Here is a 136,527-nt window from a genome sequence, read left to right on the forward strand (position 1 = left end):
AGGTTCACAGTTCTGCACTATGTGTCCAATGTATGAAACAGCTCTTTCAAACACTTTGCCATGCTTTCTACTTCTTTTTGGTGGAAGAATAATCATGAGGCCTGCTATTCCACCACTGCCAGAAGCTGAAGTCAAGGTGGACATTGCTTTAAGATACTGTGTTATTGGTACCAAAATTGACAATTAGCTCAATGGAGCAGAGTAGAAGAGAAGAAATAGATCCACACCTATATAGTCCTCTGATTTTTAACTAAAATGCTACTGTGAATCAGTGAATGTGAAAGTGGGTCTTTTGAATTAACAATATAAAAAAAAAATAACCTTGATCCCCACCTCATGCTGTACCTAAAAATTAATTGGAGATGAAGCATAGACCTATGTGTGAAAGACAAAATGGTAAAGCTTCTAAAAGAAATCAGAGGGGATATCTTCATTACCTTCAGGTTGGCAAAGATTTCTTAAACAGGACTTAATTTAAGGCCTGTAGTTAAAAATGAACTATAAAAGGAATATTGGTAATCTTGATTTTGTTCAAATTACAAATTTTTCTTCAACAAAATGACAGAATTAGGGATTGTAAAGGCAAATCAGAAACTTACAGAGAAATTTTGCAGCATATATTTAGAAAAATAATTGATAACAGGAATATATCAGGAACTCTTCCATCAATAATATTTTAAAAAATACAACTGAAGTCTTAAAAAAGTAAAAATATTAATGAATTGTTTACAAAAGAGGATATCCAAATGGCTAGTAAACATTTGTAAAATTGTTCAACATTATTATATTTCAGATAAATGTAAATTAAGACTACAATGGGATACCATCTCATACTCATTTGATTTTGGATGGCTAAAATTTAAAAAACTGATTAAAATGTACAGTGCTCAACAAAATATCACAAGGAAACAGGAGTTTGTAGCCTGTTCAAAGGAAGAAAAATAAACCAATAGAAATTATCCCTGAAAAAGATCTCATGGAAAATATATTAGACAAAGATTTTAAAACAACTGTCTCAAAGATGCTCAAAGAACAAAAAGAAAGTGTGGAGAAAATCAAGAAAGCAGTGTAAACAAAATGGAAATATCATTAAACAGAAAATCTAAAACAAGCAAATAAAAAAAATTTCTGGAGATGCAAAGTACAAGAACCAAAATGAAAAATTCACTAGAAGAAATCAAAGGCAAATATGAGCAGGCAGAAGAAAATATCAGTGAACTTGAAGGCTGACAAAGTGAAAAAGAAAAGATTGTAGAAAAGTGAACAGAGTCTAAGGGACATGTGGGGCACCATCATGTGAATCAACATATGCATCACAAGAGTCCTAGAAAAAATGGACAGAGCCAAAGAAGCAGAGAGAATATTTGAGAAAATACTGGCTGAAAACTACTCAGATGTGATGAAAGACATGAATATAAAGATCTAAGAAACTCAACAATCTCCATGGCAGATGAACTCAAAAAAGACTCATGCTGAGAGACACTGTAATAAAACTTTCAAAAGACAAAGACAGAGAGATAGAGAGTCCTGAAATCAGCGAGAGATAAGTGGCTTGTCACATCTAAGGGATCATCAATAAGATGATCAGCAACTTTCTTATCAAAAAACCTTGGACACCAGAAGAGAGGGGCAAATAAATTTAAAGTGCTAAAAGGAAAAAACCCATCAACAAAGAATCCTATATTGACAAAACTGTCCTTCAAAAGTGAGGAATAAATTAAAATAAGACTTTCAGAAAAACAAGAACTGAAGGAGTTTGTTACACTATAATCTGCTCAAGGGCATCCTGCAAAGTGAAACAAGAGGACACTAGATACTAACTTGAGGCTGTATGGAGAAATAAAGAGGTCAGTAAAGGTAAATAAATGGTCGATTTTAAGAGAAGTATTATTGTAACAATCACTTCTAACTGTATTTTGTTTGCCTTCTCAATAATTTAAGAGGCTAACACATTTTTTTAAAAGTTATGAGTGCAAAAGCTGGTATTACTGTAACTTTGGTTTGTTACTCCAAATTTTCTTTTCTACATTATTTAGAATACTAATATTTAAAAGAACTATTAGTTTATGTTTTTAAGCATGCGTTGTATAAAGAACAATAATTTTCTGACATCAAGAGCTGAAAGAGGTTTGGACAGTGCTGTAAAGAAGCAAAATTTTGTATGTTATTGGAGTTAAGCTGATGTAAATACAAATTATAGTGTTATAATTTTAGGGTGTTAAATGTAATTCCCATGGAAACCACAAAGAAAATAGCTCTAGAATATACATAAAAGGAAATAAAAAACAAATCTAAATGTTTCACTAAAAAAAAATCAACTAAACACAAAAGAAGACAGTAATGCAGTAAACGAGGGACAAAATAAGCTAGAAGGCATATGGAAAACAAATAGCACAATGATGGAAGTGAGTTGCAGTAATTAAATATAAACAGATTAACCTCTCCAGTCAAAAGATGGAGTTTAGTAGAACGGATAAAATATATGATGCAACTATATGCTGTCTATGAGAGATTCACTTGACATCCAAAGATACAAACAGGTTGAAAGTGAAAATATGGAAAAATACATCTCATGCATTAGTAACCAAATGAGCACAGGAATGGCTGTGCTAATATCAGACAAAATAGACTTTAAATAAAAATTTTACAAGAGATTGAAAAAGGACATTATATATTAGTAAATGGTTTAGTACAGCAAGATGATAGAACCATTATAAATTTTGCCACCAAATTACCATCAAAATATATGAAGACGAAGCTGAAAGAATTGAAGGGAGGAAGAGACAGTTCCACAGTAATAGCTGAAGACTTCAATACTCCACTCTCAGCAGTGAATGGAGCAACTAGATAGAAGTAAAGAAACAGAAGACTTAAACACCACAATAAACCAAAATAATCTAATAGACATGTACAGAACATGCTCTATCAACAACAATAGCATACATACTCTTCTCAAGTACTCATTGGCCATTTTTCAGGATAGACTGTATGTTAGGCCACAAATTAAGCTTCAATAGATTTTATTTTAAAGATTTTTTTGGATGTAGACCATTTTTCAAGTGTTTATTGAATTTATTACAATATTATGTTTTAGTTTTTTGGCCACGAGGCATGTGGGATCCTAGCTCCCCTAGCAGGGATTAAACCCACACTCCCTGCTCTGGAAGGTCCCATTTCCATTGGATTGCCAAGGAAATCCCAAATTTCAACAGATTTTAAAAAATATCAAAAAAGTATCTCTCTGATCACAGCAGATGAGGTTAGAAATCAGTAACAAAAATAAAACTGGAAAATTCACAAAATTGTGGAGATTAAACAATTCTCTTCTTAAACAACAAATATCAAAGAAGAAATCACAAGGAAAATCAGAAAATTCTTAGAGGGAAGTGGTCAAGATGGTAGAATAGGAAGACCCTGAACTCACCTCCTCCCACGGACACACCAAAATTACAACTCCTTACAGAACAACTATCTATGAGAATGACGTAAGGATTAGCAGAAAAAAAGTCCCACAGCTAAAGACATAAAAAAGGAACTGCTGCAAGACAGACAGGAGGTGGAGATGTGGGATAGTCAGGACTCACGCATCTGGGTTGAAAATCCACAAATACAAACTAGGGCTCAGGTGTTTCTGAAACTAATCCTCTTCCCTTTGTATCCATTGGCATCTACTGATTTACACAAGGTCTTGATGAACCCCTGAAAATCAGTCATGAACTCTTTATGTATATATGTAACCACAACCCAAACAGAAGTCTGGTGATAGGAAGGAGACCAGAAGGTACTGAGGGAGAGCTCCTGAAGCACAGAAAAAGGAGTTGAGTACAGTAGTAGATCCTAAGTAATGAAGAGAGTTCTGGTTCCAGGTACAAGACAGTGGCTGATACTGGAGGTAATTCTAGTCTCACCACTTTGGTGGTGGGTGTGCCTCCTGGGAGACATGGGTAATAGAATTAAATTAGAAGAATCAAATCATTGATCTCTATAAAAATGTGGGGCTCAGTCAACCTTGCTATAGCTCCCCTCCTCTCTTCCACTGATAATTCATTAAGAGAGTTTTCTTTCTGACTTTCAAGGAGTGAAGGCATGGATTTTTTGGCCTTGAGTACCATACAGGGTCCAAGTTTCATGGCCTTCGGGCTACAGCTGAATTCCAGCTCTACCAGCATGTAGCATGGCTGAGTTCCTGCTTCATTGGTTCTCAGAGCTGGTGGTGGTGATAACATCGATAGGAATGGAGTTTCAGCAGGAGTGTGACTCTCATGGAATCATCAGGGCCTGAGGTTATGGAGTCCCTGCCTGAATATCCATGGCAGTGAGGAGAAGAATGACATAACCAACAGCTCAAGCAATTTCACTGCAGGACCTCTCCAACTGAGCATAACATGCAAAAGCAATCTCTCCATTTCACAAGAGATAACTTTAACCTCAAAGATCAAGCCAAAGCAGCAGCATTTCAATTCCATTAACAATGACACATAGTAATGAACGAGTTGCCAGTGCCAGTGTGGAGTAGAGCTGCCACAAATGGTTGGGTCCTCAGTAAGCAGGTTTCTGGCTTGGCTAGCCATGACCTAAAGCTCCCACTTTTTGCTTGCTTTCAAAAGGTCTGGGGTGTTTTGGGTTTTTTTTTTTCCTCGTTTTTTTTTTTTTTTTCTCTTTTGGTTTACAGAATTTTGTTGCTTTCTGTCAAACCTCAACATGAATCAGCCATAGATATACATATATCTGCTCTCTTTTGAACCTCTCTCCCATCTCCCACCCCATCCCACCCCTCTAGGTTGATACAGAGCCCCTGTTTGAGTTTCCTGAGTCATATAGCAAATTACTGCTGGCTATCTGTTTTACACATGGTAATGTAAGTTTCCATGTTACTCTTTCCATACATCTCACCCTTTCCTCCCCTCTCCCCATGTCGATAAGTCTATTTTCTATGTCTGTTTCTCCATTGCGGCCTTGTAAATAAATTCTTCAGTACCATTCTTCCAGATTCCATATATATGTGTTAGAATATGATATTTATCTTTATTTTTTTGATTCACTTCACTCTGTATAATAGGTTCTAGGTTCATCCACCTCATCAGAACTGACTCAAATGTGTTCCTTTTTATGGCTGAGTAATATTCCATTGTGTATATGTACCACAACTTCTTTATCCATTCATCTGTTAATGGACATCTAGGTTGCTTCCATATTCTAGCTATTGTAAATAGTGCTGCAATGAATAATGGGATACATGTGTCTTTTTCAATTTTGGTTTCCTCAGGGCATATACCTAAGAGTGGGATTTCTGGGTCATATGGTGGTTTTATTCCTAGTTTTTTTTTTTTGTTTGTTTGTTTCTTTTTTTTTTTACTGTGAGAAAATATACATAAGATGAAATTTAATGTTTTAAAATATACAGTTCAGTAGTATTACAGACATTCATATTGTTGTACCATCACCACCATTCATGTCCAGAATTTCACCTTCTCAAACTGAAACTTGCAACCCATTAGATAATAACTTTCCATTCCCTCCTTCCCCATCCTTGGCAATAACCATTCTACCTTCTGTCTCTGTGAATCTGACTACTCTTGGTATCTCATACACATGGAATCCTGCAGAATTTGTCCTTTGCCCCTGGATTATTTCACGTAGCTTAGTGTCTTCAAGGTTCACTTATGTTGTAGCAAGTTTCAGAATTTTTTTAAAAAGCTAAATAATGTTCCATTGTACATATAGACCTAGAGCTTTGTAGTTTTCCCTCACAGAGATCTTGTACATATTTTGTTAGATTTATACCTAAATATTTTGTTTCCTTTCTTCTTCTTTCTTGGTGCTAATGTAAATGGTACTGGGTTTTTAATGTTATTATTATTTTTTCTTCTTTTTGTTTCTTGGTTTTTAACTCTGATTACTGATCTATAAGAAAGCTATTAGCCAGCCATTGCACCCTTAATTTGATGCTGCATTTCCCCTCCCTAACCATCCTTGGCTCAAGGCAGCACCAAAGGTGTCCAGCTCCCATAACCAAGAGCATCACTTCCCCACCAAGAAGCCCCAGGCTCCCACACACCTGCAGGGGAGCAGATGGGCACTCTCAGTCTGAAGCATTCTCTCTTGTGCCAGGTCCATGCTGGAATGTGCAGAAACAGGCTAACACCCACCCAGTAATGAGACAGGGAAGTTTAGGGGTCCTCACCTAACATGCTCAGATACTCAGTTGTGTCTGGTTCCTTACGACCCCATGGACTGTAGCCCACCAGACTCCTCCGTCCATGGGATTTTCCAGGCAAGGATACTGGAGTGGGTTGCCATTTCCTTCTCCATTATTCCTAGTTTTTAAAGGAATCTCCATACCATCTTCCATAGTGGCTGTTTCAGTTTACATTCTCACCAACAGTGCAAGAGTGTTCCCTTTTCTCCACACCCTTTCCAGCATTTATTGTTTGTAGACTTTTTGATGATGGCCATTCTGACCAGTGTGAGATGATATCTCATTGTAGTTTTGATTTGTATTTCTCTAATAGTGAGCGATGTTGAGCATATTTTCATGTGTTATTTAGCCATCTGTATGTCTTCTTTGGAGAAATGTCTGTTTAGGTCTTTTCCCCACTTTTTGTTTGGGTTGTTTGTTTTTTCTGGCACTGAGTTGTATGAGCTGCTTGTATATTTTGGGGAATTAATCTTTAGTCAGTTGTTTCATTTGCTATTATTTTCTCCCATTCTGAGGGTTGTCTTTTCCCCTTGATTATAGTTTCCTTTGCTGTGCAAAAGCTTTTAAGTTTAATCAGGTCCCATTTGTTTACTTTTCTTTTTATTTCTGTTACTCTAGGAGGTCATAGAGGATCTTGCTTTGATTTATGTCATTGAGTGTTCTGCCTATGTTTTCTTCTAAGAATTTTTTAGTTTCTGGTCTTACATTTAGGTCTATAATCCATTTTGAGTTTATCTTTGTGTATGGTGTTAGGAAGTGTTCTAATTTCATTCTTTTACATGCAGCCATCCAGTTTTCCCAGCACCATTTATTGAAGAAGTTGTCTTTGCCCCAATGCATATTCTTGCTTCCTTTGTCAAAAATAAGGGACCCATAGGTGCATGGGTTTATTTCTGGGCTTTCTATCTTGTTCCATTGGTCTATATTTCTGTTTTTGTGCTAGTACCATACTGTCTTGATGCCTGTAGCTTTGTAGTATAATCTGAAGTCAGGTAGGTTGATTCCTCCAGCTCCATTCTTCTTTCTCAAGACTGCTTTGGCTCTTCAGGGTCTTTTGTGTGTCCATATGAATTGCGAAATTTTTTCTTCTAGTTCTGTTGAAAATCCCATTGGTAATTTGATAGGGATCATATTGAATCTGTAGATTGCATTTGGTAGTATAGTCATTTTCACAATATTGATTCTTCCTACCCACCAGGGTATATTTATCCATGGAATATTTCTCCATCTATTTATGTCATCTTTGATTTCTTTCATTAGTGTCTTATAATTTTCTGTGTTCTTTTGTCTTCTTGCTGCTGCTACTGCTAAGTCGCTTCAGTCCTGTCCAACTCTGTGCGACCCCATAGACGGCAGCCCAACAGGCTCCCCTGTCTCTGGGATTCTCCAGGCAAGAACACTGGAGTGGGTTGCCATTTCCTTCTCCAATGCATGAAAGTGAAAAGTGAAAGTGAAGTTGCTCAGTCATCTCCGACTCTTAGCGACCCCATGGACTGCAGCCTACCAGGCTTCTCCATCCATAGGATTTTCCAGGCAAGAGTACTGGAGTAGGTTGCCATTGCCTTCTCTGTTTGTCTCCTTAGGTACGTTTATTCCTAGACATTTAATTCTTTTTGTTGCAGTGGTGAATGGGATTGATTCCTTAATTTCTCTTTCTGATTTTTCATAAAGTTAGTATATAGAAATGCAAATAATTTCTGTGTATTGATTTTGCATCCTGCAACTTTGCTAAATTAACTGATTAGCTCTAGTAATTTTCTGATACTACCTTTAGGGTTTTCTATGTACAGTATCATGTCATCTGCAAACAGTGAGAGCTTTACATCTTCTTTTCTGATCTGAATTCCTTTTATTTCTTTTTCTTCTCTGATTGCTATAGCTGGGACTTCCAGAACTATGTTGAATAATAGTGGTGAAAGTGGACACCCTTGTCTTGTTCCTGATCTTAGGAGGAATGCTTTCAGTTTTTCACCATTGAGAATAATGTTTGATATAGGCTTATCATATATGGCTTTTACTATGTTGAGATAGGTTTCTTCTATGCCCGTTTTTTGAAGAGTTTAAATCGTAAATGGGTGCTGAATTTTGTCAAAGGCTTTTTCTACATCTCTTGAGATTATTATATGGTTTTATCTTTCAATTTGTTAGTATGGTGTATCACATTGATTGATTTGCATATATTGAAGAATCCTTGCATTCCTGGAATAAACCCAACTTGATCACAGTGTATGAGCTTTTTGATGTGTTGCTGAATTCTGTTTGCTAAAATTTTGTTGAGGATTTTTGCATCTGTGTTCATCAGTGATATTGGCCTGTAGTTTTCTTTGTCTGATTTTGGTATCAGGGTGATGGTGGCCTCATAGAATGAATTTGGAAATGTTCCTTCCTCTGTAATTTTTTGAAAGAGTTTTAGAACGATATGCATTAGCTCTTCTCTAAATGTTTGATAGAATTCTACTGTGAAGCCATCTGGTCCTGGGCTTTTGTTTTTTGGGAAATTTTTGATCACAGCTTCAATTTCAGCATTTGTAATTGAGTTGTTCATAGTTTCTATTTCTTCCTGGTTCAGTCTTGGAACATTGAGCTTTTCTAAGAATGTGTCTATTTCTTCCAGGTTATCCATTTTATTGTCAGATAGTAGTTCATAATAGTCTCTTACAATCCTTTGTTATTTCTGCATTGTCTGTTGTAACCTCCATTTTTCATTTCTAATTTTGTTGATTTGATTCTTCTCTCTTTTTTTCTTGGTGAGTTTGGCTAAAGGCTTGCCAATTTTGTTTATCTTCTAAAAGAACCAGCTTTTAGCTTTATTAATCTTTACTATTGTTTCTTTCATTTCTTTTTCATTTATTTCTGCTCGGATCTTTATGATTTATTTCCTTCTACTAATTTTGGGGATTTTTTGTTCTTCTTTATCCAGTTGTTTAAGGTGTAAAGTTAGGCTGTCTATTCAATGTTTTTCTTATTTCTTGCAGTAGGATTGTATTGCTATAAACTTCTCTCTTAGAACTGCTTTTGCTGCATCCCTCAGGTTTTGAGTTATTGTGTTTTCATTGTCATTTGTTTCTAGAAATTTTTTTATTTTCCTTTTGATTTCTTCAGTAACCTGTTGGTTATTTAGTCATGTATTGTTTAATCTCCATGTGTTTGTGTTTCTCAGTTTTTTTTCTTGTAATTGATATCTAGTCTCATAGTGTTATGGTCAAAGTAGATGCTTGATATGATTTCAATTTTTAAAAATTTACTGAGGTTTGATTTGTGACCCAAGATGTGGTCTATCCTGGAGAATGTTCCATGTGCAATTGAGAAGAAGGTGTATTCTTCTGCATTTGGATGGAATGTCCTGAAGATATCAATGAGATCCAGCTCATCTAATGTATCATTTAAGACTTGTGTTTTCCGCCAGTCAGGATGGCTGCTATCCAAAAGTCTACAAGCAATAAATGCTGGAGAGGGTGTGGAGAAAAGGGAACCCTCTTACAATGTTGGTGGGAATGCAAACTAGTACAGCCACTATGGAAAACAGTGTGGAGATTTCTTAAAAAACTGGAAATAGAACTGCCATATGACCCAGCAATCCCACTTCTGGGCATACACACTGAGGAAACCAGATCTGAAAGAGACACGTGCACCCCAATGTTCATCGCAGCACTGTTTATAATAGCCAGGACATGGAAGCAACCTAGATGCCCATCAGCAGATGAATGGATAAGGAAGCTGTGGTACATATACACCATGGAATATTACTCAGCCATTAAAAAGAATTCATTTGAATCAGTTCTAATGAGATGGATGAAACTAGAGCCCATTATACAGAGTGAAGTAAGCCAGAAAGATAAAGAACATTACAGCATACTAACACATATATATGGAATTTAGAAAGATGGTAACGACAACCCTATATACAAAACAGAAAAAGAGACACAGAAGTACAGAACAGACTTTTGAACTCTGTGGGAGAAGGTGAGGGTGGGATGTTTTGAAAGAACAGCATGTATATTATCTATGGTGAAACAGATCACCAGCCCAGGTGGGATGCATGAGACAAGTGCTTGGGCCTGGTGCACTGGGAAGACCCAGCGGAATCGGGTGGAGAGGGAGGTGGGAGGGGGGATCGGGATGGGGAATACGTGTAAATCTATGGCTGATTCATATCAATGTATGACAAAACCCACTGGAAAAAAAAAAAAGACTTGTGGTTCCTTATTAATTTTCTGTTTGGATGATCTGTCCATTGGTGTGAGTGGGGCGTTAAAGTCTCCTACTATTATTGTGTTACTGTCAATTTCTCCTTTTATGTCTGTTAGTGTTTGTCTTATGTATTGAGGTGCTTCTATGTTGGGTGCATAAATACTTACAATTGTTATGTCTTCCTCTTGGATTGATTCCTTGATCATTATATAGTGTTCTTCCTTATCTCTTATAATATTCTTTATTTTAAGGTCTATTTCGTCTGATATGAGAATTGCTACTCCAGCTTTCTTTTGCTTCCCATTTGCATGGAATATATTTTTCCATCCTCTCACTTTCAGGCTATACATTTCTTGAGGTCTGAAGTGGGTTTCCTGTAGACAGCATATGTAAGGGTCTTGTTTTTGTATCCATTCAGCCAGTCTGTGTCTTTTGGTTGGAGCACTTAATCCATTTACATTGAAAGTAATTATTTATATATATGCTCCTATTGCCATTTTCTTACTTGTTTGGGGTTGATTTTGTAGATCTTTTTTCTTCTCTTGTGTTTTTTGACTATATAAGTCCCCTTATCATTTGTTGTAAAGCTGGTTTGGTGGTACTAAATTCTCCTAAGTTTTGCTTGTCTGGAAAGCTTTTTATTTCTCCATCAATTTTGAATGCGATCCTTGCTGGGTACAGTAATCTTAGTTGTAGGTTTTTCCCTTTCAGTACTTTAAATATACCTGCCATTCCCTTCTGGCCTGCAGAGTTTCTGCTGAAAGATCAGCTGTTAAGCATATGGGGTTTTCCTTGTATGTTACCTGTTGCTTCTCCATTGCTGCTTTTAATATTCTCTTTGTGTTTAGTCTTTGTTAGTTTGATTAGTGTGTCTCTTGGCATGTTTCTCCTTGGGTTTATCCTGTTTGGGACTCTTTGTGTCTCTCGGACTTGATTGACTATTTCCTTTTCCATGTTGGGGAAATTTTCAACTATAATCTCTTCAAAAATTTTCTCATACTCTTTCTTTTTCTCTTCTTCTCCTGGGACCCCTATAATCCGAATGTTGGTGCATTTGATATTGTCCCAGAAGTCTCTGAGAATATCCTCAGTTCTTTTCATTCTTTTTATTTTATTCTGCTCTTCAGAAGTTATTTTCACTATTTTATCTTCCAGCTCACTGATTCGTTCTTCTGCTTCAGATATTCTGCTATTGATTCCTTCTAGAGCATTTTTATTTTTTTTTTTCTTTTAATTTTTTTATTAGTTGGAGGCTAATTACTTCACAACATTTCAGTGGGTCTTGTCATACATTGATATGAATCAGCCATAGATTTACACTTATTCCCCATCCCGATCCCCCCTCCCATCTCCCTCTCCACCCGATTCCTCTGGGTAGAGCATTTTTAATTTTGGTAATTGTGCTGTTTGTCTCTGCAGGCTTATTCTTTAATTCTTCTAGGTCTTTGTTAATTGATTCTAGCATTTTCTTCATTTTGTTTTCAAGGCTTTTGATCGTCTTTACGATCATTATTCTGAATTCTTTTTCAGTAGTTTGCTTATTTCCTCTTCATTTATTTGGACTTCTGTGTTTCTAGTTTGTTCCTTCATTTGTGTGGTATTTCTCTGCTTTTTCATTATTTCTTTTTTAACTTAATGTGTTTGAGGTCTCTTTTCCCAGGCTTCAAGGTTGACTTCTTTCTTCCTTTTGGTTTCTGCCCTCCTAAGTTTGGTCCAGTGGTTTGTGTAAACTTATAGGGTGAGGTTTGTGCTGAGTTTTTGTTTGTTCATTTTTCCTCAGATGGGCAAGGCTGAGTGAGGTGGTAATCCTATCTGCTGATGATTGGGTTTGTATTTTTGTTTGTTGTTTAGATGAGGCATCCTGCACAGGGTGCTACTGGTGGTTGGGTGATGCCAGGCCTTGCATTCAAGTAGTTTCCTTTGTGTGAGTTCTCACTATTTGATATTCCCTAGGGTTAGTTCTCTGGTGATCTATGGTCTTGGAGTTAGTGTTCCCACTTCAAAGGCTCAGGGCTTGATCTCTGGTCAGGAACGAAGATTCCACAAGTTGTTTGTTATGGCATTAAGTGAGATTAAAACAAATATCGAAAAATGAGAAACCAAAGATGAACCCCAGACAAATGGCAGTTACAAAATCAGGCAAATAATAATTAAAATAATGGAATATACACATATACATATACACCCATGAGCAAAGTCAAACAGTCCAATAAAAAAAAGTACAGCAGATTAAGCCAGTGAACAAAGGAAATAAAAAATTATATTTAACAATTAAGAACAACACTAACTAAAGCACAAACTGGAAAACAAAACTAAAGGAAGGTGCCAAGTGGGGAATAAACCAATGAAAATAAAACTAACAAATATGTTGAGGGGAAAGGAAAGAAAGAAAAGAAAGAAATAGATATTCCAAGTTAAACAGAGGTAGATGAAGAAGATTCATATACACTAAAGATTAACTGCAAGGGGAAAAGAACAGTAGGGAAGGCAAACAAAGTAACAAATATAGAAAAAATATAATAGGTTTAAAAAATTAAAATTATAAAAAAGAGAAAAGTAAAAAAAATGGAAGAAGAAAGAAAAAAGAAAAAAAAAAAAAAGGAAAACTCCACAGAACTGCAAAAGCCCAATGTAGAGGCAGAGGTTTATAACAACAGTAAAAAGTGTGACTGAATATATTCATATACATATACATCTATAAGCAAAATCAAAACAGTCCAACAAAAATAAAGTACAGTAGATTGACCCAGTGAATAAAGGAAACAAAAATTATATCTACCAGAACAAAACTAACTAAAGCACAAACTGGAAAACAAAACTAAAGCAAGGTGCCAAGTGGGGAATAAAGCAACGAAAATAAAACTAACAAATATGTTGAGAGGAAAGGAAAGAAAAAAAAGAAAGAATTAGATATTCCAAGTTAAATAGAGGTAGATAAAGACGATTTATATACATTAAAGATTAACTGCAAGGGGAAAAGAACAGTAGGAAAAGCAAACAAGGAAATAAATGTTGAAAAAATAATAATAGGTTTAAAAGATTAAAAATTTAAAAAAGAGAAAAGAAAAAAAAAGAAAACTGCACAGAACTGCAAAAACTCAATGCAGAGGCAGAGGTTTATAACAACAAGAAAAAATGTGACCAAGAAAAAAAAAGCTCAAAAGCTTAATTGGATTTCATAGTGCCAATAAAGTTGACAACTACAACATGGCGGGGCGGGGGGAGGGGGGGGGGGAAGAAAAAATCCAAAAGAATCTACAGAACAAGTCAAAACCTGAGAATAATAAATGTGTTTCTTGAGTCACTGCTGTCAGAGTCCTTGCCCTCGCTGGGAGTCACAGTCCACCTCACCTCCCCAGGATGCCCTCCAACACTGTTCTGATCTCTGGACCTGCAGTGGGGGCAGCTCAGATTCTAATCTGGTCCTGCTGCTGTGTGTTCTTGCCTCCAATGTCCACAGCTATCAAGACTAGTGCATTTTCTTTTGTGGGAGCTCTCAATGACCTTTTGTATATTCCATAGACACAGAGTCTGCCTAGTTGATCCTGTGGTTTTAATCAGCAGCTTGTACAGCTGGTGGGAAGGTTTTGGGTCTTATTCCTAAGCCACACTGCCCCTGGGTTTCAATTGTGGTTTTACTGTCACCTCTGCATCTGGGTCATCTGCTGGGGTTTGCCCCTGAGGCTGCCCTGGAGGACTTGGGTCTGCCCCTGTGAGGGCCAGGAGTGGAGGTGGTGCAGCTGCTTGGATCGCATGGGTTCTGGCAGCACCAGGTCCTCAGGGGAGTTGGTGACTAAGGCAGCAGGAAATAGAGTGCTCTAGAAGGGTATGGTAACCAGTCTTGTCCAATACACTCCAGTATTCTTGTCTGGAGAGCCCCCTCCCTGACAGAGAAGGCTGGCAGGCCACAGTCTACAGGGTTGCAGAGTCGGACACTACCGAAGTGACCCTGCAGGCATAGTTGCAAGACTTTCTTTGCCTGTGGCAGCTCTGCCCCAGTGAGAGTTGAGCATGAAGGTGGCACGGCTGCTTGGCTTGTGGGGACCCTGGTGGTGCCAAGTGTGTAGGGACACAGGCTGCCTTTGCCACAGGAGCTATGGCCCTATCAGAGTCTTTTCTCCAGCCTCTTGTAGCTGGCAATCAGAAGGCCTCTTTGGCCAGTCTTTCTCCGTAGCTCCACCCTTTCAGGCACTTAGAAGGCTCCCTTGCCTGGGGTCCTTCTCAGTTGTCCAGCCCATCAGATACTTAGAGGGGCACCCCTGGGGGGGTCCTACTCTTTAGTTCGTCACATCAGTCACTTGAAGGAGCACCCCTGGCTGGGGTCCTGCTCGATAGTTCAGCACGTCAGGCATTTGATGGGCCAGCCTCTCTATTGTTCCGGTGCCGATGCTGGCATGTGAGGAGAGAGAGGCTATGGTGATGGCTCCACCCTCTATGTGTGACTCAGCAGTACTGCCTTGCTTCCATGGCTGCCTGGTTTTTCTCCACAGGCATTTCCCACCACAATCTCCTCCCTCACATCCCCTCCATCTGTCTCTCCACAGTCAACAGCCCTTGCCCTGATCCACAATCCATTAGGGATTTCTCCACAATCCCTAAACTCCAGCTCCCAGCCTCTGCGCCTTCCAGGGGAACTGCATCCCTGTCTGGGGTATGTATGACTGCAGCAAGGACTGTCTGATTCTGATTCTGATTCTATTTAGGCTGCCACAAGTCAGCTGTTTCACTCTCAGCCTTAAAATGTTTCTCCTCTGACCCAGACAATTTCCCCTGTGTGGGGTTCGGACCGCTGCTTCAGTTCCCCTACCGGCAGAGGGCAGGCCCAGTCCTACTAACATTCCTGCTTCCCCGCTAGTTCCTCTGTCCTACCGAGTTTTGCGTGGTTCATATATTCTTTTCCTCTGGTTGGGTACTCCTGTCCGCTCTCAGCTGGTGTTCTTCATGCACTTCTGTGTCTGAAGGTGTGTTCCTGATGTGTCTGTGGAGAGAGACATGTACTCCACGTCCACCTACTCCTCTGCCATCTTGTTCTCATGCTTTTTAATTTTTTTAATTTTAAATTAAAGTAAAATTTTGGCTGCACTGGTTCTTCATTGTGAGTATTGGCTTAGTAGACCCCCAGCATGTGGGATCATAGTTCCCTGACCAGAGATGGAACCCACGTCACCTCCAATGTTGGTCTTAGCATTGGACCACCAAGAAGTCCCAAGGTCTGGGTTTTAAGCTACCAAGATTTAGTAGTGAATGTCAATGGGAGACATTTGTATTACTCTCCTGGCAAAGTCTGAGATTTCTGATTATCTTTGTGAGATCTTATATAAATGTGTGTGTGTTTGTGTGTGTATAAAATCTAGTCTATATCCACACTGTTGTTAAAGTGCTGTTTCTTAAAGCAGATCTGATCATGTTAGTCTCACCTGAATCAAAACCTCACTGACTCCACATTGCTTAGGCGTCCGACACCTCAGCTGGGCTCCTCAGACCCTTTGTAATCTGACTTGCTTTATCATTAATCTCATCTCCTACCACCATGCCCACAGTCTAATCATCTTGAAATAGTACTGGGATTCCCATTTTTATTGAGGATGTTTATTTCAGTTTTTCTACAACTGTTTGGAAAGTATTCTATTTCTGTTCTTTTTTTTTTTTTTGCCTACTCTCGAAAATTTAACATATATACTTATCAAAGTCTGAAGTTAATAGATCTCTTTATCCTCCTCTCCCCAAATAGGAGGCTCTTAGAAACTCTAATTCTGTTCTTTTCTTTCTTCTCCAGAGATATATACTATTGTTGACATATGTTTTAATTCTATCTTTGAAAACCCCACCAACCTGTTTTATTACTGTTTTATACAGTCAAGTCTTTTTCATATGTATCTGCATATTGACTATTTCCTTTGTTCTTCATTACGCCTTGCATCCTAACCTTCCATCTGAGATCACTTTTATAGGAAAAGATATTTTGTCTAAAGAACTTCCTTTTTATTTTTTATTGGAGTATAATTGCTATACAATGTTGTGTTCGTTTCTGCTGTAAAACAAAGTGAATGAGCTGTATGTATACATATAGTCCCTCCATTTTGAGCCTCCCTCCCACGCCACCCTCCCCATCCCACACCTCAGGGTCATCACAGAGCATCCAGCATCCAGCATCACTGAGCTCCCCGTGCTATAGAACAGCTTTCCAGTAGCTATCTGTTTTGCATATGATAGCGTATATATGTCAATGCTCCTCTCTCAGTTCGTCCCCCGCCCCCGTATGTGCATATATCTGTACTCTGTCTGCATCTCTAGTCCTACTATAATTTTCTTTAGTGAAGTCTGTTAATGGCAATCTTTCGATCTTTTTCTTCTCTGAAATATCTTTATTTCACCATGATCCTTGAAAAGTCTTTTTTAACTGGGCATAGATTTCTAAATTGACCATTTTGTTTTCTCAGTACATTGAACATACTGATCCATTGTCCTCTGGGTGTCTGTTGTTGCTTTGTGAGGTCAGTTAGCTTATTTATTGCTTCTTTGAAGACAACCTGTCTTTTCTTTGGCTGCTTTTAAATCTTCTTTTTATCTCTGGTTTTACAGTTTTAATATGATGTTGTAGGTGTGGATTTATTTCTATTTGTTTACTTGAAATTTGTTGGGAATTTGTATCTTGATGTATTTATCAGTTCTGAAAAATCATCAGTTATTATCTCACCATTAATTGCCTCTGCCCTGTTCTCTCCCTCTTTTGGGGGGCTTCTGATTAGAAGTGTGTTAGGTCATCTCATGTTCCCTTCACATCCCTTAACCCTTCTTTCTCAGAGCTTTATTTCTCTATGATGCTTCCTGCATGTATTTTTTCAGCCCTATCTTTCTGTTTCACTAGTTCTGTTAGCACCTGCAATCTACTTGGCCATTAAACCCATTTATTGAGTTTCTAATTATAGCTATTACAGTTTTCATTCCTAGAAATTATATGTAGTTCCTTTCTTATCTGCTTGGTCATTCTTTAAAATTCCTTGCTCTTTGCTCATATTTCAAAATCACCTTTTATTTTTCAATGAATCTGAGACACACAGAATTGGATAAATCATAACCCTTGGTTGATAGTCACTGGTATCATCGGACATAGACCTCTTATTTGAATATGTATGTATGTATAAAAGTGAAAGTGTTAGTCTTTCAGTTGTGTCCAGCTTTTTGCAAACCCATGAACTGTAGTCTGCCAGGCTCCTCTGTCCATGGAATTCTTCAGGGAAGAATACTGAAGTGGGGGGCCACTCCCTTCTCCACAGGATCTTCCTGACCCAGGGATTGAACCTGGGTCTCCCACATTGCAGGCAGATTCATTCCTGTCTGAGCCACAGGGAAGCCCAATGTAGTGAACACCTACAATCCCACCATCCAACAACTAGAAGAGCTACCTATCTGCTCCTCTTCATCTTATAACCATGCTTCCCCCTTCCTAAACTTGTGATGATTATTCCCTTTCTTTTTTGTTCTTACAGTTCTATAATCTATCTATGTGACCTAAATATATTGTTCAGTTTTAGTTATTTTTGAACTCTATGAAAAAAAAGTATATTTCAGTGTATATAATCTCTTGGGACTTAGAGAAAATTTGACATTATATTAACTAAGATTTACCCATATTTTGGCATGTTCTTTATAATTCCATTGTGTGACTATTCCATGATTATTTTATCCATTTTTCTGTTACTGTGCATTTTGACTAGGCATTAATAGCTACTAACTAATTCATAGCCTTGCTATGAATATTCTTATATCTATCTCTGTATAAACATGAGCAAGTTTCCACTGCGTATGTAAATAGAGGTGGAATGCTGAGTTGTACTGGAAATAGGATTAGTAATAAGCCAGTGCACACCAGTAGAACTATTGGCTAGCATCCAGTCTGGTTGGCCAGGCATCTGTTTTAATTGGGCAGTACCCATGTGGTGTTGGTTGTTAATACTTCAGTATTATCCTTGAGGGTCTATGAAATAAACTTTGTAGCCAAATTATTTTAAAATGGTTGTTCAAATTTATACCTCCACAAGAAATACAGGAGATCTTGTTGATCTACATTCTCTCCAACATTTCAAATTGTCAGATATCTTAATTTTTACCAATCAAATAGGTGTAAGTTAGTATCTCAATGTGGTCTTGATTTTCTGTTTACTAATAAGTTTGAGCATCTCTCTGAGTGTATACTGGCCATAGGCCTTTCCTTTGAGAATTCCCTACTCATATATCTTGCTCATGTACCTTACTCTTGTACCATGTATTTTTCTATTTGATTATCTTTTTCTCATTCATTTGAAGAAATTCATATAAAGAAATTACAAAATCCTTGATGCCAATTATGTTTAATTGAAGTATAGTTGATTTACAATGTTATGTTAATTTCTACTATACAACAAAGTACTCAGCTATACACATACATACATACACACACACACATACATACATATATATATTCTTTCTAATATTCTTTTCATTATGGTTTATCCCAGGACATTGAATATTGTTCCTTTTGTTACATAGTAGGACCTTGTTGTCCACCCATTCTATACATAACACTTTGCTTCTGCTAACCCCAAACTCCCAGTTCATCCCTTCCCACCCTCCCTCTTGGCAACCACAAGTCTGTTCTCTATGTCTACGAGTCTGCTTTTGCTTGGTAGACAGGTTCATTGTGTTATATTTTAGATTCCACATATAAGTGATATCATATGGTATTTTCTTTTTTGACTTACTTCACCCAGTATAATAATCTCCAGTTGCAACCATTTTTTTCTGAAGAGAGCATGATTTCATTCTTATTTATGGCTGAGCAGTACTTAATGGTATATTATATATCTATTGTATATGTATACATTATATATCCATTAGGTTGTTTTCATGTCTTGTCTATGGGAATAGCACTGCTGTGAGCATAGGGGTGCATGTATCCTTTTGAATTATAATTTTGTCAAAATATATGCCCAGGAATGAGATTGTTAGACCATATGGTAATTCTATTTTCAGTTTTCTGAGGACTCCATATTGTCTTCCATAGTGAATGCACCAACTTACATTTCCACCAACAGTGTAGGAGGGTTCCCTTTTCTCCAAACCCTCTCCAGTGTTTGTTACTTGTAGACTTTTTAATGATGGTCATTCTGACTGGTGTGAGGTGGTACCTCATTGCAGTTTCGATTTGCATTTCTCTGATAGCTGCCTCTGTGCTTTGCTGGAGCAGCCATGAAGAGAGACCCTACGTCCAAGGTAAGAGAAGCCCAAGTAAGATGGTAGGGACTGAGAGAGGGGATCAGAGAGCAGACAGACTGAAACTACAATCACAGACAACTAGCCAATCTGATCACAGAACCACAGTCGTGTCTAACTCAATGAAACCAAGCCATGCCATGTGAGGCCACCCAAGACAGCTGGGTCATGGTGGAGAGGCCTGACAGAATGTGGTCCACTGGAGAAGGGAATGGCAAACTACTTTAGTATTCTTGCCTTGAGAACCCCATGAACAGTATGAAAAGGCAAAAAGATATGACACTGAAAGATGAAATCCCCAGGTCAGTAGGTGCCCAATATGCAGTGGAGATCAGTAGAGAAATAACTTCAGAAAGAATGAAGGGATGGAGCCAAAGCAAAAACAACACCCCGTTGTGAATGGGACTGGTGATGGAAGCAGGGTTCGGTGCTATAAAGAGCAATATTGCATAGGAACCTGGAATGTTAGGTCCACGAATCAAGGCAAATTGGAAGTGGTCAAACAGGAGATGACAAGAGTAAACATCGACATTCTAGGAATCAGTGAACTAAGATGGACTGGAATGGGTGAATTTAACTCAGATAACCATTATATCTACTACTGTGGGCAGGAATCCCTTAGAAGAAATGGAGTAGCCATCATAGTCAACAAAAGAGTCCGAAATGCAGTACTTGGGTGCAATCTCAAAAACGATAGAATGATCTCTGTTCATTTCCAAGGCAAACCATTCAATATCATGGTAATCCAAGTCTATGCCCCAACCAGTAATGCTGAAGAAGCTGAACAGTTCTATGAAGACCTACAAGACCTTCTAGAACTAACACCCAAAAAAGATGTCCTTTTCATTATAGGGGACTGGAATGCAAAAGTAGGAAGTCAAGAAACACCTGAAGTAACAGGCAAATTTGGCCTTGGAGTACAGAATGAAGCAGGGCAAAGGCTAATAGAATTTTGCCAAGAGAACACACTGGTTAAAGCAAACACCCTCTTCCAACAACACAAGAGAAGACTCTACACATGGACATCACCAGATGGTCAACACCGAAATCAGATTGATTATATTCTTTGCAGCCAAAGATGGAGAAGCTCTATACAGTCAGCAAAAACAAGACCAGGAGCTGACTGTGGCTCAGATCATGAACTCCTTATTGCCAAATTCAGACTGAAATTGAACAAAGTGGAGAAAACCACTAGGCCATTCAAGTATGACCTAAATCAAATCCCTTATGACTATACAGTGGAAGTGAGAAATAGATTTAAGGGGCTAGATCTGAGAGACAGAGTGCCTCATGAACTATGGATGGAGATTCATGACATTGTACAGGAGACAGGAATCAAGATCATCCCCAAGAAAAAGAAATGCAAAAAAGCAAAATGGCTGTCTGAGGGGGACTTACAAATAGCTGTGAAAAGAAGGGAAGTGAAAAGCAAAGGAGAAAAGGAAAGATATACCCATTTGAATGCAGAGTTCCAAAGAATAGCAAGGAGAGATAAGAAAGCCTTCCTCAGTGATCAGTGCAAAGAAATAGAGGAAAACAATAGAATGTGAAAGACTAGCGATCTCTTCAAGAAACTTAGATATACCAAGGGAACATTTCATGCAAAGATGGGCTCAATAAAGGACAGAAATGGTAGGGACCTAACAGAAGCAGAAGATATTAAGAAGAATTGGCAAGAATACACAGAAGAACTGTACAAAAAAGATTTTCATAACCCAGATAATCACGATGGTGTGATCACTCACCTAGAGCCAGACATCCTGGAATGTGAAGTCAAGTGGGCCTTAGGAAGCATCACTAGGAACAAAGCTAGTGGAGGTGATGGAACACCACTTGAGCTATTTCAATCCTGAAAGATGACACTGTGAAAGTGCTGCACTCAATATGCCAGCAAATTTGGAAAACTCAGCAGTAGCCACAGGACTGGAAAAGGTCAGTTTTCATTCCAATCCCAAAGAAAGGCAACGCCAAAGAATGCTCAAACTACTGCACAATTGCACTCATCTCACACACTAGTAAAGTAATGCTTAAAATTCTCCAAGCCAGGCTTCAGCAATATGTGAACCGTGAACTTCCAGATGTTCAAGCTGGTTTTAGAAAAGGCTGAGGAGCCAGAGATCAAATTGCCAACATCCGCTGGATCACCGAAAAAGCAAGAGAGTTCCAGAAAAACATCTATTTCTGCTTTATTGACTATGCCAAAGCCTTTGACTGTGTGGATCACAATAAACTGTGGAAAATTCTGAAAGAGATGGGAATATCAGACCATCTGAGCTGCCTCTTGAGAAACCTGTATGCAGGTCAGGAAGCAAGTTAGAATTGGACATGGAACAACAGACTGGTTCCAAATAGGAAAAGGAGTACATCAAGGCTGTATATTGTCACCCTGCTTATTTAACTTATATGCAGAGTACATCATGAGAAATGCTGGGCTGGAGGAAGCACAAGCTGGAATCAAGATTGCCGGGAGAAATATCAATAACCTCGGATATGCAGATGACACCACCCTTATGGCAGAAAGTGAAGAAGAACTAAAGAGCCTCTTGATGAAAGTGAAAGAGGAGAGTGAAAAAGTTGGCTTAAAGCTCAGCATTCAGAAAACTAAGATCATGGCATCCGGTCCCATCACTTCATGGCAAATAGATGGGGAAACAGTGGAAACAGTGTCAGACTTTATTTTTTTGGGCTCCAAAATCACTGCAGATGGTGATTGCAGCCATGAAATTAAAAGACGCTTGCTCCTTGGAAGGAAAGTTATGACCAACCTAGACAGCATATTAAAAAGCAGAGACATTACTTTGCCAACAAAGGTCCATCTAGTCAGGGCTATGGTGTTTCCAGTGGTCATGTATGGATGTGAGAGTTGGACTATAAAGAAAGCTGAGCGCCAAAGAATGGATTCTTTTGAACTGTGGTGTTGGAGAAGACTCTTGAGAGTCCCTTGGACTGCAAGGAGATCCAACCAGTCCATCCTAAAGGAGATCAGTCCTGGGTGTTCATTGGAAGGACTGATGCTGAAGCTGAAACTCCAATACTTTGGCCACCTCATGCGAAGAGCTGACTCATTGGAAAAGACCCTGATGCTGGGAAAGATTGAGGGCAGGAGGAGAAGGGGATAACAGAGGATGAGAAGGTGGATGGCATCACCGACTTGATGGACATGGATTTGGGTGGACTCTGGGAGTTGGTGCTGCACAGGGAAGCCTGGCGTGCTGTGGTTCACGGGGTCGCAAAGAGTCGGACATGACTGAGCGACTGAACTGAACTGAACTGAATAGTGTTATTGAGACTTGATGCCAATTCTTAGTCAGTTATGTATGTTAGAAATGTCTCATTTGTAGCTTGTCTTTTCATTTTCTTTAAGATAATTTATGAATAGAAGATTTTTAATATAGTCAAGTGCATCAGTCTTATCTTACAGTGTTTTTTGTTTGTCTTATTTAAGAAAATTTTCCTAATCCAAGTGTGTGTGTGCTCAGTTGTGTCCAACTCTTTGTGACCCCAGAGACTACAGTCTGCCAGGCTCCTTTGTCCATGGGTTTATCCCAGCAAGAACACTGGGGTGGGTTGCTATTTCCTCCTCCAGGGGATCTCCCTGACCCAGGGATGAAACCCGCATCTTTTGCATCTCCTTCATTGGCGGATTCTTTATTACCAAGCCACCTGGGTCTAATCCAAGTTCAGAATAATATTTTCTTATACATCTACTTCTGCTTCATGGACTCTGATAAAGCCGTTGACTGTGTGGATCACAACAAACTGTGGAAAATTCTTAAAGAGATGGGAGTACCAGACCACTCTACCTGTCTCCTAAAAAACCATATGTGGGTCAAAAAGCAACAGTTAGAACCAAACATGGAACAACTGACTGATTCCAACTTGGGACAGGAATATACCAAGGCTGTATATTGTCAATCTGTTTATTTAAATTATATGCAGAGTACATCATGCTAAATGCCAGGCTGGATGAATCACAAGCTGGAATCAAGATTGCCAGGAGAAATATCAATAGCCTCAGATATGCAGATGATACCACTCTCATGGCAGAAAGTGAAGAGGAACTAAAGAGCCTCTTGTTCAGGGTGAAAGGGGTGTGAAAACTGGCTTGAAATGCAACATTAAAAAAACTAAGGCGCGGGGCTGGGAACTGGACTCAGCGAGTGGCCGAACCTGGTCAGGACCGCGGGCCGCGCGACGCACCCGTCGGCGTCTCGGCCTCGGTGGAAGCTGCGGCCGCCGGCATGCCGTTTCTGCATGGCTTCCGGAGGATTATCTTCGAGTACCAGCCGCTCGTGGATGCTATCCTGGGCTCCTTGGGCATCCAGGACCCCGAGCGGCAGGAGCCCCTGGACAGGCCCAGTTATGCCGCCAGCGAGGAGAGCCTCATCCTTGTTCTTACCGAGTTGCTTGAGAGAAAAGCCCAGTCTCCATTTTACCAGGAAGGTGTGAGCAACGCCGTGCTGAAGATGGCCGAGCTGGGGCTGGCACGTGCGGCCGCCATCCTCCTGCGGAATGGAGCCAACCTCAATTTTGAAGACCCGGTCACCTACTACACGGCGCTGCACATCGCCGTCCTACGGAACCAGCCGGACATGGTGGAGCTGCTGGTGCGCCACGGGGCCGACGTCAACCGCAGGGACCGGATCCACGAGAGCAGCCCCCTGGACCTGGCCAGCGAGGAGCCAGAGGGCCTGCCCTGCCTGCAACGCCTCCTGGACCTCGGAGCAGATGTCAGTGCGGCCGACAAGCATGGTAAGACAGCCCTGCTTCACGCTCTGGCCAGCAGTGATGGGGTGCAGGTCCACAACACCGAGAACATCCGGCTCCTGCTGGAAGGAGGGGCGGACGTCAAGACCACTACCAAAGACGGAGACACGGTGTTCACCTGCATCATCTTCCTGCTGGGCGAGACAGTGGGAGGCGACAAAGAGGAGGCCCAGCTAATCAACCGCTTCTGCTTCCAAGTCACGCAGCTGCTGCTGGCCCACAGTGCCGACCCCAGCGAGTGCCCGGCCCAGGAGTCCCTCATGCACATCTGCCTCAAAAGTTTCAAGCTGCACTTCCCCCTGCTGCGCTTCCTGCTGGAGTCGGGAGCCGCCTACAACTGCTCCCTGCATGGCGCGTCCTGCTGGTCCGGCTTCCACATCATCTTCGAGAGGCTCTGCTCCCACCCGGGCCGTGCGGAGGACGAGAGCCACGCGGACCTGCTGCGCAAGGCGGAGACCGTGCTGGATCTCATGGTGACCAACTCCCAGGGCGGACAAGATCCAGGCCCTGCACGTCTCCCTGAGGCAGCTGGAGAGCTACCCCCCGCCCCTCAAGCACGTATGCCGCGTGTGCATCCGCCTCTACCTTCAGCCGTGGCCGGTGGACGCCAAGGTCAAGGCCCTACCTCTGCCCGACAGGTTCAAGTGGTACCTCCTCAGCGAGCACAGCGGCGCCGTCGAGGACGACATCTGACCGTCCGGGCTGGGGGGCGGGGTCTGGGCAGCCCCCTCGGCATGTGGGTGATTCAAGTACTTGGGCGGCCCGAGGGGACAGCCTTCGGTCCGCCTGTCAGAGGCGCAGGGTGGAGCCCGGTGGCGGCAAGCACTCCAGCGGAGGAAGGCCTCTCTCTGTGGGAGACTGCCCCCGCTTCCCCTGGCAGTGACTCCGAGCCTCGGCCCACAGTGGAAGCGGGGATAGGGTTTAGGACAAGCACGGACCCTCCTGATGGGAGGGAGTGCCGGGCACTCCGAGAAGCAAGGGGCCTCCACGCCCGGGCCCGCTGCAGGAAGCCGGCCCGGCCTGCGTGGAGACGCCAGAAGGGGCCTGTGGGGTGCAGCCCGGCCAAGACCATTGACTCTTCACCCAAGATTCTGTCAAAAAAAAATAAGCGCTTCGGGGCAGGCAAGGAGAGCTGAGCTAACTCCGGCCAGCTTCTATGGCTCTGGGGCCAAGCCACCCACCACCCTGCCCAGCAAGGGACAGGGCCCTGCCCGGGTGGCAGCTGTTCGTCCCAAGCCTGGGGTTTGGGGACCACGCCTTCTAACAAGCAATCATGCATGACTGTGCGCTGTCTTTCTGAAATGTCTCACATCGTGAGGGTTCATCTGATGGGAAATGCTACCAAGGGTGAAAGCCAACCTCTGCCCTGTGTTGAGCCCTCAGCAGGCCGCCTGTGGGTCACACAAGGTGGTCATTGTGAATTGTGTAACTGCCTTGGAGATAAGCCGAGGTGCCTAAAGGATATATTTATAAGATTAAAATGATTTCTCTTGGTCTTAAAAAAAAAATAAAAATAAAAAAACTAAGACCATGGCATTTGGTCCCATCACTTCATGGCAAGTAGAAGGGGAAAAAGTGGAAAAATTGGCAGATTTTATTTTTAGGGGCTCTAAAATCACCGAAGGGGCTTCCCTCATAGCTCAGCTGGTAAAGAATCCACCTGGAATGTGGGAGACCTGGGTTCAATCCCTGAGTTGGGAAGATCCCCTGGAGAAGGGAAAGGCTACTGACTCCAGTATTCTGGCCTGGAGAATTCCATGGACTGTATAGTCCATGGGGTTGCAAAGAGTCAGACATGACTGAGCTTCTTTCACTTTCACTTTCAAAATCACTGAAGACGGTGACTGCAGCCATGAAATTAAGACACTTGTTCCTTGGAAGGAAAGCCATGACAAACCTAGACAGTGTATTAAAAAACAGAGAGATCATTTTGCCAACAAAGATCCATATAGTCAAAGCTACAATTTTTCCAGTAGTCATGTGCAGATGTGAGTTGGATCATAAAGAAGTTTGAGCATTGAAGAATTGATGATTTCAAATTGTGATGTTGGAGAAGATTCTTGAGAGTCCCGTGGACTGCAAGGAGATCAAACCAGTTAATCCTAAAGAAAATCAACCCTGAATATTCATTGGAAGGCGTGATGCTGAAGCTGAAGCTTTGGTCACCTGACGCAAAGAGCCTACTCATTGGTAAAGACCTCGATGCTGGGAAAGATTGAAGGCAAAAGGAGAAGGGACCAGCAGAAGGGAGATGGTTAGGTAGCATCACTGACTCAACGGCCATGAATCTGAGCAAACTCCAGGAGATAGTGAAGGACAGAGGCGCCTGGTGTGCTGCATGCAGTCCATGGGGTTGCAGAGTTGGAAATGACTTAAGTGACTGAACAACAACATACTTCTGTGATGGTTAATTTTATGTGTCAACATGACTGGGTCATAGGATACCCAGATATTTGGTTAAATATTATTTCTGGGTAAGTCTGTGGAGGCGTGTCTGGATGGGATTAACATTTGTGAAAAGCAGATTTCCCTCCTCAATCTAACTTACTGAAGCCTGAATAGAATAAAAAGGCTGAGTAAGAAAGAATTCTTTCTCTGCCTCACTGTCTTTGAGTTGACATTGATCTTTTCTTGTTTTTGCATTAGAACTCAGACTGGAACTTGTACCAAATGCCCTTCTTGTTCTCAGGCCTTTGGACTTGGACTAGAACTATATCAGTGATTCTCTTGGGTCTCCAGCTTGCCGACTATAGGTCTGGGGACTTCTCAGCCTTCATAATTGCATGATACAATTCCTTATAATAAATCTTTATATATATCTTTAATAAATATATGTTATATAATTAAACATTTATTGGTTATAGAATTATATATCTGACATGTATTTATATAAATATACAAATAAAAAATTAAAAGGACTCTGGCTCCTTGGAGAAATTGTTATTTTTTCAGATCTGGGCAAAAATGTTGTACAAAATGAGTTGAAATATTTTCTTACATTAAAAAGTAAAGAAATCACCAAGATTTCTGGGGTTGCAAATTTCCCAGCCATTAGCTTGAAGAAACTCCACTTGGTCAAAGATGGGAAAAAGAAAGCAAAAGTAGAATAACTAATTCAGTGTATTAAAATATGTCAAGTATGTTTAAATCCATGAGGTTGCAATGATACTTTAAAAATCCTCATTGGTCCCCTTCAGAATACTAATGAACCAAATCATTACTTTTATTCAATTATCTTAATTTTGATTGAATTTAAATAACCCATAGAGTGCATCTTAAATGTATAGATCTGGATATGTTCAATCTGAAGTATTATCTTATATGTATAGATTGGTGAAAATTTACATGTATATACATCTACTTAACTATCTATCTATCAGAAGAATAGTGCTTCTCAAATCTCAGTGTGCATTTGCATCAACTAGTGAATATGTTAAAATGCAAATTCTGATTCAGTAAGATCTTGGATCCTGTATCTTTAATAATCTCCCAAGTGACGCTGATACAGTTGGTTTGTGGACCACATTTTGAGAAGCAAGGTTGTAACGTTTTCAATGTTGTAGCATGTAGCAGTAGTTTGTTCTCTTTATTGCTGAGTGATTTTCCATTGTATTAATATTCTAACATTTCTTTGCTTATCTTACTATCAATGGACATTTTGTTGTTTTCAGTTTGGGGTCATGATGAATTAAGTTGCTGTGAACATTCTTGTACATGTCTCGGGATGAACGTATGCACTCATTTTGGAGGGATATATACCTAGGAGTAGAATTGTTGGGTCGTAGGGTAGGTGTGCTTAGCTTTAAGAGACATGGTCAAAGAATTTTCTAAACATGATTGTATCATTACACCCTTACCAGTAATATATCAGAGTTCTAGTTGCTCCACGTTTCACTGGCACTTGGTATTGTTCTTTTAAAAATATAGTCATTCTGTTGGGTGTGTGTGGTATCCAACTGAGGTTTTTTGGCCAATGAGAGATCTTCTTTTGAGTAGTTACTCACGATTTTTTTCTCATTAAAATTTTTGGCTTGTTATTTTGTTTCATATTGATTTGGATGGATTTTTCCTATATTCTGGATATGAGTTCTTTATTGGATGCATATATTGCAAGTATTTATTCCTCAGTCTGTGGTTTGCCTTTTCATTCTTTTAATGGTGTCTGTTAGTGAACATCTGCTTAATTTAAACAAGATTCAAATTTGTTAATATTTTTCTTCAATTAACAACTGTGGAGATATACATATAACATAAAATTCACCCTCACAACCATTTTTAAATGTACAATTTAGTGGTATTAAGTACATTCATGTTGCTGTACAACCATCACTACCATCTATATCCAGAACTCTTCTCCTTTTGCAAAACTGACTCTATACCTATTAAAACAATTACTCCCCAGTCCCTTTCCGGTCACTGGCAATCACTATTCTGTTTTCTGTCTCTACGATTTTGATTACTCTAAGTACCTCATACAAGTGGAATCATGTAGTATTTATCTTTTTATAACTAGCTTATTTCACTGAGCATAATGTCCTTCTTTGTCTCTTGTAATGCATTTTGATTTAAATTTTATTTTGTCCAACATTAGTATGGCCACTCCTATTCTTGCATTATTATCTTCTTTTGTGTTTAGGTGTTTTTCTCTTTGCAGTGAAATATTTAAATTCCTTTCTTATTTCCTTTGTGTGTACTCTAGAGCTATTTTCATTGTGGTTACTATGGGGATTTCATTTAAAATCCTAAAATTATAGCACAATAATTTGAACTTACTAACTTAACTTTAATAACATACAAAAAGCTCTATCCCCATCTCTTTCAGTTGTTCATGTCACAAAATTTTGTCTTTATGTAGAATGTGTCCCATAATATAAACTGATAATTCTTTTAAATGCATTAGTATCTTAAATTATGTTGAAAATAAGATTTGAAGTTACAAGTCAAATTCATATTAATATTAGCTTTTATACTAATTTTTCTTTAAATGTTTAGTCTCTTGCATCATGTAGAAAAAAACCCAAATATACAATTATGAATCACTGTTACAATAATACTAGCTTTAATAATTGTCCATGAATTTACCTTTAGTGAGATCTTATTTCTCCATACAGTTTTGAGTTACTGTCTAGTGTCCTTCCATTTCCACCTGCAGGACTCTTGAGCGTTTCTTACAGACCAGGTCTAATAGTAACAAATGTCCTCAGCTTTGTTTATCTGTAAATGTCTTAATTTCTCCCTCATTTTGAAAAACAACTTTGCCAAACTTTGTTCTTTTAACACTTTGAATATATTGGCCACTTTCTTCTGGCCTCTAAAGTTTCTGATGGGAAATCTGCTTACTATTTTAATCATGATCCCTTGTTTGTGACAAACTGCTTTTCTTCAATATGTTTTCAAAGTTCTTTTTGTCTTTACCTTTTTAAAATGTGGTTATAATTAGTGTCCTTGTGGGTCTCTTTGGGTTCAACCTACTTGGAATTCACTGAGCTTCGTGTGAATATATATGTCTTTCATCAAATTTGGGAAATTTAAAATATTCTCTCTGCTCCTTTCTCTTTCTTGTCTCTTTCTAGAACTCCTACAATATGTACATTGTTCTCCTTGCCCCACAAGCCCCTCAAGGTGCCCCACAGGTCCCTTAAGCTCTGTATAGTTTTCTTCAACCTCTTTTTCCCTGTTCCTCAACCTCAAGAATTTCTGTTGCCCTATCTTCAAGTTCACTGGTATTTTCTTCTGCCTGCTCACATTTGCCTTTGGAACTCTCTAGTAAATTTGTATTTCAGTTATTGTATTTTTCATCTCCAGAATACTTTTTCGTTTTGTTTTTATTGACAGTTGTTTTAAAGTCTTTGGCTAATAAATCCACCATTGGGTCTTTTTTGGGAACAATTTCAGTTGGCTTATTATTTTCCTTTGAATGCGCTGTACCTCTCCATTTCTCTGTGTGCTTTTTGACTTTATTTGTTGAAATCTAGACATTTTAATCTAATAATGTGGCAACTCTGGAAATCAGGTTTTGCCTTCATCCCCAGGGTTTGCTATTGTTTTTTAAAAAATAAATTCTTGTAGGCTGTTTCTATACCAAGGATCAACATGTGGTGTAAAGTTAACATCTTAGGTGTTTTCTGAGCCTGTATCTTTCCTGGGCAGGCATGGTGACACTCTAATTTCTCTTGAATATGTAGTTGCTTTAAAATATCTTAGTCTTTAATGTCTGTGTTCCAAAAATGGAAAAGAAGAAAATGAAAGGGAAAAAGAGGCTCCAGTTCCATAAATCCACTGGAAATCACTTTAGCCAGAGGGGTTGGGTCTTGCAATAATAGGATGAAATCCAGCAACAATGGACACTTCCTCTTTGTCTACACTTCTGTTATTAGAAATGGCTTTGAGTGATCAGAGCATAGATCTCTGATATTTGGAAAACAGGGCCCTTTCTGCACACTGGTTTCTGCAAGCTGGCCCAGGAACACATGCACAGCTGCCTGTTACATGACTGGAGATGGGGAATGTGCCACTACTACTATACTAAAAGCTGAAGTTGACCAAAATAAACAGCAATTTACTGTACAAGTCTTCCTCTGGAAGTTTCAAGTCCTCAATAGACGCCAGAGCTCCAAAACAGTTACATCAGACAGATTCTGACAATGCAGGTATCGAGATGGGAAGACAGGTTCTCGGGGCTTCCTACTCCTCAATATTTCCAGAATCCTCTCATCAATATTTTCTTATACAGGTAGCACATTTTGTATACTGCTTAAGAAATGTTTTTCCTCTTCAAGGTCATAAAGATATTCTCCTTTATTTTCTTCTAGAAGTTTAAATATTTTACCATTCACATTTAGGTATACCATCCATTTTGAACTTCTTTTTTGTGGTCAAAGATTTTTTTCTGTACTTTTTCAGGTCAAGGTTCATTTTTATCCAACTCAGTGCTTAAAAACTGAAAACTGAAGGGAAGAATAGTCAAGCTTTTCCCACTTTTCCTCTACAATCTGTAAAATAAGATAATGAAATAATTGAGGAAAGAAGTTCTCTTGATAGAAATTTTTCTTTATAAAAGTGCTCCAGCTAATAATTGAAGAAGGAATTATAAAATTGGTATACCACCATTTTTTTAGTCTCATTAGAAAAAATAAAAAGGAGACATTATCAAAAGAGAGATTATGATATGATACACTTATTGATAGAAATATATAACACTACTTATGAAGAATTATTGCCCCCAAATTGAACCTACATCTGATCAAACTTCTAGATCTAATTATCAATGTATAAAAAATGTGAAGGATAAAGAAATACGATAACTCTGCAGGTAAAAAATAATCCAAAGTGTAAGAAGTTCTCAAGATTAACAATCCTGTTTTTTTTTTAACAACAAATAAACTTGTTACAAAAAATGGAAGAAGGGAATCTATAGATTAAAAAATATTTAAGTGACATCAATCAATTACAATTGACCCTTGAACAATGTGGGGGATTAGGGGAGCTGACCCTCTGAGCAGTCAAATATCATTTATAACTTTACAGTGAGTCCTCCATATTCACTATTTCACATTTGTGGGTTCCATCAACCATGGATCATTTAGTACTGTAGTACACATTCATTGAAAAAAATCTGTGTATAAGTGGACACATATAGTTCAAACCCATGTTGTTCAAAGGTCCACTGTACAATGTATGAGAAGCCAGAAAGATTTGATTGGCTATTTCCCTAGATATTTGATGATATTAAGGGACTGACAAATTTTTTAGATGTGATCATTTTATACATACTAAAATATGTATTAATAAAATATTATGTTTATGACTTGCTTCAAAATAATACAGAGAGGGAGACTAGAAGATATAGATTAAACAAAATTGGCCAGGAATTTATAATAATAATTGAATATAGGTAATAGATAAATGGGGGTGGGGGATTATATTAATCTCTCTACTATATATTTGTGTGTATGTTTGAAATTTTTCATAATAAAAAGTTTAAAAAAATATGTCTTAGTTGTTCTTGGTTCTTTAGTTTTCCATAATGATTTTAGAATCAGCTTATCAAATTACATTTTTTTAAAATTGAAATAGCATTGAATCGGAAGAACTGACATCATTAAAAAATTATAATTTTTTATCCATGAATGTGAAATCTCTCTCCATTGATTAGGTCTTTTTTTAAAATGACTTTGAGTAAATATTTATGCTATTATGTATCTTTTATTAGATTTAATATTAAATATCTAACATCTCTATAGCTATTGTAAGTGATATACTTTTACAAATTACATGTTTTATTATTGTGTTAATGTAAAAACATGCAAGTGATTTTTGTAAATTGGTCTTCTATCCAGACACCTGGATAAATATAATTAGATCTAATATAATAATTTGTCTTTAGATTATTTTCTAGGCAGACAATTATATCATCTGAAAATAATGATAGTTTTATTTTTCCTCTTTAATCCTATCATGTACACACCTAACAAAGTAGCCTTAAACTACATAAAGAAAATTTGATAAGGCTGCAATAAAATATAGACAAACCCACTGTGAGAAGAAGGGATTTCAGCACATTTTTAAAAGTTGTGGACAAGTCAAGCAGATAAAGTTTCAATAAACATATTGAAGATACAAACAATAAAACTGAATGAACAGAAGCTGGACTGAACATAAATCTCCTTTCTACAATTAGCACAAAATCTCCTCCAAAACAGCTTTAGTTATCCACTGCTGTACAAACTCAGTAGTGTAAAATGAAAACAAACATTCTAAAAGTCTCTAAGTGTCTGTGGGTCAGGAATTTATGATCAGCTTGGCTGGGTAGTTTTAGCTCAATATTTCTCAGGAGAGTCACAGAAATGTTTTAAGTGGCTCCAGTCTTCTGATGACTGGACTGGAGCTGGAGGATCTGCTTTTAAACAGACTCACCCACATAACTAGTAAATTGGTGCTGGTGGTTGGAAGGAAGCTTTGGTTCCTTCCCATGCAGTTCTTTTCACAGTGCTGAGTGCCTTCATGACATGGCAGCTAGCTTCCCTCAGTGTGAGCAACTTCAGACTGAAAGATGGACACTGCAAAATGTTTTACGATGTAGCTTCAGAAGTCACAGACTGTTATTTCTGCAGTGTCCTTCTGGTTGTACATAACAGCCCTATTTCACTGTGGGAGGGGACTACCCAAAAGAATAAATACCTTAAGAGGAGAATAACTGGGGGTCACCTTGGAGACTGACTACCACACATATAACCTTTACAACCATTGATTATATACTAGTCACAGAGCAATTGCAAAGAATAAGTATCATGTAGGCAGGATTCTTTGATTACAATACAATGAGGTGAGAAGATAATAACAAAAATGAACACAAAATAATGCTATTTGGAAATGATTAACACACTTCCGAATAACTCACAGATCAAACAAAAAATCATAATGAAAATTTTACAATATTCAGAATTGAATGATAATGAAAACGTGAAACGTAGTGAAAATAGTTTTTCAAGGATAATTTTTTGGGGGGAGTTCAGTGCCTCAAGGCTTGTGGGATGTTAGTTCCTCCATCGGGGATGGAACCAGGCCCTCACTTAGCAGTGAAAATGCCAAGTTATAACCTCTGGACTGGTAGGGAATCCCCAAGAATAATTTACAGCCTTTCTATTTATATTTAAAAAGAGGAAAAAGTGTGACTTACCTGGTGGTCCAGTGGCTAAGACCCAATGCTTCCAAAGCAGGGGACCTGGGTTTGATTCCTGGTCAGGGAAGTAGATCCTGTGTGCCCGCAGTTAAAGATCCTAAATGCCACAAGGAAGAACCCACACTTGGCAATGAAGATCTTGCACGAAGCAACTTAAATCTGGCACAGCCACACACACACACACACACACACACACACAAAGAACTGTGGAACATTTAAGAAAAAATACAAGAATAAAAGGAAAAGCCAAAAATTAAGAAACACATTTCCAAACTAAGCAGTGACTTAAAGAAGGAGTAGACTTGAAGAAAATAGAGGGCAGTAGCCTCTTGAGAAACCTGTATGCAGGTCAGGAAGCAAGAGTTAGAACTGGGCATGGAACAACAGACTGGTTCCAAATAGGAAAAAGAGTACGTCAAGGCTATATATTGTCACCCTGCTTATTTAACTTATATGCAGAGTACATCATGAGAAATGCTGGGCTGGAGAAAGCACAAGCTGGAATCAAGATTGCCAGGAGAAATATCAATAACCTCAGATATGCAGATGACACCATCCTTATGGCAAAAAGTGAAGAAGAACTAAAGAGCCTCTTGATGAAAATGAAAGAGGAGAGTGAAAAAGTTGGCTTAAAGTTCAACATTCAGAAAACTAAGATCATGGCATCTGGTCCCATCACTTCATGGCAGATAGATGGGGAAACAGTGGAAACAGTGGCTGACTTTATTTTTCAGGGTTTCAAAATCACTGCAGATGGTGATTGCAGCCATGAAATTAAAACACGCTTACTCTTTGGAAGGAAAGTTATGACCAACCTAGACAGCATATGAAAAAGCAGAGACATTACTTTGCCAAAAAAGGTCCATCTAGTCAAGGCTGTGGTTTTTCCAGTAGTCATGTATGGATGTGAGAGTGGGATTATAAAGAAAGCTGAGCGCCGAAGAATTGATGCTTTTGAACTGTGGTGTTGGAGAAGACTCTTGAGAGTCCCTTGGACTGCAAGGAGATCCAACCAGTCCATCCTAAAGGAGATCAGTCCTGGGTGTTCATTGGAAGGACTGATGTTGAAGCTGAAACTCCAATACTTTGGCCACCTGATGTGAAGAGCTGACTCACTGGAAAAGACCGTGATGCCGGGAGGGATTCCGGGCAGGAGGAGAAGGGGACGACAGAGGATGAAATGCTTGGATGGCATCACCAACTCGATGGACATGGGTGTGGGTGGACTCTGGGAGTTGGCGATGCACAGGGAGGCCTGGTGTGCTGCGGTTCATGGGGTTGCAAAGAGTCGGACATGATTGAGCGACTGAACTGAACTGAAACAATACAAATAAGAGCAGAAATCAAGAAACTAGAAGATACAATAGAGAAGATTGACAAAGCAAACAAAAAATTATCCTTTACAATAATTAAAATATGGACAAGTCTCTGGCAATGAGAATCAAGAAAAAGAGAGATGGCACCAATACATATTATAAAGGAGGCACAATTACAGAGGAAGCAGATTCAAAAGATAACATACATACAATGGAATATTACTTGGCCATATAAAGGAATGAATTTGAGTCAGTTGTAGTGAGGTGGATGTAACCTAGAGCCTATTATACAGGGTGAAGTAAGTCAGAAAGACAATAATAAATATCATATATCAACATATATGAAATCTAGAAAAATGGTACTGATAAACCTATCTTCTGCAGGGAAGGAATAGAGACGCAGACATAGAGAATGGATTTGTGGACACAGTGTGAGAAGGAGAGGGCAGGGCAAATTGAGAAAGTAGGATTGACGTATAAGCATTACTCTGTGTAAGACAGCCAGCTAGTGGGAAGCTACCGTGTAAGACAGAGAGCCCAGCCTGGCAGTCTGTGATGACCTAGAGGGGTAGGGTGGGGTAGGGGAGTGGGAGGGAGACTCAAGAGGGAGGGGATGTATATATATATGGATGGATATATATACAGTTATGACTGATTCACATTGTTGAATGGCAGAAACCAACACAACATTGTACAGCAATTATCCTCCAATTTAAAAAAAATGAGAATTTCATCATTAACTTTATGACAGTATGTTTGAAAACTTAGACAAAATAGACATTTGTAGCAAGATATAAATTCTTAGAATTGATTCAGAAGAAATAGAAAACTTGACATAGTCCTTTAAATAGTCCTGTTAGGGAATTCCATGGTGCACCAGTGGTTAGGACTCAGTACTTTCACTGCCAGGGAACTAAGATCAAACAAGTCACACAGTGCAGCCAAAACATAAATGAATAGTCTTGTTAAAGAAACAGCAGTAATAGTAAAACTAAACAAAACAAGGCCAAACAAAAAACTTTCCATTAAAACAAAAACGCACCAGTTCCAGATGGTTTTACAGATGTGTCTCACCAAATTTAACAGCTATCAAATCATCCTATTCTTATACAAACTTCTTCAGAGACAAAAACACACTCTAAGAAGCTAGAATAACTTAGAAACCAAATCCTAGATAACAAAGAACAGGAAAACATCAGGGTTATTTAATTTATTAATACAGGATGCAAAAATCCAAAACAAAACACTACCAGATCAAATTCAATAGTACATGTAAAAGAAATGCTAAACTCCTCAAGTAAATTTGGTTTATCTCAGGAAAGTAAAATTAATATTAGTAAAATTTAATATTAATATAATAAATGTCTAAATGGAATTGATCACAATAGATTAAAGGAGAAAAACCATACGATCACATCAAAAGATGCAGAAAAAAACCTTTGAAAAATTCAAAATACATTTGATAAAACTTGTAGTAAATTAGCAATAAAGTGGAATTTCCTTTACCTGATCAAGAGAGGTATTCAAAAATCCCACAATAAGTCTCATCCTAAAGAAAAAGTGTTGGAGCATTAAAATTCTGAACAAAACAAACATACCCACCATCATCACTTCTACCTAACATTGTTCTGTGGCCAGCACAATAAGACAAGAAAAACAAACTAAAGGCAATAGGATTATTTTCTCTAAATATATCAAACACATTTTATCATCTGTGTCTCATAATTCTAGTAACTGGGTCCCTTGTAGATGTGTTTCTGCTATTTGTTGCTGTTCATTTTCTTTGGAACTGTATTGCTGGAAATTATTTGAATCCTGAGATGAAAGTGAGGTCCTCTAACAAAGATTTATGTTTCCTTCTGCTAGACACCTGGGGTACTACCTATCTGGGAACATTTCATTTATTTATTTATTTTTGTTGCCCATAGTGTTTTAGTTATTTATTAAAAAAATTTTTTTTTACAATGTTGTGTTGGTTTCTGCTGTACAACAACGTGAATCAGCTGTATTTATTCATATATCCCTCTCAAGCACCCTTCCCCTCCCCTCTGTCCCACCCTCTTAGGTCATCACAGAGTGCCAGGTGGAGCTCCCTGTGTTACATAGCAACTTTTCACCAGCTATCCATTTCACACATGATAGAACATATATGTTGATGCTACTTTCTCCATTCGTCCCACTCTCTCCCTCCCCCACTGTGTCCATTAGTCTATTCTCTACATTTGCATCTCCATTCCTTCCTTGCAAATAGGTTCTTCAATACCCCCCTTTTTTTCTAGATTCCATATATATGTGCATTAATGTATGATATTTATTTTTCTCTTTCTGACTTACTTCACTCCATATAACAGGCTCTAAGTTCATCCACCTCACTAGAACTGATTCAAATTCGTTCTTTTTTATGGCTGAGTTATATTCCATTGTATATTTGTACCACACCTTCTTTATCCATTCATCTGTCAATAGATACCTAGGTTGCTTCCATGTCCTGGCTATTGTGAATAATGATGCAATGAACATTGGGGTATGTGTGTCTTTTAGGATAGTGGTTTTTCTCAGTGGCTCAAATTAATATGCATAATTATTGCTCAACAGTCCTCAGACCGACTGAGTGATTCTTCTCATTCAGGTGGTCTCACTTAAGTGTCTACAGTCAGCCACAGTAAGGTATGTGTCTCTGTTGCTCTTGGCTGGATTCTCTCACATGTTTGGGGGTTAGCTGGCTACAGCCTGGTCTGTGATGGCCTTGTCTTGGATAGCAAGTCTCGCTTGCATCTTGTCTGTTATCCAACAGCTTGTTCTCACAAAGGAGGCAGAAGACCAAGACAAAGAGTAGAAGCAGGCAAGCCTTTTACAGTTTGGGCTCAGAATAGACACACCATGACTTTTTCCATATTCTGTTGGTTAAAGCAAGTCACAACTCCATCCAGATTTAAGGAGTGGGAAAACAGAGCCCTTTCTTGATGCAGGGAGTTGCAAAGTCATATGGCAAAATCATGGATTCATGGAGGGGTGAATTAGCACCACTTTTGCAACCAAGGTATTATAGTCCCCAAGGCTAAAGTTGGCTTCAGTGCTCTGCTTACTCCTCTGGTTCTGTCTTCACTTAGATTTTGGCAGGAGGGATTCTTTTTTTTTTTTTAACCAGCTCACTGATGCAGTTAAGAAGATTTAAAAATATATTTCATCTATCATTAAAAAAAATCATTTATCATGTTTTCAGTGGGAGGATAAACCAGGCACCTAGTCTGCCATACTGCTTGACTGACATTTTGATGAGTTTCTCTGTCTCTGCACCTGTGTGGCTCTCTAATTCTCTCTTCTGGTCTTGGAGACTCGATTCAAATGCTTCCGTTATGCTTCTTGACTTCTTTGACTGCCCTTCTTCACCCAGACAGAGCTCTAGATTCTAAAAGTATTTAGTGCTCGTCTCTATTAAGGCATGGCATTCTTAACACAGCAGTCATAATTTGTGGAGTGCAAGGTCCCTTGTTAAAAAAATTATTGAGAATTTCAAAACTGTGACAGCAGAGCATAAACCTTGTAAGCGTGGGGCTCTGTGTGACTGCCCCACTCACACTCCCATGCAGCTGGCCCTGAGAGTCATGACTGATTTCCCTCTCTATCTCCCTCATACGATACTGGATGGCTGTGAGAGAATGCTATCTAAAGACTGTCTGACTAATCTTTATGCCCCAGCAGGCTAGCAAGGTGCCAGGTACAATCAGTAAATATTCGTGGAAGGAACAGATGAAAACTACACCATTTCTTAATTCTAAAATATGTCAACTCTTTCATACAACTGTAAAAAAGTAGAGAACCACATAAAATGTCCCTATCCATCGTAAGATGCTTTTCCAATTTCAGAATAGTTAACAGAATGTACATTTTAGAACTGAGAAGGACTTCCCTGGTGGTCCAGTGATTAAGAATCCGCCTGACAATGCAGGAGACATGGGTTCGATCCCTGTTCTGGAAAGATTCCATATGCTGTGGGACAGCTAAGACCATGTGCCACAACTATTGGGCCTGCATGCCCTAGAGCCTGTGCTCCAAAATAAGAAAAGCCACTGCATTGAGACACCTGTGCGCCATGCTCACTGCAACCAGAGAAAGCCTGCAGGCAGCAGTGAAGACCCAGCACAGTCAAAAATAAATAAATAAAATAATAATAATTAAAAAAACGGAGAAAACGTGGCGGTGCCTTTTAACATCCTGCGTGACGGCTGTTCTTATACTTCATGGCAAGTGAGATGCTTCTTGCAGTTCTAAAGAGGGTTCCTAGGATCTGCTTTCTATCTGATCTTCCCTGTTATCTGGTCTTGGCTGATCCCTGGGCTGGGAATTCTCTGCAACCTTAGCCCAGGGTGAAACTTCTTGATTGAATAGGTCTTGTAGGCAGCAGGACAGGTGACCAGTCCGCCTATCTCCCACCAGAATTTATGTCATGTGGCCTCTTCAAACATCTTCTTGGGAAATGGGGAAAGGGCGTGACTCCCAGTTTTAATTCACTTGGGCCTGTGACTTCTACTTCCTCTATCTTCAGCTTCCCCCTTTATATAAGGAGAGCCAGTGGCCCCAAAAAGGTACAGAGAGAAGGCTGTCGGGTGGATACTGAATCAGAACTATTCCAAGGTCTGTCTATTCCTAGAGAGGAGGATGTTCAGTCTCCCTAAGCCTCCCAAACCCACACCTCATCGCCCCAAAGCTTTCCAGACCAGAAAAGGTGGACGAGGGAAGAGGGAAAGACGGCTTTAAGGATGCACGCTACTCTCCACCCCAACTTTCAGCGCCTGAGGCCGAGCTCCCTTCACACCCACCTCAGGAAATCAGAACCCAGAGCCAGCCCCTCCCCAAGCGGTTTCCCCCGTGCGGCCCCCTCCCCCCCATTACAGCATCGTTCTGGGCGCCAAGACGGATTCCAGCCAGGGACTGCTGCAGTCCTTTTCTCCTCCGCCTCTCCTGGCTCCCGCAGCCCGAGTCCCGGCTCTGCAGCCTCCGGCTGTGCTCCGGACCGTCCCTTTTCCCTCCCCCAGCCCGCCCCCGCCTTGGCACGACCCCTGGCTCCGGGCCTAGAGGTGGGCGGACACAGTGGGCACAGGTGGGGCCCTGGCAAAGTCCGCAGGTCGAGCGGGGTTTTCCGTCCACACAGTGGGGCTGCCTGGGCTGTGGGTGACAGACTCCATCCACTCCGTGGCTCTGAGCCGCGGCACGGCGCCCCAGCCGGGGACGCAGGGCCGAAGAGGGGCCCTTAGACCTGCGGCCAGCAGCTGCAGTCGGGTAGCTCATCGCGAAACCCGAAAAGCGTCTCCTAAAGGGATGCGCCCAGGGGGCTGTGTGACATTCAGGGTGTGACTGTGCCTCGGTGGGGCGCAGACCCTTCTGGGAGGCTGTGTGACTCTCTCCCCAAGCGCCCGTCTCTGGGCTCCGGACCCTGTGCCTGGGCGGCCGTGCGTGACCGTGACACTGTGTGTGCCCGCTCCTGGGTCCCCAGCGGACGCGGACCCGGTGGTCCCCGGGGAGGGGGAGCTTATTCGCACCCCCGCCTGGGCCTCGCAGAGCCGTCGCTCAGCCTCCCCGAGGCGGGCGCTCCTCGGAGACCCGGGCGGCCGTCCGCTGGCTGCGACCTCGGCCCTCCTGGGTCCCGTGCGGGGGCGGGGAGCTCGGCCCCCTCCCTCTCGCCGGCTCCGGGCTCGGCAGCCCTGCGCGGGGGCGGGGGCGGGGGCGGGGGCGGAGCGCGCGGGCGGGATCCCCCCGCCTCCCCTTCCTGGTCCCCGGGAAATCCAGCCTCCGTGGCTTGGCCGCCTCCCGCTCCCGCGCCCGCTGCCGCTCGGCGCTCGCTCGGGGCTCCGCAGCCGGCGCGGCCCCTTCGCCGGGGGCTCCGCAGTGCCGGGCCCCTTCCCTGCCCGCCCGCCCGCCGCCGCAGCGCCCACGGCCCGGGCCGCCGGCACCATGTAACCCGGCCGGAGCCCGAGCCGGGCCAGGTAAGCCGCGGGGAGGGGTGGGGACCGGGCCGCGCGCGCCGCGCCCTCTGCAGCGCCCCCCAGCCTCGGCCTGGCTGCGGCCCCGGCGCCGCCCACGCCCCGGGCTCCGGCGGCCTCGGTTCCCGGTCCGGGGATGGGGGAAGGCTGGGCCTCCTCCGCCGCCCCCGCCCGGGCCTGGCTGCCCGCGGGCCTGACCGGAGGGACGGGTGGGAGACCACGCGGACCGGGGACCGGCTCTCGGGGTCGAGCCGCGGGGCCACCAGCCCCGGCCCGGCTGAGGCTTGGGTCTGAGCGGGAGCAGCCAGCAGGGTGGTGGGGGGAAGTGGAGGTTTCAGGGAGATCCGGAGAGAAGTTTTCCTCTGCAGGTGTGTGAGTGTGAGTGCATGTCACTGTGTGTCTGTGATGAACGTGTGTGTCACCGTGTGGGTCTGTGGGTGGCTGTGCGTGCCAGTGAGTGTATGGAGCGAGAGTGTGCGTGTGTCATTGTGGGTGAGTGTGTGCGTGTCCGTGGGTGTATGCAGTGTGAGTGTGGAGGGTGTTCCCGTGTATGTATCTGTGAACATGTGTGTGAATGAGTGTGTGTGTGTTGTCACCGTGTGTGCCTGGGGCGGGGGGGGGGGGGGTGTCCTCTGAGTGTATATGTGAGCGGATGTGTGTGTGCTAGTGTGACTGTTTCCGAGAGTGGGTTCAGGTATCTGTGGCCTGCGTGAATGTGTGTGTGTGTGGTTGGGGGGGTGCGTGCTATGTGGGAATGTATCTGAGCTGGGTTCATTCGGAATCACGCACACCTAGGCTTTGTCCCCTCCTCCCCCAGGGGATGCCTGGTGGGGTGCTGGGGATGGGACAGAGAGATGGGACTTTGTGAGGTCAGATCAAAGCCCTTCCCCAGGGGCTGCTCACCCCACTCAGGCAAGAGCTGCATGGCACTTTCCACCTTGGTTCCCACCTTCACCTACCCAGGCGGTACCCTCTGTGATGCTACTGGTTGTGTCCTGGCTGGACACTGCGGCTCCTGGGGGTTGTGGGGCGGGGGGTGCAGCTGGAGTGTGTGCCTGTGTGTGCGTCTCCTTCTTGAGGTCTGGAACCTGTGTCATCCCAGTGATGTTTCACCAAGGGCCCTTTAGCGCCAGGGGCTCAGGAGGCCAGGTGGAGGCTTCTGTCCTGTTCTTAGTCATCAGAGCAGGTGGCTGTCTCTAGACTTCCAAGTCCTCGATTTCTAAGTTCTGGGTCATTGGTTCAGCCCACTGACTCCAGGTGGGTCTGTGCAAAAGCTCTTTGAAGTAATAATAATTTAAGAGACAATGTCCTTGTATCAGTTCAGGGCTTTTGAAAAATGCTCCCCTCTCAACTCTTTCTCTTCTTCCTAACAGCCCCAGGAAACAGGCAGGGCAGGTTAAGTCATATGAAATTACCAATATTCAACTGTCTTTGCTTTTTACCTACAAACCCAGCAATTGCATGTGGTTCAACCTAATATAATGCCCACTTACAGATGAGGATGTTGAGGCTTGAGAGTTGAATTGCATTCCCCACAATCACACACTGCTAGTTAGTGGTTCAGAAAGACTTCAGCCTGGGTCTTTTGCTGACCGGAAGAGCTGGGCTGGGCCGAGGTTAGAGAGTGGTGCTCCCTGCTGTGCTTGCTCTGACCCCGGTGGCACTGCCCTCCACCTCCGCCCAGCATTCCCTGAGTGCTGGGGCCACTTCTGCACCCAGCTGCCAAGGCCTAGATGGGAGAGAGGGGGAGAAGAGAGGAGGGAGGGGTGGGAGAGGCTTCGTGAGTTGGCAGTGAATCAGGGTCTAAAAAGGGAGCTGGGAGGGCTAGGGTGGCAGGTGTTTCTAAAAGGAACACGAACATAGGATGAACAGCCTCAGATACAACCCCCGCATCCCCCACCCCCCACTGCCCCACTGATCTGGCAGGCAGTGCCCACTGCATTTTATGCCAGGGGGCTCATGTCCAAGGAGGGAGCTTGTATGTAGTTACAGAATGACGGCCAGGGGAGGAAACTTAGAATTGACTTGGTCCAATCTCTTAATTACAAAGTGAGGAGATTGAAGCCCAGAGAAGGAAGAGGACTTGCCCAAGGTCATACAACAAACTTGTGGGTTCCTAGCTATCTTAGCTCAGGAACTTTTCAACCTTCCATGTTGCTTTCCATTCCTGGAAACCCCCACTCCCACCTTTTGCTCCTTAGAGCAGAAGGGATTTGGGGAAAAGAAGCAAAGACTCAATAACCCTAAGGCTATAGACCCTTCGACCTGGGACCCCTTTCCAAAGAGGAGTTAACAGATGTTCCTGGGAACGGGGATTCCTAGCCATACCCACCACTGAGGTAGGCCATGGCATCTCTTTAATTCTCGCCAGTGAGGGACTGAAACTGCTGCAGGCCAGACTCCCAGACTTTCTTCTGTGGCAGCAGCTGGCTGCTACCTGGCAGCTCACATCATCTCTCTCCAGTTGATGTTGGAACCTGGGCTGGCTGAGCTCCATTTTGCTTCATACCATCCAGTTTCTGATGCATTTTGTTGACCTGACAATTCCTTATTTTATAAGTTTATAGGTTCCAGTTAGGTAGAGAAGCTTCTGGGGCTTGTATGATTTTGGAGGGGTTTGTGGTTACTCTTAAACTCTTTCTGATTAAACTTTCCCAGAGTCTCGGGTAAATGATAAAGATAAGTTCCCATTTTACAGATGGGAAAATCAAAATTCATAGAAGAGCCTCCTACGTGTTCGGTTTTTCTAGTAATCTACTAAGATCAGTAGAAGAGATTCTTTTGGGTGAGGGGACAGAGGAGCAAATGACAACAAAAGCCTTTGTCTAGAGGGGCTTCTACAGACCCCTTCCAGTATCTTACCAGCCCCATGGTCAGGAAACCTTTCCAGAGTCTGATGTCATTCCCACTTGGTAGATTCAAAGCTTTGTCTCTCAGTGGGGGTTGGAAGAACAGCTGCATACCCTCCACTCTACAAGCGCTATGTTTTGATTCCCTCTTCCCCCCCAACCCCCCAGTCTGAAGGCTGCTGGCTCAGCGGGCCTCCTGCTGTCTGGGGAGTCTGGGTTTGAGCTGGGGTGAGGTGGTGGCAACATCGTTATGGTAACGAGCTGCCAGCTCATCGTTGCTAATAACTTGTCAAGTCCCTGGGCTCAAATGCAGCATGCCTTCCAACCATCCCCATGTCACAGAAAGAAAAAGTGAGGCTTTGAGGGAGGGGCCTGTGAATAAGGGAGTCTGGGGAGGTGGGTGGCCTTGTCCTTGGGACTGTAGCTGGGGAGCTGTGGGGAAGTTGCTTGGGGACTGGTTTACAGATATGATTATATAAGTTTGCGTATGATTGCATGGGCTGTTACATGTGCATATACTGAGAACATACTTGTAGAAACCTGTACATGCTGGCTGACATGTTCATGTGCTTTTACACAGCAGCCTACATGCAAACATGCCTCCAAGCATCAGAACATGCTTGCGCATGAATACTGCCTCTATCATCTGAACATAAGGCACCCAAGAAATCTGGGTTTGTGGGGGTGTCCAGGTATGTGGGTGGGGATCTGATCTTTTTCTGATGCTGTTTCAAAGTGTCTTGTTAACAAAGGGACAGAATGGTCCCAGAGTTCCTTCTTCCTTCCAGTCAAGAGCTCAGAATGGAAATGACCTGGGGATGGTGTGAGCACCCAGCTCTCCAAGGCTCCTGCCTCTATCCCCTTTGAGCTCAGGTATCCCCTGCCCCCCTCACTGTCTGTCCTTTCTCATCCTTTCCTCTTCCTGTGTGTAAATATTAAAGAGCTGAGCCTGCAGGGCTCATGTAGACATGGGGAGAGAATGAAATTAGAAAGGATTCCCTCGCCCCTATCCGGACATCCCCACCCTGCAGTCCCTCGCTCTTGCCTCCTCCTCTCTTCTTCCCTCCCCTCACTCAGTGCTTCCACATGTCTTTCCTCCCCCCAGTCCAGATGGGAGCTGGCTCCTTCAGAAAGGGGTCTCAGAACAGGGTGTGGGGAGCTACCTGTCTCTGCCTCCCCCCACCACATCTGCCTGCAGGGCTGGGAGCCCCCACGTGAGTATTTCTTTTATTTTTTGGGGTGGTGGTTGAGAAGGAAAGTGGTTTTAGAACCAGCTGTGAGTGGCGTTGAGAGGCTCAGGGCTGAAAAGAGGTGGGTGGGGTCCTCTCTCTAGGCTCACTCAGGGAAGTCTCGTGTCTGGGTTTCTTTTCTTTCTTTGGACATAGAGAGAAAGGAGGAGTACCAGGTGCCTCCGGTGGATGGGAGCGAGTGTGGGAGGGGCAGGGGAGAGGGGCTTCTGTACTCAAGAGGGTGTAGAGTGGGGTAAGCCTTTCGCTTCTGGCATCCTGCCTTTCTGGCAATGGGGCCCGCAGAGTGGCTGGGAGCTGTCCCAGGTGCTGAATTTGACTCGGTAGGATTTGCTGCTTTGGAACTGTCCTGAGTATTGATTGGGGCTGCATTGGGGGACCGGTGATGGGCAGAGCTGAGGGCTCACTAGAAAAATTCTTCCAAATGACCCACTTTCCAAGGACAGAGTCCTTGGGTGGACAGATAGATTTTGGGGTCCTTCCCCTGGCCTTAGGCCTCACCGTTCTTAATAGTATGTGGGAAAGGGACCCCTGTTTTCCTGTTTCAGTTCCTCCTCCCCTTTCTAAAACCACCATATGGTTAGTGTGGGGGTATGGGTAGGTGATGATGTTTCTGCTGTGAGCTCTCTTCTCCTGGATAGTTTTTAGCGCAATAAGCTTAGGGGTACTGGCACCAGCCTTTCTGCTACTGGGTCCCAGAAGTTCAGACTCGAGGCAGATCTGAACTAAGAGAGTTCAGGTTTTGCCGGTTTAGGCCTGGGTCAGGTAGAGCTCAGGAGTACTGGATAATTTGACCATGTAACATCCCCCTGCCCATCATACTTTTGAATTAAGGAAAGAGGCAGTGAAATACTCTGCAAGCCTGTCTCCTGTTTTGCCCAGCCCAGCCACAGCTCAGAGCAGCATTTGAGAGAGACTTTTGTTGGGGAGGAAGGTTTCCAAGCAGAGGATTCAAGGAGTGGGTGGGGTTGTTCAGTGCCATGGAGCAGAGAAGGAGGAGGCTACTAGCGATGGGGCAGTGGGCAACGAGGAAAATCTGGGGGAGAAAAAAGCTACTCAAATTGGGGGATTGGGGTTCTGGATTTCAATCCTCAGCTCCTTTGTAAATCTTTTCCCCACTAACCTAGGGTCAGGATCATCTCAGTTTTCTGGGTTCTTAGGCTCCATCTTTGTAAATCTGAAGGGAATAGAGCAAGGATTTATTTCTCCGGGTCCCTTCTCTTGTCATCCCAGGGGGATGAAAGCCAAATGTCAGGACATGCAGATGAGACTGTGGGGGAACAACAGGCAGGAGTGGATGATGGCAGCTTCACCTTCCATCCCCAGGAGAACAATCAAATATTCAAATGACATCCTTCTTGAGGGGAGAGGAAGGAGAAAGTGTCCGGATGCTGGGCAAAAAATGGGTGTGGCAGGGAGTTCAAGGAAAGGGGGAGGTAGTTAGGGACCCCAAACGGAACCAGGTCTGACCTTTCCAGATGTGACTTCTGGTTAATAAGGAGCCCCTCACCCATCATGTTTTTCATGTAACTCGTCAGGATGATTCTTCTCTGGTTGCTTGGGAGGAGCTGAGTTTTCCTGTGCTGTGGGTGCTGGGAGGTGGTGGGTGTGGGTGTGGGTGCCTGTTTGGGGAGGGGAGGTGTTTGTGCTCTACTCAGCTCTCTTGGTTACATAACAGCTTTGATAAGACTTTACTTTGGAGCTGCTGCTACTGCCTGAAGCAGTCACCCCTCCACCCCCACATGGAATGTTGGATGTCCACCCCCTTCTCTGGGGCCCCTTGGAGAGTCTTGCTACATTCACGATCTAGTGTTTCAGCAGCTGCTTTCCTGCTGGGAGGGGTCTTCCGTTTGCTTTCCTGCTCCCTAGCCAGCTCCTGCTCTCTAAATAGTTGCTTCTTTTAGTCTTGTGAGCCCAGGTTACCCCCACTCTTTACATTTTTAAGCCTCCAGGGGTGGGAGGGTTTCACTAGACGTCATGCAGCTGTCCTCTAGGGAAGAAGAGAGGCATCCCGAGAAGTTTTAGTGCCCAGAGACAATGTTTGTACTGTTCTTTTCTCTGCCCCAATAGCTGTTTTGGAATCTGGGAGCTGTGCAACATACCCAGGGGGACTGGGAGGAAGAACCCTGGCCTTAATACTTTCCCTTCATTTCCCCTTTTAGAATTAAAAAGTTTTAGATATATGGGAGGTGGGGGCTGCCTTTTGGGTGGAAAAAGGTGCTTCTCCTCTGAGGTGCACCTGCTTCATGTTCCCTGCCTCCCAGGTTGTCTGTGGAAATACTGATTATTCCAGGCATGAGACAAGGGGATAACAAAGCCCTTTTTTGGAATGACTTTTTTTTTTTTTTTCTGTGAGTGGGTAGAAATGGAGTATGTCCAGGAGTGGGGCTTATCTTATTGATAATAGGAACAACTTTCCAGAAAGAACTGGGAGACTGGCAAGAGGAGAGAGCAAATGCAAGCTTGTAGTGTCACTTGGAGAGAAGATGGACTTCCAGTTTTGTGCATAGGATGGAAAAGCCAGAGGAGAGGCTGGGTGTCTCTGCTCTTCCAGTGCCTGTGCATGTGTATTTCTGTCTGTGAGTGTGTGTGTGACTGTGTATATGTCCATACATAAGTGTGAGAGTGCTGCATGAATGTGTACAAACACATTTGTGAGTTTGTATAGACACATGTATATAGATATGTAGGGCTCTATGTATGCATTTAGGTATACATGTGACTATACAGGCAATTACCTAATTAAACCTGTGGGGGGGGTGGGGTGCTCACTCAACCATATGTATATGTGAATGTAAGTATGCATGTGAGGCAGCACATGAATTAACAGCATATGAATATATGTATATAAGTTGTCATCCACGTGAATGGATGTGACAGAAAGGATGAAAGAGAGATTCTGACCAAACAGTGGGGCTGTTCAAAAGTTTTTTTCACACAGGCTTGAACTTGATCCACTCTGATGCCTGTAGCACTTCTCCAAAAACCAGGCTCCTTGAGGTCTCTCAAATTATCTTTTATGGGGCCTCAACTCTTCCCCACCACCATCCATATGAAGGGAGTTTGCAGAGGAGAGGCCTGTGCAGGCCTTGGGGACAGCTGAGTAAGGGAGCTGAGCTGAAAGCTGATCAAATGCTATGGTGCCCAGGAGTGTATATGGGGAAGGAGTTTGAGAGCTTGAATGTTAACATTACTACTGAGGTTTCAAGAATCAAACCAGACAACCTGGGCTCAGTGGATGAAAGGGGCAGGGATTTTAGGGAGGTCCAAGTGTGTACATCAGCCTGTGCTCACATATACATGTATTTGTGTATATGTGTATGTGTACATTACTTGTCTTTGCCTTTTTGTCTTTGCATATTTCAACATAAATGTACTTTCTAATGTGTACACATGAAAAAATCTACAGGAACATACCTACCAAAAGAGAGGTTTGTCGACGTAAACATACATGCTAACACGCATATGTATATAGACAGAGTATGCAAAATATGTATGCATTTACTAAATGTGTAGGCATTTGCTAATATTGGGCTTCCCAGGTGGTGCTAGTAGTAAGGAATTCAGGTGGCATAAGAGACGCAGGTTCGATCCCTGGGTCAGGAAGATCCCCTGGATGAGGGCATGACAGCCCACTTCAGTATTCTTGCCTGGAGAATCCCATGGACAGAGGAGCCTGGCGGGCTGCAGTTCATTGGGTTGCAAACAGTGAGACATGATTGAGGCAAATTAACAGGCATGCGTGTCCTAATATTGGCCTGATGGCAACCCGTGACCTCACTCACCCAGGTTAACAACAGCTTACGAAGAGTCCCTCTTCCATCACGTGTGCCTCCCCTGATTCATCCATTCACTCAGCCAACGTTTACCTCATGCCTGTGTTGTGCCGTGTACTGTGCTGGACACTGGGGATGGTCCTCAACCTCGGGTAACTTACAATCTAGACCTGGATCCAGGAGAGTGTTCAGGAAAGCAGGAGGACAGATGTATTCATGGGGACTAGTGGGGGTCTGTGGAGGGCTTGGTCAATTCCAGAGTGGGAAAGGGAGGGCCTTAGTAAAGGATCCACAGAAGAGGAGGCCATTGAGCCAAGGCTTAAACAGGTATTCACCAGGTGGGCAACTTTAGGAAAAGGTGTTTCAGTGACAGGAAAGGTCCCAACTGGTCTCCTTACCTCCTCCCTTGCCAGCCTCTCCTCCAGAGAGCTTCCCCACGAAAGCAGCCAGCCTAAGATAGTGTTAGTCACTCAGTCATGTTGGATTCTTTACGACCCCATAGACTGTGCCTGCCAGGCTCCATGGAATTCTCCAGGCAAGAATACTAGAGTGGATAGCTATTCCCGTCTCCAGGGGATCTTCCTGACCCAGGGATTGAACCTGGGTCTCCTGCATTGCAGGCAGATACTTCACCATCTGAGCCAGAATTATGCCTTTCCCATGGCTTTCCATCTCACTCAGAGTGAAATCCTGAGTGCTTAGTGGGCCCTGAGTGACAGAAGTGCTGTGTGTAAAGTAGCCTCCGGTGACTTCCCTGATTTCAAGTTCCTTCCCTGCAAGTGCTTCCTTTCAGTTCCACAAAGATGCTGAGCTGAGCACAGCCTCATCTCCGGGCCGCTGCTTTCCCTTCAGCCTGAAGTGCTCTCCCCCCAGGTACCCGCGTGACTTACTCCTTCACTTGATTCAAGTCTTAGCTCAAAAGTCACTTTTTTGGAGAGGCCTCCCCCACAGTCTATCTTAAATAGCCCCCTTGTTATGCTGTCCTCTCACCTCAAAAAAAAAATTTTCAGCACTTACCACCTCCATTATTTCATAAATTTGTTCCGCATCTCCTTTTCCACTAGGATATAAACTTCATGAGAATGGAGCATGAGGAGATCTGGTTTTGCTCTGGCACCCACTGTGTTCCGAGGCGTGCCTGGCTCAGAGGCATTCACTACACACAGATCTTAGGTAGATCACAGTGGCAGGCAGTGAGGAGAGTGGATCGGGCTGGGCCAAGCTACAAGGTGGAGAGGCCAGTTAGGAACCCGCTGGAAGAGCTTTGGTGGAAATTTAGGATGAGGGTGGCCTGATGGAGAACATCAGGAGTGGAGGTGGAGAAAGGGAGATAGTGTACAAACACACGCATGCACACACACATAGGCCCACGTGTGCGCACGTATTATAGTTTAGCCAGTTACATCTACTGTCTGAGTCAAAGAAAGCTAAGGAAGAAAGTAAAAATGTCTTTATATGTTAATATGGTATGGATGCCATGAGCACCAAGTGACAAGCTGGACACCCTCCAGCTAACCCTGGATGCTCCCCACACATCCGCCTTCCTCTGTCAAGCAGGCTCAAAGGACTGCCAGGCAGGTTCCATTTGGTCAGTGATGCAGGGCTTCTGCCTCAGCACACAAGGTTCCACAAGGGTCCTGGGTCCTGAGCAGTGGAAGGGGTCTTCAGAAGTCAGAGTCACAGAGACTTAGGGACACGTGGGGGAGGCACGTGGACCCTGAGAGGGGTGCTCAGAGGCAGCGACCGCAGGCCCGGCCCAGACCTCCTGAAGCAAGACGTGAGAGGCAGGACAGCATCCCCAGAGGGCATCCACTGGGTAGCCCCATCTTTTTCTGCCCCTCCTCCTCTCTCTGCTCCTTTTTCCTAGTAGGGTGGCTGACGTGACCCCAAGTATGGACTTCGGAGTGAGCGATTTCCCCCCTGCCCCAGGGTGTGTGAGTTCAGGGATGTGAGGACACCCAAGGAATGGAGACCCAATTTCCAGAGGACAGACTAGGGGTTTGGTGGTAGGGGAGGAATCTCTCTGAGCGTCTCAGCTTGGTCTGATTTCCTCCCTAAAGAGAGGGCAGGAAGACTTGAGCTTGCGTTGCAGAATGAGGCACTGAGGTTAGCCCTCGGGCAGGACCTTTCAGCGTCTAGGGTGAAGCGACGGAAACTTAGTACCCGGGGAAGCTTGGAGGCCGGCGGGTGAGCAACGGGGGAAGAGGTGGGAGCCGTGGGTCAGCCCCCTCCGGCGCCGCCCCCTGACCCCTAGGGGCCGGGGGTGGGCGGGGATGAAGGCCTCAAGTCCTCTTTGAGAGCTCCTCCCCGAGACCCCCAAGCCTGCATCTGGGTTGCTTCCTTTCCAAGAGCTAGAGACTCGGGGTTCTGGGGTGTGTGAGGGGCCTTCTGCCAATCTCTGCTCGCCTCTGGACCAGGGGCGGGGGCGCTGCCGCCGCTCCCCTCCCACCTGGTCTCTGAGCATGGGGGTTGGGCCCAGACAGCCGCCAGAGCCGCCCACCTGCGCGCGGTGTCATGGCAACGACTCTGCCCACGTGGACGTTGAGGAAAGGGAGGAGAGGAGAGGCGAGGAAGCACCACACCGACGGGAGGATGGGAGGGGGCTCCTCCAGGTCCTGCGTGTCTGAGCCCCCCCACCCCTCCAGTCGGGCCCAGGGCCCCCAGGGCAGGGCGAGACTTGTGCTCCCGGCCTGGCCTCAGAGGGTGCATGCCCTTGGGCTTCCTGAGTGATGACGACCTTGTCCTCCTGTACCGGGGGCCCCAGTGGGGTCCTGGGGGAGGGGGGGGGGCTTTGGCAGGTGCAGACCTCTCCTTCTCGCCCCACCCCACAAGGCATGGTTCCTGGGGCTGAGGGGATGAGAGCCCGACCTACTTCTCCATTTTCTCCCTATTTTTCAAAAGGAAAATGACCCACTTTTCAGCCAATCAGACTGGGGCCTGTTCCCAGGCTCGTTCCCTGAGCCCCCCTGCCCAGGCCTCTGCTCCTTCCTCAGCCTGTTAGTCACGTGCTGGCCCCTCTTCCTGAGGGAAGCAGGCCGCACCTGTGCGGAGGGCCCTTCCCCGCCCTCTGCGCCAGGCTGGGGAAGGGCCTCTTCCAGGGGTGGCCGGGGCCTGACTGATTCTGCATCAGCGCCCCTTTGGGCAGTCGATCGCCATGGATGACCGTGGTCCTGTGCACTTTGAATGTTCTGTGCCCCCCCCGCCCCCCCCCGCCCCCCCCCCCCCCCCCCCCGCTGCCCCATCCCCTTACTCTCCTAAGACCCACACCCTGGAGAGACAGGAAGGGCTCTGGGGCTGGTGGGAGGAGGACGGTACCCCTTGGTCTCATCCTGTGTGAGTGGGTGCTGGTGGGCCATCTTCCCAAGCTGCTCCGTTTTCACATGGAGAGGGAGAACCGTGGCTGCTTGTCTGCCTTCCAAAGAACCCTCCTAGAGGGTTCTGTCTAGGCCTCTCTTCCCAAGCCCCTCCTCCTCTCTAGGATATTGGTCTGGGCCTGAGAGCCCCCTCCCTCCCTCAGCTATATTGGCTTGGGCTGGCTTGGGGGGTGATTAGGGATTTAATTATTTAGTTTCTCCAGCTCAGTAGATTAATTCCATCCATCACAGGCAGGCTGAGCCATCTCCCCATCTTAGGGCTGCCTGGCCAACCCCAGAGGGAGGCAGCATCATTGCTCACCTGGGCCCAGTATTAGATCTGGGAACAATGGATAAAGTTCTTGTTGGGGGAGGATTTGATGTATGATGTTGAGCAGATGTGGGTGCTTAAGCGATGTGAGATGAACATGGGTATCTGTTGTATGGGGATAAACATGTGAACATGTATGTGAGGTTTTGTGTCTGTGTAGCTTCTGTGTGCACAAGCATCCATGTCCTTTGGATGAAAATGCACATGTGTGAACCCTTGTGGGAACAAGTCTGTATGTATGTGTGCATGTTATGTGATGGTGACTAGTTATTTGAGGACAAATGCCACGTGAGTTGTGTTGAATGAGTCTGCATGGCTCATAAGCTGCCTCTGGAGAACATGTGTGTTAAATTGTGAATAGACATTCTTGGGACCATGGATGCCCATGTGCAAGGGAGGGATGGCGAGGGTGGAGGTTTCCTGAGGCTAAGTGATGAGTCAGGGCACACTGGGAGTCCACTTGGTGATCTCATCAGGCCAGTTTGGTCAGAGAGATGCTCCTTCAGATGTGCCAGGGCTTGATCTCCTAGTGGTTGAGAGTGTCAGGCCAGGACCAGATCCATATTCAAATCCTCTACCACCTGTGTGACTTTGGGCGAGTTTTAAATTTCTCAGCCTCCATCTCCTCATCTGTAAAATGGGGATAATAATGGCACCTACTGCAAAGGATGGTTTTGAGGACTATACAAAAAAGTACACTTAGCACTTGACACAGTGCCTGCTCAGTTGTAGGCATTCAGTGAGCTGAGCCTTAGGCTTTAGAGTTGAAAGGTACCAGAGGTTGTGTGATCTGAAATGTGTTCTATGCTTGAATGCATCCCATACTATCCTCCAAGGTGGTTCTCCAATCTCAGCTTATATGTCTCCCTGGACAGGATACTCCCAGCTCTTCAGGAAACCCACATCACACTGGACCAGCCCTGCCTACTGCAGAGTTCTGGTCCAGCTGCAGGGAGTCATTTCCCTCATGCCTTCTCCCATTTCTCACCCTATTTCTATGCCCCAGCAGATGGATACTACTTCTCGATGGCTCAATTACTAACCTGAACTTATTGAGCATCTAGTCTATGCCAGGTTTTGTTTATACAGAGATAAAGCAGATGGATCCTGCTTTCCAAGGAGCTCACACCCTGCAAACACATTTTTATCCTACTGTGTTGAAGTATGGGACCTTAGAGAAGGTAGCGACTACTATGGCCCAGGGTTGATGAGGTGGGCAAGCTTAGGTGAGGTTTCTTGGAAGAGAGGATGCCTGAACTGCATCAGAGGCAAAGGTCGGGGGACAGGCTTTCCATATGGAAGAATCCTACAGTCTGTGCTGACTCCTCTCCCCATTCTGTATCCTGTTGTGGTCCTGGCTCCTGCTAAGCCCAGAAAGCTAGAGAAGAGAGCAGGGGTTAAGGTACTCTGGATGCTGGGGGAGGACCAGGCAGAGCTGAGGTTTGAGAGGTGCTGCCACATGAACCTGGCTGTTAACCCACCAACCAGCCCTCAGGGGACCCAGCTCTGTGCCTGACTCCTCTGTGGGAGAGGCCTGGAGAAGACAGCAGACAGCCCCTGCCCCAACTCCCAGAGAGCTTACAGGACAGGTGCTAACCCAGGAGGCAGGCTTCACGAGGGAATAAGACCTGTGGACCAGGGAGGAGGACCGGCCACAGGCCTGACCTGGCTGAGAAACTGCTGCCCAGTGGACCCTTGCCGTAGACTGGGGATTCTGCCTGTTGTTTTCTGATAGCAGGCTCAAGGCTGGCAGCATTCTGGAGCCCAGGGCAGCAACAGCCCAAGTCCCACCAAACACATACAAACAAAAGCAGGCACTAAGGTGCTGAAGTCAGAAGTAGCCAACATGTGGGAACATATGTGATCGTTGCCTTGGACAGATCAGCTTGGGTACTCATTGCTGCAACTTAGGAGGTAGGTTTTGTTATCCCTGCTTTACAGATGACAGAATTGAGACTCATGGTCATGCAGGTAGGCTGAGAGAAAATGGTTGGAAGCAGGTGATTGTCTTTGCAATATCCAGCAAAACGTCACTGGACTTTCCCTCCCAGATCCTTGGAGCTGGAAGAGAGACCACTAGCCCTGACTGCAGGGATTTGTGGGGTCTACAGATCAAGGGCCTCTAGTTCCCTCAGATGCCATCATCTTTGATCACTGGGGCTGCTCTGCTGTCTTCAGCATCTCCAGGGGTGGAAGGTCTTCAAAAAGAACCCAGGCAAACAGAAGGTCCTGGGTGAAACATGAAACAAATGAGTTTTCAGTTTTGGACCTCTGATCCAGATCTGAGTCAGGTGTGGCTCCAGCCTCTGCCGGAGGCCGAGAAATCCTCTCAAAGGCCCTGCTTCCAGATCTCACTGGTTCTCGCAGTTTCTCCCTGGTTGTCAGGAGCTAACCTTCAGCGCTGCGCTATTTTACCTGCATGACCTTAATACTCATGACATCGTGGTGAGAAGGGACCTATGCTTGCTCCCATTTGAAAAATGAAGACACTGAACTAGAGAGAGAGGTCCAAAGACTTCCTTAAGGCTTCACATCTAGTAACTGGTGGACCCGGGAGGCCCAGGACCCACAGCCTCTCTTGCTAGCTATCCCTGACCAGGGTCCTATAGGAGTCTAATCCTGGAGGTCTGTCTCTCAGTGGTGGACTGGGATGTCTTTCCCAAAACAGGCAGGTAGGAGTGGGAGCATGGGCAGGCAGACCCTCCTGGGGACTGATCATTTGACAAAAAAGGGAAGAATGGGCCCAAAGCAGTTGACCATGGCTGCGGCTAGGGGGTGAGGCGTGAGACTGATCAGCTTGAACTGTATCATTTATTGCCTTTGACAGCCCTGAAAGAGCCTGAACTTTGCTTCTGGCACCTCTTGGCCACATGGCCTCAGCTGGGAGAGGAGCTGGAGCCCAGATTGTCTGGAGGAAGAGAGCTCTTTGGGGCTGGGATATTCCCCTCCTTTTGGTCTCTCCTCCTGCTCTGCAGTGTCGGGAGGGTAACTTCCTCTGCCTCGTTCCTCTTCCGCCTCACTGCCTTCCTTGAAGGCAGAGGCACATCTGGAGAGCCCCAGAAGTGGCTGAAAAAGGACTATCCTTACCTGCCAGTTGAGAGGGGCTAGATAAACGTGATGGACAGGGCTGGATTTGGTGATGGGATTTCTAATACCACATCCTCCAGGGGCTCTCCAGAGCCCTTAGGGAGAAAGGAGTGGAGGTCCTGTCTGTGGGCTGTTGGGCACAGGAGTGGAGTGGAAAGTGAAGACATGCATCCATACACTTGATACTTTCTAAGCACCTGTTCATGCTAGGCACGCAGCACATGACAGACATAGTTCCTGCCCCCCTGGGGCTTGTATTCTGCTATGGGGAGACATACTATAAACATGGACTAGATAAAGAAAATAATTTCAAAGAGCGATAGCCCTATGAAGGCAATGAAAACAGGTGATGTAGAGCGTTCCTGGGGGAAGGAGCTCAACTTCAGCTAGCGAGTGGTCAGGGAAGGCTTCTCTGAGCTGAGACCTGAAAGATCAGACAGAGGAAGCCATGGGAATATCTGGGGCACAGTGTTCCAACAGAGAGAACATCAAGTATAAAGCCCCCTGAGGTGGGATTTTCAAAGAGATTATAGGTAGTATGGGTTATTCACAGGCTGAGCACCGTCCTGTGGGTCAGGAGATGGATTTAGCCTTTGGATCTGCCTCTGTCACAAGTGTTTCGGAGCAGTAAGCCCATTTTCTGTAAAATTCCTACCCTAAACCCCCAGGAGGAATTCATTAAATAAAGTAATAAAAGTGAATGAAAAAGATCCCAACCCTCCCTCCTATTCTGCTCACCCTTCCTTCTTTCCACTTTTTGGGGCAGTGAGGGGAAGAGAATGTTTTTCTTGGGTCCGAAGGGTGGAGGTTGGGCAGAAGGCATGCTGAGTCTCCAGCGACAAATCTGGGCAGCGAGGTTAAGAGAGGCCGGGGTGAGGAAACCAGCCCAGCTGCAGAGATCCTGCCCAAGAGAGCTGAACAACGCCAGTGCTGAAATGGTCAAGGGGGCTCAGACAGCCCTGGATGCAGGAGAAGGTGGGGGCCGGAGGAGGAAGGCCCATCATTGAGCTTGGGATACAGGTCAGAGGCTCTGTGTCAGGGCTCCCCAGTAGCTGGACCCTTCACCGTGGACAAGACAGCCTCAGCCTCCAAGCTGCTGTCAGGATAGGGGTAGAGGAGGACTGGAAAGGGAAACTGAGGCAGAATCCTGGCCACTCTGGTTAGACTGACCCAGGGAAGGGGACTAGGAAGGTAAAGCCTGAAGCTCTGAGGTCCTCTACCCACAGCCATGGAGGAGCCCAGGCCTAGAGCAGCCAGATGAGTTCCAGACCTAAGTTGCTATAAGTTCTGCTGTATTGGAACTGGTATGGGGATGACCTCAGAGGTTCAGTGTGAGGGGTCTAGAGAAGGCTGATCTCCAGCCAGAGAGCAACTGTACCCCTTTGCTGCCATCTGGACCATCATGTCCAGTGTGTACCTCTTCCAGACAGCTTCTTGGGGGAAGGCATGAAGCAGTTAATACTTGCTTTTTGAAATCTTCATCTTTGCCCAAATCATCACTTTGTGTTAACCTCTGAGACACTGGCCTTTGTCAAAGGCTCCTTGATCCTTGAGTGTGCAGGTGTGGATGATTTTGTGTAAAAACTGCCTTTTTCTTTTTTAAAAATATGTATTTATTTATTTGACTGCGCGAGGTCTTACTTGCGGCATGCGGAGTTTGCAGCATGCGAACTCTTAATTGTGGCATGTGGGATCTAGTTCCCTGACCAGGGATCGAACCTGGGCCACCTGCATTGGAAGTGAGGAATCTTAGTCACTGAACCACCAGGGAAGTCTCAGAACTGTTTTTTCTTTTTCTTTTCCTGTAGAATACCTTTGGTCTTACACAGTTGTCCCAGAGAAGTAAAGTGACCTACTCAAGGTCACACTGTAAACCCCTGGAGGAAGTCATAAAAATGAAAATACAAATACCTATCGCTCCTTTATTGAGGATTCACCATGTGCCGGGCACAATATTATATGCTTTACCTAGTCGACCCTCACAGCCTTCGTAGCTTTCTGAGAACTCTAATCGTACAGAAGAGAAAATAGGCTGAGAGAGGCGAACCACCTGCCCAAGTACATACAGTGAGCGAGTGAATGGAAAGGGATTTGAACCCTGAGAGTCTGACGGCAGAGGCTATACCAGGAACTACTTTGATGCCGGGAATCCGGGAGTCACCTAGGTCTCAAGAAAGGAAAATCAGCTGGCTTGACCAAGCAGGGCCCTGGGGGAGAGGAAAAGAAAGCACCCTGACTCTTGTCCTCTGCAGCCCTTTTCCTTCCTCCATTTTCCATTCTTTTTCTGGAAGGTAATTGCTTGGGGCAGTGACAACCTCCTGGCGAATTACACAGCTGGTTTCCCAGTGAAATTTGTAACAACAACCCTGCCAGCCTGGCAGCCCCAGCAAGTTCCGGTTTAAGAAGCTAATTGCTGGATTGTGTAGTTGGTGCTAAATTGGGTAATTTCTTGGTGACGGCATGTGTGGTCCTTCTTCCAATCCCAGAAAGATGTGAGCTGCATCAGAGAATGTGTCACATGTGGCACCCTTCTAACCTCCTTCACCCCCCTACTTCCCAGCCAGCCACAGGCGATTGCAAAAGTGGCTGCTTCCCTAGGCCCAGAGGTTCACCCCCCAGGCAGCTCGCTGTGTCCTGGGGAAGTAGTTAGATGCCTCGGTGCCACAGAACGGGGGAAAGTAAGACTAGCACCCAGAGTTGTCCGAGGGCTTCAGGGAGCCTCCTTTATTCTCTACTCTTCTGACCTTGGATTTGGAACAAATTCAGTACTCACCACACAGGGGAAAGGGCTAAACCACACTCTGGTTACCTCTGGAGTGTGTGGTATGTGTGAGGTTCTTAGTTTTGTGTTTCCTTTTTAAAAAAAACAAATCCATTACTGCGTTCCTTCAGAATGGTGTTTAATCAGTTTGGCTCCCCTGGGCAGCAGCATGGGAAGGAGAAAAGCTAAGGCGCTGGAGTGAAGCTACGCTGGGTTTCACTTCTGGGTTTGCCACCAACTGTGCAGCCTTGGGACTGTCCGCTAGGCCCTCCCAGCCTCAGTTTCTTCTCCTGTGAATTGAGGGGTGGGGTAGTATCTGTCCCTTGGCATTTCTGTTGTCGTTCAGTTGCTCAGTCATGTCCAACTCTTTGTGACCCCATGGACTGCAGCACGCCAGGCTCCCCTGTCCTCCTCCATCTCCTGGAGTTTGTTCAGATTCACGCCCATTGAATTGGTGATGCCATCTAACCCATCTCATCTTCTGCCGCCCCCTTCTCCTTTTGCCTGCAATCTTTGCCAGCATCAGGGGCTTTTCCAAGGAGGCAGTTAAAATGTCATACGTGAATGGGTCTTGTTCTTTGTAGGTCTGCACCCACTTTTCCAACACGTGCCATCTGCCAAGCATTGTTCTAGGAATGGGGGGGATAATGCATTGAATAAGATGGATGGAATTCCTGCCCTTTCATGGAGCTTACCTTCTAATGGGAGAGACAGACAATTTCTGAATCACACAAATTGAAAATGGTAATGATAGAAGAGGTACACAGTGCCTTGAGAGCAAACAGCAGGGAGATCTGACCTAGTCAGGGAGGCCAGAGAAAGCTTCCCTGAGGAAGCAACAACTGGGCTGAGATCTGAAGGGTGTGTAGGAGTTAGCAAGGCAGAGGTGGGTGGGAAAAGCTTTCCAGATGGGAGAGAAATAGGCCCCATGATGGGAGGGATTGTGGGACTGCAAAAGACCAGCCTGGCTGGAGCAGAGGAAGCAAGGGGGGAGCGTGTTGTGAGAGGATTTTGGAAGCCCAGGAAGGGCCAGAGCCTTCAGGCCTTGTTGGATGGGTTAAGGCATTTTATCCTAAGAACATCAATAAGCCAGTGAAGAGTTTTAAGCGGAGAAGTGACATGATCAGATTTGTGTTTCCAAATGACCATTTGGAGGGGAACTGGGTAAGAATGGAGGCAGGGAGACCATTTAGGAGGCTTATGCAGACATCCAGGCAGGAGATGATGTTCTGAGGTAGTTGGATTAGTTAGCAGCGCTTTCTGCTGCAAATACAGAAAATCTGGCCAACAGTGGTTTAAGTAAAAAGGACTTGATTCCTTCCTGCATTTAGGCCTGGAGGAAGGCAACTGCTTCTGTTGGTTCCCTGGCTCGATGACTCCAGGGCTGGCATTTCTGTGATTCTCTATGCCTTGCTCTCATGGTGGCAAGACAGCTGCCCTGGCTCCAGGCATTGTGATTGTATTCAAGCTGAAAAGAAAGGGAGGATGGTACTGGCAAGTCCTGCCCCTTTTATTATAAAGGCAAGATCTTCCCCAGAGACTCTCATCAGATTTTTTTATGTATATGTTATTATCTAAATGTGAATCATGTGACTTCTAGGTACAAGAGAGTCTGGGCAAAGGAGGTTGAGAATGAGTTTTGGCTAGTCGGCTGACAGTGATTTGGTAGATTCGGAAATAAGTAGGCAGATCTATTTTTAGGAAACAAAATCCATAGGACATGGTGATGGATTGAATTATTAGTCCCCTCCTCACTTGTTTTTCCTTCCTATTGATTATGTTTAGTAATGGGGAGGAATGTGATTATAATCGTGAGATATAGGATGAAGTTTATATAATTAAATCTATATCAATTAAATCTTCTCTTTAAGAAATCCAGAAATTGGATAGCTTCCTTTTCTCCCAGTAATTTGAATTCGATTGTATTGTGTAGTATTTGGACATTGGGGATTTTGGAAATCCAGAATGAGGGCTTCACATGGGGGACTATATTGTGTAATCTTTTAGAGTTTATAGTGTGGTTTCATGTACGTTGTATCACTTGATACTAAAATCCTTGGAGACAGGTGAGCAGGTATCATTAGGCTTCGAGAGGGTGGGTCACCAGGTCTCAGGGTGGTCTGAGGGTTTGTGGTGTCAGGGTTTGTGCTTTTTTCCACTAGCAAGTACTACCCTGTAGGACATGGGAAAGGGAGTTGGGAGTGCTTTGTCTGGAGAGGAATAAATACAGGGGCCCATCTCTTCTGAGACTAGAGCTGGGAGAACATGGTGCATGCGTGTGTACTAAGTCGCTTCAGTTGTGTTCGACTCTTTGCAACCCTGTGGACTAGAGCCTGCCAGGCTGCTCTGTCCATGGGATCCTCAAGGCAAAAACACTGGAGTGGGTTGCCATGCCCTTCTCTGGGTGAGGGGGAGAACATGGATTGATGCTAAAGAGACTGAGTTTGATAAGATCTTGATGAAGGCTCAGTGACTGGCAGCAGCACCTGTGTAGTGGTGGGGGACGTGGGAAAACCTGGGAGTGTCCAAACCATTGGTGCGGACATTCCCAGGCTTGCTGTGGCCACAGACAAAGCAAATGGGTGGTCTGGATTTCTGCCAAACTGGCCTTTCATGCTGTGAGTCTCAGACATGGGTCCTGCTTGGGGTAGGAAGAGGAGGACTGTGCCATGGATAAAAGACCAAGCTATCAAAGCTTCTTTCCAAGGCGGAGAGATGCTTCTAGGTGCTTTTCCGATAACTATTTGAGGCCATTTTGGTCTGAAGTCCCCTCCGCTTCTCCAGAGAGAGGTAAAGGTGGAAAAGAATTGTCATCTGGAGATAGGCAGTTGATATCTGTAAGGTCACCCCAGTTCCCCTCCAGGCAGGATAACCAACAGCCTCTCCAGCTCAGGCCATAGGGTGGACCAGAGGCTGGACAGGTCCTACCCTCCCCTCTATGGAAGATTCCCAGGAGACTTCACAATCTTCCTCATTGTCTCACATCCCTCAGGGTCAGGAAGTTCTTCTTGTTGTCTGACTGTGTCTCTTCCACTACTATTAATCATGCCCGCAAAGCTAGCTCTTCTTCCTGACATCCCTGTGTCTAATAATGGCATCATTAGTCTTCCAGTCACGGCTGCTGCAAACTTCAGAGTCGTCTTCCTTTCTGACTCTCTCTCTCTCCCATGTCTTCCCAGTGTTTTCCAAACCCCCAATGTCTGCTGGAACTCTCTCATCCCACCCCTTAAAATTCCTTATTTGCCCACCTCTTCTGCCTTTGTGCATGCTCTTGCCTTCACTGGGAATTCCATCTCCCTTACACACAGCCATCTTGTTCTCCATCTCAGACACACTCTTCTCTGGGAAGTCTTCCTCAGTTTCCCTCTATTGGATCTCTTCTTGCTCTCATCTTAACTGGCCTAACATTTTGGAACCTCTTTACAGCACAGTCATTTATTCATCTATTTAGTGAACATTTGTTAAGTACCATCTCTGGGCAAAGGCCCGAGCTGAGTGCTGGAGATCCAGTGATAAATAGAATTTGGTTCCTACTCTGCAGAAGACCAGATTCTACTTGGGGAGACAGAATCTGAAACAGACAATTTCAGTGCAATGTGATAGTTGCTTTCATGGGGGAACCCAGGGTATTCTAAAAATGCGATAGAGAGGCATAACCCAGAAAAGTCTTCAAGGGAAGGTGGAGCTTAATCTGAATAAGTGTTAGCCAGGGGAATGTGTTGGGGGGTGGTGGTGGATGAAAGTAGATTCTAGGAGGAGGGAGCAGCTTATGCAAAAATACAGGGACCTAAAATAACCCTCTCATGTGAAAGGTTGGTCCTCCTGTTAGACTCTAAGCCTCTTAATGACAGGGACCACATTTAAATCACCTCTGTTCATGTCTCACTCTGAGTCTTGGTATGGTAGCTGCTCAACAAATATTTGTGGAATGGAATCATATTTGAGGGCAATGAAAATGCAGTGGCTCAGCACCACGGACAGATCACACAGACACCTGCAGTTGGAGGTAGTCCAACCTGTAAGCTTATTTGCATGCATTTGCATAATGAAGCCAACTTCATTTCCCTGGGGGTCCAGAGGCTCTGCATCATGGGGGATCCAATCAGTCCTGGCCTGGGGGGTTGGGCAGGGAAACTGTCAAGGCCAGCGACCCGTCCTCTAAGGACTCTGGGAGAATCTGTATTCCTCTTTGCTTACCACCCTTTTCTTTCCGGTTAGGAGCCAGTGGTCCTGCGCCTTCTGAAGTTAGGATTCTGCCTGGCGGTGGAGATCCTGACACCAAGGATGGGACACCCCAGATGGTGAGTGGTAGGAGAGTCTGGGGGATAGGGTTCTCAAATCAAAATAAGCTGGGTTTGCATCTTGATGCAAAGTGACTCACCCACTTACCGGCTTTGTGACCTTACCATTTTGGGCTATTTTCTCATGAGTAGATGTGGATAACATCTGCACATAGGATTTCAGGGGGATTAGAGAATACTGGGTGTGCACAGTAACCGGTACACGGCAAGTGCTCAGAGATGAACTGTGAGCGGGATCTGGAAGAAGCTCGAGCCGTGGTGGGCATGGGGAGGCCGTGGTGAGGAGGAAGGGAGGGAAAACCTTGGAGGTGCTGCTGTCTGGAGTCTTTGAGGCTGTCATCTCCTCACAGTCAGCAGATGGCCCAGGAGCCTGGTCTGGGATGAAGGAGGGCGCCGTCTGCCAGCTCCTTGGTCCCCGTCCCTCCTGCTGGCCCTCCCTCCTGCTGTAGCTCCTGTCCTGGCAGCTCTGGAGCCCTGACTGGAGGCAGTTCTTGCTGAGAGCTGACCTCTCTGTCCTGCAGCCTTGGCCAGCCTGGGGTGGGGGCCAGGGGCACTGGTTCCAACGCTTTCCCTCCATCACCTCCCTGCCCTGCCAGCCCACTGTTCCTGGGAGGAGGAACTCCTGGGTTCTAACCCCAGTTTAGGATTCAGATGCTGCTTGAATAGCCAGCGTGCCTCTTTTATGTTTCTCCCCCCTTCATGACCTCTCCTCCCCTGGAATGGGGGTGGTGGTAAAAGGCACAGGGAGAAATTTCATCAGGGAATATTCGGAACCCAGAAGAGGAGGGAGGAGTCATCTCAGGTTATCCCTTCCAGTCTCAGCCCTGGAGGGGAGGGAGAATGAGCCTCCAGCCAGATGGAAGGAACTGGGTGTGGAAGGAAGGGGAGGGGTTATTCTACAGTCTCGTAATGGATGTGTAGATTTGGGTCCAACGTTCTCTTTGGTTATTGTTTCTGGGAGCTGTGACCCAGAGCCCTGGCTCTTCATAGCAGGGGAATTGGGTAGGGATGGGACACAGGTGTGGCTCTGGCTCAATTTGCCTCACACCAGCTTGTTAGAAGCTAGTTCACATAATGGCTTGTATGTTTGACTATTGTTTTTATGTCTGTATTGGTATCTTTTTACTCTTGGTTACCTAAGATTCTTTAAAAAACCCGTTTGGTTGAGGACATTTCCTCTTGTGAATAAGTATTTATCATCTTTGCAGCATTTGATGAATGGTGATATTATTTTGTGCCCTTGTGAGTCTTTGTCTAGTATGACTTTTAAGCCTGTTTGTGGACAGTACAATTAACCACAACAGACTGATATGCATTACCTAAGCGGTGCTAAGAATACCTGATAAAAGTTTCAGGTCAAGTGGCCAGTTGTTCGATCCTAATCCCATTGCTCCCTATTTTCCCAGGAGGTTCCTGGGGCCTGGCCCCCAGCGCTATGAAGAGCCCTTGCTGAGGCCATGAGGGGTTACCATGGCGACCGAGGCAGCCATCCCCGCCCAGCCCGCTTTGCCGACCAGCAGCATATGGACGTGGGCCCTGCTGCCAGGGCCCCGTACCTGGTGGGCTCCGGGGAGGCCTTCTCCACCGAGCCCCGCTTCTGTGCCCCAAGAGCTGGCCTGGGACACCTTTCTCCTGAAGGGCCCCTGAGCCTGAGCGAGGGGCCATCCATAGGCCCCGAGGGAGGGCCAGGAGGGGCCGGGGCTGGGGGGGGTAGCAGCACCTTCCCCAGGATGTACCCCGGCCAGGGCCCCTTCGACACCTGTGAAGACTGTGTGGGCCACCCGCAGGGCAAGGGTGCCCCCCGCCTGCCTCCCACACTGCTGGACCAGTTTGAAAAGCAGTTGCCAGTTCAACAGGATGGCTTCCACACGCTGCCATACCAGCGGGGTCCGGCAGGGGCCGGGCCCGGGCCAGGGCCGGGGTCTGGCACCGCCCCGGAGGCCCGCAGCGAGAGCCCCAGCCGCATCCGGCATCTGGTTCACTCTGTGCAGAAGCTGTTTGCCAAGTCCCACTCTCTGGAGGCTCCAGGGAAGCGGGACTACAATGGGCCCAAGGCCGAGGGAAGAGGTGGCTCCGGGGGGGACAGCTACCCAGGCCCGAGCGCTGGTGGCCCCCACACCTCCCACCACCATCACCACCACCATCACCACCACCACCAGGCCCGGCATGGCAAGAGGAGTAAGAGCAAGGACCGCAAGGGGGATGGCCGGCACCAGGCCAAGGCCGCGGGCTGGTGGAGCTCCGACGACAACTTGGACAGTGACAGCGGCTTCCTGGCCGGCGGGCGGCCCCCTGGGGAGCCCGGGGGCCCCTTCTGCCTGGAGGCTCCGGATGGGTCCTACCGGGACTTGAGCTTCAAGGGGCGCTCGGGAGGGTCGGAAGGCCGCTGTCTTGCCTGCACTGGCATGTCCATGTCACTGGATGGACAATCGGTCAAGCGAAGTGCCTGGCATACCATGATGGTCAGCCAGGGCCGGGATGGATACCCGGGGGCCGGGCCCGGCAAGGGGCTCCTGGGGCCAGAGGCTAAGGCCAAAGCCAGGACTTATCACTATCTGCAGGTGAGGCTTTGGTGGGGTGGGGGACAGGCTCCTCAGCCCTCACCAGTGTTGTTACCCTGGGGGCTGTGGAAAGGGTTGGATGGGAGCCAGCTCTTCCCATGATGACGGGTCTGGAGGCAGCGGGTTCTTCCCCGCCTCACTGTACTGTAACACCTTGAGCGCCTTTGGGGACCTCAGTTTCCCCATTTGTGCAGTGAGGGCACCCTTCTATTTTGATGTCGTACGTCAGTGCCAGGAAGACTTTTCTCTTACCTGCTGTTTAGGACAAGCTGTGCTGGCCTCTGTCTTGTGAGGCTGGAGGCAGAATGAGGTTGAGGGTGAGCAGTGAACAGACAGAGTGCTGCTGCCTGCCTTGGCTTCCCCAAGATTAGAGGTCAGCAGTTGGAAAGCAGTTGTCTTGCCCCCGGGCCTTCTCCAGACCTCTTTTCTGCCCAAATCTGGGTGGTCCAGATAGTATTCGGATATGAAGGTCAGTTATTTCCAGAACGTGCCTCTGCTGGTGTTGTCATTCTGGGGAACCTGCAGGTGGGACACCCACGAGGCTGTGGAGGAGCCAGGGAATCTGTCCTGTGGGTTTTCTTGGGCTGGGGTGCACACTGAAGTCTGAGCCCCAGACCCCGCGGTGGGCTAGGGCTTCCTGGGAGTGGATGGTGCAGGTGATAACTGGCGCACTGTCCCTGCCCTCTTTTACCACCTCTGTGGTGTCTGCAGGTGAGGCTAGGAGCTCTGACCCCTTCTTCTTATGGAGCCTTGGTCTATCCCTCACTGTCCCCTCTCCATCATCCTATAGAGATGGGGTTAGGGGCTCTTCCTGCCATCCACCTTCCTCTTCTCTGTCTCACGCTCCTCTCCCACATCCCCTGACGTGTCTTCTTGAGCCCTCCTATAGTTGGAGGAGAAAGAGTCTAGACAAGTTCTAGAAGTCCAGTAGACTTAGAGTTATCCCCCAAACTCACATTTCACATGGTTAATCCACATCCATTCATTTAGTGAGTGTTCCCTGAGTGCTGTGAATGCAAAGAGGCAGACACAGATGCTGCCTGGAGGAGCTCACAGTGGATTAGACAAGACAGCTTCCCTGGTGCCTCAGATGGTAAAGAATCTTCCTGCAATGCAGGAGACCTGGGTTCAATCCCTGGGTCAGGAAGATCCCTTGGAGGAGGGCATGGCAACCCACTCCAGTATTCTTGCCTGGAGAATCCCCATGAACAGAGGAGCCTAGCAGACTACATACAGTCCATGGGGTGGCAAGGAGTCGGGTACGACTGAACGACTAAGCGCATAGCACACACAGAATAGAGTGCAGTGAGGCGGCGAGAGGAGAGAGTCTTGGGAACCTCGGGAGCCCAGAGGAGACACCTCACCCGCTTGGGTGGTGGTGGCCAGGGGCTGCTCAGAGCAGCTTCTGGGCAGAATGTCCCCGAACAGAGTTGCAGTGGACAAGTTGGAGTTAGTCGCCTGCAGTGTTTCCAGGCCTGAGTGTTCCGGGAAGAGGCTGCAGCATGTTCAGAGGCATGGAGAACTGAGCTTGCACATGTCCTTTGGGTATCACTGGCCTTTTTGGTAAGTTGTTCACATGTTAGGGCTCTCCTGGGTGGGGAACTCACAACAGCTCAAGGGCCATAGAGTGGAAGCAGAAAGGGGTGAGACACAGAAGGGGAGGTTGGAGACTTGTAGGATTCAGGATTGGTCTTGCACTGCCCTCTCCCTGGGTAGGAAGGTTCTCTAAATTGGGAATTGAAGGGTCCAGAAGGAAGGGCTCAGGAGAGAACACCAACCCTTCTTCTCCCATCCCTGGAGCCTTGCCTCCACCTCGCTGCTCCCTGCTGCTTCTCCAGGGCTGCCCTGACCTCCCTTGGGGCCCCCTTTTTAACATGCGCCTCACAGTGTCCTGCGGAGGAGCCAGCAGCTCTGCAGTGGCTATGGAGTGGGAACCCTGCAGTGTGGCAGAGCGTGCCCTGGCTGGCCTGTCACCTCCCTCTGCCTGCCTGTGGCTCCTCTCTGTAGAGTATGGAGAAGGGGAGGCTCTATCGGGCTGGGGTTCCAGGGCATCTGAGGACTGGAAAGTCTGAGCCTGTTTGGCAGAGAACAATGGGCTATAGAAACTCTCCAGACAACCTGTACTCCCCTGGCACAAAAGCAGGGCAAGCTGGCCGCATCAGCCCAGGTGTCTTGGTTGGATCCCCAGCCCTTTTGTTGAGACTCTATTCTCCCACTGGATTCAGGTCTCCCACAGCCTTCTTTCAGAACCCCCCTTCTCACTCAGAGCCCTTGTTCCTTTATGGAGCCTTGTCTCCTCCCTGTGTTCCCATTTGATTGAGCCCAGCCCCCCACTCAGCCCTGTCCTCCCACCAAGGGCTCTTCATGCGCCCTCACCCATCCCTGAGTCCCTGTTCTCACACTGATCTCTGGCCTTTCATCTAGCCTCACCCTAGAGTCTCTGTTCTTCTCCTGAGCCCTATGCTGTCCCCGAACCCTGACCCTGACCCTCATTTAGCCTGTTCTTTTCAACAGGCACAGGCCAACCATTATGGACTCCCTCACCCACCTGCAGACTCATCAAGATCCCCAGCCCTCATCATCCTCTTCCTTGGCTCAGAGATGAAGCCAGGACTGCGCATCACAGGGTGACCCCTCCACAGGGCTTGAGCCCATCTCCCTGGGATCCCTTTCATCCATGAACTATCCCCTGCTTCCTCCCCACATTTAAAGACTATCTTTCTCTTTACTGACTCTTTCCCACATCCTGCAAACATGCCCAGATGGCTCTCGTCCTAAAAAAAAAGAAAACTTTCCTTAACCCCATACCCCCTTCCGTCTCCTTCCTGTCTCCCCTTCATTTCCAAGTTCTTAGCGCATAGACTCCATCATTTCCTTTCATTCTCCGCTTTACTAGAATCTGACTTCCACACTCCTGGCCTCTAAAATGTCCTGGCAGTGGTCACCAATGGTCTGTTGAGAGCCCTCCTTGAAAGGCATCTTTCAATGCTTACCGTTGTGATAGTTAACATTGAACCCTTACTCTCTGTTGGTACATTTACTGTTTCCGCCAATGCTGTGATGCAGGCGTAATTAGCATTACCAGTTCACAGATGAGGAAACTGTGGCAGAGTTTAACACAACTTTGCTCACGTTTACACAGCTAGCAAGTGACGGGGCCAGAATTTGAATATGGTTCTAACTCCCCAGCCCAAACCGCTAACCTTAGCATGCACTGTGGCATCTGACATTATCAACTCCTTCTATTCTGGAAATGTCTCCTGTTTCCGTGACAGGGCGTTCTCCTGACTTCCCTCCCACCCATCTGCCCACTCCTTCACAGGTGACTTCATAGGCTCCTCTCCCTTTCTTCGCAGTCCCCCTTTTAAATGTCAGTGGATCCCTGCCCACCTCTCTTTCTTCTCTCCTCTGGGCTGTTTCATTCACTCCTATGGATTCAGCTGCCACCCAAGACTCCCCCATGTCTGCCTCCAGCTCAGATCTCTCCACTGAACTCCAGAACCACACACTCAACCACCTGCTCCACAGTTCTTTGCCAGCTCAAGATGCTCAGCCCTGAACCTATCACCTTTCCCCCACATCTGTTTCTCTGGGATTCTGTGGCTCAGTGAGAAACACCAGCATCCCCCAGGTCCTCAGCCGGCAGCCTCCCGGTCCTCCACGACTCCTCCCCGCCCCCTCACCCCCCACATCTAATCAGGCTCACTGATGCTCCTAAACACCTCTCATTTCCATCTTCTCTTCCCCCTCATTGTCATTGTCTTAATTTAGGCCTCATCATCTCTTGCCTGGATAACAGCATCAGCCTCTTAATTGGTCTTCCTCTCACCACTTGAGCCCCTGCCCTGCTCCTGGCTCTCCACAATCCAACCTCTCTTTGGACTGTTGAAGTGCTCTTTCTGAAACACACACTGATGCCACTTCTTCTGTGGCTCTTCACAGAAGGGAGGGGGACGCCAGAGGATTTGGGATGTAAGCACATTAAGAGGATGAAGGAGAAGGAGGGGTGAAAGGTGACTGAAGTCGGGGATGCCTTACTGCTAGGGGTGAGATTGACATAGGTCACTTTGGCCTCTGAGCTTCAACCTCTTGCGCCTATCATGGGAGCCCCTAAACTCTCTAGATGGCCCTCAGTTAAGTAGCAGAAGGCCCATGGAGGATGAAGAGGCATGTCCTGATCGGCCTCAACATACTCCTGAGTGTGGTTTGCTTGAGCCAGGTCTGTGCATCTCCCACAGGCAGTGGAGAAAGAGGGTCCCGGCCTCCAGAGTTAGTAGGTACCTGAGGCCCCTTGTCCCTGCAGGTGCCGCAAGATGACTGGGGGGGCTACCCCACTGGGGGCAAGGACGGGGAGATCCCCTGCCGCAGGATGCGGAGCGGCAGCTACATCAAAGCCATGGGGGATGAGGAGAGCGGAGACTCGGACGGCAGCCCCAAGACATCTCCCAAAGCGGTCGCCCGGCGCTTCACCACTCGCCGCTCCTCCAGTGTGGACCAGGCCCGGATCAAGTAAGGACAGGGGAGAGCTGGGGGATGGGGAGGGGGCAGGAGGCTGATCCTGGGTGCCTGCAGGAGATGTGCATCGCCTGGGTACCGGTCAGGTTCCCGGCTTAGGGTTCAACTGGGCAGTCTTGCTCTGCCCCGTATAAAGAGGGGGTGCCTGTGAAAGCCTCTATCTCAATCCCTCTTTAGCTCAGTCTTTTTACTCAGGAGTCTCCTCCTGGAGATTCTGGGGGTCTCTGAGGAATAGAACCCACTCAGGGACCCCAGTACTCTCATTCCCCTCCCCTACCTCCTAGCAAACCCCCATTCTGAATCTGGAATTTTGACCTTTCCCAGCTGCTGTGTCCCACCCCGGATCCACCCGCGGAGCTCCATTCCTGGCTACAGCCGTTCCCTCACCACCGGACAGGTAGGAAGCAGCCCAGCATACCAGGGGGAAGGGGTCGGGAGGAGGGTTCGCTCCCATGCTCAGCCTAGGCCTTAAAAATCAGGAATCTGCCCCTGAAGAGAGCACAGGTCTAGTTCTGGGGAGCTGGGAAGCCTGCCTTGGGATTCTCCGAGCTGAATCAGACTGAGGATCTCAGAGAGTCACATCCTTAAAAACCAAGCATCCTCCAAGTGATGAACTTGGAAGGGCAATGTCAATTCTTTGAGCTTCCCTAGCCCTGTCCTGGTCCCTCCCCACCGCCCCCCACCCCGTGTTTGGCAGGACTGAGTTCACAGACTGGAGAGGGGCAGAGCTTCAGTCTCAGAGATGATCAGGGCTTGAGCTGTCTCCCCTCCACTCCGCCCTGGGACCACTGGCAAGATAATTTCCTCTCAGCGCCTCGGTTTCCTCATTGTTGAAATGACAATTGTAGTGATGCTTGTCTCAGAGAGGGTTGGGGAATTCAGTGACAAATACATGCAAACACAAGGAAGCTGGCCCCAAACTGCTATTTTATAAGTGTGAGTTCTATACTTAAGTATAGACTTTCCCCTTAACTAAAGAAGGCAGTGCAGTTTAGTAATTAAATGCTTTAGGTGGGTTTGAATTCCAGCTCCACTCCTTAGCAGCTGAGTGACCTGGGGCAAGTTACTTGACTTTTTTGAGCCCCACTCTCCCTATTTAAAAATAGGCATCATAATAGTGTTCTTGGCACAGAGCCAGCACTCGATAAAGGTTAGCTATTTTTACTGTTTGCTGGGGAAAAAAAGCAATGCAAAAAGCAATGCAAAAGTCTATCCTCCTTGGCTCTCATTGTTTGTTGCTGCTGCTCTCTCAGCATTTCTTTGTTACATTTCCTGAATCAGGGAATCTTGACTGGCACAGTCATCTTTTCACATAAGACCAGCCTATGTTGCTAAACTTACTTGTTAATGCTCCGTATTTGTTTCACTTGAGCCATCAGCAACGTCTAACACAGCTGATGATTCTCTCCTTCCTGACACACGTTTCTCAGTTGGCCTTGAGGATGCCACATCTTTTAGATTCTTCTAGATTCTCTCTCTGGCTGTCTGTTCTCAGTCTGTGTCACTGGGGCCCACGAACTCGTCCAGGATCTAAACACTGGAGCTTTCCAGGGCTTAGTTCCTGGACTTCTTCAGTTCAGTTCTGTTCAGTTGCTCAGTCGTGTCCGACTCTTTGCGTCCCCATGAATCGTAGCACGCCAGGCCTCCCTGTCCATCACCAGCTCCCGGAGTTTACTCAAACTCATGCCCATCGAGTCGGTGATGCCATCCAGCCATCTCATTCTCTGTCGTCCCCTTCTCCTCCTGCCCCCAATCCCTCCCAGCACCAGGGTCTTTTCCAATGAGTCAACTCTTCGCATGAGGTGGCCAAGTATTGGAGTTTCAGCTTCAACATCAGTCCTTCCAGTGAACACCCAGGACTGATCTCCTTTAGGATGGACTGGTTGGATCTCCTTGCAGTCCAAGGGACTCTCAAGAGTCTTCTCCAACACCACAGTTCAAAAGCATCAATTCTTCAGCACTCAGCTTTCTTCACAGTCCAACTCGCACATCCATACATGACTACTGGAAAAACCATAGCCTTGACTAGACAGACCTTTGTTGGTAAAGTAATGTCTCTGCTTTTTAATATGCTATTTAGGTTGATCATAACTTTCGTTCCAAGGAATAAGCGTCTTTTAATTTCATGGCTGCAGTCACCATCTGCAGTGATTTTGGAGTCCCCCCAAAAATAAAGTCTGCCACTGTTTCCACTGTTTCCCCATCTATTTTCCATGAAGTGATGGGACCAGATGCCATGATCTTAGTTTTCTGAATGTTGAGCTTTAAGCCAACTTTTTCACTCTCCTCTTTCACTTTCATCAAGAGGCTTTTTAGTTCCTCTTCACTTTCTGCCATAAGGGTGGTGTCATCTGCATATCTGAGGTTATTGATATTTCTCCCACCAATCTTGATTCCAGCTTGTGCTTCTTGCAGCCCAGAGTTTCTCATGATGTACTCTGCATATAAGTTAAATAAGCTGGGTGGCAATATACAGCCTTGACGTACTCCTTTTCTTATTTGGAACCAGTCTGTTGTTCCATGTCCGGTTCTAACTGTTGCTTCCTGACCTGCATACAGGTTTCTCAAGAGGTGGGTCAGGTGGTCTGGTATTCCCATCTCCTTCAAAATTTTCCACAGTTTATTGTGATCCACACAGTCAAAGGCTTTGGCATAGTCAATAAAGCAGAAATAGAGGTTTTTCTGGAACTTTCTTGCTTTTTTGATGATCCAGCGGATATTGGCAATTTGATCTCTGGTTCCTCTGCTTTTCTAAAACCAGCTTGAACATCTGGAAGTTCACAGACTTCTCCTTACACTCACTCATTGGGCGAACTCATCTAGGCTCGTGGCTTTGAATCTTATTGAGAGCCTGATGACTTCCAAATGTTTATCATCAGCCCACATTCTCCCATAAATACCGGGCATGAATATCTAACTGTGTATTGAAATCTTGCTTGGATACTGAGTAGACATCTCAAAGTTAAAATGTCCAAAACCAAACTGCTGGTACCCTTTTTCTTTCTCTCCAAGTTACCTGCTCCATCCACTGTCTTCTCCATTTACTCTTGATCACCTCTACCTTTCTCACAGGTACTTGTTGGAGTATTTTAGCTTGTACTTTAGTACGTTAGCATGTACAGTATTTTAGTTCCCTCTCACTATACCTTCTTACATTTCATTCCTTCCTTTTATTTTGTTTTTGTCTGTGCCATGTGGCTTGTGGGATCTTAGTTCCCTGATCAGGGATTGAACCTGGGCTCCAAGCAGTGAGAGTACCACATCCTAACCACTGGACCATCAGGGAATTCCCTCACTCCTTCCTTTTAAAGTAAATTCTTTACTCATTTTTTTCAGTGCATGTCAGTGGCAAATTCTGCCTTTAACCAAAAATATAGTTTACCGTCACTGTTGAACATAATTTAGCTTATTATAGAATCCTAGGTCAACATTTATTTTCTCTGTGTGTTTTGAAGATATTCCTCTGTCATCTGTTCTGTTGTTGCTGTTGAGAAGTCTGCTATTAACCCAATTGTCTTTGTTGGTGATTTTCACTTCTCTCTGATTGCTTTCAAGATCTTGCCTTTGATTTTGGTGTCCTGCAGTTTCACAATGATGTGTATGTGTGTGTGCACGCTCATACACACACACACACGTGTTTCCAGAGTCTGAGAATTCATGTCTTTCATCAAATCTGGAACTTTCTCTCATGTTCCTGTTTGCTGGTACATCCTTTTACTTTCAATCCACTTGCTTTTTGATCCAGTCTGACAATCTCTGCCTTTTGAATGAGCGTTTTGTCTATTCACGTTTAATGTGATTATTGATTTGGTTGGATTGTCTCATGTCATTTTTGTTCCTCTCTTCTTCCTTTATGCCTTCTTTTACATTAAATATTTTGTGTGTTGTTTTATTTGTTTTTGTTAATTCCTTTTACTACATTATTTAGTGCATCAGTGATTGCGCTAAGAATTACATGTGTAACTTATTGAAACCTAGTTTATTCTAGTAAAATATAGAAGCATTGCTCTAATATATTTCCTTTTCCTCTCCCTTCTTTGTGCTATTATTGTCATATATATTTCCTATATATATATGTTATAAGCCTAAAACTTATTATAAACTGATAATAGTAATGGAATAATTACTTTGCACAATTTTATGTCTTTTTTAACCTTTTAAAAATCTTATGTCTTTTAAAGAATTTGAGGAAAAAAGTGTGAAACATATTTATATTTGCTCACATGTTTACTGTTTCTGTGCTCATCATTTCTTCCTGTGGATTTGAGTTACCATTGGGTGTCACTTCCTTTTAACCTGAAGAACTTCCATTAGTATTTCTTATAAGATTGCTCTGCTGGCAATACTTTCTTCAGTCTGTATTTATTTGGAAACGTCTTTATTTTTCCTTCATTTTTTGAAGGGTATTTTTGCTGAATATAGAATTCCTGGTTGATAGTTTTTTTCTTTTAGCACTTTGACTATACACTGAGTGCTATACACTCTGAACACAACTGATTTTGGTGTTCATGGTTTCTGATGAAAAGTCAATTAATAATTTTTGGGGGGTATGCAATGAATTGTTTTTCTCTTGTTGTTATTAAGATTTTCTTAAAAATATGTTCTCTTTATCTTTAGAAAGTTGACTGTAATGTGTCTGAGTATGGATCGCTTTGTATTTAGCCTACTTTGGATTCACTGAGTGTCTTTGACCTGTGGATTAATGGTTTTTGGCAAATTTGGGAAGTTTGGGGCCATTATTTCTTCAGATATGTTTTCTTCCTCTTTTTTCTGGGACTCCCATTGCATGCATACCGGTATACTTGATGTTGCCCATAGGTTTCTGAGACACCGCTCATTTCTATTCAATCTTTCACCCCACTGTATTCTTTATATTGGATAATCTATTCTGATTATATTAAGCTTTACTGATCGCTTTTTATGCTGAGCCTTTCCAGCAAATTTTAAATTTCAGTTATTATACTTTTCAGGTCTAGACTTTCCATTTGATTCTTTTCTTCTTTTAAAAAAATTTTCTCTTTACTGTGATTTTCTGTTAATGCCATCACTATTGTCATGCTGCTGCTACTGCTGCTGCTACCAAGTCGCTTCAGTCATGTCTGACTCTGTGCGACCCCTTAGACGGCAGCCCTCCAGGCTCCGCCGTCCTTGGGATTCTCCAGGCAAGAACACTGGAGTGGGCTGCCATTTTCTTCTCCAGTGCATGAAAGTGAAAAGTGAAGGTGAAGTCGCTCAGTCGTGTCCGACCCTTCGCGACCCCATGGACTGCAGCCCACCAGGCTCCTCTGCCCGTGGGATTTTCCAGGCAAGAGTACTGGATGGGGTGCCACTGCCTTCTCCTCACTATTGTCATACTTTCCTTTAAATATTTAAATATGATTTCCTTTAGTTCTTTGAACATTCTTATAATAAGTACTTTGTAGTCTTTGTATAATAAATCAAACATTCAGGGACATTCACATTTTCTTGTTTATTTACATGTGTCATAAAATTTTTGGTTGAATACTGAACATTTTATTTCATATATTGTAGCAACTCTGGATTCTTATTTTACCTCTTGAAGATTGCTATTGCTTTGTTTACTTGTTAATTCCTGGTCTAAATCTGTGAAATCGATCTACCTTGCCAGGTGTAGCCTCTGATGTCTCCACTAATTTTTTTCTTTCTTGTTTTTATTTTAAAGCCTGCTTTCCTAGGGGTTGACCCTGTCTCTGCGTAGCTTAGTGTCCAGCCAGAGACTGATCAGAGGTTGTGCTCAAAAACTTCAAGCCAGTAAGGTTTTCTTTCTCTCCTTTTATGGTTCTGTGTGAGCTGAGGAATTGTCACTTTCAAGCCTGCTCTGGCTTTTATTTTTCACAGGTTCTCCTACATTTCTTCTGTACATATGCATAGGCTCCATTGGCCAGGGATATGTGGGTGGGCTCAAGGTGTTTCTGATTTTTGTGGTATATGCACCCAGCCTCTAGTTAACCCAGATTATGTGAAGTGCTTATCAAACTCTCTGTGGCTACCTTTTCCCCCTAGAATTCCCCATCAAGTTCCTGTCTCGTCTGCCAGTCCCATTGCTTGCCCCCAAACAGTGCTGAAACCTCAACCTGTTAGTGCAGCTGGTTATTCTTATTCTTGACGCCATAATGGACAGTGCTCAAAATAAAGTGAGCCCCTCTGTTAGTTGCAGTTAAGCAGCTGGTTTTCATAGCCTGGTCCACCCTAGTTGAACTATTGCAACTTTTAGAGCTGGGAACTTGTGTTATGGGATCAACTGCAGGTGAGGACACTACAGACTCATTGTTCTTACCCAAAGTTCAGCAATTTTCATGAATGTGTTTCTTTGTTGTATAACTTTGATTGATTTTCAGAGTGATAAAATGGTTGTTTTGGAGAGCTTTGTGCAGCTTTATAGTTGTGTTAGGGCATAGGGTTTGGTATCCTCACTCTGTTGTGTCTGAAGTCATAAGTCTGGAAAATTCTTAATGACTGTTATTATCAACTCACTCCAGTATTCTTGCCTGGAGAATCCCATGGACAGAGGAACCTGACAGGCTACAGTCCATGGGGTCGCAAGAGTTGGACATGACTTCACAACTAAACAACCATTATTATCTCTTAGAATATTGCTTCTTCTGCGTTTTATCTGGGCTTCCCTGGAGAGTCCACCTGCAATGCAGGAAACCCAGGTTCGATCCATGGGTCGGGAAGATCCCTGGAGAAGGGATTGGCTACCCACTCCAGTATTCTTGCCTGGAGAATTCCGTGGAAAGAGGAGTCTGGCAAGCTACAGTCCATGGGGTAACATAGAGTCAGACATGACTAAGCGACTAACACAGACATATTTTATCTAGTCCCTCCTCTAGCACTTCTGTTAGTTGTATTTGGGGTATTTTTATTATTTCCTTTATATAGCTTAACCTCTCCTTCATATTTTCCATTTCTTTACCTCTCTTTGCTGCCTTTGGAGTAAGTTCCTCAGATATATTTTCTGGTTCTCTGTTTTTCTCTTCAGTTCTGTTTCATTTACTACTTAACTCATTACTTGTGTTTTAATTTTCCCCTCCCTTCCTCCCACCTAGAAATCTGATTTGGTTTCTTTGGAAATCTTTCTGCTTTTTTTTTTCCCCCAAAGCTTTTATTCTATCCTTATGTTTTCAGCTTTATTTATCTTTTAAGTTTTAGAAAATTTAAGCATAGTTTAAAAGCTAATCTGCTTTAGCTAAGGTAATACTGGCTGCTATAACAAATAAACCTTGAATTCTCAATGGCTTAACTCAATAAAAGTTTAGTTCTTATTTATGTCATTGTTTATATTAGTTACCTATTTTGCTAAGTTGCTTCAGTCATATCTGACTCTTTGCTATCCTTTGGCCAGTAGCCTACCAGGGTCCTCTGTCCCATGGGGTTCTCCAGGCAAGAATATCAGAGTGGGTATCCTCACTCTGATATACCAAGAATATCCATGCCCTCCTCCAGGGGAATCTTCTTGACCCAGGGATCAAACCTGGGTCTCTTATGTCTCATGCATTGGCAGGCAGGCTCTTTTCTGCTAGCATCACTTGGAAGCCCAGTTACCTATCACTGCATAAAAAATTACCCCAAAACATAGTGTCTTGGGACTCTCCTGTGGTCCAGTGGTTAAGAATCCGCCTTCCAGTGCAGGAGACGCAGGTTTGGTCCCTTGACCAGGAACTAAGCCTACACAGCACAGCGAAGACCCAGTGCAGCCAAAACCAAACCAATAAAAACATGTCTTCAAATATATTTATTATTTCACAATTTCTATAGGTCAGGAATCTGAGCACAGTTTAGCTGGTGCCACCTGGGTCAGATGTCTTACAGGCTTTATCAAGGTGTTGGCCAAGGCTGCAGTCATGTCAAGGTTTGACTGGAGGAAGATCTCCTTCCGTGCTCACCTGCTGCCAGCAGGCTTCATATCCGTAATGCGTGAGATTCACCATATAACACAACTCACAGCACACAACTTGCTTCCCCCAGACCAAAGGCTCCGAGAGACTGAGAGAATGTGTCCAAGATGGAAGCCCTGGTGTTTTTGAGATCTAGTCTCAGAAGGGACATGCCATTGTATCCGCCATATTCTTTTCATTAGAAGTGGGCAGATAGGTCTAATCTGCACTCGAGAGGAGGGGACTCTGCAAGAGTGAGAATGCCAGGAGGTGAAGATTTAGGGGCCATGTCAGATCACACATTCTAATATGAGGTCATCTTCAGTGGAGCTTTATTTGTGAGCATCCTCATCAGCTTGGCTTAAGAGTGGGTCCCCCAGATTTTTAGATTGCTCTGTTAGACTGTTCTTGGTCTGGGACCATTTTATGTTAATTTTTAATCTGGGGAGGGGTCTGACCCATGTAGATACAAAATCCTGTGTCTGTGTGAAAACCACTTTGTGAGTATAAATCCTTAGGAAACTTATCTTCTTTCCCGTCTCCTCAGTGCCTGGATGCTGACGAGCTCCTTTGTCATCAGTGTGTGCCGATAATTGATTTTTTTCCTAGTTTATCATTTTATCAAAGCTTTCTCCTTTTCTACTTGTATGCAGGTTCCCATTTCCAGTTCCATGCCTCATGTGGGCCCAGAGCCTTACTCCTACACCCAAGTGGGTGTTAAAATCTAAGTCCTTCAGTTACTGAGACCAGCTCCCCCTTCCCCCTACCTCCCACCTCCACTGGGCTGTTTGCAGCATTGGCTTACACAGTTAATATTCTGATTTTCCAATCTCCTCTTTGTTTTTGTCCCCTGGGGACTTATCTTGCTTTCTTGTGAGCTCAGCTATGCATATAAAACGTTTGTTATATTTTATCCAGTGTTTTAGAATGTTTTAAAATGAGAGGGTTTTCCAAAGTTATGTAAGCCAAATGCTACATGTAAAGTATACAGGATGTTGCCTTGCCCCCAACTGGACCCATCAGCACCAGTACAGACAATTTTCAATTAGACCCAAACAAAGTATTTTCTTTTAAATATCCCGCAGCCTTGGAAATACTGATTCTGAGTCTGGATTGCAGAAAGGCTAAGGTTCCCATTACCCAAGAGGATTTTTTGATTTTGACTCACCTGAAAGTGTGTGTAAGGGGGAGCAGGATGGAAGGCTGTTTAGGGAAAAATCAGAGAATTCACAGCATAATGTTACAATTTCATACTTATAATACAGTAAAGATCAGCTCAGATGCAATATTCCTCTGAGAGTCTATAAAAGTCTGCATTTCTCTTGGGTCCTGGTCCCTTGTTAGAATTCTAGAAGTTCCTCTTGGCTAGTAGAGATGGAAGATGTGTGGCCCTGGGGAGTTTCTCACCCCACTTCTGTCTGCCTTAGATAGAGTTGGTCATGGAACTAACATATGGTTGGGATTTCAAGAGCTTGAGAACCTTTGGGAAGGAGGGGCCTCTGAAAAGTATTGTCACTGTGATTTAAGAACCTCTTGCTACTAATAATAGTAACAATATAAATTTATTTATTTTTATTATATACATAAGTATTTTAAAATTTTGGAGAAGGAAATGGCAACCCACTCCAGTACTCTTGCCTGAAAAATTTCATGGACAGAAGAGCCTGGGGTGCTACAGTCCATGGGGTTGCAAAGAGTCGGACACGACTGAGCAACTTCAGTTTGTTTCTTTCTATTTTAAAATTTATTTATTTTATTATTTATTTTTGGCTGCACTGGGTCTTCGTTGCTGGTGCGGGCTTTCGTAGTTGCAGTGCATGGGCTTTTCATTGTGGTAGCTTCTCTTGTTGCAGAGCACAGGTTCTAGGTGCATGGGCTCGGTGGGTGCGGCTAGTGGCCTTAGTTTCCCCATGGCATGTGGAATCTTCCTGGACCAGGGATTGAACCCGTGTCTCCTGCATTGGCAGGTGGATTTTTAACCACTGGACCACCAGGGAAGTCTGCTAATGTTTATTAAGCATCTGCTATATGCCAGATATTATGTCTAGTGCTTTACATACAGAAGAGGGCTAGAGATACAGAGATAAGCCACAGAGTGAGATTCCTTCCATCCTTGATGTTCAGACTTGAGACCAAAATGCTCTCTGCTGGGGTTGGGTCAGCTTTCTTGCGCTTCAGAGGGACCCCCTGGGTTGGACTCGTTCTGGTTGGGGAGTATCTTGAGCCTTGCCTAGCAATAGCAGGAGCTAGGTTATCTCTTGAGCGTCAGCAAATAGCCTGGCACAACTGGTACTTGGTACCCCAGAGGTCAAGAGGTAGGAGACGGAGAGGTAGGCGCACAAGGAGTTGTGATTTGTCCATGGGCTTCCCTTGTACCTTGGATGGTAAAGGATCTGCCTGCAATGCAGGAGACCTGGGCTTGATCCCTGGGTCGGGAAGATCCCCTGGAGAAGGGAAGGGTTACCCACTCCAGTATTCTTATCTGGAGAATTCTGTGGGCAAAGGAGCCTGACAGGCTACAGTCCATGGGGTCACAAAGAGCTGGACACGAATGAGCGACTAACACTTCTTTTGTAATTTCTGTACACTTGTAATGAAGTTCGTTTAGGAAAAAGCTGAAGACAGTCTTCCTTTTTAATTACTGGACCAATATTGGAATCACTGAACCTGAATCTCCAGAAAATTTGGCTCTGAACTTCAAAGCAGTCAAAACGAAGAGAGGCTTAAAGTTAGAGAACTCTGGGTTCAGATCCTTAGGGTGGTGCCCACGTTAATGTAAGTTTAACAAGGTCTCCAGGAAATTCTGATACTCAGTCAGCCTGGCAGGAGAGCCAGGAAACTGAGCACTTTGGTTTTCTGACTTACATACTGGGCATCTTTGGATAATTCATCTGCCCTCTCTGAGCCTTGGTTTGCCTGTAGGTAGAATAGGATGGAAGTTCCTGCTCAGTTTGAGGTAGACTGTAGTGTTATAATATCATATATACTTTGGAGGCCGAGTTTGGAAATGTTGAGCTGCATTTTACACATGGATCAAGCCACTCCTTTCCTGTTGACTGCACATAAATAGGATGCCATGACTCTTTCCTGGGAGATGTCACAAGATTCAGCCATGGGATACTTGCTGTCATATTCATCCTCTGGTTGCTACTAAGGACCTTGTCCATGACTTCATCCAGTGGCCTCTACATAATCACCCATGGGGGAATTTCTCTGGGACTCAGTGGCAAGACTAGAGTGGTTGTCATGAGTGGTGGCCTGTGTTTGCCAGGCAGGCCCTGAGACCATCACATGGCACAGATGGAGGGCTTACCTGCACCAAGTGCCTCCCATGTTTTTCTTTGAGTCCCCTAAATAGCCCTACGAGTATGGTACCATTATCATTCCTATTTGACCGGTGATTAAACTGGGGCCCAAAAACTTCAAATAACTTTCTCAGGCTACACTGCTAGGAAATAGCAGAGCCAGCATTTGAGTCCAGCTGAGTCTTACAACATAGCCCTTGCAGACAACCCACAGCCTATACGCAAAGCGTTGGCTGCTCTGAAGCTCAGGGTCAAAGGTGCAACCTTCCTGTTCCCTGAGTGTTGAGTTTACCACTATCCCACCTTCTTCCATATCTTTATATTTTCTTTGTGCCAGTTTTCTCATTCAAAGCAAATGAAGCAACAGCCTCTGGTGTATTTAGTCTTAGTGCAGTGTTACGCAACATGGTTCCATGAACAAAATTCTCGTTTTGCTTTTTCTTAGTTGCTTAAATTCTTTCTAACACATCACAAAATGATTCTGCATCACAAACTATCAAAACCAAAAACAAGAATCTTGATCATCAATGACTGCACTTCCCTCAGAGGAGGAGGGCAGGGCAGGAACCTGCAGGCTGAACCAGGCTTGAGTCCCTCCTTAGTTAGTGGGCAGAAGGTCGGGGAGGGCTTGAAACACTACAAGGTTGATAATTTTTGCTCCATTATGTGCTCATTAATTTCCTTCCTTCCACATGATTATATCTCTATAGTTGCTTTCAATCATTTTTGTAACGCAGTAGGTCATAAATGGGCTTCCCTTGTGGCTCAAACAGTAAAGAACTGCCCGCAATGCAGGAGAACTGAGTTCAGTCCCTGGTTGGGGAAGATGCCCTGGAGAAGGAAATGGCAACCCACTCCAGTATTCTTGCCTGGACAGTTCCATGGACAGAGGGCTCTGGTGGACTATAGTACATGAAGTCGCAAAGAGTCAGACACCACTGAGAGACTTTCACTTTTTCAGGTCATAAATAATGAAAGTTGTTCTTTCCTGCAGTACCCACCCCCCCCCCATACTTGGCTGTCAGCTCCCTGGTCCTCTCCCCCAAGGGTCGGGTGAGAGAACCGTGAGGGGATGGGACCAGGTGGAGAGGAAGATGGGGCCGTCTGGGAGAGGTAAAGCTGGCGCAGAGGGAGGAGTATTTAGAGGAAAGATTAGACACCAAGGCTGATCCCAGAGCAGGCCCAGGGAACAGCACAGGGCAGATGTGCCTCCATCTTTCTCTGCATGGTCTGAGGGTTTCTTTTGGTCCAAATGCGTAAGTCTCACACTGAGAGTCTCTGCAGAACTAGAGATGTTCCTAAGGCAAAGTGCCTCAGACCCGCCCCCGTTCCAGCACCAAGGTAACTGTCCTTCTGGTCCCTGCACCCAGCTCAGCGAGGAGCTGAACCAGCAGCTGGAGGCCGTGTGCGGGTCCGTGTTTGGGGAACTGGAGTCCCAGGCCGTGGACGCTCTGGATCTGCCCGGCTGTTTCCGCATGCGGAGCCACAGCTACCTCCGGGCCATCCAGGCTGGCTGCTCTCAAGACGACGACTGCCTGCCCCTCCTTGCTGCCCCTGCCTCTGTCTCAGGGAGGCCCGGCTCCTGTGAGTATGCCCTCTCTGCCCCTGGCCCAGCCCTAGGTTGGAGAGTGATCTGGGTTCCAGCTCCAGCCCTGGTCGCGGCCCTGCTGCTCGACTTTGGGCAGATCGCTTGCCTCTCTGAGCCGGATGACGGGAACGGTCCGTGGTTCTTTACGTAGCCGCACGTGGGGGGTTGGGCGTGGCTGCTGGGTCCTGTGCTACCGCGTGGGTGTGGGGGGTGGTCGGCCACAGACTCCTGCGGGTCGGCGTTTCTCACCCGCTGTGTCTCTGGGTTCCGGGGCCACAGCCTTCAACTTCAGAAAGGCCCCGCCCCCCATCCCGCCGGGAAGCCAGGCCCCGCCCCGCATCTCCATCACCGCCCAGAGCAGCACCGACTCCGCCCACGAGAGCTTCACCGCGGCCGAGGGCCCCGCCCGGCGCTGCAGCTCCGCTGACGGGCTGGACGGCCCGGCCATGGGGGCGCGCACCCTGGAGTTGGCGCCGGTGCCACCCCGGGCCAGCCCCAAGCCCCCCACACTCATCATCAAGACCATTCCTGGCAGGGAGGAGCTGCGGAGCCTGGCGCGGCAGCGGAAGTGGCGGCCGTCCATCGGGGTTCAGGTATGGCAGGAGGAGGCGCCAGCGAAAGCTTTGCTTTTTTCTTAGTTGCTTATATTTTTAACACCATGGATTCTGCATGGCCTTGGCCATGTTGAGGATGGGTTGAGAGGGTCAGTGGGGCCTTCTGGATACACAGACCTTTTCCTCGCTTGCTCTAAGCCTGATCATCGATGGGGCGTGGGGCGGGGTTGCTGCTTCAAACAGCCTTGCCCACATCGTTGTCCCTCATCCTGGCACCATCACCCCTGGCAAGCGGAGAGCGGTGCTCAGAAGTTGTAACCTTAATGCATCTAACCTTCTGGGTCTGCCGTCCTGTTCAGGCAGATCATATTTGCAGGATCTGCCCTCTGGCTTCTGGGGAAGGGCTTGAGTGCCTTGGCCTCCTAGCCCTGCCTACTGACTCCCCAACCCTGCCACCAGGTGGAGACTATCTCGGACTCAGACACGGAGAACAGGAGTCGAAGAGAGTTCCATTCCATCGGTGTACAGGTGGAAGAAGACAAGAGGTAGGTTCCAGTGGGGATATCTCAGGCCTTGTGGGCAGTGGGGAGAAGTGGAGAGAGGGCTGCATAAGGACTTCACTGCCCTGGTCTCCCTGAAACTCTCTCCTCCTGGTCCTGGGGAACAAGCCCTTTTATTGGGGAGGCGTCAGCGCAGCCAAAGAGGTTGGTCACAGAGATGCCCCATCCCGCAGTCATCAGATCTAAAGTGAATTCTCTTAGCTCCAGTGCCTGTCCCAGATGCTGAGCGGTGGACAGGAGGTATCCAGGGGTCCAGGAAAGCGGGTGGTAGGGGGCAGTAGCAGGTGGGTGCAGAGGAGGCCTCCAGCAGTTGTGCTTTACAGAGGATCACAGGATTTTTCCAGTCCCTGCTGACTTCCTGTGGTGTACAAGTATGTGAGCTCAAAAAGAAACAAATAAACATGAAGATTGCCTCTCAGGGACCCCTGGTAGATATAACACTCCTCCTCATTCGGCTCACACAAGCATTTAACCAGTCGGGGGTACCTATTATATGCCTGAGTCTGTGTTGTACCCAAGAAATTAACAGCCACTCTTCTGGCATTAGATGGCCTCAGAAAGATTGTTTTCTTAATTTCCATCTGAAAAATTAGCACTGAGAGCTCTGGAGGGAACACTGGGAGGAATCCCTCTGTTGTTGGGTTCCTGTGGAAGATGCTTTCTTTCCCCAATGACCAGGTAGCAGTGCCACGGTGGCCCGTCTGCCTTCTGGGCTGCCTTGCTCCCAGGCCAGGGGCCCTAAGTGTGGTGTCGGGGAAGCTGCCTGGGGCTGGCAGTAAGAGATTTATGGTAATCTGTGTGGCCCAGGTCATACCCCATGAAGGAGTAAAACTAGAGTGCCCGTAGCAGTCCTTAGCATCTCTGTTTCTGGTTGCCATTGTTGGGCTTTTAGACCTTCCCTAAATCCCCTCAGCTGTTTCTGGGAACCCCTGGGAGCATCGTGTGTGTGTGATGAAGACTTCTTGAGGTTCCTGCGGGGGTTCACCATTTTCCTCTTCATGTTAGCGCCCTGCAGCTCCTATGCTCCTAAGGCTGTGAGTGTCTCTATCGAGGACAGCAAAAAGACACCCTTGTTGCCCCCATTATTCCTGAAAGCTACTGTCCTCCAAATTCTTTTTATTTATTTACCTTCACCAATCTTAGTTATAGCATGTAGGATCTAGTTCCTGACCAAGGATCGAACCCAGGCCCCCTGCATTGGGAGTGTGGAGTCTTAGCCACTGGACTGTCAGGGAGGTCCCCTTCAAATTCTTAATATACCATAAAGATCTCAGAAAAGTTCTGGCAACCGAATCCTGCAAGTCCATAACTTGAGTTCTTGAGAGGTGGGGTAGGAGTCATGGCGAGGTGCAGCACTGTGTTCAGAACGCTGCCGCCAGCTGTAATGCTGAACCATGGACCATCAACCAAGCCCATGTGGCCCCATTTGCTCCTTGATGAGGCTTCTTGGTCCCTCATCCAGATAGACCCCTGGAGGTACCCCATTCCTCAAAACAAACCTGAATCCTGGGAAGAGTCCAGCAGGCATGCTGCTGAGACTTGAGCTAAATCAGCAAACTCTGTCATTCATTTCCGGATTGATTCATTTAGAAAATACTTGTTAAGCATCTGTTATATGACAGCTTCTGTTAAATGCTCCGGGAAGCATGAAAGACATGACTTCTGGCCTCATAGGAGTTATGGCCTAGAAGGGAATCAAGGCAATGAGTAAACAATCCATGAGTGGGATTTCCTTGGAGGTCCAGTGGTTAAAACTGTGCTTCCAATGCAGGGGGCATGGGTTTGATCCCTGTCAGGGAACTAAGATCCCACAGGCTGTGTGGTTCAGCCAATAAATAAATACATTAAATAAAATTAAGAAAGAAAATAATACATGAGTAAAGATATAATTACATACTATGGTATAACAGGTAATGGGATATTATTACACATTACAGTGGTCATATGAAAGAAAAAAGCAGGCGCTAAGAGAGAAGGGACTTTACTCAGATTAAGCAGGTGACATTTAAGCTGAGACTTGAGGGCTGACGGGGAACACTCAGGTGGTAGCGGGCGGGAGGCTGGTGAACATGCGGGAAGCATCCCAGGAAGAGGGAGTAGCACTATGTGGAAGCGCTGGGACAGGAAAGAGTGACATGCTTCAGGAACTGAAAGAAGGTTCGTATGGCTGGTGTGGAACAGGATGGGGTGGTTGTGGGGGAGTGGATTGGAGAATAGGTGGGGCCAGGTCATGTAGAGCATGGGCATGATAAAGAACTGGAATTTAATTCTTTTTTAAAAAACATTTTTATTTTATATTGGAGTATAGTAGCTCAGACGGTAAAGAATCCGCCTGCAACGCAGGAGACCCAGGTCTGATCCCTGGGTCGGGAAGAGTCCCTGGAGAAGGGAATGGCAACCCACTCCAGTATTCTTGCCTGGAGAATTCTGTGGACAGAGGGACCTGGCAGGGTCGCAAAGAATCAGACAGGACTGAGTGACTAACACTTGGACACTTGGATAGCTGATTAACAGTATTGTGATAGTTTCAGGTGGATAGCAAAGGGACTCAGCCATACATATACATGTATCCATTCTTCCCTAAACTCCCCTTGGAATTTAATTCTAACTAATGAGTGGCCTTTGAAAGGTTAAAGGAGTGTGGTATGATCTAATTAATGTTTACAAAAGATCACTAGCTTCTGAGTGAAGAATGAATTTGAGGAAAGTAAGGGCAGACATGGGGAGACTAGGAAGCAGGATTTTTTTAATGATCCAGAAGGAAGGCATTGTGGACAATCTCAGGTTGGGGATCTTTTTTCCCTGCTAAATGTATACTTGGGTACTACTAATGTGTGGGAACACTATTAGGTTTTACATGTTGATTTTGTATTCAGCAACCTTGCTGCTCTGTCTTATTAAGACCCAAAGTTTGTCTGAAAATCATGATGGGTTTTTTTTATGTCGTCAGTTTTGCAAATGAGAATATTTCTTTTAAATCTATATTTTAAAAATTTCTTTGAATTCCCTGGCTGTCCAATGGTTAGGACTCCACATTTCCACTGCTGAGGGTGTGGCTTCAATCTGTGGTCAGGGAACTGAGATCCTATAAGCTGCATGGCACAGCCAAATAAGTAAATAAATAGATAAAAGTAAAATCTCTTTTTCTTGTAATAGTGCATCAACTAGGACTTCTAGTTCACTGTTGAGTGTAGCACTCTTGTGTCACTCCTGATATTAGTGAATATCTTCTAAGTCCCACTTAGAAGTATGATGATGTTGGCCTCAGATTTTGATGGGAACTGTTTATCAGTTAAGGAAATTCCCTTCTATTTCTAGTTGGCTAAGAGTTTTTATTTTTCAATAAAAAATGAGAGTGGAATTTTATTGAGTGCTTTTCTAGAATCTACTGAGATATGATCCTAGATTTTCTCCTTTCATCTGTAACATGCTGAATTATATTGATTTATTTTCCATGTTGACCCATTCCTTCATTCCTGGGTTAAACCTCGATGAATCCCATTATGAGTTTGGATTAAGTTTGGCTAAACAGGGCTAAGTTTGGCTAATCAGGGCTAAACAGGGCTGAGTCACTCGTGTTCTTGGGCTTCCTTTGTGGCTCAGCTGGTAAAGAATCTGCCTGCAATGCGGGAGACCTGCGTTTGATCCCTGGGTTGGGAAGATCCCTTGGAGAAGGGAAAGGTTACCCACTCCAGTATTCTGGCCAGGAGAATTCCATGGACTGTATAGTCCAAGGGGGAGCAAAGAGTCAGACACAACTGAGTGACTTTCACTTTCAGCAGATAGGGACTCAGTAGTGTGTTCAATATATTTCTCTCTGACTAAAGCTGCAGGAAGATGCAGGTTCCATCTCTGGGTTGGAGAGATGCCCTGGAGAAGGGCATGGCAACCCACTCCAGTATTCTTGCCTGGAGAATCCCATGGATCGATGAACCTGGTGGGCTACAGTCCATGGGGTCACAAAGAGTTGGACATGACTGAAGCGACTTAGCATGCACACAAACAAATAAAAAGCCTAGATGTAGAAGTTCAGTGTCAGGACCCCAGACTCCTCTTGTCTTGCTGGTCTTCCACCCTTTGTACAGCACTTATATCCAAGAAGCTGATGATTAAACCCTAGCTATCCTGTCTGCATTCTGAGCAGTACCAAGGAGAATTCCTTGGAGAGGAGGAGGATGCGGTCCCTCCTTTTTAAAAGACTTCCTAAAAGTTACACACAGTACTTTCACACATCACATTGGCTAAAGCTCCATCCCATGGTGGCATCTAGGTGCAAGGGGGGCTGTGGAATAGTCTTTTATTGGGAAGCAAAGTGCAATGAGCAGAGCTGAAAATTAGGATTCTTCTTGCTGCAGACAAAGAGAAAAATGAGTATATGGAACTCTAACAGTTTTGTCACAGTCTTGTGGTATTGTTTTCATAGACATTGCTGGATTTTTGAATAGCTGTTACTTTATGTAAGATTTTTATATTTGTGTTCATAAATGATATTGGCCCACAATTTTGTTTTGATTGTTGTTATTTAGCTCAGGCATTAAGCTTATGCTCGACTCTGAAAATGAGCTTGGTAGTGTTCTCTGTGTTTCTGTTCTTTGAAACAGTTTGTGTAAAGTAAGGGTTATCTCGTCCTTAAAGTTTCAGCAAAGGCTACCTATAAAGCTATCTGGGCCTGATGCCTTTCTGGGATAGGAGAGACTTCAAACTGCAGCTTCTGTTTCTTTTAGCGGTTATTGACTATTCTGGTTTTATTTTTCTTCTTGAGTCAATTTTGGTGACTCATGTATTTCTAAAAAATGGGCCATTTAACAAAAATTGACAGCTTTCAAAATTTTTGGTATAAATATTCTTTCTGATAGTATTATAATTTTATAAAGTGTTAACATATTTACAAGCTGTGCCTCATTTTTATTCCTAATACCACATATTTATACCCTACCTCTCTTTCTTGACTCATTTTGCCCAAGGTTTGTATATTTTATTATTTTAATATATTTTAAAAAATTGTCCTTTATTAGTCTTAAAGAAAAAAACTAGCTTTTGGTTTGGATAAGTGTCTCTATTGTTTCTCTTTTACCTTTAATATTTCCTTTCTTCTACTACTTTTGTGTTATTATTTTCTTTCTTTTACCATGTTTGTTTCTTTTCAGCCTCTTGAACACTATTTCTTATTTTCCAATGTGTTTTTAAGGCCATCCATTTGCTTCTAACTACATTGCTGTATCTGTATCTCATCAGTTTTGGGATGCAGTGTTTTCATTGTTCAGTTCTAACTAGTTTGTAACTTTTCATCATCATTTCCTTTTTACCTTATAAATTATTTAGAAGAATTATTTTATAATTGCCAAATGTATTTTTTGTGCATGTGCAGGACACTCTCATTTTCTAGATTTGCTACATTGTGGTTGTAGAATGCATTCTGTGTGATATTTATTCCTTAGAATTTGTCAGGGCTTCTTCATCATATATATATATGTAGTCAGACTTGTAAATTATATTTTTCAAATGTTTACCTTTGTTTTTTTTGGATGTTTAACAGTTATGAGACAGGTGTGTTAAAAATGTCTCACCATGATTATGAATGTGCTGGGAATTTTATTGATCATTTTCTTTAATTTGAAAGAATGCTATTTAGTATTGTCGATCACAGATTGGCACTTGCCATCCACCTCTACAAGAGTTACATCACGTGCTGTTGCTGCAGCAGCACCTCCGACACCCACGAAGGAGTTCAGGATGGAGAGCAGAAATGAGGCATTCTGTGGGAAAACTGGCCAGACCGGTCTTCAGATAGTCAGATATTCCCAGGAGCTGTTTCTATGAGCCCAATTCTTGTATCTCATCATAGCTAGAAAAGCACCAAAATCCTTCATGGTGACGATTGTTTCCCAGCAGAAACTTTCTACAAAAAAAAGTGCTTGATTGCACGTACTCCCCCTTTACCAAAATCACATGTATACTATCCTTCCCCCCTACCTCTTTGGAGCAGTTTCTCAGAGCTATCTGAGGTTGTATCTCCCAGGCTGCAGTCCTCATTTTGCCCCAAATAAAACTTAACTGGCAGCTCCTACACTGTGCATTTTTTAAAGTCAATAGTATTCAGGCTTATGATTATTGTATCTTCTTGATGGGTTGGCCCTTTTATCATTAAATAGGATGCTTTTCATCCTTATTGCTGGTTTTTGCCTTGAAGTTGATTTTGCCTGGTTTAATTGCTATGTCTGCTTTCTTTTGATTAATTTTCCACTGCATCTTTTTTCATCCTTTGTCTCCTCATGTCTCTCTATCTTCATGTTTTAGATATGTTGCTCATAAGCAGTATGGGGCTAGAGTTTAGTAGACCTATTTAATCCATTTATATATTTTTGATTACTGGTTTATTTGGCCTTATTACTATCATCTCTTTGAAAATTTTCTTCCGGACATGGTTTTCCTTTGCTTTTATCCTCCCCTACTTTTCTGCCATCTATTGAACTGATCAAGGTGACTTAATTTCTCCTGTTCCCTCCATCTCTCCACTGGTGTGGAAGTTTATGTTTTAGTAGTGATTTCCCTCAGATTTCAAACAAATATACTTAATTTCACACTTCTCTAATAGAGTCTGAAATTAGTATTTCTATCTTGAAATAGGCACAAAATAAGAACCTTTAAACACTTTAATTTCCTTCTTAGTTCCCATTTTCCATGTTATGTTTTTCTAGTATTCTGATTATACCTCTTTAAAAAACCCTGCCAAATCAGTTGTTGTTGTATCTTTTATAGTTTAATAGTTTGGATTTACAAACATGTTTTAACAATTTATGTGTTCACTATTGCTTGTTACTACCCACTGCTTCCTCCTGGGTTCAATTCCCTTTATGCCGAAGTACTGCTTGAGCTTGGGACCAGTTTTAGAGTTAATATCTCAGCTTGAGGTTTCTGTATTTCACTGGTACTACTTATTCAGACCCCACACCCACACACAGAGCAGCCTTAATATTCTCATTTTTCAGCATCCTGCTTCCAGGCCACATACCTGAATCATGACATGAGTTTTCTAGTCTGCGTTTGTAAATGAAACAACCTTTTTTTTTTTTTTTTTTTTTTGCTGCTGGCTTTATGCATGGGGTGTCCTTCCAGGTCCCCAGGATGCACAGGCTCAGGGTGTCTCCTTTTATCCTCCCTGGGCATTACCATCTAGCCTCTAGCATATGTCTGGCCCGTATTCCTGTGGCTCACTTGGCTTAGATTCCTGCTCACCACTCAGATATTGAATTTCTTCTTTGTTTCTGATACTTGAAGTTGTCTCTTTCCTGTTTTCAAGCTTGGCATTGTAGCAAAACCACCTTTTGGGCTTTGTTTGATCCAGCGTTTCTATGTGAATGGGGGTGGTGGGTGGGAACTTCTTAAGTTGGTTCAGTCCACTACATCGATCAGTCGTCTGGACTAGGCCATGAACAGCAGATAGAGAAGTGGACTGATTTTGGAAGCATTTGGAGTGAAGTCAGGAAGGGTGGGGACAGGTAGAGACTGAGGTCTTCCTTGTCCTCATGTAGGTGCTCAGGGAGGTCTGGAGGGGTGGGTTGGGGAAGGGAGATGGTGTTGGATCAATGTCTAAGGAACTGAATTGCTTGGGACAGGTGATCACACTGGGAATCTGGAGGGGGTGACAGGTGGGGAGAGAAGAAATCTGGCGCATCTTTCTGGCCAGGTTCCCTTGCTTGTCTGCTGAAGGCATCCTTAGTTATGCACCTGCACCGTCCTTTCTGTCCCTTATGTCCCTGGCACTCTAAGTCTGACTTACCACACACCATGTCCCAACTGGTACGTAAAAGTGAGCCATGAGTACCAGCAGCCTTTCTAGGCATGCGTCCAGGCTTCGCCCCACCCCCCACCCGCTGCCACCAAATTTTCTTGGAGTCTCTTGTCCTTGCTCCTGTCTCACTGATCCAAGTATTTCTCTCTTTCTCTCTCTCTACTTTGGTTTTAAAAATGGCAGGGGAGGAAAAGTTTCTCCTTTTCTGCCATGCAGGGGTTCTCTGCTAACCAGTTGGGTGAAGAATTCAGATGTATTGCCTGTAACACCTGAGAGTTGCCTGTGGGTCTCTGCTGTTGTTCATCAGCAGTGGTGGCCTGGCTTAGCGACAGACAGGAGTTGGGGTTGGTGCCCCTTCGGTTCCATCTCCACCATGCCCCCACCTGGGTTCATCTGTCCACAGGCGTTAACTGTACCCCTGGCATTTGTGTCACGTTTTGTGCTGGGCACCAAGGATACAGAGGTGGGCACGGCCGGACACAGCCCTGCGCTGTGAAGCTTGCTGCTGCATTAATCTAAGAACCTCTTAAGTGATGTAGAAGTATAACTTCAGGAGCCTCAGAGGAGAGGTATACAGACTGTGAGAGTGTGTAATACGGGGCTTGGACCCATCAGAGAGGTCAGGCATGGATTCCCCCTTGCGGAGAAGGTGACATTTGAGTGGAGACCTGAAGGATGGGCAAAAATCAACAAGGTGAAAGTGGGAGCTGAGCGTTCCCGGCAGAAGGGCCAGCAGGTGCTAAGACTGTGGTGGGAGGGAGCATAGTTAAGAAACAGTTACCAGCCCTGTCTCAGAGCATCCCACAGCACCTGTCTTTCCAGACCCAGCACACTCTGGGCTTTGACAAAAGAATGCATCAAAGGTCTTTGCTGAGTATCAGAAGTCTGTTCCCAGGGCCTTCTGTGAACATCGAAACCATGTGATTTTTACTTCTGACTCTCTCTAATCATGGGATCCCCTTGTAGCTTCCACTTCTGGATCTCTCCCACTAAGATCTTATCTGAAATCCCAGATTTAGCAAAAACAAAACAAAACAAAAAACATGAGTAGAAAACACTATACTAGCCAATTAAATCTGATTTTCAGATAAGCAATGAATTATTTTTAGTAAAAGTATTTCCCAAATAGTACTTGAGACATATACTAAAAAATTAGCTGTTATTTATTTGAAATTAAAATTTAACTGAGAGTCCTGTAGTATTTTATCTGACAACCCTACTTAGATGCACATGCCCAGTCAGGGATACCTAGAGAACTCTGTGCAGGAAGTCCACCCCTTCCTTAGTATCATGGTCATTTCTGGCACGGGGACTTGTGAAGGGAATGTGCTGAAAGAACAGTATGCATCCATCCTCATGACGTTATATTCCAAGAGCAGTCCTGCAAAAGCAGTGAGTTGCTGACTGGCCACAAGACTGGTGGGGTGGACACCGCCTCTACTCCTCTGCCGTCAACTCCAAGATGGTCATGATTCTTCCTCAGTCTCCCATCCTAGCCCCACTTGGGTGGGGGTAGGGAGACAGCCCCCAGGCTAGGGATGGTGGACTTGGGGATCCCTGATTGATTATATGTTTAAGCTCTTGGATGCTTTCTCAGAGAGGGAGCTGGTACAATGGCCGAGCCTTGCTGAAATCTCCAATCCCATTATCCCTCCCACCCCTGCCAGTCTGCTGCCAAATACTCCTAGCAAAACCTCTTGACAACTCCTAGAATGTTGAGCATTCCTTGGACAATGCATCTCTTGGGATAAGCCAGTTTCTTCCCAGAGCCTTTTGTTATCCCTTGGAGAATCACTGTAGAAACATCTCCCGGAAGTAACCATGATAACAACTTCCAGAAGCATCAGGAATGTGAGCACTGTCATTCTAAAGGACTTGAGGGGAGAAGCCCTCCTCAGCCTTGTTAAAAGGCTTGGGGAGAAAATATTGTGAAAGGCATTGTTATGAGTTAGTAGTGATTCATAACTGAAGCCAATTTCTATCCTGTGTTTACAACTATTGGTGAAGACTGCAGCAAATACTGCCAGATCCAAAACTAAATAGGGGCATAAGCCCTGGACTTTAGTACCCTGAAAATGGATCTGTTAGAGTTAGGGTTAGGTTTGGCTGTGAGTTATAGAAAATTTCTAAATGACAGTGACTCGAATATGACAGTTTATTTCTGTCTTACCTAGAAGTCCAGAGAGTCAGTTGAGGGCTGGTAGGTGCTACACGGTGTCAGGACCCAGTCTTCTTCTACCTTATTGCTCCTCCATCCTCAGTACTTGGCTTCCATCTCATGTTCCAAAATGGCTGCTTGAGGTTCAGCCATCATGTCTGCATTCTGGACAGCAGGGAGGAGAAAGGAACAAAGAAGGGCATACCTTCTCCCTTTAGGAACATTTTCTGAAAGTTGCACATTCTACTTCTGCTTATATCCCATGAGCTAGAACTTAACCACATGCTGCACCTGACTGCAAGGGGAATTGTAAAAGAATCTTTATTTGAAGTGGCCATGTGTCTAACTTAAAACTGTGGGATTCTATTATTAAGGGAGGAGGGAAATGGATGTTGAGAGATGATTCGTAGTCTCTGCCATCCTTCCTTCCAACCAGCAAACCAACCAACCTACCACCCAAGCAACGTTTATTTGAGGAACTGCCCAATTTTATAAGGGAGACAGATATACAACTACATAACTATAATGCAGTGTGGTATGGAGTATAAAAGAGGTTTTATTCAGAGTGCTGTGGGAGAACAGATGGAAATGATCAAAAGCAATCATGATAATCAGTAACTACAATGGTCTTCCTGGGTTCTCAGTGCTACACTCCCATTATTTTATTTGTCCACCTCCCTTTCTTTTCAATGCAAGCTACACGCCTTCCTGCCTTACCATATAATAGCTAACATTTGCAATGGGCAGACCAGGTGCTGTTAAGTTTTTTAGATTTATCATAACAGTCCTATGAATAGGTACTGTTATCATTCTCATTTACAGATAAGGAAACTGAGGCACAAACCATAGAGCTAGGCTTTGGACCCAGGCAGTCTGGCTCCAGAGCATACATGCTTAACCACTCTGCTAGCCTGCCTCCCCAAAAGCTGTTCATTCTCATTTCCTCCCCCAGCCTCCTTTCCCCCTAATCTCCAGCAGACAACTGCCCTGCTTACTTTATTATTTTTTTAATTTATATTTTATTTTCTGGCCATACATGCCCTGCGGCAAGTGGGATCTTAGTTACCCGACCTGGGGTCAAACCTGTGCCACCTGTAGTGAAAGCGTGTCGTTTTAATCACCGGACCACCAGTGAAGTCCCCTCCCTGTGTATTTTATTGTAACAACTGAGGTCATCTGGTGGGATCTCTTTCCATTTCTGGACCAACCTCTAGCTTGCATCTCTTCCCTTGCCTCCTCCAACAGTCTGGCCTCAGGGGTTGAGGTATCTGCCTTTCTGGTTGAGGCTGCCCCTCTCCCTCAATCCTAGGGAGGCAGTGGAATGTCATGGTTTAAGAGCTGGCCACTGTGGACAGACTGCCCTAAATTGATACTGTCAGGTCTTAGGAAGTCACCTAGCTTCTCTAAGTCTTAGTTTTCTCACCTGTAAGTCGGGGTGATACTAATGTGATGATTGAGCATATTGATTAAAGCATGTAAAGTACTTTAGCACTTGCTAACTGTTCAGATGGACAGGGAGGCCTGGCGTGCTGCAATTCATGGGGTTGCAAAGAGTCGGACACGACTGAGCGACTGAACTGAACTGAACTGTTCAGAGGATGTTCATTTTTATTTATTCCCCTCATATCTGGTCCTTGGATTACTGCCTCTCTCTTCTCTAGCTTCAGTTGATTTCTCTTTACAAATTGCATTAGTTACCTATTGCTGATAGGATATATAGTCACAAATTTAGCAGCATCTAATAATCTGTATTTATGATTTTACATTTCTAGAGGTTGGAAGTCTGAACTGGGTTTCACTGGGCTAAAATCAAGGTGTTGGCAGGACTGATCCCTTCTGGAGTCTCTGGAAAGCATCCATTTTATCACCTTTTCCAGTTTAGAGAGGCTGTCTGCATTCCTTGGCTTGTAGCCCATTTCTGGTTTCAGAGCCAGCAGTGGCGGGTAGAGTCCTCCCATGATGTCACTCCAGCCTTGATCCTGTTGTCCCATTGCCTTCTCTGACCCTGACTTTCCTGCTACCCTCTTTGACTTACAAGAACTCTTTTGACTAAAATGTATACCACTGGATAGTGCAGGATCTCAAGATCCTTGATGTGATCATTTCTGCAAAGTCTTTTTTGTTGTGGAAGTTAACATATTCACAGGTTGTGGGAATTGGGACCTGGACTTCCTTGGGGGGCCATTATTCTGCCTGCCCCTTAGGGATATAGCATGTGAGAACCATCCTCAGCAAAATGTCCCTCCTCCCAGTCCTATTGAGATATAATTGCCAGATAATCATATTATCCCTTCCTTAAAAGTACATTGCCTTCTCTATTCCTCCCTTCTCCACCAGGCTCTCTGGGAGCTGCCTGGTGGTGGGGGTGGTTTAGTCGCTAAGTCGTGTCTGACTCTTCGCGACCCCATGGATTGTAGCCAGCCAGGCTCCTTTGTCCATGGGATTTCCCAGGCCAGAATACTGGAGTGGGTTACCATGTCCTTCTCCAGGGGATCTTCCCGACCTGGGGATGGAACCTGTGTCTCCTGAATTACAGGTGGATTCTTTACCACTGAGCCACCAGGGAAGCCCATTGTCTTGCCTAGTTTTCTCTACGCCCTGCCTGGAGAATCCCATGGACAGAGGAGCCTGGCGGGCTACATACAGTCCATAGGGTCGCAAAGAGTCAGATATGACTGAGCGCTCAAGGACACACTCCCAGTTTTCTCACAGCCTTACCTCTGCATTTGCGCTCAAACTCCACCAAACTGACTGATCACAAGTGGCTTCCATGTTGCCAAGTCAGTAAACACCTTTCGTTCTCAGTTGGTTACATTTTCCAGTTGGCTGCTCATTCCCTATTGAGACCCTTTTTTGGGGGGCTCCCCACTTTTTTGGTCTCCTATCTGCTTTTAGGTGACTTTCTCTTGATTTTCTTCCTTTTCGTCTCTGGCTTAGACACATCTGGGGCTACACTGTCTCCACCAACCCCTGAAATGTCTGTGTTCCCAGGGCATCTTTGTTCCATTGCTCTTTCCTTGGGTAATCTTATCCCACATTGCTGGTTTTATTTATTTTTAAAATGGTTGATTTATTTTTGGCTGCGCTGGGTCTTCGTTGCTGCGAGCAGGTTTTCTGTAGTTGCAGCAAGCGGGGACTACTCTCTGGTGGATGTGCCCGCAGTTCTCATCGCGGTGACTTCTCTTGTTTCGGAGCACAGGTTCTAGGCACCCGGGCTCAGCACTTGTGGGGCATGGGTTTAGTTGCCCCACGGCATGTGGAATCTTTCTGGACCAGGGATCAAACACCTGCACTGGCAGGCAAATTCTTAACCACTAGACCACCAGGGAAGTCCTACACTGCTAGTTTTAAGTGCCACTTGCTCAAGGATGACCAATTCCTGCTTGCACTGTGCAAATCTCTGGCTCCTGGCTGGAAGTGTTGGTAAAGATTGTGTTTCCAGTAATCCTATAAGCTTCTCAATTTCTTTGGTCTTCCTTCAAGTAGACACGATGAGAGAGCTTCTTGAGGTACTGACTTGAGAACGATGTAGCCTGGGGCATTCAGGCTTCTGAAGTTCCAGACTGTGTGGCCTATTTCCATCAAGACACAGAGTGATCTTCTCAGGACCTCTCAGAGGAGAGTGAAAGGCACAGATACCGAAAGACACATCCATGCTTTGTGGGGGCAACAGGAAAGCAAATAAGGAAGGCACATCTTCACTAGTGTATTTACTGGGGCAAGCCCCACCTTTCCCAGTGGGGTTTGCCAGAAGGAGCCAGAGAATAACTGGAGCTCAAAGCACAAAAATATTCAAAGGAAGCCAAAGGGCATCCTAACAGTTTAGTTAGACACACAGGACTCTCACCAGAAACAGAACAATGTAACCAAACAGTGGCATGCATGAGTGCTCAGTCGTGTCTGACTCTTTGCTACCCTAGGGATTGTAGCCTGGCAGGCTGCTCTGTCCATGGGATTCCCCAGGCAAGAATACTGAAGTGAGTTACTGTGCCTTTCTCCAGGGGATCTTCCTGACCCAGGGATGGAATCTGTGTCTCCTGCACTGCAGGCAGATTCTTTACCCACTGAGCCACCTGGGAAGCCCTAAAGTGTGGGACTGCCTCCATGTGCAAGAAGACAGCTGAGAGAGGAATGGTTCCAAGGATGGTCTAGAGAAGGCTCACAGAAGAAGAGGGAACTTGAGCAGGGAACCAACAGGGAGTGAGGAGGAAGAAGGCCTTTTTAAGTGGGGGAATAGCAAATGCAGAGGCTAAAGTAAGGGCCACGAGAATCTACTTGGGGAGCAAAGAGGGTGCAAGCGGGATAAGATCAGAGAGAACTGCATCCAGAGTAAATGTCAGCACAGGAAGCCTAGACTCTGTCTTGTTGGCAGTGGGGAGCAATGAAAGGGTTCTGAGCAGGGGAATGAGTTGGGCAGAGGTCAGCTTCAGAGAGACTACTCCAGGGACTTCCCTGGTGGTCCAGTGGCTAAGACTCTGCACTCCCCATGCCGGGGGCCCAGGTTCGATCCTTGGTCAGGGAACTATTAATAGATCCTACATGCTGCAACTGAGTTCTCTTGCCACAACTAAAGATCCTGCACTTCAGAATAAAGATCCCTTGTGCCTTGACTAAGACCCAGCACAGCCAAATAAGTAAATAAGTATTAAAGAAAGAAAGAAAGACTATTCTAGTCCTGGGTGGATTGGTGAGGGAAAGTTGGGCCCCAGATCCTAAAATATGCATAGGTATAATTGTATAAGATATAATTTTTAAAATGTATAATTTTATTTTATCTAAAAAATATTTTATTATTTTTATTGCGGTATAATTGACCTACAATGCTGTGCAGTGCCAGGTGCAAAAATTCAGTATTTCCATACACTATATATATATATATTGCAGTGGTCACCACGATAAGTCTAGTTACCATCTGTCACCATATAAAGTTACTACAATAGTATTGACTATATTACTCATGCTGTACATTTCACTTCTGTGAGTTATTTATACTATTTTGTAGCTGGAAGTTTGTCCCTCTTAATCTCCCTTGCCTATTACACTTATCCCCCACCTGCAAAGTATAATTTTAGAGAAAGGAGGTACCTTGGCAATGGTACTGGTCCATTCCTATCATTTTATATCATATATGTGTGTGTGTTTATATGTAATATATATTCATATATGCCATATAATGTATTTTATATACACATATACATATATTATATACTAGGTGGTCTGGGTGGAGGGTGAGTGACTTCCCAAAGGCACGTAGCATCAAGGCCAGCATTGGAACTCAGGTCTGCCTTCTAGTCCGGTGCTCGTCTCTGCTATACTGAGTGGAGGCAGTGGTGTCTAAAAGGAGGCAGATCCAGTAGTCAAGGTAAGAATGATGCAAGTCCTGACCAGGGCAAGACAGGGCAGGCAGCAAGGTGAAGACCATGTGGGAGGCCATGTGGATATGTTCTTGCTTTCTCTCTCTCTGGGTGGGGGTTGGGACATAGGGCTGGTTGGAGACTGCACATGAGTGCATCTCTCTTTCCTGGGTCCTGCCGCATCCTTCCGGGCCTGGTTTCTATGGCAACAGGCTCCCAGCAGGCAGCCCGCCAGCTGGAGGGAAGCAGGCAGGCAAAGCAGGCAGGCAAAGAAGGCCTGGGCAGCAAGAGGAAGACTGAAGTTGTGGGGGTTGTGGGAGTCTCCCAGGAAGCTGGAGGAGCCCCTAAACCTAGCTCCCAACCCCCTTTTTCTTCTGACCATGAGAGTGAAGGTAGCTTCGGACACATGGGCTTTTCTTGCCTGCTTCTTGAATTTCCAGACTGCAAACTTCTATTCATCTCTCCCTGCCACCCCCGCATCTCCTGACTCTCCCTTCTTTAAGTGTTGTCTGACCCCAACCTCCTGCCCCTCGGGAGAAGTGACTTCTTCATAGAAAAGAGCCCTCATTCTGACTGAACTCAGTCGGGTGGGGGTGGTCAGGGGGGATAACAAGGCTAATTGACTCTGTTTTGCATAAGATTTGCACGTTATTAACTCAAAGACAAGAAATTTCCAGGCCCTGTATCATTCCTGTCAACAACTTAATTCAGCTCTCTTGGCACCAGCTGACTGTCTGGCCAGGCTCTGTGCTGAGCCCTGGGGTCCCTAGAGGAGAAGTCCTCCCAGCTGCAGCCCACCCTCCTTCCCCCAGCTGCTCTAAGACAGTTCCTCCTGATGTTCTAGCAGCTGGTGTGGTGAGGAGTTCCTGGGCTGTGGAGCGTGGCAGCCCTGGGTCCACATTCTGGCTCTGCTGTTTCGCAGCTGGGTGACTGTGGGCCTCAGCCCAGCTTCTGCAGGGTGATGCCCTAGCACTTTGGCTATGTCTGTCCGATTGGTATATGCCAGCCTCTGTTCTGCCCATCGAGTATAAGTGGTTTAATGTTTTGAATATCACCCCTGTCCAGAACCGGTGCAACAGGTAGGTATATTATGTGCTCACCTGTGGCGAGGACCGATTCATTTAAAGGTGGTGGATGACTGTCCATCAATCACTTTGTAGGTTTCCTGTCTCATTCCTTCTCCTTTTGCCCTGGGGTGCAGGTGAGGGCTGGGGTGAGACTGGGCAGGCGCAGAGATGACCGCCACCTCTCTCACCAGGCGGGCGAGGTTCAAGCGCTCCAACAGTGTGACAGCCGGCGTGCAGGCTGACCTGGAGCTGGAGGGCCTGGCCGGCCTGGCCACCGTGGCCACAGAAGACAAGGCCCTGCAATTCGGACGCTCCTTCCAGAGGCACGCCTCTGAGCCCCAGCCCGGGCCCCGGGCCCCCACCTACTCAGTCTTCCGCACGGTCCACACGCAGGGCCAGTGGGCCTACCGCGAGGGCTACCCACTGCCGTACGAGCCGCCGGCCACCGATGGGTCGCCCGGCCCTGCCCCTGCCCCCACCCCCGGCCCCGGGTCCGGGCGCCGCGACTCCTGGATGGAGCGCGGCTCACGTAGCCTCCCGGACTCAGGCCGCACGTCCCCCTGCCCACGGGATGGCGAGTGGTTCATCAAGATGCTGAGGGCGGAGGTGGAGAAGCTGGAGCATTGGTGCCAGCAGATGGAGCGCGAGGCGGAGGACTACGAACTGCCGGAGGAGAGTGAGTGCGGGCTCGGTGCGCCGGCGGCCTGGGGGCTGGCGGTGGCCGGGCCGCGGCGGGGTGCGGGAGGGCCCTGGGCGTGACCGTGCCTTTCTCACACTTGGCGGCGTGACCCCAGGCCTTGGTGGCTCCCACGGGCAGTGTGCCGGGAGCTCCTGGAAGGAAGCGCGAGCAGCTTCAGAGGCCAGAGCTGGGACCGGGGAGAGCGAGTGAAAGGGCTGGGCTTTCTAGGAGACGGCTACCAGCCCAAGGCCATGGAGATTCCAGGAGGCCTTATTTCCATCTGGGCTGGCTGGGAATCCAGGTCTGATCCAGGTGTGAGAGCAGGCCTTCAGGCAGAGGGGGAGGCAGTGTGCAGGTCAGCTCTTGTCTGCGGCCTGGGGGAAGGAGACTCAGCCAGGAAGACATGGTCCTGCCAGAGGGGTCTGCAGGTACAGTGTGAGGGCAGACAGCGGTTTACCGCCCAACCCTCAAGCTGATAGGATCGTGACTAGAAGATGAGTCAGGGACATGACATTATTTGGTAATTCTCAGTGAGCCAAGGACTCTGATGGGTGACAAAGTTCTGCCAGCGAGGTGTCACTGAGCGAGTACCTGGCTGGCTAAGGCTGTAGGGCTGGACTGGTGCTGATTTCCATCTCTCCTCTGACATGGGAGGCAAGAGGACACAGGAGGATAGCCAGTCAAGAAATGTAGATCGTATGATGGAAGAAACAGTGTCTGGGGAGTCAGTCTTCTTGGTGAAATGGCGCAGGAGTTGCTTGTTAGGATCTTGAGTATATGGGATGGGGAGGGGCCGGAGGAGACAGACGGATAGATGGTGCCGGATAACAAGAGGGGTCAGAGTCATCCCAGGCAGACTTCCTGGAGGCAGAGGAAGGAGAGGCATCATTCCCCTCCTCCATCTCGTTTTGCTCTCCAGTCCTGGAGAAAATCCGCAGTGCCGTGGGCAGCACACAACTTCTCCTGTCCCAAAAGGTTCAGCAGTTCTTCCGGCTGTGTCAGCAGAGCATGGTGAGTGATCGTGGGCATGGAGCCTCAGGTGTGTGTACCTGGTAGACGACCAGAGCGCATGGATACCTGGGGGGAGACCAGGCGTTTGTGCCCATGACAGAGAGGTCTGGGCTCGCTCTTGTCTCCCTCCTCCCAGTCCCCACTCCGCTCTCCCAGATTGAACTTCTGGACAGTGAGGGTGGGGTGGGCTTTCTCAGCTCCTGGCTGGGGCTCAGGCCCCTCTGACTGGCTGCCTCCCCTCTGACTCCTTCCACTGCAGGACCCCACTGCGTTCCCTGTGCCCACCTTCCAGGACCTGGCGGGTTTCTGGGACCTCCTGCAGCTCTCTATCGAGGATGTGACCCTCAAGTTCCTGGAGCTACAGCAACTCAAGGCCAACAGCTGGAAACTCCTGGAGCCTAAGGTGGGGGGAGGTCCCTTCAAGCCAAGAGTCCAAACCCTGGGAAATGCCCTTCCCCAGAGAGTGTGGGCGGGGGAGAGGAAAGCAGGAGGAGACCCTGGCCAGCCAAGGCAGCCCTGGACAGGTGATGGGGACCCTCTACGACCACCCTCTGGGTCATTGCCGTCTGCTTGGTTCCACGACAAGAACCACCTCATCACTGCCTGAGCTGCAAGAGCCCCTTTCTTTACCAAAGAAAGCTACAGCTGTAGTTTGAGGAAGTCAGATTGGCAAACTGCCCTCAGCTTGGCTCTAGGCACGGAGGGGACCTTCAGCCCTCATCTCACTAGACCGTCATAGAGATGGGGCCCAGCAGCTTGGAATGTGAACCCCCATTGTCTTGCCCAGGTCAGGGAAGCTGCACTCCCCGTGTGTCTGGAGGGAGAGCATCCACTCCCCGCGAGGAAGCGAACCCTCTCTCTGATGCGAGAGGTGGAAAATGGCTCCACCAGGGGGCGCACGAGTCCACCTTTTTTTTTTAAAGATGAAAAATGTGGGTTTGACCTTGGCAGAACAGGCACCCCTGGGGCTTCGGGGGGCCCGCACGCGCTCTCGAGAGCCTGGCTCACGAGTCAGAGGTGTGCGCTGTGAACCCCCTCGGGGCCGCGGGGGAGCGAGGTGGGGAGTCGGCCGGGACCCCGCCCCCAAGCTAAGCGCCGCCCCTCTGCCGGCAGGAGGAGAAGAAGGTCCCTCCGCCGATACCAAAGAAGCCCTCGCGGGGCCGGGGTGTGCCGGTGAAGGAGCGCTCCCTGGACTCGGTGGACCGGCAGCGGCAGGAAGCCCGCAAGCGGCTCCTGGCGGCCAAGCGCGCCGCCTCCTTCCGCCACAGCTCGGCCACCGAGAGCGCCGACAGCATCGAGATCTACATCCCCGAGGCCCAGACCAGGCTGTGACCGGCCCGGCCCGCCCAGCCCCGGCCCGGGCCCGCGGTTTTCTACCCGTACTGTACACCCAGCGTCGAGGTCACTGTGAACGCGGGCCGCCCCGTGCGCCCGCCCCGCCGGCACCGCACGCCCCGGCCCCTCCGGCCCGTCACGCGCTCGTGGGTTTTTTACCTTCCTGACCCCACGCGAAGGCGCCCGGGCTGGGCTGGGCTGGGGGCCGTGCCTCTCCGCCCTGTGCCCCCACCGGGACCCCTCTTCCTCGAGGTCCGACGCTTCGTCCCCACCTCCTCTCCACGGGCACCATCTCTGCCATTACCCCCCCCCCTCCCACCCCCCACGGGCCAGGCCGGGCCGGGTCCCCCATCTGGGCTCTGCGTCCCCCCTCTCCTCACCCCCCCCCCCACCCCGCGGGGCTGGGCTTCGTGGGGAAATCAAGCTTCGTGGCTTTTTATGAAGAATCCCGAACCCCGCCTAGGAGCCCGCCCCACCCTCCCAGGGGCGCTCCCCTGAGCCCTCAGCCCACCGGGCCCAGGGACCACAGTGGCTGGACCAACCCAGGACCAGGGCGCCTGGGCCTCTCCCCTTTCCCCAGCTGCTGGGGAGGGGAGATGGGGGCTTCCCCTCACCACACCTGTGGCTGTTCCCACATCCCCTTGAGTATCCCAGGAAAAATAAAACGGCAGAACTGCACTTGAGCCAGCTGCTCTCTCCAGAAGAAGCCACTTCTGCGCGTGCCTGCGTGGGGGGGTGGGGAGGCCCGAGCCCACATTCTTGATCTGGGGAGAGCGGGGTTTCGTGGGCCAGATGGGGGAAAGGGGCTTCCTTGGGGAGAAAATATTGTTCAGCCTGCTTTCCTTTATGCCTTCCAGTTCCCTGGGCTTCCCTCCCCCCCGCCCCGAGGGAAGCGTGTGCTTCATGAACGGGGAGGGCTGCTGTCTCCGATGTGAACAAATATTGGTGTTCTTTTCCCTAAAAAGCCAGTGTTCTCTCTGCTCTGGGAACTGTTCCGTTCTGTGCCATCACATTTTCTGATGCCTCTACTGCATGGGCACATTGATGGGGAACAAAAGAGAGAGCAGCACTTTCCTGGGAAGCTAAGTGGCATCCCAAACCTAATGTTTATTGGATGCTTGCTGTGGGTCAGGCAAGATGTGAGTGCTTTACATGAATGTAGCTCAATCTTCTAACAGATGAGAAAGCTGGAGCTCAGGAGAGGTCAAGTGTTTAGGCCAAAGTCACAGGCAGAGCTAAGAGCGTTGACCCAAGTCTGTCCAATGTTAATCCTGAGCTTTTAGCTCTACAGCCTTCTGAGTCCAGAAAAAGATGGCAGCTCCTACCCACAATGTCATCTTTCCAGTCCTCAGGCTGACGTGTCACCTTGAGGCAGGAGGAAGAACCTTCCCACGGGGTTGCCTGCTCTTCTGGGTCACTCTGGACTAGCCAGTTCTCATTCATTTATTCAGCAAGTATTTATCAAGAACCACGGTTGGCCCTGTCCATCACCATGAAGATAGCCCTGAACAAGTTTCTACTCTTAAGGTGCTAGCAGCTGTATGGGAAAAATAGATAAGTAAGCGAGCAGTTACATTGTAAGGGTGAGTGCTGGAGCGATGACTAGGTATTAGCCCCTGAAAGAGGGTTGTGAAGAATGTACGAGATTAGAGAAGAGCTGTGCAGAAGCCTGGAGGAGAGAGGGGCATTGGGAGTGCAGAGGCTTGATCATGCTGGGCTTTTGGGTCAGTTTGAGGAAGGTGGGCCTGGGTCCTGAGGGCCATGGGGAGCTACGGAGGGGTTTTGAACAGGAGAGTGACATGAGCAGATATTTTACAGGCTGGTTTGGAAGGCCGCCTGAAAAGCGAGAGGTCCTCTATCCGCTGGGAGGTGAAGAGGGCTCTGGGGCAAGACAAAGTGAATAGAATCCTTGCCCTTGGATAAGTTTTTACCAAATGAGGTGATTCTGATGCTGGCCAGGTTTGGGAACACTAAAATTGTTTGGCTATCTCAAGTTTCACCTAGAACTGCTCATAAGTCTGTTATCCCCAGACTTGCCAAGACAGACATTGGCTGAGTGACTTTATCATCCTGGGGTTCGAAAGTGGGGACCTGGGTGAATTTTGAACTAGACAATACTCAGAGCAATCCTATGAGGCAGGTGTTGTTAGCAACTCCATTTTACAGATGAAAAAACTGAGGCTTGGAGAGGTTCAACAACTTACCCCAAATCATGAAGCCAGGAAATGGCTGAGTCTAAGTTTAACCCTCTACATTATACAGCTTTTTATGAGTCTACATGTTTTCCCAGAAACTAGGCCAGGCTTGCTGGGACCAAGAGGTATATAGGAGTGAATTGCAGAGGACAGGCAGCATCTGAGACTGTGCAGGCATCCCGCTGCAGACGTGATGTCTAAAGTCTCCCCGTGTGGGGCTGATGGAGGAGCTGATGGGGGGAGTCTCCTTAGGGTGTTGTGGCCCAGGTAGTTGTGCTGGGCTCCATGGATATGTGAAGGATTAGATCCAGTCCCTGAGTTGCTCCCATCTGGCTTAGCGAGTCACATAAACACAAAGTTATGGCACAAAGGTAGGCCTATTCACCCAGGGGGCTGAAGAGACCAGAGGAGGGAGCCTCTAACAGCCAGCAAGTCTGGGAAAGCTTTCTGCAAGAGAGGGCTTTTGAACTGGGTCTTGCAGGATGAATTGGAGTTTTGCAGTCAGGGATGAAAAGGGAAGACATTCATTTCAGGCAAATGGACCCACTTAGGCAAACTCATGGAACAGTACTAGATGTACAGTACAGTAGTAGATGATGGGAAGAGCAGACACTGACAGAGGTGACAGGCAGGACAGGGGTAGAGAGGAAATAAAGGAGATGTGGCTGGAAGGGACCCATGAGTGTAAGCTGGAGATTTCATGGTTTTATTTAAATGTTTGAAAGAAATGGACTGAAGGAGATAATGGAAGGCAGGGACACCACTGAAGGAGTTGCCAAGGTGGTCCAGGTAAGGGATGATGTTGAAGTTGAGAGACATTGAGGAGGCTTAGGTGCTGTAAACTGGATCTGGGGACTAATGCAAAGATGAAGAGGCCTTGAAAATGTCAGCCAAGTTTTTGGCTTACTAAATAATGCCATAAATGGACATAGGACATTGCAGAAGGAGGCCCGAATTTGAGGAATACTAAACATAAAGTGAAAGCAAAACGCAATTACCAAGCACTTAGGAGGAGATGAAAGTGAAGTGTGTGAAAGTGTGAAAGTTGCTCAGTTGTATCCAACTCTTTGCGACCCCATGGACTACATAGTCCATGGAATTTTCCAGGTCAGAAAACTGGAGTGGGTAGCCTTTCCCTTCTCCAGGGCATCTTCCCAACCCAGGGATTTTTTTTTTTAATTAAGATTTTTTTTTAATGTGGACCAATTTTAAAGTCTTTATTGACTTTGTTACAATGTTGTTTCTTTCTTTCTTTCTTTTTTTTTCACTTTTTTTGACAGACAGCAGGTGGGATCTTAGCTCCCAATCAGGAATCGAAACTGCACATGCCCCCGCCCCCTGAAGGTGAAATCTTAACCACTAGACTACCAGGAAAGTCTCTCTTTGTCATTTTTTTTTTTTCAACAATGGGTGAACAGATTTTCTGAGATTAGCAGGCAGCAGGGCCAGCATGGGAATCTACAATTCTCTGATTCCTAAGTCTGTGTCCTGGAGCCCCACTTAGTTCTCAGGCAACAGAACTGCTTGCCAGCATTTGAGACTCAAGGTTCCTCTGGGGAGTCTTCCCTGATTCTTCCTGGGGATCCTTCTCTCTGCTGCTTGTGCACACTCCTGTCATCACATCTTGCACACTCTCTCATTTTCTAGACCCTTCTGTTTCCACATTAGTCAGACAACTCTGAGAGAAAAGGTGGTCCCAGTTATTTTTGCATCCCCAATGCCTAGCACATGTTAATTGCCTGTTGTAGGCAATTCTGTTCCCTTCTCTATTGCTGTTGTTGTTCAGCATGAAGTCAAGTCCGACTCTTTGCAACCCCCTGAACTGAGCACGCTGGGTTCCTCTGTCCTCCACTACCTCCCAAAGTTTGCTCAGACTCATGTCCATTGAGTCAACAGTGCCATCCAACCATCTCATCCTCTGTTGTCCCCTTCTCCTCCTGCCCTCAATCTTTCCCAGCATCAAGGTCTTTTCCAATGAGTCAGTTCTTCGCATCAGGTGGCTGAAGTATTGGGAGTTTCAGCTTCAGCATCAGTCCTTCCAATGAATATCAGGACTGATTTCCTTTAGGATGGACTGGTTTGATCTCCTTGCTGTCCAAGGGACTCTCAGGAGTCGTCTCCACCACCACAGTTCAAAAGCATCAATTCTTTAGCACTCAGCTTTCTTTATGGTCCAACTCTCACATCCATACATGACTACTGGAAAAAACCTTGGCTTGGACTAGACAGACCTTTGTTGGCAAAGTGATATCTCTGCTTTTTAATATGCTGTCTAGGTTTGTCATAGCTTTCTTCTCTCTACATATTCAATTAGTGAACACTTTCTGCTAATAGTGGTTTCCTATACATTTCTTTTTCAAAAACTTATTTACTTGGCTGTTCTGGGTCTTAGTTGCAGCATGGGATCTTTGATCATCATTGTGGCTTCAGGGATCTTTCAGTTGCAGCATGTGGGAGCTAGTTCCCTGACCGGGGATCAAACCTGGGTCCCCTGCATTGGGAGCACAGAGTCTTAGCCACAGCACCACCAGGGAAGTCCCCGGTTTCCTGCACCTTTCTTTATTCTTTATCAGTTCCTTTTTCTCCTCCTCCATTGTCAGAACTTAGCATTGAGATCTTTGAGATCATACAGGAAGCAGATCTAACCTGATAATGCAATCTATGAGGCTTCCACCAAGGTGTCCTTTAAGCTTGAAAAACAAGCCAGAGCTCCTTTGGTAGAGAAAAGTGGGAAGGGCATTCCAGGTAGATGAAAAAGTGTAAATAAAGGCATGGAGGTGTGAAACAGTGGTCTCTATAGGTGGATGAGGAGGGATTTAGTATGTGTTTCTGCTGCATCACATGGGTGGTGACGTAGAGCTAGTTGGGGTGTTATGAAGCCTACACTGTTTTTTTTTTTTTTTCCCTTCTTCTTCTATATGCTATAAAATAGACATCTGTACACGGCACAGTGGGGACACAGAGGAGGGAGTGAATACTTGCACCTGGGGGCCAAGTAAGACACAGGTGTCACTGTATTTTAATTATTTGTACGAAAGGAGACTGAAGAAGTTGGCTTAAAGCTCAACATTCAGAAAACTAAGATCATGGCATCTGGTCCCATCACTTCATGGCAAATAGATGGGGAAACAGTGGCTGACTTTATTTTTTGGGGGGCTCCAAAATCACTGCCGATGATGTCTGCAGCCATGAAATTAAGACGCTTACTCCTTGCAGGGAAAGTTATGACCAACCTAGACAGCATGTTAAAAAGCAGAGACATTACTTTGCCAACAAAGGTCCCTCTCGTCAAGGCTATGGTTTTTCCATTAGTCATGTATGAATGTGAGAGTTGGACTATAAAGAAAGCTGAGCGCCGAAGAAGTGATGCTTTTGAACTGTGGTGTTGGAGAAGACTCTTGAGAGTCCCTTGGACTGCAAGGAGATCCAGCCAGTCCATCCTAAAGGAGATTAGTCCTGAGTGTTCATTGGAAGGATTGATGTTGAAGCTGAAACTCCAATACTTTGGCCACCTGATGCGAAGAGCTGACTCATCTGAAAAGACCCTGATGCTGGGAGGGATTGGGGGCAGGAGGAGAAGGGGACGACAGAGGATGAGATGCTTGGATGGCATCACCGACTCAATGAAGATGAGTTTGAGTACACTCCGGGAGTTGGTGATGGACAGGGAGGCCTGGCATTCTGTGGCCCATGGGGTCGCGAAGCGTTGGACACGACTGAGCGACTGAACTGAACTGATGCTATTTCCCTGCTTGCGATGTGCCAGCAGAGCACTTTGCATGCATTATCTCATCAACTCTCTCAACATCCCGTGAAAAAGGTGTTATTACGTCTATGCATAGGCGAGAAAGGAGGCTCAGTCACACGGCTGAATGTCACACATTTCCCAACGTCACACGGCTAGAAAGCTAGCCCAGATCGGAATAGTTTTTAAGAGTTCTAGATTTTACTCTGCTGAGCCCTTCTTGAGGTCAAGGGTCATGTTTTTTATTTTTTTTTCTGTGCCCAGACCAAAGTCTTACGAGCCTCCTAGTCAACATCAGTTGAAGCCTTTCTCCAAACGAAAGCCCGTGGTGACGTCACTGAGAAACCTCCTGGCCGGAAGGGGACGCTGTAGGCATCTCAGCTCGGCGCGGCCGGTTGCGGGCGCCTAGCTTCCCCAGTCCTTTCAGCCAATCCCTGCGCTCCGAGGGAGCCGGCGCCAGTGGGCGGGTCCCGGGGCTAGGCCCCGCGGGCCGCTGGGAGAGGCGGTGTCTGGGCTCCCGGCGCTCGGCTGGAGGGCGGGGTCCGGACGGTGGTGTGCGGACTTTCGCGCAGGTGAGCAGGCCTCCCGGCAGGCGGTCCCTCTTCCGGAGCTGCTGCCGGGCCGCCCGTAGCTGTGGTGACGCCTCGTGGCCTTGACCTCTGAGTTAGGGGAGGGGTAATGCCTAGCGTCGGCTCTGGCCCTGACCAGGCCTGAGAAGAAGAGATGGCCCCCTTTTCTTCCCCGGGCTCGGCGTGAGCGTCTGAGCGCCCTGCGAACACTTAGCGGTCAGGGCTTCTCGGCCTTAGGCACGTGGGTGAGGACGGACCCGACGAGGTCGTGAGCGTGGTGGGACAGGGGCCGGGGCCGGGGCCGGGGAACGGGAACCCAGAGAAGGGCGACGGGCAGACCCTTGGACCCTGACCTCCTTAACGCTCTCATCCCCGGACCAGTCTCAGTGACGGTCAGGATTGATTTTTCCACCCAGTCTGGTCTCCCTTGCCCTTGTTAGCGGTTCTCAAATCTCCTGACTGCAGTTTCTCATCTCAGTGGGCCTCCAGGGCCCCCGGCACAAAGGCAGGTTTCCCTGCAACCCGTTTGACCTTTTCCCGCTCAGACTCCCTCCGTGCGGGGCTGGAAATACGCCTCACGGTATTTGCCAGACACTTTTGCCTCTCATTTTGACCCCTTAGGGATGACTTGTTAGAGTATCTAGCTTCCTGTGATCAGCAAAGGCGCCTGCTGTGTTCTGCCGCCTTTTGAGGGCGGGTGGTTGAATGACTGTGGTGATTTTACACAAGCCAGTTGCTTATTCATTCAAGAAACTTTTTGAGCATTTAATGCTGGACGGGGTCGGAAGAATGGGGGATGGATAGGCCACAGTGGGCACGCGCAAACATGGGCCTTGCCCTTTTGGACCGCAAAGTGTTTTGAGGAATGCACACAAATGGGTTAGGCCAGCCCAATATGTGACACAGACAAAGTGTCTAATGCTCTCAATGTTGAATAAATGAATGGATTAAGTTGTTTGGGGATGATTAGAACATGAACCACAGAGGGAGACCTTGGGCTGCATATGAGAGAGAAAAGCATGGTGGAGTCATTCTTCATATATGTTAAGACAAATGGGTGATCTGCGTGGAGAGTTGCTGTTCAGGGAACGTGTTTACTCACAGAAGACTTGCTTACAAGACAGGAAAGAAAATAAAGAAGTATTAGGTTTGAGATTCTTCCAGGGTCCTTATCATTTCACAAATCTCTGAGTGTATCACAAATCTTAGAGTTTTCAAAAAGAGAAGCTCTTCTAAGTAGTGAAGTGCCAAGTTGATGGGGAAGAATTGCAGGAAGCTGTCTTCAAGACCAGGATTTGGACAGAAGCCAGTCCATAGGGTCACAGAGAGGCGGACAGGGCTGAGTGAAGCGAACTGTGCGCGCGCGCACACACACACACACACACACACACACACACACACACACACACACACACACACCTATTTGCAGTGTGTTCTTTACAGTTGAAGGAACATAGGTGTTGAAGATGGAGAGTCCTGGGTTCCAATTAGTGGCTCTGTCATTTCTGGTGATCTTGGGCCAGTTAAGGTTATGTTCCTGAGCCTTTGTGGTCTTCAACAAAAATCTGGACTAGTAATCCCTTCCTTAGAGAGGTGATCTTCACCTGTGAAGATGAGGTGGTGACTAGTGTGTGAATTGTCCGGCATAGTGCCTGGTGCTAAGACAGGGACTCAGCGCAAGCTCAGAGCTGCTCCTGCAGTTTTTTCCCTGGTGATGGTCCATTATAATCTTGGGTCCACAAAATGCTGGGATTCCTCCAAAGAGAATTAGAACCAAAGAGAGAGGGAGAGAGTCATCTGATCTTTGGTGAGGTAGACCAGAGACAGCTGAGCTGGGGAAACACCTACAGGGGTACAAAGGGAATGATGTTTCAGTTGAGACTTTCCGGCACATTACTTAACCCTCTGGTCATGCCATCTATCACAGAGTGGACGTGTATTAGAGGACATTGTATATATAAAGTGCTTACCCCAAGGTCTGGCACTTAGTGCACAATAAATGGAGCTATCACTATCATGATACTTGTGAGTAGTCCTTGATAATTGTTAATAATAATCATTTGAGCCTGAATGGCCATCAGAGTGACCCACTTTGTGTGTTTTTACATTATTTTGGTGTTGTCTTCATTTCTGGAAACTCTAGGGCCATTCCACTTCTTTGTTTTTCTGCCATGGCTTGTACTGTGTTGTGTTTTGTTTTATGAAAAAAAAAAAAAGTGAAACTGTTAGTCACTCAGTAGTGTCTGACTCTTTGCAACTCCATGGACTGTAGCCTGCTAGGCTCCTCTGTCCATGGACTTCTCCACGAAAGAATCCTGGAGTGGGTTGCCATTTCCTTCTCCAGGGGATCTTCCTGGCCCAGGGATCGAACCCACATCTCCTGCATTGGCAGACAGATTCTTTATTAGCTGCTATTTATTTGGCTGTGCGCTGCCTCAATTGTGGCAAGCAGAATCTCTAGTTGGTGGCATTTGAACTCTTAGTAGCCGCATGTGGGATCTAGTTCCCTGACCATGAAGCATACCCAGGCCCCCTACATTGGAAGCGTGGAGTCTTAACCACTGGATCACCAGGGAAGTTCTGTACAGTGGTTTTTTTTTTTTTTTTTCCCCCAAAACATAGAATTTTCATTTTCAAGTTCTAGTGTGTCCAGAGAATGTATAATGGGTTGGTGATATTTTTTAAGAGCTTATTATGTAAATATGAGGATATGGCTTTGGTTGAAGAGAGTGTATTTTGAAAGTGGTTTGGTCAGCAGATTTGAAGAGGTTCGTCTAGTCAGGAAAGTCGGGTTCAGAATAGGAAAAAACCATTATCTCTTTACCTAAAATCCAGATTGGTTGGGTAATGGTTTTGGCTGCCTAAATATGTTCCTTCTTCTTTACACGGGGCAAAGGACAGGAGACTCACGGTGGGATTGTGTGTGGTGGGGAAGGGGTGGCTAGCTCTGCTGATGGAGGAATTATATAGAACAAAGGAAGGCTCTTACCGACTCTTGAGACGTCGGCAACCTGTGCAGGGAGAGCCTGGGGTCACCAGCAGGCTTGAGGCTTTATCAGGTAAGGCTCAGAGGGTCTCTTGTGGGGAACACTGCCATATGTGGTTGTGTAACTGTCAAAGAGTGTAGTCCATAAAGTAGACTCTCGTCCTCTTCCCTAACACGGAATCTTCTGACATTGCCTAGATGGTTTCAGGGACCCCACTGTTGCATAAAGCGGGGTGCCCTCTTGCATTGCTCTGCACGGGGTGGATGCTCAGGCCGCCGTGCCAGGCCGCCTGGTCAGCGGAGCGCCCCGGCGGGCTGCCCGTGCTCGGTAGGGCGGGCGCGGCTTCTGCCTAACGGCCTTATGCTCTCCTGCAGATGCCATGTGGCCTGTGCTTTGGACCGCGGTGCGCACCTATGCTCCCTACGTCACCTTTCCCGTGGCCTTCGTGGTCGGGGCTGTGGGGTACCACCTGGAATGGTTCATCCGGGGGAAGGAGCCACAGCCTGTGGAGGAGGAGAAGAGCATCTCAGAGCGCCGGGAGGAGCGCAAGCTGGATGAGCTGCTAGGCAAGGACCACACCCAGGTCGTGAGCCTTAAGGACAAGCTGGAATTTGCTCCTAAAGCCGTCCTGAACAGAAACCGCCCGGAGAAGAACTAATGGAGGACTCAGGGCCCGATGGGGCCTTCCATGGGCCATGGCTGGTCCTGCCACCACGTCGACCCAGCCCCAGAACCCACATCTGATTTGCTTTATTGCTGCTTCTGGCCCCTCCCACCCCCCCACAGCCACGCACACACTGCCTCTGCTATGGCGAGGCAGACACTCTGGAAGTGGAGGGGCCAGTGAAGAGGAAGGCCTGGGAGGGTTCTGGCCTGAAGGTCGCCTCAGCTGAATGGTGGCCACAACTGCCCTGGCTTCTGCGCTGCTGGGCGCACCACTCGGGGGAGAGTTACGAAACGAACACTGGCTGTCAGTCCCGGTGGGAAGGCGGTTTGGCCTCCAGTGGGAGTGGCTGGGATTGGGGTGGTGGGAGAGTTCACAGATCTACCTGGCTCTCTTAACTAGCTTGCCCTGTCCTTTGTGCTCATTCTCCCTGAAATCCTGTCCTGGCAGCTCAGGGAGGGGATTCCCCTGGGAAGGAACACTGTTTTCTGTTCTTGGGAGCCCAGACTGTTTGCCTTGGGGCAGGTGAATTAGCTTGAAAACAATCACCATCTTTCACACCCCCCCCCCATTAATGTATAGTGCAAAACTTGATTAAAGTGGCGTCTGAGAACCATTTTGATCTAATCCTATCTTCCAGGTGGTGGTTGGGGTCTCCTTAGGAGTTATGTAAGTGCAGACATCTCCAGGTAGGATAACATTGGCCTTTAACTAAAGACTTCAGGGCCCTGGAGCTTTGTTTTACTAGTGTGGTTGTGTTGGATCCTGGAGACGGAGAGTCCTGGAGGCGCAGGTTCCCATGGGCATTTTTTTTTTTTTCCCATGGGCATTTTTATCATGATAACAAGAGGCTTATAGACTTTCAAAGTCTAAATTAGAGTAGACCAGGGAGCTTGACAATTAACATCAAATTTTCCAACTTAATATTCATATGCACACATCAAAAGTAGTATATATACATAATATTTGGCAGGGGGTTTGAAAAATGGTTACCTACACTCCGAGGGCTTTAGTACAGATAAAAAGGTAACATTTTGGTATTTTTCACTAATTCTTGGCCTAGTTGTTTTTAGATACTTATCATTACTGTACATGTAATTTTATATTCTCTTTTTACATAGTATTTCATATTGGAATCACTTTCCCATCTTGTCACATGGTCTTCATAACCCTAATTGTTTCCAGTTGCCCATCAAGTGGGACTATAGCATAGTTTGTTTTTTAACTGTTTCCCTGTCGCTGGACATGTGGGTTGTTTTTGATTGTTCACTCAGAAATACTGCCAAGAGTATCTTATGTGAGGCTTTTCCTGCGTTTTGGAATACAGGAGAGGGGTAGGAACAGTAAATGGCATTCTGGATGAAGTGGGATGATTAATTTAAGGGTCTTAATGGGTAACAACTGAACATCTGCCCTGAAGGGCGGTTGGAGCTTATACTGAATGCTGCCACTAAAGCTGTTGTCAGTGAGGTTGGAAAGGGTGACAGCAGAGAGCAAACCTGTTGCCTCATGAAGTCAATTGACCTTCACCCCGAGTGAGCAAAGGCAGGTGGTGTGTTTGATGAAGAATGAACTGCCTTAAAAGGGGGAGGGCATTTGCCCTGCTTCTCACCTCAGGATTTGAGGCCTGATGGTGTTACCAGGTGGGGGAAGGTAGGACTCCTGAACAGGTAGAGGTTCTGGCTGTGGCGTGGAGGGAGCAGGGGAGGCCGAAGATGGTAGCCAGAGGAGGGGGCAAATCAAGTCGGTGGCTTCCCCGTCAGACACCGGAGCCTGGTGGGAATGTTGAAATGAACTGTTGTTGCTTCTCAGGGAGTAAATTTGGTGGGGAACGTGGGGTGGTAGGATCTGCTACTGAAATAAGGATGAGGTTTCTGGTTGTGGAAGGATGTGCTGAGGTTAGTTTGGTTACGGGCTGGGGCTGCCGCAGGCCTCCTCAGCAGGCCAGTGCTGCCCCCCTGTGGCAGTCCTGAGTACCGCCAAGCCTGGGATCCCTTCCCTGGACCAACACTCAGGCCTGTAGGGGTCAGTGAGGTGTCAAATGAGAGGCTAGGGCAGGCTAGAAAGCGCAGGCCCGCCTGAAGGGGGCAGTGGCTGGGCAGCTTCTTCCAGTTTGTGCTGCTTGCTTTGCCAGAGATACCAGATTTTTATCTGTGTTTTTTTCCTAGAAGATATTAGAAATTCAGATTTTTGTGGATTTTTTTTTTGGCATGAAACTTCTGATTTTTAAATGTTGACAATTTATTTTTTTTTAAAATTCTAAGTATACTCACATACCCATAGGGTTAATTTGACCTGGTGACTGCCAGTTTGCCACCTGTCAAGCTGCCCCTCGCGTTCTAATGAAACCTGAGAGATGTGCTTTATTTTTAAGCGATCATCTTAACAATTGTGGCAAATATGAGATCCCAGGAGTGGTTTCCCTTGAAACACTTTGGGGCATCCTGCACATATGTAGTTTAGTATCAGCCTAAGGAAAACACTGGAGGACTTTAGAAAACATAACAGAAATAACACCAAAAACATTTTCCCACGGATGAGGACATTCTTGGGTTTTCAGATGTTTTAGAAAAACCATGCTGGCCCTGCTGTACCCACTTCCAGTGCCTGGCGGAGGAAGCCCTGTCCTTGGGAATGCAAGTTGCTCCCTTTTCCTAGTCTCACTTGGAGCCCCCTTTAAGTAATTTTATTTCGGAGGGCTTGCCCTCACTGACTTTCTGCCTGTAGCAAGTCTATTAATATTCCCAGCTGGCTCTTGCTTTCCCACAGGCTGGGCTCTCCTGCTGCCGTGGGGCTCTGGGATAGCGCCTGCTTTCTTGCCTCTGCTCAGGTAGTGTTAGGAAGCAGGGTGTTGTTTTTTGTTTTGATGTGGACCATTTTTAAAGTCTTTTTGGGAATGTGTTACAATATTGCTTCTGTTTTTTGCTTTGTTTTTTTGCCCATGAGGCATGCGGGATCTTAGCTCTCTGACCAGGGATTGAACTCACATCTCCTACACTGGAAGGGGAAGTCTTAACCGCTAGACTCCCAGGGAAGTCCCAAGCAGCAGGCTTTCCATGGATTTGACAAACGTGGGCCAGACTTGTTGGGACCAGCCAAGGCACGGACTGGTTTTCTCCCACACTGTCTGATCCCCTGAAACATACTTGTAAGCAGATGTACTTGGGGTTTGCCTCCCCACCCCCGGTAATAGTGGTGGCTTTGTTGTTGTTTAGTCACTAGTTGGGTCTGACTCTCTGCGGCTCCGTGGACTATATATCCCGCCAGGCTCCTTTGTCCATGGGATTTTTCAGGCAAGAATACTGGAGTGGGTAGCCGTTTCGTCTCCAGGTGATCTTCCCGACCCAGGGACTGAACCTACATCTCCTGCGCTGGCAGGCGGATTCTCCACTGCCGAGCCGCCAGGGAGGCCCAGTGTGGCGTTAGAGCAGCGTTACCCTGTCTGAGCACGTCAGGGCTCGCGTCTCTGCCCCCAGGGGCCTGGTGTCTGGTGCTTTCCCACTCCCTCTCTTGCCTTTCCTGTGCCTGTTGCTGTGTTAGCGCAAGTCAGCTGGGCAGCTGCCAGGACGAGCCAGCCGGGGGCCCTCTGACCCCTGTCAGCTTGCCAGGGCCCAGGCTGACGAGGCTGTCAGCTGAGCGAAACACCGTGAGATGAGACTCCCCAGAGTCACTCGGGAACCAGGCAGTGAAAACCAAGAGGCTTGCTCGTCTTATCTCACTTTTCCTTTTCCCCTCTGGCACAGGTCTCTGGGCACTTGTAGAATGGTGAGCCAGGGCCGTGTGGTACAGTGAAAACGAGGTGGATCCTAGAGGTCGACAGATGTATGATGCTGCCTCAACTGCTAGCTGAATGACGTAGCCTCTCTGAGCTTCAGGTGTCAGTTACCTGGTAAACAGGAATAAGAAGACCTGTTTTTGCTGGGTTGTTGCAAAGCTATCATATGTAAAGTTCTTAGCAGAGCCCATGGCAATAGGTAGGTGCTCAGTAAGTGTTGGCTGCTTTAGTTTTTTTGCAGGAAAAAGAGTTCCGTCTATCCTTGTGATCCTGGTGAGCTGGGATCAGGAGGAGAGAGCAAGCCGCTGTGGCTGGGAGAGTGATCCCGGGACCCGCCCTCATAGGTCTGGTGGTCCAGGGCTTCTTGGGGAGTGTTTCATAGGAGGGACTGCCATGTCCCAGAGCCAGGCTGGCTAGGGGAGTGCAGGCTTCGACCTGTGTTGCTAAGTAGTAGCCACATCGGTGCTGTGTCAAGGTCAGAGACGAGAAGTGGGGAGCAAGGTGTGGGGGAGCACCCGAGAGTGTCGCCCCTCAGGATGGCTGGAACAGGGAGCCTTGGAGGCACGAGAACAGTGTGATCTCCACCTCTGCTGGCCTCGGAAGGATGGGGATACCGCTGTCCTCCCTGTTGTAGTGTAAAAGGAGTGAGAAGCCAGCTTAGAGCTTCAGAAACATGGAAATGCTGTTGTATCCCGGTAAAATCCCCCTTTTATCGACTCGGATGGCAGCCAGTCTGATAATGGAATAGACATAAATGCTCCTCTGTGCTTTTCCTGAACAGTCTCTCGAACTGCTAAGGAGAAGTCACTGGGGGAGTCAGCTTTAAGAGTAAAGAGGCATTATTAATAATTAGTATGTATCATTTTGCTTCCTGTTCCATGGGTACCTTGATGTACCTCAGTCAGTTCAGTTACTCAGTCGTGTCCGACTCTTTGCGACCCTGTGGACCACAGCACGCCAGGCCTCCCTGTCCATCACCAACTCCCAAAGTTCACTCGAGCTTATATCTGTTGAGTTGGCGATGCCATCCAACCATCTCATCCTCTGCATGTACTTAAAAACTGTTTATTCCTTTTGAATTAAGTTTGTTAACATTAGTTATCTGTTTATCAAATCCTTCTCAGTGCAGGGAGGACCTTGGCTTTGTTTCTGTTTAAAAATTTCGAATGGGTCCTCCGCATATTTCTGGTATTTTTAAACATGTTTACTGGAGTCCTAGAAAGGGCAGTTCTCTCTAGAAGAGCCCAGTCCTTTGTGTCCTTACGCCCCTCTCCACTGCCCCTGTTGCACTTCCAACCCCAGCTCCCCTGTCCATTTCTGTTTGGTTCTGTGCCTGAGCTGCTTAGCGCAGCGGGAGAATTGTACATAACCATGTGGCCTGGCAGTCTCCACGTGTGGTTTCAGATGCAACCTTCAAGGTCACTTTTTTTTTTTTTTAATAAGCCAGCCTCCTCAGCCCCATCCCTGCATCCCTCTTGGCCCTTGCTGCTTGCTCTCTGCCTCTAGCGCTGCAGTGGTGAAGCCAGTTTGGCTAAAAGCCTTTATGATTGCAAATCTGGTGTCCATTCTTAGTCGTAATATCCAGCACACTTCATGGAATTCTGTCTTGATATCACCGCACCACCGTTTCCTTTTCCAGCTATCTCTTCTGCCATCGCCTCCTCCTGTTCTCCTAACTATGAGTGTTCTTCCAGCTTCCATGTTTGTTTTCTTGCCAGATAGTTTCAGCCTCACCTGTGCCTTCAGCCACCTACTGATCTACCTTGAAGACTCCCAGATGTCTGTCTCTAGTTGTGAATTCCCCACCGCCCCCCAGGCTCCAGATCATCCTCTGAAACAGCTCACTATGTATCTCTGTGTCTTGATTTGTATGATGATGGTTAAAGGTGTTGACGTGGGTTTGAAGCTTAACTGTGTGATTTAGTTTTGTGACCAGGGAAGTCACTTCAGCTTTCCTAAGCAGCATCTGTACAGTGGGGATGAAGATGGAGAGTGTTTGTGAAACACCAGTGCAGTGTTTAGCATATATTCCATCTCCTTTCTCCTGTTGCTCAGCTGGGTTCTGACCCTCCTGCCCCGTCCCCACCCCCACCCACCTGTGGCGGTTTCTTTTTTTGTCTGTTTTCTCCATCTTGCTTCGCTGCCCTCATCACCTCTGGCCTAAACTTTTGGTGTCTTCCTGAAAATTCCTTCCACTCCTCCCAGCATTTTCTCTGTCAAACACATCCCTGATGAGGTCCCTCCTTAAAGACCTCCATGGCTTCTCTCTCCTGAGCCCCGTGTGCGCCACGCACGTCCTTTCGCCGTCTTGCCCCCACCTCCCTCGCATCGTCCCCAGGACAGAGCCCGGCTTGTGCCACCTCCTGACTGTGCGGTGCCCGTCCGGGTCCTGAGGCCTCGTGTGCACTGCGCAGCCAGCCTCCTGGGATGCCTGGTGAATTCTCTTCCCCTCCAGGACGGCCCAGGAGGTTGAGCAGAGATTGCCTCTCCGGCCCGGGGTCCGCTCTCCTCCCGCGGCATTTACACAAGGCGTTGTGCTGGTTGTGTGTCCGTTCCCCTAGACTGTGAGTTCCTTGAGGGGAGGGACCAAACCTTGCACAGAGGCATTTCCAATAAACATTGAATGACTTCAGAGGCCCCTGAGTGTGATTCTGGGATGGAGCACGTCCTGGGCTGGGTGTGGAGACGAGCCTCTTAGGAAGACGGAGTGGGGCTCCCAGATGTCTGTCTCTAGTTGTGAATTCCCCCTGCCGCCCCCCAGGCCCCCCAGGTGTGTGCTCTGCAGTCTTGAGCTCACGGCAGCCGTGTTTCCTACGGCTTTGCCATCTCCGAGACTGGTAATGAGCTAAAACGAGAGAAAGCACTGGCTGAATTTTCCCGGGGGAAGTGGGGCTTGGACATAGGGCGGGCTTTCCCCACTGGGTAGGACCTGGACCAGCCTGGCCCATGATGAATTTGACCTTGATGACACTGCAGAGGGGAACAATGTCCTCAGGAAAGCATTCAGGAAACCCTTTGTGTCGTGGTCATCAAAGTCGTGCAGCAGCTGGGCAGGGTGGACGGGAGCCCTCTAAGGCACCCGCGGGGCCCCGGTCAGAGCCTGAGGAGCTGTAACGCCTTTACCAGCTGGGGCTTGCTCTTGGCTTCTGTGGACCCCTGGGCTGACTCCGAGGAACACAGATGCTGGGAAGGCGTGGGGAAGCGCGGGAGCCTGAGGGTACCACTGTTGCTGGGGTGTCTCTGCTCCCTCTCTCTCCGTTTTCCCTTCGTGCCTCCCCTCTGGCTGTGGCCTGGAAGGGGAGGGTGGACTGGCAGGTGAGGTGGAAGCCTTGGAAACGAGAGATGGAGCAGGCTTCGATGTCCTCAGTTTTTTTTTTCTTAATCATTCTTAATCATTTCTTAATCATTGGCCACACTGCGTACCATGAGGAATCTTAGGTTTCTTTTTTTCTTTTTTCTTTTACTATGTGGCACGGCTTGTAGGATCTTAGTTCCCTGACCAGGGATCGAACCCGCACCACGGGAGTGAAAGAGCCAAGTCCTAACTTGGCCTAAGTCCTAACCACTGGACCTCCAGGGAACTCCCGGGGTATCCTCATTTTATCACGAAGCTGGCCTAGAACGTCTGGTGTTTATCTGAAGCCCTCTTTGTTTGCGCCTCCTCCCCAAGGAGCGCAGACAGGAGAGGGGTCCCGGTTCCGCTTTTGTTCACTCAGGGGATCGAGGCCCAGAACGGGAAGCGGCTCACCCGAGATAACTCGGGGAGTTCTTGGCAGCGCTGGGCTTGCGGCCACCCCACCGCCCCTCCCCTTCCCAATTTGCTGCTCGTCATCACAGCAAACCGGGGTCCACTGGTCTGCCCACCGGTTGACCTGAGCAAGGGGAACACCCTTGAGAGTGTGCTGGCACCGCCGCGGCCCCTCTGCTGGCGCTGGCGTGCCTTATCTCTGCGGCCTGCTTCTCCTGCCTTTCCCTGTTTGGTTTTCCCGGCCCACAGACCAAAGATAAACCTCTGGGGCAGCTCTGCCCCTTTGATGCTCTCCAGGCTGTTTTCCCCACGTGTGGGAGGGTAGGAGGTCACTGTCTTTCCCACAGATGGAGGCCTCTGTGTTCCTTGTTTGGTCAGTTGATGACAAGGTGGATTGTTCCGCCGCTGTTTTCCCTAAACCCCTGTCCTTGGCTGGCCCCTGCCTCACCGTCCTGTGCCGGGACCTTGATGGGCTCAGATCCCAGCCCGTCCCTTTCCCCTCTGAGAAATTCAGCTCTGCAGTTAGACTGCTTGGGTTCACAGCCCAGCACCGCCACTGACAGCTGCCTTTCCCAAGCTGCTTCTCTGGTTCATCTCACGTGTCCTGTGGGACCAGCATATCACTCACCTCAGGGTTACTGTGAGGATGGAGAGAAAACACCCGCGAGGCATTTAGCACAAGAGACTTACCTGTCGTTAGCACTTAGGAAAAGTTGGTTATTTTGATTAGTGGTAGTTAAAAAAAAAGTATGTATTTATTTGGCTGTGCTGGGTCTTAGTTGTGGCACTTGGGATCTTTATTTGTAGCACGTGGGATCTGGTTCCCCGGCCAGGGATCGAACCCAGGCCTCCTGCGTTGAGAGCACCGGGTCTTAGCCACTGGGCTTCTCTCAGTGGCTTCTCTCCTTGGCTTCAGAGGCCGTACTCTTGATGCCTCTTCACAAGCTTGTCCCTCTTGGCTCCTGAGTCCCTGGCATCTGCGTCTAGATCTCCTCTTCTCCTAAAGGCCCTGATCGGTCGGATTAGGGCCCACGAATGGGCCCTCACTTAGTCACTTGTGAAAGGCCTTGTCTCTGGATGTAGTCACATGCTCGGGGGAAGCGGCCAGGCCTTCCACGTGTGGATTTGGGGGGACACAGTTCAACCCATACCAGAAGGACAGACAGAGTAGCGACGCAGAGAGGGGGAATCTCTGCCGGGGAGAGGGGCTTCGGCCAGAGCCTTGGACGCAGGTGCCCCGCCTCCTGAGGTGGGAGCGCACCAGCCCCCAGCTTGGTCCTCGGGTGAGGCTGGGGCTGGCTTCTCCACTCCCTCACGGAAGCCTCGGAGCCGACGATCCCTGTGATCTCTGGGGTGAAGGAGCAGTCAGTGGGCTGGACCACAGGCACAGGTCCTAGCCTTCCCCTTCTTATTGGAGCCTGGACACCCTTCTGCCTCTTGGCAGCTGTTAGAGGCCAGCCGTAACCCCCGAATCTCCCTGTCGGGGCACTTTGAAGGGAACAGCTCCAGCTGTCTTGGTTTTAGCTGAACTCTGCAACTCTGGACCTTCCATGTCGGGAGGGTAGACACAGCACTGAGAATCCAAGCATCACTCCTGTTCTTTTTCTCCCAGAAGATTTCCCTGCGCGATTGGTTTGGTTCAGGCTGATATTCTAGTGAAGACTTTCTCCTTGAGCTGTGTGTTCTTTGATAAAAAGCTGAGCATGGGGGGAAAGTGGCTCAGAGGTTTGCCGGGATTCCGAGTCGGTCACAGATGACAAATCCAGGAGCCCACACATCCTTGTCAGTTAGGCCGCCCCACTCGGTGCACTAGAGACCACTGCAAGGGCCTCCCCTGGTGCCTTGCCCCTCCCCAGCCCTCGGTATCTCCCTCTGGGGTCAGCAGCCCTGGGTCTCATGTGGCCGCGGGTTCCCGGAGGGTCCAGGAGCCAGCGTTGGAGGCAGGCATGATGGTGCTTTCAGCCAGGCTGCCAGTGGCCTCCTGCCCTGCCCGCCTCTCGAGTCCCGGGATAGCAGAGGTTCCCTGCTTCTTGGCAAAGGGCTGGATGTCGTCGACCTTGTTGGTCTTGGGAACCTGAAGCAGATAAAGCCCAGAAGAGTTGAGAAGGAAAAGCTGCTTGCTCCCTGAGCTCGAATGAGCGTGGGTCTAGGTGCTTCATGGTTATCTCATTTACTTCCTTCGCAGTAAGGACACAGACTCAGAGGCTAAGTCACAGGTGGAGGAGGCCGTGGGAGGTATGCCCTTGGCTGGTGGCTTTGGGTTCTTCGTACCCCCAGGAAAGCTGGCTGTCACCCCCTTCACCCTGTGACGGTGGAGGGTAGAGGGTGGGAAAGTTGGTGAGGACTTCCTCGCTTCCTTCCTTCCATCTCCAGAGACCTCTTTGTTCTGCCGATTCCTGGACTCACGGAACCCGGGGCTCCTGGCCGAGCTGCTGGCTCTCAGGTCTCCCGTGGCTGCGGGCGATGAATAGGTTGTCACTTCTTGACCTCCCTGCTCCCCACAGCAGCCCCCCCTCCCACCAGTGACCACAATGGCCCGAGGCTGATTCAGTGCCCTGGTATTGAAGCCATAGAACAATGCTCACAGTGGCAGGCTCCTGGGGGTGGAGGTGCAGCCCCTGCCCCTCTCAGGGTTGGGGGAATTTCAGCGTCTGAAAGGTGGGTGGGTGTCCTAGAGCGGGTATGAGAGGAGTGGGGTGAAAGGTATCCTCCCCTTTCCTGTATCTAAACCTGTCTCCCGGTGCCAAGCAAGGCTGGGGAGGTCTGGCTCTGCCTCGGAGTGACCCTGGGCCGATGACCTAGCTTCTCTGTGGGCTTGTCTTTATTTTCTTAAAAAGATTGTTTTTATTGAGTGTAGTTGATGCACAATATTATGTTGCAGGTGTACAACAGAGTGATTCACACTTTTTAAAGATTATATCCATTTATAGTTACTATAAAATATTACTGCAAGGAGATCCAACCAGTCAATCCTAAAGGAAATCAGTCCTGAATATTCACTGGAAGGACTGATGCTGAAGCTGAAACTCCAATACTTTGGCCGCTTGATGCAAAGAGCTGACTCCTTGGAAAAGACCCTGCTGCTGGGAATGATTGAAGGCAGGAAGAGAAGGGGACGACAGGATGAGATGGTTGGATGGCATCACTGACTGGATGGACATAAGTTTGAGTAAACTGTGGGAGTTGGTGATGGACAGGGAAGCCTGGCGTGCTGCAGTCCATGGGGTTGCAAAGAGTCAGATGCGACTGAACTGATAAAATATTAGCTATGTTCTCTGTGCTGTACAACATATCTTTTTAGCTTATTAATTTATACACAGTAGTTGGTACCTCTTAATCTCCTACTCCTATCTTGCCCCTCCCCGCCTCCCTCCCCCCACTGGTAACCACTAGTTTGGGAGTGTCTGTTTTGTTTTTCATCAGTTTATTTTTTAGATTCCGCATATAGGCGATAACATGTAGTATTTGTCTTCCTCCGTCTGGCTTATTTCAGTGCTTGTCTTTAACATGAGGATTTACTCCCTCTGTCAGCAGATGGTCGAGGGGGAGAGCACTAAGCATTGTACCTGACTCCATGGAAGACCCTCCGGACGCTTGCCCTGCTAGTTGGCAGGCGGTCTTGATCTCTTTGGCCCGCTCCTTCTAGGGCGCACGGTGCTTGGGGAGGCAAAGCCTGGGAAAGCCTTTTCCTGAGTCCCACCGGAGCTCAGCGGGGCAGAGGCGTCCCCGCCTTCCCGGCTATTGCTGTGCTGTGCTTTTTTTTTTGGACAAGGAGGAAGCTGAAGGAATTGTGATCATCTCCTCTGGGGAGATAAGGTGGAAGGGTAGACTTAATAAGCATTCATAAGCCTGTTGAAGGTTATCGTTCGGGTCGGGTGACCTGCGGACAGGGGAAGTGTGCTTACAGTGTACCCGAGGTATGCGAGTAGCATGGGAAAGCCTTTCCCAGCAGAGGGCCTGGGATCCTGGAATTGGGCGCAGGCGGGCGGGGTTGAGGGGGCGGTGGTGACTGAGGAAGGCTGCAGGCTCTTTGAGAATAGGTCCTCTGTTGTGCCTGGGCTGGGGTGGGATTTGGCCGGGAGTCAGGTGAGACTGGTGGCATGGGGGGTGGGGGTGGGGAGAGGGTTGAATAGTGCCTGGGCCTGGGGGGTGGACTCTGCCCCTGCCCCCAGCTCTGCCTTGCTGTATTTTCGGAGACAGCACAGGAAGTGGGCCTTCACAATGTCAGGATACAGGAAGCTATCGGACTATTGAAGGCCACTTCCTGTGAGCTGGTCATTCACATACATTTGTCACCGGTTATCAGGCCTGTTGGGCCCTGCCATTGTCTGGAGGGGCTGCAGGAGCCAGGGGGCCGCCAGCAGAGGCTCCTGGACACAGAATGCTCCATTGTGCTGGACTGGCAGCACCCCACGGGGCGGGGAGGAGAGCGCTGGGTGGGGGGTGCCCGCCCGCCTCGCATTGTCATCCCTTGCACAATGGGCTTGGGGGCTGGGGTCCGCTCCCGCTCCTGGGAACTTGAACTTCTGGGAGAAAGGATGACTGTAGTGGGAACCTGGCTTCAGGTGTGGTGCCCAAGAGAGCTGGAAAGGAGATCAGGCGCTTTGTTAGCAGGTGGGTTTTCTAGGTCTCTGCCGAGAGCCAGTGTGAGAAAAAATGGCCTGGGAATCAGGCAGACCTGAGTTTTGAGGTCCTACTCTGCCCCCCTCGAAGGTGTGACTTTGGGCAAGTTGCTTCACCTCTCTGAGCTTCAGTCTTAACTCCTGTAAAGCACGAATAGTCATATTACTTGCGTAACTTGTTGAAGTTCTTAGCTTGGTACCTGGCAAGGCTTAGATGTCTGGGCAATGTTCGTCCCCTCTCCACCCTCATCTCCTTCCCTTCCAGCTCACTTCTGACCCCGCTGTCTGGTTGTCCGGTGAGTGAGCGGATCACTGTGCAGAGGGGGTGAAGAGGTACTTTAATATCAGCCCAAACAAAGCAGAGCTCTGTCTTCCTTTATGCCAAGAATATCATATCAGCTGTTAATTATCTGCACTAATGGAAGGCGCGGAAGCAGATAATTTTTCTTTGGCCGTGTGCCTTTGGCCTTATGTGCGGGGCTGGGTGTGTCCGAGTTCTAGAAATGCACCTCAGACCGAGTAATGCGGTTGTAACAGGACAGACCTCGCACGGGAAGAGGCCCGTTGGAGCCCCGTCTGGCTGCCCGCCGCCTTGCCCTCCCGGCCCTGACCCGTCAGCGCCAGGGGAGGGCGCTCCTTCCTCAGCCGCGTGGTGGGGGGACGCCGCGGACATTGGAGTCGGACACCTGGGTTCCGACCTTGACTCTGGCCCGAACTAACTGTGTGGCCCCAGGCGGGTTCCTAGACTTGCTGAGTCTCCGTCTCTTCGTTTGTAAAGTGGAGATAATTGTATTGACTTTGCAGGGTTTCTGTGAGGATGAAATAAGGTAGATGTGCTTTCCTTTCTCTTCTTCCCCCTCTTGTCTCCGTCACTCCGGCCCTACCTTGAACAGAGAGCCCTTCTGAGCGTTGGGTCATCTCCAGGCTGACAGTGTTCCACGGCCCCCATGCATGTACGGATCCCGACTGCCTCGACCTAGGGGAGCGACTACCGCCATGAGACTCTTTACCCCAAAGGCTGCAGCTCTAGACTCTCTTCCCCCCTTCTCTCCTGTCCGTGATGTAGACACTGGGACCGGTCACGTGGCCTTGCTGGCCTCCAGTATCAGCTCTGGGGCCTCAGGATCTTAGTTGTCTCACCCCAGCTGCACCTACCTTCCCAGTTGATGTTGTTTTAAGACCTGCTTTGCTTCCTGACCTGCTTTGGGCTTTCATTGTGGCTCAGCTGGTAAAGAATCCACCTGCAATATGGGAGACCTGGGTTCCATCCCTGGGTTGGGAAGGTCCCCTGGAGAAGGGAAAAGCTACCCACTCCAGTATTCTGGCCTGGAGAATTTCATGGACTGTATAGTCCACGGTGTTGCAAAGATTCGGACACGACTGAACGACTTTCATGTTCACGTTGCTTCCTGACACCCCAAGTAGCCTCGTTAGTGTCCCTCTCCTCACCCCTAGAGGGGCTGGGCTGGGTTTCCGTACTCCTGAGCCGCGGGACTGGGGTCCTGCTCTGAATATACTCATCTCCTGAAACTCCAGTTCTGAAATCTGTCTGCCTTGAACATCAGACCGGCTGAAATCATTAGTGTTGGGCTGGATCTTGCCTGTGGAGGAGCTCACCCTCCCTGCCCATGTCCCAGCTTCCTGTCCTTTCCCAGCAGCTTGCACCAACAGTGAGGTCCAGCCTGCCTCCAGCGGAGGCCAGTGGTGTGGGCCCCTGTGCTTGCCCACCTTGGGCAGGTGCCACTCACAGCAGTCAGAGTTCAGAGGAGCTTGGCAGGTGCTAAGGTTAGGAGTGGGCCTGGGATTGCACAGGAGGCCAAGTTGTCCTCAGACTCGGGAGATGTCAGGGTTCTCTAACTCAGAGTATGTTCTGTTCCCATTGCATGTTTCACAGTTGGGGACCCTGCAGGAAAGAAGAGAGAAAGGGCTGACTCAAGCCGCTCTGAGTAGGGCTCTCCCGGTGGCTCAGTGGTAAAGAACCCGCCTGCCAGTGCAGGAGACTCGAGAGATGCAGGTTTGATCTCTGGGCCGGGAAGATCCCCTGGAGAAGGAAATGGTAACCCACTCCAGTATTCTTGCCTGGAAAATTCCATGGACAGAGGAGCCTGGCAGGCTGCAGTCCATGGGGTGGCAAAGAGTCAGACACAACCTAGCAACTAAACAGCAAAAACAAGCATCTAATTTGCTTCTATTGGCCAGACACCTCCCAGCCCCTCCTCCACCCAAGCCCAGGGTCAGCCCCTTCCTCCCCAGCATAGAACAAGTTCTCTTATCTCCCATCTGACCTCTCCTCTTTGTCTCCCTGCTCATGCAAAGTTAGGTCAGGGATGTGGTCCCCGGCATCAGAAGGCTTCCAAAAATACTGGCAGCTGCCCCTACTATCCGTCTCTGCCTCTGCCTGACTCACTGCCAGCGAGGGGCTGGAGGTATCTGGGGACACGTCTCGACCCAGAACAGTGTGCTGCCCGTGCCATTGTTGGGAGAAGTCCCAAGGGACGGCCCCACTGGCGCTCCCCCTTCCAGCTTTTCTTTCCCTGGCGCTGCTCTTTGTTGTCCTGCCCCTCCTGCGATGGAGGGGAAAGGGCACATGGGGGCCGGGCAGGGCCTTGTGCACGTGACCAAAGAAGACCCTCATGGTTCTCAGAGCTGCTTCAGGGGCAGACCCGAGGGTCCCTAGCACACCCACTCTCCGCTTCGCACCTGTGTCTCGTGCTGTGCACGCTCCAGCCTCTCCTTGCACACAAGTTTCTTCCACGCGGAGGAAAACAGAGCGGCTGAGAGCTCCCAAGTCTGACATGTTACAGCAATAACTTTGATCCTTTGTTTCTGAATCCAGAAATCCCAGAGAAGAGATGCACTGGTGCTTGACTAGTAGGTGGCGCCTGGGGGAAGAGAAGTGTTTGGTGAGACACGGTCGCTTCTGCAGGGCCTGCTGACGGGGCCCCGGTCTTCAGAGGAGGCTGATATTAAGGGGAAACAGGTGTGCTGATGCCTCTTGGGCAGGGCAGGGGTTTGCCACATGGGCTCAGCCCTCTCTGCTGCAGTGGTTTCTTAGTAGAAATGCACTGGCTTTAGAAATGGAACTGGGGGACTTCTCTGGTGGCCCAGTGGATAAGACAGCGCTCCCAATGCAGAGAACCCAAGTTCAACGCCTGGTCAAGGAGGTAGATCTGCATGCTGCAAATGAAGATCCCACACGCTGAAATGAAGATTGAAGGTCTCATATGCCGCAACTGAGATCTGGTGATGCCAAACAAATACATAGTTTGAAAAGACAAAAAAGAAATGGAGCTGGGGTGGGGCTGACAAAGAGGATTAATGGGACCTCGGTGTTGAAGTGGGTGTGAGAGGTGACCCAGGTCGGCTGGTGTCCCAGATGGCGTGTGGCTGTGAAACGAAAGCAACTTGCCCTCTCTGAGCCTGACCCCCGTCTCTATCATGCATGAGATGTGACTTTCCCTGGCCTCACCAACCTGTGGCTGCAGACAAAATCACACTGGCCTTAATGTCCCCACTTTTTCTGCTTCATAGTTCCCCATCTATGGGGCCCAGACTTCTACCTACTCAGGGTCCCTAGTAGATCTCGCATGTGTTCATAGTCTGTTGTTTCATGACTGGTCCTGGCCTGCCAGCCACAGGAGGGCTGTGGGAGAGCCTTATTCTCTGCCTAATGCTGCCTCAGGGCCTTCAGACCTGCAAACCGACTGGCTACCAGGTGGCAGCATGCTTCTGTCAGTCCTCACAGAACTGGATCCACAGGGATTTTCCATGAAGTGAGGAGAAAGTTCCTCTCCCCAAATCCAGATTGTGCACATCGTTGCCGGGCCCCGGAGCAGTGTGGCCTGTGAGCTTTCTCTCACGTGATCCCTTGGGATCTCCCCCTGAGATTCTGGCCCAGTCCCAGGAGCTGGGCTGGGGGAAGGTCATCCTACTCTGGCTCCTTCGTCCAGGAGCCTGCTTTCCATATATGCCCTCATGTCTCACCCGCACCTTGTGAAGGGATGCTGGGGAGAGGGGGCACTGCCCATCCAATGTGGCAGAGACAACCCGACTTGGAGTCCTGACTTTGCCTCCCCTGGAAGCCCCTTCTTCAACAGAATAGCTGTTCCCTTGTAGGAGGGTTCTTCATGTCGTGTGCATGCTCTGTCATGTCTGACTCTTTGCGCCCCCACGGACTGCAGTTCACTAGGCTCCTCTGTCCTTGGAATTTTCCAGGCAAGAATACTGGAGTGGGTTTCCATTGCTTACTCCAGGGCATCTTCCTGACCCAGAGATCAAACCTGCACCTCTGCCGTCTCCTGCATTGGTAGGCGGATTCTTTACCAATTGCATCGGTTAAAGGAGGTACATGATAGGTGCTCCACAAATCACTTCCTGTTATTGAATCCAGCAGTTCACTGGTCTCCTTTCAGGAGGCAGTGGATGATAGCAACTCTCATTTGTGCAGCCGCTAGGGAGCCAGGGCGGTGGCCCCAGGGAGGGGCAGGAGGGTCTGGCCGCCCGGTCAGAAGAAGCCAGTGTGCCTCCAGGCTTGAAGCTCTTCTGTGGTCTTTTGGGGTGAGCTTGCTGAGCCCCATTGTGGTGGAATCAAAGGTCCTGGCTGGTTGTTAGGTATGTCAGAATTTGAGGCAACACGGGCTGAGACTTCAGACTTAGGAGGAGAGCGTGGGAACATAAGTTTGAGTGTCCTGAAAGCCCTTGTTTCACCTAGATGAGTGTGTGGGTCTACCCAGCCGAAAATGAAAGCCCGGTCAGAAATCCCCTTTGCAGCGGTCCAGCAGCTGGCCACTCAGTCTCTGCTAGGACGTTTCAGAAAGCAGGTCCATCAAACAGGAAAAATGTGTGCACTAGATTGAAAGACATCGCATGTGTCGGAGAGATCATCTAACAAGGGGGACTTCCCTGGTGGCACAGTGGATAGGAATCCACCTGCTAATGCAGGGGACAAGGGTTCAATCCCCGGTTTCCACATGCTGTGGAGCAACTGGGCCTGTGCACCATAACTTCTGAGCCCGAGCGCTAGAGCTGGGCTCTGCAACAAGAGAAGCCACCAAAGGACAAGCCCGCGCGCCGAAAGGAAGAGGGGCCCCTGCTCCCTGCAACAAGATAAAGCCTGCTCGCAGCAGTGAAGACCCAGCACGGCCAAAAGTAAATAAATCAACCTAACGGGGAGCGGGTGAAATAATAAACTGCGTGAAAATAGGGTGTAGAGAGCTGGTTTAAAGATAGTCTCAAAAACAACCTTGGGAAATGTAGGGACAGGGACTCAGGGAGGCGGGTTGGGGGAGGGCTGGGCAGGAGGCACGGAGAAGGCCCTGGGGGATGTTAGGGATCTCCCTAAGGGGAGGGTGTCTTCCCCCATTTAGATGTTCTGGGCTCTGGAGGCCAGACCTGACTGCCCCCCAGCCCTCTTCCTGTTCCCTGGGAAGGGTCCTCGGGGAAGGTTCCGGCTGGATCACTCAGTCCCCAGCAGAAGTTGGGACCAGGTCATTGACCAGAGAAGGGAGCAGCAGAGGTGGCATCCTTGGGGAGCAGGCAGGATGAAGAGTTCCCTGGAAGCTGCTCCAGGAATACTGACGCTGGTGGCTTCCCGGAGCAGATGACTTGTGTCCTCGAGAAGGTTCCAGAGCTGCCCTTTGTCCCCAGACCTAAGACAGGGAGGTGGCTGCCATGACCTGCTGTGTCCACCCAGCCTTCATTTATCACAAAGAGACCCATGAACCCCGGGATCAGCCATGTGCACATACAGAGACACATCACCTACACCCGGGGTACCCTCCTACACACACACCCCGGCACATGCGTGGACATGCTTCCTTCCCATCTTGAGCCACTCTCCTCCAAGAGATTACATCCCCTCCTCCTCCGCCCTCACTGCCCCACCCCCACCAGCCCCACCCCTGAGAAAGTGCAGCTCAGGGGTCCCCAGGGCTGCACAGGAAATGCTTTGTACACTGTGGGTCAGCCAGGCTATTTTCTGTCCCAGAGCTGGCGGGAGGTTGGGCCGGGAACAGCCAGGCGTGACACAGTCAGCTGTTTTCTGCCTCTTTCTCTGCCTCTCTACTCTGCCGTCAGTGTTGGTCTGTCAGTCACTCTGTCTTCTCTCTGTATTTCTCTTCAGGCCTCAGGGTCTTTTTGACTCAATACCCTTTGACACCTTCCACTATTGCCTACACACCCTTCAAATTTTGGCTCAGATCCACCTCTTCCAGAAAGCCTTCCCTGACTCCTATCTAATCAAGACCCTCCCACTTTGCTCCCAGAGCTCTGAGCAGATGCCCTCAGAGCACTGGGCTGATGAGTTGGTCTCCACCTCCTGCTAGACTGTGAGAAACATGGGCACAGGACCTCTGTCTTCATGACCTGGTTTCTCAGTATCTGCACACACAGGCATCCGTCCACACGCATATCCATGTGCATTTTGCACACCTGCCTCATTTATTCATTTGCTCTCATCCTGGGGGCCAGGATGTGCAGTGGTTAAGAGCCCAGACTGGAGTCAGACCATCTGAATTAAAATCTCAGCTGTGTGACCTTGGGCAGGTTACTAAACTCTTGGTAAGATGGGGCTGAGACCAGCACCTGCTCCAGTGAGATGTTGAGAGGATGGAATGCATTAACACATGTAGTACTAAAAGTAGTGCCTGGCTTGTAGCAAGTGCTCCCAGATGTTAGCTAATTATTATTTTCACTTGTAAGATGGAGATAATAAGTTTATCAGCACTTCCTTCCAGGAGAATATCTCAGAATATTGCATCTATTTGGAAGGAGTGTTTTGATTAGTTGTGAGGATCTGAGCCTGCTTATTGAGGGATATGCCTTGTATAACAAAAGATGGTTGCTACACAGCCTTTTAAGAAGGGTGGTTTTGGGCAAACTGCAGGGCTTTTGTTCATCTGGGTGAGCTGTGCAAGTTTGGGGCCAGAGTGGAATTGTTGGAGACAGGAGAGTCTGGGCATGATAAGGGGCGAGGGCAAGAGGATGCACTGGTGCCCTGTTGCTGCTGACACAAATGACCATGAACTTGGTGGCCTAACACGAGTACACTAGTGGCCCTGGGAGTCAGAAGTCTGAAACTGGCCTCACTGGGCTAAAATCAGGGCGTTCTCAGGCTGCATTCTTCTTTGGAGGTCCCAGGGGACTCTGTTTCCTTGCCTTTTCCAGCTTCCAAGCTCCACCTCCATTCCTTGGTACATGACTGCCTTTCTCCTTTTTCTGTCTTTAAAGCCAGCCCGAATCCTTCTCATATCACATCACTTTAACCTCTCACCTGTGCTGTCTTTGTCTGCTTTTTATGACCTCTTTGATAATTCAGGATAATCCCCCACCTTAATGTCAGCTGGCTAGTAACCTTAATTCCATCTGCAAGTTAATTCCCCTTTGCCATGTAGCCTGACGGTAATCACAGGTTTGGGGATTAGGACATGGATATCTTGGGAGGGGGACAGCATTCTGGCTACCATCGAGGACTACTGGTGTTGTAGGAGGGAGACTGGAAATAAGCATGTCTGACAGGTATGTGGAGGATCTTGCTGTGGGGTGTGCGTGTGGTCTGTCTTCTTTACAAAATGTCAGCCGTCAGATGCTGCAGAATGTATTTTCTTTAGGGCAAATGGGAAGGCATGTGGACTCTTGTTTCAAGAATTGACGTGAGGGAAAACCCCAGGCTTCCCACAACAGAAGGAGCTAAAAGTTGGGTTACATTCATTTACTCAACCTGTGTGTGCTGGACTAGACTCATAGCCCTCCAGTCGTTCACAGCCCACTGCGGGAGACAAGTGTACAGACAGATAAGGACCCCCTGGGATAGGAGGGTCAGGGATGAGAGTCTGCACACAGAAAGCATAGAGGAGGCATCAACTTAGGTTGGAGAGAGGAGAGCCCAGGAAGAATTTCCCCGGGGAGGTGACCCCTCATCCTAGGTTGGCAGGATAAATAGAAATTTCCCAGGTTAAGAGGGGAAGTTTATTCTAGGCAACAATGGGCTGTCAGGGCAGAGATGGAAGATGTGAGCCCGTGTGAAGTGTGTGTGTAAGTAACTCAGCACAATTCCTGGCACTCTAGTGGCATTCAGGAAATATTTCTGGAATGAATACCTCATGTCAATGCTGTCCTATCTCTGTTTCTAGGTAGGCCATGGCCATGCCTAACATAACCAAATAAGAGACACCGCCTTCTGGGGAAGCCCCCCCCACCCAGAGTTGCCATGACCTACCTGCAAAGTCTTTTTCAGGGTCTCTCATTAAGAAAAAGAAGCACGTTTGTTTCAACAGTACTTCATATGTGAAGAACACTTCACACTTTCCTGAGTCTTTTTTTTTTTTGGCTGTGCATCACAGCATGTGGGGTCTTAGTTCCCAGACCAGGGATCAAACTCACACTCCCTGCAGTGGAAGTTCAGAGTCTTAACCACTGGACATCCAGGGAGATCCTATGGAGTCATTTATAATTCAATAGGTTGTTTTCTTTCAGCTGAAGAAACTGAGACTCAGAGACCTAACTAACCTTCCCAAGAACACACAGCCGTGCAGCGGTTGGGGAGGAGGTCAGGGGGCCTGGACTCCGGCACACCTGCTCCTCAGCCAGGTTGTGGGCTCCTTCTAATGGCTGGGTGTCCTGCCTCCTTTCCTCTGGTGCTGAGATGGCTGGGACCGGGCTCTGAATGGCCTTGGGCTGCCATGACTGGCCCTCCTTCCCTGGAAGCGGTTTCCTGAAGGTGGAAGTGGGCCCTGAAGGCCTAGAGAGCGTGCATTGTTCGTCTGCACCTGGAGGTGAGCTCATGTCATCGGGCACCAGGCTGGGGGAAGGGCCTGAGCAACTGTCTCGGCCCAGGACCCTGCTTCCATCTTGGCCTCCTTTCCTGGGAACAGGTCCCTTCCCTGAGTCCTGGGTGGACAGTCAGGAGGCCGGGGACCCAGGGAGGCCAGGAAAGTCCCTCAGTCTCCCTGTCTGAAGGTTGAGTTAGATCGGAGTTTCCCTTAACGTGGTACGGGAACAGAATACCCGTCGTGTGGAATTGTCTCCGAGGAAAGGGTTGCATGGTCAAACAAGGGGAAAGCTGATGCTCGCTTCCCCTCCGGGACGTTCACAGCACATGCTGGCACGTCAGAGGCTCTCAGAGGCCTGAAATGAGGGCACCGGGTTAGCCAGCACCTCTCACTGAACCTTCTTCATACTCGCGTCCTCGGAGAGTTCCACTGACAACACCCGGGAAATGTGGGAATCGATGAGCTCCAAGGTCCCATCTCCCCTATCCTCCCACACCGCTAGCTCCTTGAGGCAAAGGTCTAGGGTTGACCTCTGTCATGTAGTTTTGGCTGCCTGGCATCCCTCTCTTGATTTTGAGGGACTCTCACTTGAGTCTTGGAAGGAAACAGCCCCATCTCACTATGGAGGTTTCCTTTGGTGAGGTAGTCCTCCCTTGCCCTTTCTGGCAGCTCGGATGGGGACGTATCATCAGGCCCAGGACTTTGAGGCCAGAGGGAATGACCCAGAGATTGGAGGCAGCCGCGGGGTTTGTTCGGGGAGGCTGAGCCTGCAGGGACAGGCATCTCAGCAGCATCTGCCCTGGTCTTCTGCCTGCAGTGCCATCTCAGCTGGAGCCCCCGCCGCTGAGCCTCCTCGGATTCCTGGGGTGGGGTGGGGGTCTCCGAGCCCCATTTAAAACAATTTACTAAAGTGTAGTTGATTTACAATGTTGTGTTAATTTCTGATGAACTGAAGTGATTCATTATACACATATACACATCCTTTCTCATATTGTTTTCCATTTTGCTTTATCACAGGATATTAAATATAGTTTCCCATGCTATAGAGAAGGACCTTGTTGTTTTTCAGTTCTCTATATAATAGTTTACATCTACTAATCCCAAACTCCTCATCCCTCCCCCCCATCCCTTGGGAACCACAGTCTGTTCTCGATGTCTGTGAGTCTGTTTCTCCTTTGTAGATAAGTTCATTTGTGTCATATTTTAGAGTCCACATATGAGTGATATCCTGTGGTCCTTGTCTGACTTACTTCAACTTAATATGAGAGTCTCTAGGTCCATCCGTGTTGCTGCAAATGGCATTATTTCATTATTTTTTATGGCCAATATTCCATTGTACATATATATATATACACATATATTTAAAGAAAAGATGTTACATACACACACACACACATTGTAAAGCAACTGTACTCCAATAAAAAATAACAAATGAAAAAGTAAAAAGAAACCCCCAAACCAAAAAATAAACAAAAAACATATTAAGTTGGTAATAACAATGGTAAATGCTACCGAGGGCTCACTACACATCTGACGATTTAGCTTCCCAAGCAATCCCTGTAACAAACTTTGAGATGGGTATTACTATTTTTGCTGTTTTGTTGATGAAATGACACTAGGCTTTGGAGAGGTTAAGAATCAGACTGTCTGATTCCAGGGTCCTAGCGCTCAGACACTCTGCTCTCCTACCTCCTGAGTTTTGATCCCGTGGGCTACTGGGAGGTTGAGCAGATGCTGGGGACAGATGCAGATCTCAGGGACCGAGAAGGGTGGTGAGAGTACGGGGAGGAGGCTGGAGGGCACAGCGGGGCTGTGGGGTGGGTGAGAGGGGCAGAGGAGCCCAAGGGCCTCGGAGGTAGAGGTTACCCCAGGGGGGTCTAAAATGTGGGCTGAGGAAAACTCATCTGACTCTCAGCTGCTCACTTCTGAATGCCTCCCGTGTCCCAGGCACTGCTCTCGGTAGCGGATGCAGCGGGGAGTAAGA

The 136,527-nt window shown here is 47.2% G+C and overlaps 3 protein-coding genes and 1 non-coding gene across 5 annotated transcripts; 3 read left to right on the plus strand and 1 right to left on the minus strand.

Annotated features, from left to right (window-relative positions):
* The first annotated feature begins 23,856 nt into the window (after window positions 1–23,856).
* Window positions 23,857–25,523, plus strand: LOC122677676 (ankyrin repeat and SOCS box protein 6-like). The gene is given in 2 exon segments (XM_043877878.1): window positions 23,857–24,896; window positions 24,898–25,523. Coding segments are annotated over 2 exon segments (1,218 nt in total). The 5' UTR covers window positions 23,857–23,883; the 3' UTR covers window positions 25,103–25,523.
* A 15,668-nt stretch (window positions 25,524–41,191) lies between these two features.
* On the plus strand, window positions 41,192–104,148 carry DLGAP3 (DLG associated protein 3). Its single transcript, XM_043877877.1, has 12 exons — window positions 41,192–41,391; window positions 63,011–63,093; window positions 64,500–65,654; window positions 69,958–70,163; window positions 70,494–70,566; window positions 82,743–82,956; window positions 83,240–83,553; window positions 83,974–84,059; window positions 100,637–101,121; window positions 102,044–102,135; window positions 102,395–102,538; window positions 103,249–104,148. Exons 3-12 carry the CDS (start codon window positions 64,551–64,553, stop codon window positions 103,465–103,467), a joined length of 2,937 nt encoding a protein of 978 aa, XP_043733812.1. The 5' UTR covers window positions 41,192–41,391; window positions 63,011–63,093; window positions 64,500–64,550; the 3' UTR covers window positions 103,468–104,148.
* TRNAE-CUC lies at window positions 73,383–73,455 on the minus strand. The gene has a single exon. It is a non-coding gene; the product is annotated as a tRNA-Glu (tRNA).
* A 5,717-nt stretch (window positions 104,149–109,865) lies between the features above and the next one.
* SMIM12 (small integral membrane protein 12) lies at window positions 109,866–114,246 on the plus strand. Of its 2 annotated transcripts, none has more exons than XM_043876916.1 (2): window positions 109,866–109,982; window positions 113,341–114,246. In XM_043876916.1, the coding sequence occupies exon 2, from the start codon at window positions 113,346–113,348 to the stop codon at window positions 113,622–113,624; it is 279 nt and encodes a 92-aa protein (XP_043732851.1). In that variant the 5' UTR covers window positions 109,866–109,982; window positions 113,341–113,345; the 3' UTR covers window positions 113,625–114,246. The 2 variants fall into 2 exon arrangements, with proteins under 2 accessions (XP_043732851.1, XP_043732852.1); XM_043876917.1 differs by lacking the exon at window positions 109,866–109,982 and adding an exon at window positions 110,073–110,224.
* Window positions 114,247–136,527: the final 22,281 nt, after the last annotated feature.

Source organism: Cervus elaphus, chromosome 20, assembly GCF_910594005.1.
Source record: "Cervus elaphus chromosome 20, mCerEla1.1, whole genome shotgun sequence".
NCBI classification, from domain to species: Eukaryota; Metazoa; Chordata; class Mammalia; order Artiodactyla; family Cervidae; genus Cervus; species Cervus elaphus.

What these genes read in the sequence shown, in the direction of transcription:
- SMIM12 (XM_043876916.1), top strand. Translation starts at nt 113,346, where the DNA reads ATGTGGCCTGTGCTTTGGACCGCGGTGCGCACCTATGCTCCCTACGTC.
- DLGAP3 (XM_043877877.1), top strand. Translation starts at nt 64,551, where the DNA reads ATGAGGGGTTACCATGGCGACCGAGGCAGCCATCCCCGCCCAGCCCGC. An exon ending in GTTCCCTCACCACCGGACAG is followed by an intron (nt 70,567 to 82,742) that starts GTAGGAAGCAGC and finishes CCCTGCACCCAG; the next exon opens with CTCAGCGAGGAGCTGAACCA. An exon ending in CTCAGGGAGGCCCGGCTCCT is followed by an intron (nt 82,957 to 83,239) that starts GTGAGTATGCCC and finishes CCGGGGCCACAG; the next exon opens with CCTTCAACTTCAGAAAGGCC.